The sequence below is a fragment of the Rhinolophus sinicus genome, linkage group LG04 (genome assembly GCF_036562045.2).
Source record: "Rhinolophus sinicus isolate RSC01 linkage group LG04, ASM3656204v1, whole genome shotgun sequence".
NCBI lineage: Eukaryota > Metazoa > Chordata > Mammalia > Chiroptera > Rhinolophidae > Rhinolophus > Rhinolophus sinicus.
The window spans coordinates 155551228-155695406 of record NC_133754.1 but is presented as its reverse complement, the minus strand read 5'-3'; the positions used below and the strand labels follow the sequence as shown (position 1 = coordinate 155695406).

The window sequence follows — 144179 nt, the reverse complement described above, 5'->3', positions numbered from 1 at the left end:
AGGATATAAGCAATGGAATTGCTCACCCAGTTTGGTTTTCACATTTGTCTCCATTTCAGCTTTGTACTGAAGCAATTTGTCCTTGCTATTGTGTCCCTAATAGTCTCCCTCATTAGACTGAGCTTCCCCAGTGGAAAAATCTTTTCTGCTTTATCTCTGTATCCCCAGTGCATGTGGGAGATGCCCAGTTGTTTGGATGGGTTCTTCTCTCTTCTCAGCACTCTCAAAAGCAGCCCTTTACTGCTATGGACTTTCAGGTTGCTGAGTTGCCAGGAAAGTGTATTCCTGTGGTCCAGTGGGCATCCTTGGGGACTTATGCATCTTTAATTTTCATTTATTCGGAAGACATTCAGAGAGCAGCAACTATGTGCTGGGCATTGTCTCTGGGATGCACGTTCTTGTGGCACTAGCACACAAGTATAATACATAGGCAATCATAATGCTAAGAAGGCAGAAATGTGGGGTGTTATGGGAGTAAACAGGAAGATGCTAGGCTGAAAGAAATCAGGGAAATCTTCCTGGAAGAAGTGGCATTGAAGCTGAGGCCTAAAGGCTGAGTAAGATTAGCCAGGCAATGAGCAGGGAAGAGAGCCTCCCAGTCAAAGGGAATGGCAGTGGGGCCGGGGAGCAGGTGTGTTTGGGGAGGTGAGCACGGTGCAGGCTGGCTGCTGTGTGCTTGTAGACATGGTGCCACTTGTGTTTCCTCCAGGTCTGGGTCCCTTTCCATAGCCCAACCAGATCGTGTCCTTCTTTGTTGTATTCAGTGGTTTTCTTGGCTATACCTATGAACTTCAAATGATGTCAGGATGCCAAGCAATGTTGGACCTACGTCAGTTGGGCTGAGGGCCTATATAGAGTCCTACCTTTCATCCTTTTCAGAATTCACTGATTAATTTCTCCGGAGGAGTTCAAGCGTCTGCAGAGTATAGGCTGGCCTTCCTAGCTTAGAATCAGGTCTTTGATGATTGTCACCACCTCAAAGATGATTCTGAGTCTATTTATAAAAAAGATACCTAGGCCTTAGGGGAAGTAAGTTCTGCAGTGATACAAGGGGGTGAGACGAGATGGGGTGTGGCAGCAGCGAGACAGTTGGGGAAGGATGAGCTTGCCACTGGCTCATTCATTCAGTGATAGATCCTTAGCTACACATTGGACAGCTTCGGAAACCCCCTGAGAGCATCAGTCAGGTGGGGAGTGTCTTGGCAACCCATGGGCTTATACGATTTATATTCCTCCAAAGATGGATATTGAAATTGAGCTTCGCGGCAAAACGCAGTCACTACTTTTTGCTCTTTGATGATAAGCCATTCCCCCATCTTCCACTTGGGGCGCCATTTCTGAGTTTTGTTTGGGTTTATGGTTCTGCCTTTAAATCTTTCTGCCAGAATATTCCTCATGGCAGATATGCTGTGTTTAACCATATGGCTTCTTGTGACTCTGGGCATGCTGCATTGTGCACAAGCCCTACTTTGAGAAACAGAGGCTTTTATAGATCTGGGTTACTAGATATGTAACCTTGGACCGATCACTTCACTTTCCCAAGCCTGGTTCTTTTTCCCCTCATCTAAAATATGAGAACAATGAAACCTACATGTCAGGGTTAGTGTGAGGAGTAAACAAAATACAACATATGAAATCACTGGCTCATAGTAGGCACTCAAGAAATGTTAACAGTTCTGTTATTAGGAAGATCTCTGTCAGCTTTACATTTCCAGAATTCTGGGCTTCTGACTCAGCTGAGTGAGCAGGTGACCTCATGGGACATTTGCTACTAGAGGGGTTTTGAGAAGAAACAGTGTACATCACTGCCGGTTGACACAGCTGATGACATTAGCAATTGACAATAAGCTATATGGAGAGAGGAGATGTGACATAGTTTTAGGGCTTATCATAGTCTGTTTTCTCATTTCTAGTCTTTCTGAAATGTGAAAATTGGCAATTGGGTGACACTCACGTGTCCCACCTACTGCCTGGGCCTTCCTGTCATGTGGCTGCTGCAGGTGAGTCACTGGCTGAGAGAGAAAGTCACAACCGGGCAGCTGTCCCCTTCCCTAGGCTCATCTTTCAGTCCTGCTGCTGAAAAGGATTTAGGCCATCGTCACCACCTAGACTAATGAGTTTATCTCAGGGTGTATAGCAACAGTCTTAGGAAATTTGCTTCTAAATGCTAGAAAGATATATGGGATGTCGGATTCCAATTAAAGAGGAAATTTCACCTATAAGGCCAACCATTAATGTCAAAACTGAACTATGAACTTTAATTTAGAACATCCAGCCACTTTCTGGGGAAAAAAACAAAACATCTAGTCATATGATGGGTATTTCCCAGACTCACCAGGCTCAGAGTCCAGTGGGACCCAGAGGACAAGTGGACATATAGGGAAGGAGGGGGGTGAGAAAAAGAAAAGCACCCCAGCACAGAAGTATGTACAGGTACCCAGGTGAAGGAATTGGGTTGTGTGGAGGCTTCAGGAAAGTTTGATCGTAGAGGTAACGTCTGAGCTAGAGATTCAGATTCAGAAGCCTGGGTGGGACTCAAGCATGACTGTTTTTCTGCCATATCTCCAGAGATTCTGATGCACAGCCAGGGTCGAATCTCCTGGCAGACATTTGTACTTCTGTTTTAGAGCGTTTCCCCGTCTGAGCTGTGAGCCCCTGGATGGGAGGGTCTTGCTTTCTTCTCTGCTCAGCATCACTGCTGCAGCCATTGGAGGCTGTGTCTCCTCCCAAGGCGCCTCCTATGCTGTGGTGAGGAGCCCAGCACTCCAGGATTCAGAAGGACTCCATGTCATGTGTCCTAAAAGTTAAATACTCAATGAACACAAATATATGTCATGTTTTACTGCCTCAGTGCCATACCCCCTTCCTTCTTCTGAAGGAATGCTGTGATTCCTCTTCTTTCTAAATATGTATCTGAATCTCTTTTCAGATATATATTTTTATCTTTGTTTCCTGTTATTTCCCTGGTTTCCAAAATGTACCCTTAAGTCACTTTTCAAATGCAACATATAAGTTTGTTTACTTGAGACTACAAGGGCCTCTCTCTCCTGTGGATCCCCCAAACAATTTCGGGAAAGCAGGAGGGGGTAGATTTGGGGTCATGTTTAATATAAGAAGAGAACCCAGAAAACTGGTACGTTCAGAACTCAACTGACGTGAAATAGTCACCCAGCCTCAGGCTGGTACATGCTCCTCTCATCTCTCTAGCATGCAGCTTAAATGCAAAGGCCAATCTGCAGTCTTACTTCTACCATGACCACTCCGCTTCTAAGTTGTTTTGAAGCCAGTGCTGCAGTTTGGGGGAAAGAGGAGAGCAGAGGAGCTGGGCCTCACTGCAGAGGCTGGCTGGTTTCCCCTTAACATGCTCACAGGGAGGAATGAGGACCTGGGAGCATCCATGCCAGTCCAGAGACTTATCTTCAGCCAAGGAGGCCTGCCTCTGCAAGGAAAGATTCTCACTGTCCAGCTTACAGCAGCTGTAAAGGAGTCCTGAACACCCACTGTTTAATTCACAGTAAAAAAAACTATAATAGAGAAAGATGCTTTCTGTAGAGATTAAAATTGTATTCCTTTTGTTGAGTCCCCTCACCCTGCCGAGAGTTGTGAGCTAGTCACTCTGGAATCACAGCATCACTGGGTGGATGCATTGACTCCTGAGATTTACGAAGTATTGACTAGAACTCATGCATATTCTGTGGAGGTAGATGGTCTGGTGCCATAACAAGAGGAAGCTGCCTAAGCAGGGGAGCCATGTGGTGCTCCCAGGGGAATGAGTTTCCACTGGAAGATGAAGGCTGCTACACAGCTCCTCTGTGTGCAGGATTGGGCTTCCAAGTGGTTTCCGTCAGAGGAAATGTGAGTCGCAACTGAATGAGTTTTGTCTACGGGGGTGAATTCATGTTTAAGTGGGGGTTGCTATGGCAGTCACGTGTCCTCCCTACCATAATCAGGGAATAATTCCTTATTTCAGAAATAAAAGTGGATCCCTGTTAGAGTCTTTACCTTGGCTTTCATGAAAAACTCCTTTTCACCAGGAAGACCTCTCCAAAGTCCTTTGTCAAGGATGAAACTGACACAGTGTCCCCTGGATGGGAGCAGGAGTCCCAGCTGGTGGCTAGAACCCAGCAGACAAGTTCTCTGACTCCTCAGGGCTAAGGTTGGAGGAGCCAGTGCCACCCTGACTGGAGCCTGGGGTGGGGGTGGGGGTGAGGCGAGTAAAAGGACCAGGTGTTTCAGCAGCCTATTGCCAAGTGTGCAGAAACTGATGCCCCATTGAGTCTCCCCGTTCCGGTGACTGGAGGGTCTCATTAGGCTGTGCACACTAACAGCTTTCTTTAGGGACAATGAGTTCCTTGGGGACATGGAGGCTGGAGAGAAACTGGAAAAGCTGATGGAGTTTCCCAGCTTTCATGGGGTTCAGCTTGCATTTATCTTCCCCTCCTAGTGCAAGTTTTTTTGTGTGTTTTTTGTTTTGTTTTTTGTTTTTTTTTGCTGAAAGCCCTGACAACACGACATTTTAACTTCATTATTACTAAGAATGTGGACCCAGGCATAAGTGTGTTAAAGGGAGGAAAATGAACAGAGACAGGAAACTAGGAAAGAATAACCTAACACCTACAACTAGGAAGCCAACAAAATGTGCTAACTTAAAGAGAAAGGGTACGGTCAGCAGTTTCTGACACTGAAATATATCAAGGGTCAGGGAGGCACACAGACTTCCAACTGGTAAAGCTCCTAGGGCCTCCCCCCCTCCATTTTTTCCCCTGTGCACCCCCTTGTTTCTTTCCCCCAGCCCTAGGAAGTTTGTAAAGAATCCCCCTTTTTAAAGTGCTACTTCCTTTCCAAGGTTCGTCTCCTTTTACTATGGGGGGGTGGGGTTCATCTTCTCTGCTGCATCCACGAAGAGCCCACTTCAGCACCCGGGCTAGAACACCACTTAAATCAGACAGTGGAATATTGCTGCGCAGTTTTTCTCTGTTTCACTGTAAAGCCAGACCCGTCTGTTTATTTGAGTGAGCTGTTTATCTCCCTCCTCAGTTTTAAGATGTCTCTGGGGTGAGACATCTGTAGCGGCTCCAGCCGTGTAGGATAGAGTTTGTTCCCAGTGTGCTGGGACCTCACTGGCACAGGCTGGTGAGGGTGGGGTATGGGGGGGTGGGGGTGGGTCAGAGTTCAGGGCAGCCAGCCAGCTGGGCTGCCAGAATCCAAAGAGCAAATAACATTTGAATTAGTGTGGGGCCACATCACGGTTCTGGGTCATCTATCCATTCAGGTCAAGACCCCAGTCAGAGGTGGAAGTAGGCGTGGTGAACAGCACTGTAAACATGGGGGCAGAAGCCAGGCCACGTTCGGAAGTAAAGGAGTTAGAGGAAGGGTTTTATTCTTCAGCAGATACTCACTGAGCATCTACCACAGGCCTAGCTGTCTGAGGGTACTTTCCATATCTGTTCTCATTTAATGTGAATCTGGAGAGACTCCTTTTAGATGAGGAGGCTAAGGTTCTGAGGGGGCTAATTGCTTGTTCACAGCTAAGTTTACACAGCTAAGTAAGAGGTGAGGTTGGGATTTGAAGCCAGGACCTCTGACCCAAATTCAGGGCTCTTTCTACCAGGCTGTTTGCCTTTTTCCTTTGTTGCAGACGGCCCCGCGTAATCACTCCTTTATTTCATATAAACAGCATACACTTCCTTGGCTACCGTATCATGTCTTACTTCTTGTTATTTTTCTGCTATTTCTGGCAGATGACAAAGCCGGAGTACTTCTTCCTTCAGAAATAAAATGGCAATACCCAAAACTGCCTAGCAGAGTTCCCAATGCCATCTTGGACTGTGAGGTATGGTTACTCAATTTACAGGGCACTTCTGAACGTGAGTCCTAGTAGCTATTTCCACTCTCGGATAGGTCAGCAGGTATGAATTTTCAGTCCCAATGCTCTTTGCTTTTCTATCACTCAAGTTATTCTCTATTTCAAACCCCATTTTGCTTCTTGGCAGAAAATTTAATTTTGGTTACTTTCAGGTAAAGGCATTAATTTCAGGCTTATTTATAATACTTATATACTTGAGTTCACCCAGGAGTGGGTCCTCCCTGGTCCCTGATTTGATACCCACAAACCCACAGTTGACATCTAAGATTCAGGGCCTTATGTAGTATCATAGCATCAATGGCAGGGGGCTCAGGCCCCTGGTTGTTGGCACCTTTCCATGCTGGTATCCACTGAGATGTACAAAACGTCTCCTCGTACTAGGCCCTGCTAGCCTGTCACACTGGCGTCTCTTGAAACACCAGGTTCCTAACTGGCTGCTAGCATCAGGACTGTAATAGACCTGCAGGTTGGCTTTTTCTTTTCCTCAGTGAAATTTGCCCACACACCTCTGGGGCCCAGGGAAGGGTTATTGCTCCCATACCTTGTGGATCAGTGCCACACCTAGTGGGGGCATTTTAGATCTTCTCTGCTTCAACACTGTCTGCAACCATCTGTGACCCCCTACTGCCTTGCTGTGGTGGGGCAGGATGTTCTGTGCAGCTGACATTACACAAGCCTCATTGGGAGGCAGGGCAGGAATCTCTTCTCCTCTCAGGTCCCCTCTTTTGTTTGGGGGTCCTACAATTTCTTCATATACAGCAAGTCTTGGGGGAGTGGAATCATGTCAGAGCCCCCAAATCCTCCTCAGGATACCATCACCAGCCTCTCCTCTTCGCTGCTCTGCTAACTCTTCCTTCTGACCTCAGGTCAGAGAAACCTTTTAATCCTTTCTCAGGCATCAGGGGGAGAAAGCTGGTTTTGCAAGTGTTCTTCCCAAGGCATCATGCCCAGTGTCAGCATCCCCTCTTGACAATGGTTGTCCAGTGAGTGAATGGGGAAGAGGCTACAAATTAGAATGAAGTATAGTTGTAGGGTTGCTAAAAGACAGCAATCATAATTCAAAAAGTTATCCTATTCCAGTAAAAAAGTTTAAACCTATGGGGCAATAATAGTAAGTACTTTTACAGTACATACTGTGTGCTAGGTGCAAGGTGCTGCCCCAAACAACTCATTTATTTCTTATGCATCCTATTTATTCCTCAGATATTATTATTATTAATAATCTCCCTTTTACTTATGAAGAAACAGGCAAAAAGAGATTAAGCAATTTATCTGAAATCTGTGAGATCAAACAAGTCATAACCATTGGAGTTAGGAGCCAAATCCAGGCATTCTGTGCTCTCAACCACTAACTGGCTTCACTGCTTACATACATAAATAACGGTTTACTCTTTCTTTAGGCTGGGAGGGGGGCTGCTTACACTTTTGCAATGCTCTGGGGGTTGGGACAGGAAGTTTCCACTGAAAACTTATGATTGCTAATTCTCCACTGTTCCTCCTTTTTTCACAGACAGGCTAGTGCCACATCCTCAGTTATGGAGTCTCTTTTCCACCGATATGGGGTTTACAATTGGCAAATCGGGTTAAAAAAAAAAAAAGAAGACAACTCTGGAATGAGCCAGTGAAGGAGGGTGTGTGTGTGTGTGTGTGTAGTGGGGAGTTACAAGCAGCTATGCCCTACTCTTGAAACCCACAGGAGGTGTCTATTTCATTCTACAACTTGTATTCTACATCATGTACTGAACACATTGTGGTAGCTCAATGTTGCAAACTAAAGTCGGCATTTTTGTTGTTTTTACAAAAATAAACATTATGGACAAAACACTGTCAAAATCTTTTCTCTGCACCTATCAGAATTTATAGGAGGCAAGTGCACACAATGGTTCTATGTGACACTTCTCTTGTCCAAGGTCCTTTTCTACTTTTTCTCCAGGCACCCAACAAAATCCTCTTTCCTCCATAATACATGAACTAGGGAAATTGCTGGTGACATTTTGCAATATGGTATGACAACTGGTGAGTTTGGGAAATGATGATGTAATGGAATTAAGTGAAATTGCCCTAATTCTTATTTTTCCCATGGAATTCTGCCAACATTTTGTTTTCTATGATTCTGCAGAAATAACGTGAAACAAAATTGGAGTTTCTCATTAGTTGGTGAAATTATAACTTATGTTGATCTAGTTGTTGTGACCTGCAAAATATTTTCTCATGGCTTGAAATTAGAAGGGAGTCAGAAGAAATTTTGACTATTTGTTGAAATTCTTGTAAAAGCCCTCAAATTGTAGGGAAATGCAAGTGGTAAATACACAGCCATTAGGAAATCATACAGAGGGGAGTTCCCAGAAAGTGAAGGAAATGGGGAAACTGGAAGGGTTCTTAGCAACAGAGAGATTGCAGCCCACGTGGCAAAGGTGGTATAAAGCAGTGAGAAGAATGCTTTCCCACACCCTCTCCCACATTTTCAGAAATGTGGAGTGATCTGAGCACAGAGAACATTTAACTGTGAGACATTTAACTCCAGTGTTAACTTCCTAATACAAGCTCCATATGTCCTGCTCAGCCCAACTGTCAGCACCTCCAAAGCCCTTAAAAGCTTCTTTGTCTTAATGGCACCAATTCTCCCCTTATCTGGGCACCCATGTCTGACTCAAACCTCCAGTTAAGCCAGACCAATTTGTTCTTGTCTCTCCAGGAAAGGAGCAGTTTGAACCATCCTACCCTCCTCCTACCCACGTCTGACCCAGATTCTAAATCTGGAGTCACTTTGAAAATACCCTCAGGGTCCAATGGAGAGGAAAGCCCACTGGACAGAATCTGGCCTGTCCTTCCTGGTGTAGCTGATCCCGTGGATACAGGAATGGAGATCAGAGAAGGGCCACCTCCTCCAAAGGCTTTTGTGTGAGACATACTGGCTTAGCCAAGGAACAGCATTACCTGCTGAGCTGAGAGCTGGCTACCCTGTGACAGTCCACGACAAGGTCCTTGGGAAATGGAAGAGAAACAGGTTTGAGAGGCTGCGTGATATTGGGGGGTGCTGGGTGGGAACTTTATGTTTATCTGATTACAAAACAATGTCTTTCAGTCACATTCAAATTCATACCGAGTCAGTGCCCAGCTATAGCCAGGAGGTCTTAAACAGCTATTTGTTACTATAGTAAAACTATGAGTATAAATCTAGTAAAAAAAAAAAAGTGGGATGCATGAAAACTCTGAAATTATACACAAAGCTGTGTGTGTGTGTGTGTGTGTGTGTGTGTGTGTGTGTAAGCATTTTCCAGAACAGAGAATTCATCTCTTCCACTGGATTCTCAAAGGAGCCTTCAATACCACTATTGTCACCAAAGTTTAAAACCAATAACTTAAAGAGATCGTAGAATTTTGAGCTGAAAGGAATCTTGAACGGTGTTTAGCAGTTTTTGCTCCTCTTTCAACTTTTCTGATGTAAAAATTTGAGTCTGATTAGCATAAACATTTCACAAACATTAAAGTTCTCGAGGTCTTTTTCTCCTGAAACAATTTCCCAATGGGTCTTGGAAAATGCATCATGATGACCCCGAATAGCGCTGTGAGTGGTGGGATGGTCGTCCCCCCATATGTGTCAGAAGGTGAGGGGGTGACAGGCATACGTCTGTCCTCGGGTTGATCTTCATGTCTCACTTGGAGCACAAAGATGGGACTTTGTGGTTTCGAAGCCCAAATGCCTCCACTTCAGAGAGAACTGAAGAGGTCATCCTTATCAGAAGAACCCAGCATAATCCCACCAAGTGACTTCACTGTGATGATTTTTATGGCCCAACCTTCCTCGGAACATTTACACATTTATTTCTTTTACCTTTCTGTTTAATGCAGCTCAAAGATACATAATTCAAGATGCTTATAGTTTGAAAAAAACCTCATTTGTTCAACACAAATATTGAGAAAAGAAATCAGCTTGACACTTGGCACCCTTCACAGCAGCTGGGTTCACTCTTCCCAAGTCCGATGTTTTCATTCAGTAACTAGAAATTATGTATGAAGAACAGGATGAGAAAACCACAGGATTTCTCTGGGGTGAGGTGGAAAGCAGGAGAGAATAGTCAGTTGATTCTCTCAATAGTTAGGTCAGAAACAAGGCTTTCTTATTAACAAGTTGAGTAGAGAGAACTTGGCAACCATTGGCTATAAGGGCAGGGATCAGGGAGAAGTTAAGGATGACTCCGACCTTCTGACTTGGCAATTGGGGTACACAGAAGAGAAGGAAAAGCATTTGGGAGAAATAAATGACACCCATTTTGGATATGTTGCCTTTGGATCCAGGTGAAGACTCTGGTGTGCAGTTCGATATTAGTTAGGGTCAGAAATTCCAAGGAGAGGGTTGGGCTGGAGATATGATTTGAGAGTCATCAGAATGCCTACAGCCTACAGGAAGAATATCTACACATCTACAGGAAGTTAGAAAAGAGGATTTAAAAAAGCAGAGCAGGCAATGATGCCAAATATCTCAGAGAAATCAAGTAAGGAAGAACCTACTGTCTGCTGGCTTTAGCAATGAAGAAGTCATGGGTGACTTTAGAATAAGCAGCTTCTGTGGGTCTGTAGGGGCAGAAGCCAAATCATATATGATGGAGGATTGAATGAACAGCACAGCAGTGGCAAGGCTGAATGGGAATGATTCCAGAAACCTGGATAAAAAGAGGAAAAAAAAATCGAGTGATAGCTGGAGGAGGCATGCAGGATGGTGGGAGTTTTGTTTGTTATTTTTCAGGTTGAGGAGACATGAACATGATTAAGTAACAATGAGAAGAAACCAGAAGGAGGGAGAAATTGAAGAAATAGGAGAACAAATAAATCATTGAGAGAAAAAATTCCCGGATGGAAATGGGGACGAGTAAATTCAGGAGCACCGTGGTGAGACTGGCTTTGAAGACACCAAGGAAAAACGAATATGGGTGCAGATAAACTTGTGAATGAGGGGTGGGGACCTGAAGGAAGTCATACCTCGTCATCTCAATTTTATCAGTTAAAGAAAATAGGGATGCCTGAGATGGGCTGAGGAGCATGAGAAAAGTGGCAAAATTTTGGAGCTACTCTGGAGAAGAGGGAAAACAGGAAGCTGACTAGGGAAACGGACAAGGGCGGCTAAAAAGCACTGGGAAATTCTAAATGTACAGTAGCACCAATCCACCCAGCTGTGTATATTTCTCTAATGTTTGGCTACCAGTGTGTAGAGCTGGCGAAGATAGATATGTTTGGGTTAACACGGGGATTGGGTTTTATAAGACAGGAGTAATAGTAGGGCAACAGGAAGAGGAAGCCAGGTTTTCTAGGTAGAGTAGTTGAAGTGATGGACTACGGACGGGATCTGGGCGGGAGAGGAAGGAAAAAGCAGCAGGAAAGGACTGATACAAAGTGAAAGTACTCAAGTTGCTGAAGATATTGTGAGGATCACTGAACAGGCATGGTCAGAGGAGGGCTGGAAAGGTCTGGAAAGACAGGATAGTGATTAGAGAATGCCTGCACTAAAATGTGTTTTCCAAAGCACTTTACCTCTATTTCTACATTGTACTGTAAAATCTAAAACTGTGTTACAAATGAAAATATAAGTGTCTGGTAAATTATTTGTTATTTTATATTCTCTGTGCCTTTGGTTCTCTTCCATATGATAATCCCATTCTCTTTTCATTGGAATAGGAAAATGTGGACCAGGTCTTAAGAGTATTATTTCCCTAATGCTTTGACCATTTTAAACATACAATGATATTATTATTACTACTACTACTATTATCATTATTATTATTATTATTTTAAATATAAGCTCTTGGGAAAGAAGTGAGTATTTTCTATGTCAACAGTTCCAGCAGCTTTATAAGCATAAGCCAGCCTTCAATACATCTGCTTTCTCTGGCTTTGTCTTTTACCCTAAATTTAAGTTCATTACAGGAAAAATTAAACCTGTGAATCTCAAAAGGACAGATCACATCAATAGAATCCACATGACAAGTGACTAATGGTAACAAAGTGGACCCATGGGATGAGGGGGAACATCAGGGAGGCTGTGCACATCATTGCGACCTAGATTGGGAGCTGAGCCTGAAACCCAGTTAGAAGCACACAGGTTAGATGTGCATTGCACGTAAATAAGGTATAGGTCGCCCATTCCCTCTGATGCTACTTCAGCTATGCTTTTGGAAGAGAGGTAAAGAATTAAGTGAAGGTATGATTTGAAAATAGTTCAGCAGGAACACAAATATTTCATTTGTATGGCTCATTTTGTAAAACATGTTTAGCAAGTATACAGATTAGGTGAACATGCACACAGAATTATAGGCAATGGATTGGAATCCCATTTGCAGAGGAAAAACCCTAAGAGATTTTATTAGCCAACAGGACTGGGATACTGCTCAAGAATCCTAGTCAATTGTCTTATAACTGGATAGACTAAAGAAAGAGTTGACCATGTGTAATGGCCATCAGGTCTTGAGAAAAAACAGCAAAAGAAAAAAAGGGGCAAGGATTTATCACTGGGTCTCCATCTACAAGGTGCTCTGACAAGTTAGCAAGAAGATTCTTGTCACTTTGCCAAGTGTATTCCTACAAGATTAAAAATAGGAGTAATATCTTGTCCATAGTAGGTGCTTAGTTAAATGGCAGATCTATTCCCATCTTCCTCTCCTTGGCGGAGATTGTGTCACTGGTTGCCACATCTCATGACTTTAGCATCAACTAATTCCCATACTCTTAGTCCATGTTTGATAACCACCTGCTAAGGGCAATTTGCCTTCCTATGTAGCCTTTCTGAAAAAGAGCAGCTCCCTGGCATGCTGACATGAATATTCCAGTTTGCTTAGCAATTTTGTCTTTCCTTGTAATTAATGACGTAACATCTTAGTTTATTTATCAGTCTCTTGTGAGATGGCTAATTAGAATGAGTTGCTGCTCCTGGCTCTGATGAATTTGGGAAGAAAAATGTGTATTTCTCCACCTTTAAAGAAGATAAGCAAGCCTGGATCTTACAAAACCACTACCACTCAGAGAAGTCCCACATGAGCCACTGCGAATGTCTCTTTGACACTTTCTATTTCAACAAATGCCTTGTATGCCTTCTCAAATCATATATGGTTACCCCTTATTTTGGTTTCAGTGCCTAGAATTCCACTAAATTGCCTATAACTCAGGCAAACTAGACCTTGATGTGAGGCAGTGGGGCTCAAATTTCAGTCTCATCCAGAGTGCTTGTGAAAATGCATATTCCAGGTTTCCCCATAGAAGTCCTGCCTCAGCAGGTCCAGGTGGGACCCAGAATCTGCATTCTTAGCATAATTGATTCCAATACATGCAGTCAACAGACCACACTGAAAAACAGCTTTAGATTGGGCTGCAAGCTCATGTGTAGCTATGAACTCTAGCAAGGGACATTTTCTATTCCTGAGAGCTAGGGCTTCCTCCCCCATCAGAGTGAAGTTGGATGCACCCAGAGAAAGGGATGTGGGGGAAATGAAGCCAGTGTGGAGTAATAAAGGAGAGAAAGAACTGGTGGTGGCTCTGGAATGGACCTGGAAGACTTTCCACAGGAACTCAAGCTGTCTGCCTAAGGGACTGGTTCTGGTCGTGGGGTGAGACAATTTGGTCTGCCTGAGAACTTGAACCTGTTGCCACACTCCCTTGGGCAGAAGCTTTCAGGTTTAAAGGGATGTTTAGTTATTTGGCAAAGGTTACTTTGGCATGAGGCACAGACACCTTCAAACTACCTCAGATAATGGTGGTGGCATGATGTGTTGTAAGTGTGTATGTGGCAATAAGACTTCGTCTCTTGTCCTAGAATCCAACAATATTGGAATTTCTCGTCCATATTAAGTGCTGGAAATCTTTATTAACTGGCACTAAGCAATCTTATCCAGAGAATGCTAGAGCTAGGGCTAGTTCACAGACTATGGTAGAGCCCCTCCTCATTTTAAAGACGCAGAAGCTGAGGCAGGGGGTAGATGGGAGATTCACCAAAGTCCAGCAGCCTCTTAGAGAAGGAGCTGGGACTAGAAGTAGGTCTCCTAACATGGGTGCAGAGCACCCTGCTGCCTGCTCCCAAACCACAACCACCAGACAAGCATGCGAATCAGCACAGACAAGCTAGAAATGTTGGTTTGATAACAGTTTCAGCATGTTTTATCATAGGGAGCAGACACTATTAGCTGCTTTGCATTTCGATTTTGTCCATGTAACTCTTCATAATTCCTCACTGCCTTAAGCAACCCATTTTCTTTTTTAAACCAGCGATCCTTCTAAATTAGCATTTCTCTTAAACTAAGTACAATCGCCATCTGGTGGCTCAAAGATAGCAATAAAATTTCCTGCAAAAGCTGTGTATGTAGGCCAAAGGAATCAGAGAATTTTTACAACCTGGGAGAGAACTTCCTGGATCTTCACGTCCAACACCCTCACATTACAAGTGAGGTTCCAGAAGGGGACAATGACTTGCTGAAAGCCTCACAAGAGGTCATGGAGCCAGGAGCGCCCTTGGCCATGCTGAGTACAAGACGTGGGCATCGCCTGGTCCCACCCTCTTGCAGTAGGACTTATGCTCCTGGAGGCAGGGAGGTGTTGGGTGTACCTGGGACTCCACAGTGCCTGGCACAGAGCCTGCCCACTGCACATGTGATGGGTGAGTGGATCCTTCATGATCAGACTCATGTCGCCAACCTCCATTGTGTTTCTCCATGGTGCTATCAAGCCAAAGCTGTTTTCCACACAGAGGAAGATCCATCAGTGTGGTCGGTGGCTGGATGGACGCCTGCTTTAGTCGAATCAACTGAACAGCGTGCTGTGGCTTCCAGTTGGCAGGGTGCGCTTTCCATCTCACCTTCAGCCACACACTTCTGCACTCTTTCTGGTTGAACACCTCTTGCCCAGCATACTTTTGTGTTCAGAATGAATTTCCTGACAGGCAGCAAATGTAAGCGTCTCCTGCCAGAAGTGCGGTGAGCATTCAGGCTCTCATCCCTTTCTATTTATAACGTGTGTTAGTGACAGACTGTCCCAAAGAGGGTGCTCAGGGCAGAGCTCAGAATGCACCAGACCTACAGGAAGAGGCCTGTGCAGAATGGCCCCAGGGGGGCATGGGACTGGGTGAGGGTTTTGAAAGGCTGCAGATGGTAAGGGTGCCAAGGTGGCAGACTGTGGGTGGCAGTTTTATTTGTATTCCAAATAAGCTGAGGATTTTATTTTTTTCCCCTGAAATCCCCTGGAAGAAAATGGGGACAAGAAGAGTGGCAGGCAGACAGTCCCTGCAGGATGCTCGCTTTTGTATCCTGGGGTCCATGGATGGGCTTCCAGAGAAGAATGAGTTCTGAAGCCCCTGGAATTATACACACAAGTTTTGTGTTTGCGTATTTTGTGTGTGTGGGGTGGGGGGTGGGGGGCGGAACAAGAATGTCTGTGTTTTTTTTATCAGCTCCTCAAAGGAGTCTGTGACCCAAACATGTCAAGAACCACTGGTGCAAAGATCAAGCTATCTCCAAACTCTTCAGAATGAACTCATTTTTTGTCTCACTCTGGAAGAGAAGATTCAGCCACAATTGTGTTCTCTTACCACCCTTCTCACCCTTACCTTTTAAAATAGGGTGTTTGCACATAGAAAACAAGTATGTAAGTAAAATCCTACATTCTTTTATGATGGGTGCATATCTAAATCCTGAACTGAGGCATGCAGAAAATATACGTTTCTTTTACTTTTCTAAAATTCAAGTGAATTCCTATTTTGAGCCCCTATTCCATTCATGTGACACAGTTTTAATCTCTATGTTTGGGATTTTCTATTTTTTTCTCTGGCCCAGGGGATTGTGTCTCAATTCTGAGGCTCTTACTTAGGATTGGGGTACCCACCTAGGACCAAAGAGATGGGTGTAATAGGAGGCATCTATGTTGTATGTTATTTGTCCACAGTCACCTGCTGAGATCCATCCTTCATCCCACTGAGTCTATGGTCTTGGGACCACACGCTTCACCACTGAGCATCTCTCTTCCAGTCCTGGCCCTGGCAGACCTCCCTGCCAGCTTCCTGATGAGGCCTGGGCTGCAGGTGGCTCTGCCTGCCTGAGGTAAGGCTCTGTGGTCTTGCTTCTTTCCAGGACCCTTCAATCCAGGAAAGAGGGTGCTTTGGACCAAGAGTTCCAAAGTTGCCAATTCTTCTGATTTGTTATTCAAGAAGAAGCTGGGTATTTTCACTTTCTGCAAACCTTTCTGATTTTAAATGCTGGAAATCAAATCATTTTGGAAAAAAAAAATCACTGCAGGTCAAACAAGGAAATGAAGAATCTGTGGCCCAGCTTTGCCCCGAGGGCCACCATTTTGCCACCTCTGCCCTAAAGGCTTAGACTTCTGAAAACCAAAGCAGGGAAGACACCCTTTTTCCTGCTTTCAGATGTGTCACATCTCTCCCTGAGGCAATAAGCACATGGTTGCCTGCTTGCTGGAACAAGAGAGAAATCTGAGAGCAAAACATTAGTTAATGTTTCAAAACTATTCTTCTATACCTTGATACTGAGCTTATAAAGACAGGTTCTGTATTTTTACAATGTAAACTTCTTCCATGTCCAGGAAAAATGGCTTGTGATTGCACAGTATATTTTCAATAAAGTAATTCTGCCCAGCAAATGCTTTCAGTGGAATTATAAGGCTTTATATTGGGTCTCTTTAATGATTATTTAATCCAGTTCCTATGACTGAATTAAATAAAGAAGAACTCAAGCCTAGACAGGGAAATGGCTTGACCTTGGTCACTCAGCAAGTTACTGCCAGCCAGACTTACAGTCTCTGTCTCAGCTCTTTCTGTCTAGTGCCTCCTCTGCTGTGGGGTGGGAGTAGGGTGTGGCATGGAAATGGGGGTGCTGCTGAAATTCAGTGCTTCAAGTCAAAGAGGAAAGACCCAAGAGGCCATGGCCCCAGGAGAAGTCAAGTCAAAGGGAACCGACAACCCTGAGGCAGTAATCATCAATAGGGACTCAGGTGAGAGTGAGAACCCGTGGTCAAGTAGCAGCAGGTCAGAAATCAGGAAGTCGTGGTGGCCGGAAATGTGCAAGCATCAGGCAGGACCCAGAGCCTTCACACAACCTGGGACTTTCTGTAGGGGCCTGAGGCCTTGGGTAAGTGAGTGGAAAGGGCCAACAGTGGCATCCAGGTAACTGGAACAGTATGTACCATAATTGGGAAGTGCCTCAAACGGACACTTGAACCTGAGAGATCTTTCTCAAAACGTAACTTGGAATTAGATTACTCTCTTCTTAAGACTGTCCAACGGCTCCCTATTGCCTAGACGATAAAGTTCTAACTGTTTATATACCAGTTTCTTTATAATTATGCCCTCTGTACAGTTCCAGTAGTTTTCAAGACCACTACCTAACTTTTTAATGCTCTAGTGATGTAGGAAATTTCTGTGAGTGCTGGGATTGTGGTCTCGCGAAACCAAAGAACGGAAGCACGGATCAGAGAGGCGAGGAGTTGCAAAAGAGGACAGTTTATTAAAAGCAAAGAATCGCAGCTCTCAAGCAACAGGGGGTACTGACTGGGGTGCCCACGGACTAAAGCAAGAGGCTCATTCTTATATCTTCTCTTGCCCGCTTGGAGAAGGGAGCTGGCGCCTTCTAATGGGATTTGTCTATCAGATTTGCTCTGTTAGTCTTTCCTGAAGGGATTAACGAAATAACCCATTTCTATCTATCAGATCTGCTCTTTTTGTCCGGCCCAAAGGGATTTACGACATAACTTATTAACTTCAGGGTGCTGTTACATTTTTGTCCTGGAGTTTCAGAATATGGTTGCCTTTGTTTCTTCCACCAGGGACCTTCCTGTCTACCTAACAACATGCTAACTAACCTGTCTCACTAGGCTAGTGGTTTTCCAACAGTATTATGGCTTAAAGGTGCAGCAGAATTACCTATAGAGGGCTTGAAACACGCAGATTGCTGATTCTCCATTCTCAGAGTTTCTAACACAGTACATCTGGGGCAGGGCCTGAAATTTGTGTTTCTTCCATGTTCCCAGGTGATGCCCAGGGTCTGGGCACCATATTTTGAAAACTACCGTTATAGCCACTTGCTGGTGTGCTCTGTGGGCCAGCAGCGTCAGCATCACCTGAGAACTTGTTAGAAATGCAGGTTCCTAAGACACACCCCAGGCCTACTGAATCAGAACCTGCATTAAAAAGATCCTCGGGTGAATTCAGATGATGTTAAAATCGGCGAAGTACTATGCTCGCCTTGTAGTTCTCTACCTTGGCTTTACCTTAGAATTGTCTGGAGAGCTTTAAAATTTAAATTTTAAAATATCGTGGAAGCCTGCGCTCCACCCCTACAGATTCTGATTTAATCGAGCTGGTGGTAGGGTTAGGGCATCTGTAGTTTTAAAAGCTCTCCTGGTGAACTTCATCTACAGCAAAGCGGAGAATGACTGTTGCAGCCACAAGGAGCCGCCACTACTCTCCAAACATAATGCAGGCGCCTCCTTGTTGTTGTTCTGCACTGGCTCTCCCCTCAGCTTGCAGAAAAAAAGTTCTACTCATGTTTCAAAACCCAGGTCACAAAACCTTCTCTGGGAAGAGGTTCCAGAAATGTCCCCAGCAGAGTTAACTGCTCCCCTCTTGGGGGTCTGTTCTTTGTGCACTCTGTTAGAGATTAGTCATATTGAATTGTCATTATGTATTTTTATGTCGTTTTTCCCTCACTAGGGAAAACTAAGCTGTGAATGTCTTTAGGGCAAGGAATCTGGTCTATTTCCTTTTTTGATCTGCAGAGTCCTGTTTGTTCTCTATACCTAGTTCTCTATACCTCTATTGGTGATCAAATGCACAAATGATTAAGTCAGGCTTTGAGAACCACGTGCATAGCCTTCATGTGTCCTCAGTTGCCCAATCATCCCCACCAGCAAAATTACCCCCAACCCTGTCAACTCTTTATTGTTCACCCAAAGAAAACAAAAGGAGGAAAACAAGCAAACAAGCAGCACCCCAGAAACAGAGGTGTGCGTACTCGCTGTGTCCTGGCTGTTCAGACAGAGCAGTTGGGAGCAGATGGTAAGATCCATATGGACAGGAATTCTGGTTGGTTTTGTTCGTTGCTGTCACCCCAGTGCCTAGAATAGTACCCCGCATCTAGAAAGGGCTACAATGAATGAATGGATGTGGAAGGGTGATTGTAAGACAGCTGTCTTTTCTTCTCCTCCTTCCCATTTGTTGTTTACTCCTGTGATGTTGGGCTCTGTTTTGAATGCTGTGCCTTTTCCTAAGACAGGATCACCAGGAGCTCCCTCTAAGGATGTTCTGGCTTTGAAAATTTGCTGACCCAACCACAGTATTTTCAGACAAAAATGTGAAGTCGATCTGCTTTTCAAAGACCTGGTTACCTTTAGATTGACTAAATATAATATAGTCATAAGACCCTAAGGTTTTCATCATTCTCCCTTCTCCCAGCACACACAAAGCACACACATACACGCACACATACCTACTCTAAAGGAAAAGCCCGAGTTACACTGAGCTGATGTACATTGAGCTTCACTCGGGTTTGGTAAACTGCGACCCACACAGTGAGGAGTCTGCCTGTAAGAACTCAGAAGCACCTCCTGCCCACTGGGCTGAATCAGCACTGAGTTTGACTGTCTCTTGATGACTGCTTGTCTTGCTGAATCGCTGATGGAAAATGACAGCATTTTAGAGCTGGAAGGGATTTTAGAAAAAACCTGGTTTAACCCCATGCACTTGATGGATAAGGAGACTGAGCTCCAGAGACATGTCACTTGCCCAAAGTAACACAGCTCCTTAGTTGGTAAATACGAGCATCAGCTGGTGCCCTCGCTTCCGATCGCCTGCATTCCCCTTTTGCCTCATTACCAGCTCTCAAATTTGCTTTATGCTGGGCCTAAACTATTTAGTGTGGGAATAGCAAATCATCCTGTTCCTTACGAAAAAAAAGAACTTCAAAAGAGAGTTATGATCCCTTAAAAATGAATCCCTTTAGGTTAAAAGTGAGGTCAGAAATGCATTGAAGTGTACTGGTCTCAGCTTGAAAGAACAGATAGCAGATTTTTTTCTTTGTTTTGCTACTCAACTGAAAGCAAGCTTCCATTAAAGTTATTCTCAAAACCATTTTTTCTCAGGTTTAGAACTTCACCAAAAACGTCTTAACCAAGCTGATTTATTCACTGTCCTGCAAATACACTTTATATTTGTAGGATATCCTCTTCTCCCTAATCTAAATCTTCTGTCCTGGCTGATCTCATTGCAGTCACATCCTACATGTTTTTCCCAATCTAGTTAAATTTCTTCTCCTCTCTAAGTGTTCTGTGGACCACCGGACTTGCCTGGAATAATATCTTCTTTTTACCTAAGTTCTTTAACATATATAACATTCAATAATTATATATTCATTTTATTGTGTATTAGGAAAATACGTCACTCTCATATCAGACTCATGATTTCACAGTTACTTTTTAAAGGGTGATTTCATTGAATGTTATATCAGTTTGTTGTTGTTGCAAAACAAACTACCCCAAAACCTAATGTTTTAAAACAGGAATTCCTTCCTGTGCTCATGCTTCTGTGGGTCAGCAGTTTGGGCTGGGTTCAGTGGGGCAGGTCTTTTGGTTCCTTCATGTGTCTGTGGTCAGTGGCAGGTTTGCTAAGTGCTGAGGCCTCTGCGGCTTGGCTGGTGTCGGCTGGAGCCCCTCCCTTCTCCTCCATGTGGCCCTTCCTCCCCCAGTGGGCTTCCAGGCTTTTCCTATGGCAGAGCCAGGCATCCAAGAGATACAGCAGAATAATTCAAGGCCTCTTGAGGCCTCTTGGAACTGGAACAACATCACTTCTGTGGCTTTCTATTGGTTCAAGCAGATCAGAAGGCCAGTCCCTCCGTCTACGTGGGAGGAACTACCAAGTCATATGGCAAGGGGCACGTAGAGAGGGGAGCTGGGGACCCATTGCAATTGTTCTACTTCAAAAGTCAATTTAAAGAAAAATACAGGTAGTAAAGACAGTGACCTTGTTATCCAAATGTCTGAATACAGAGGAACACAGTCCATCTGACACAATTATTCCTACCTTATGACAACCCAATAGCACCAGCCTGGAGTACAACTAGAGTAATGCATTTCCCAGGCCTTGATCTTTATTACTTGGATTTCTAAAATTCTAGCCCCATCTAAGGTCTCCCTTCAGATCTTAGGACTGCAGTGTGTTTGGGGTGGGGGAGGGAGTGTGTTGGGGTAGAGGAACATCTCGAAGGGCATCTCACAAAATGCTGTCTTCCTCCATGACCCTCAGACAGCAGATATCACTGAAGTGGATCCTTGATCACTCCCAGCGTATCTGGACACCAGTGTTGCTATCCTGCTGTGCACTGTTAGTCAGGGGCAGGTAGTCAACATTTTGGTCAAGTTATTCTGACTTAGCCATTGTGATACAGCCACATTGAAGCCAGGAACATTTTGCTAGGGCATAACCTACAACAATTAAAATTTCAGTTGAAAAAAACACATTAGTAATGTGAAAATGGACATTTTCACACTATTCCTACACCCTGCCCCATAGTTGAGACTAGGGGTAGGGGTGAACCAAGCCATGTTAAGTGGTTGACAGTGACCCAGGAGGTCAACCTGGGCTTTAGGCTGAAATGCTAAAATTAAATTACAATACTTTGAAAATACGGTTTCTATTAACTCAGGCTTCCATCAGCAACTGCTTACATAACTAGAAAAATGCAAACTGATCCACTCTTGCTGAGGGAGATAGCGAATCAAGTTGAACTCGGAAGGAAGGAAGGAAGGAAGGAAGGAAGGAAGGAAGGAAGGAAGGAAGGAAGGATGGAAGGAAGGAAAGAGGGAGGGAGGGAGGGAGGGAGAGAGGGAGGAAGGGAGGGAGAGAGGGAGGGAGGGAGGGAGGGAAGGAAGGAAGGAAGGAAAGAAGGGGAAAGGAAGGGAAAGAAGAAGGGGAAGGGACACGAGGGAGGGGGAATGGGAAGGGGAGGGGGAAAGGGGAAAGCAGGAAAGGAGTAGAGAAAAAAGGTCCTCCTAGGGAAGACACTGACTTGTCAACTACTTTCACAATAAGTGAATGCAAATTACCTGGTACAGTGAGAGACCACAACAATCCTAAGAACATCCAGCTCACAGTCCCCTCATGACTGTAATTGTAGTCAGCCAAATGCTGAGCCTGTTTAATACATGATGTATTCATTTCCTAGGACTTCTGTACAAAAGTACCACAAACTGGATGGTTTACAGCAACAGAAATTTATTGTCTCACGTTCTGGAGACTGCAAGTCTGACATTAAGGTGTCGGCAGGGCTATGCTTTCTCTAAAGCCTGTAGGGAAAAGATTCTCCTTTGCCTCTTCCAGCTCCTGGTGCCCCAGACATTCCTTGGTTTAAACCTGCAGACCTCCAACTCTCCATCTCCACATGTCTCTTTACATAGTCTTGCCTCTGTGCATATCTGTCTTTGTGTCCCAATTTCCCCTTGTTATAATTATGGACACCAGTCATGCTGGATTAGGGCCCACCCTAACAACCTGTTTTAACGTGATTACTTCGGAAAAGACTCTATTTCCAAATAAAGTCACGTTCTGAGGTACTGAAGTTAGGACTTCAACATAGCTTTTTGTGGGGACACAGTTCAACCCGTGACACACGGCATGGTGCTATTATCTGGAATGGGTAATTTACTTTATTATATAAATTGTAAACTTTCCTTGTAAATACGTAAATTTTAAATACGCCTCTCAAGAAGTTGTTTGGTTCAAAAAAATCACAATGGCAATCTATAGAGAAAACAAAAAATTATCAAAAAATTAGGAAGTGTTTTACCGTCAGAAAATCTGGAAAAACAAGTTTTTAAACATATTTTGAACAATTGCATCTATATTTACACAAACTATCATTTATTGCTTTATTAATGAAGATTAGGTGGCAAATAGCTAGTTAACTAAGAGAGATGGAAAAGGAGTGAAATGATGGCAATTCCAAAGACATGAAAATGTTTTTTTTATGGCCCATATATCTAATAAATGCCTTATCTTTGTAACCCACATATATCTGGAGCCCCACTGGGACCTATCGTATCCAGTGGAGTTACATAAATGAAAAAAGTACATCCCAGGATTAGGACAGAAAAATATAATTGGAAACACTTCATATCTTTTCAATATCTTTTGACAAAAGGCCAAGTGAGAGAATATCCTTAATAAATAGTAAAAATTTCAAGAGAGAACACTCTCCTTGTCTCCTCACATAGACACAGGCACACACATACACAACACTCATAAACACATCTGGCAGTGGCTTCTGAAGTGAAAGAGTCCCCTCTGTTTTTTCCCCCAAACTCTTTTAATGCCCAACCCTCTGATTGGTCTTCTTCTCTCTTCTTCCCTTTTTACTTGAGTCCTTTATTACAGAATAATGGAGTTTCTCGGGTTCCTTTAGGTTCTTTTTTTCCCACTGTGCCTTTTTCTTGGATGCTGCAGAGCAACCAAACAGCGAGTCCAAATCCATTCTCCTTAGAAGAGGAAGTGCAAGGCTGTGAATACTCACACATTAATATTTTGTGAGCTTCAGTATTTTTGATGGTGACATTTTTAATATAAAGCAAGTGGTATAGTGTTTTATTAATAGAAATAAGTTTCTTCCTTCAGCCATTAAGTAAACATTGAACCAGTATTTTAGAATAATAATAACCAAATTATTAGTCCCCTGGATCCCCCTACATATGAAGATCTTGAGAAGAAGTGCTTTTGGGATCAAAGACAACAGGGTGTTGGTGAAAGAGAACAAGGATGAACAGCTTGGGATTTAATGTGAAAAGATGATGACTGAGAGAAGATGTGGGGGGAAAAAAAAGAAAAATCAATGCAATCATTAAAGGCATAACACGGATGTTACTGTAGTACGCTAATCCCAGGATATTAGTCAATTTAAGAGGTGTGCTTCGAATCAAAAGTGGGGGCTGGAGGCAGTAGTATAATTCCAAACAGCAATTTTAAAGTCCACTTTGTGTCATTTAAAGTTTTAGCCTGATGAAAAGACGGTTTAAAATGAAGTCATGAGTTTCCATGACTCCATGTTAGTAGTACTTAGTATGCCCTTTCAAAGCTTCCCAATACAATGCCTAAGAAAAGGCACAAAAAAGACAGCACTGAAAGTAAAGAGAAGACCACGTGCAGTGGTCTAGTGGCGATTTCTACTAGAGGGAATTTGTATGAACAGAAACACTGATGAATGTGCCCCCAGAGATGAAACTGGGAAAACGCTTTGATTGCCCCTTATTCTCTGCCCTCCTTAAATCTAAGGTGTCTTTGCTAGAATTACAGATGGTCACCCATCTCTGCAAGGGGGCTGTTGCTGTCATAGGCAGAGTTGTGTAACCTGTCCCACACCTGCCTCATCACTTCTCCTTTTATATCCTTTGGAAACTAAAACTCCAAGTATGCAACACAGCCAGGAGTAGAAGAATGTGATTGGGTTCCCATTGCAAATATTCCTTGTCTCAATCCAAGGGTCCTATATTGGGCAGGGCAGAGTGTAGGTGGCACACATTTGTATTCATATTGTCTGAACACTCCCCTACTTTATTTCTGTGGAGCTAATCTGAAAAAGAAAGGTATGGAAAATATACTAATATCTATCATGAGTATTGCTATCAAACAGATTCTCCAAGCATTTATAATTACCCTACCATGTGAGTTCCTGAGCAACACTCCTCAGACCCTCTTTGGAGTTATGTTGATGTTAGGATATGGCAAATTCTTTGGGGGAAGGGGGCACCCTAACATAATGCCAAACTCTTGGAATTGCTAATGCACATTTTATAATTCTAGGAGTTTATGAGTTTGCATTTGGTGCCTATAATCCCTGGTGTGCAATTTGGAGAAGAAAAATGGAGTCTAACTAAGGACAATGTAGACATTTTGGAGATGTAAGTGGAGCATTTGCAATTACAATGGGAAAGGATCCTCTTAAAATTCAAACCCAAAATTTATGCCACTATTTTAATAAATATATGCATACATAATGAAAATTTTTATTAAAATTTATTGGGGTGACAATGGTAAAAAAACTATATGGATTTCATGTGTACAATTCTATAATACATCATCTATATATCACATTGTGTGCTCACCACCCAGAATCAGTTTTCCTTCCATCACCATATATTTAATCCCTTTACTGTCTTCTACCACCTCCCCACTTTCCCTCTGGTAACCACTAAACTGTTTTCTGTGTCTATGAGTTTTTGTTTCTTTATTTGCTTATCTTGTTCTTTTGTTGCCTTCAGTTTTATAACCCACATATGAATGAAGTCATATGGTTCTCAACTTTTTCTGTCTGACTTATTTCATTTAGCATAATAATCTCAAGATCCATCCATCTTGTCGCAAATGGCACTATTTCATCTTTTCTATGGCAGAGTAGTATTCCATTGTGTATATATACTTTGTGTGTATATTCCATTCCATTGTGTATATATTCTTTATCCAATCACATAATGATAATTTTTAAAGTTGATTATTGTTGTATAGTAAAAGGTAAGAAGGAAAGGAAATTTGCTAAAACTGTTGTATATTTTTTTAAGTAACATTTATTTTGCCTTTCAATTTGAAAAGTAACATCTGTTATTGTAGAGAACTTTAAAAAATGATAACATTGTACTACTATAGCAATTTTAAGGTATATAATACTACAATACAGCTAATATTATTCTAAACACTTGATATGCATTAACTGTTTTGATTTTCACAATAACTCCTTAGGTAGGTATTATTAGTCCCATTTATAGATGGGGAAACTGAGTCATAGAGTGTTTAATTAACATGTACGTAATTGTGGTCTTCTTATATCTTTTACAATTTCCCTTTATTATCATCTATTTTTGAAGATCACTAGTAGTTCTCCTTTAACTTTTTAAAAAGCATTGTTAACCTATACTTTTTCTAATTATCAAAATAAGAAATGAAATGGTATCTTCAGATTTTCTTCTCTATATGAATGAGGAATTAACAGTTTTACTTCCTCTTCTCATCTCTCTTTCTAGTCTTTGTTAATGTAACCTGGAGTTTAATTAAATTGCTTTTCTATTATTTTTTTTTCTTTCAGGATTATAGTTTGACAACTATATTCCATTTTGTAACAAAGTTTACAATTCCTTAAATTAATCTCAAAATATTTTCAGTGCTTGTTGCCAGTTCTTTTACCTCTTCCTAATTGTCCCTTTAATTTTGAGTCACATCTTAATCTTAAAGGTTATTGTTTACTTGCTTGACTTTTAAGAGGATAGGTGAGTAGAAACTTTTAGTCCTTCACAGACCTTTTTTTTTATTGCCTTCACATCTATTTGAGTGAATTTTTAAAATCTGGGTTGGGACATTTCTCTCCTAAAATCTCTGAAGATATTACTCCATTGCATTCTGGCATTTAATGTTGCAAAAATAAAAGCCTGGGGCCAACTTGGTTTTGGTTCCTTTAGGTGCAGCATGTTTGTTTTAGTAAATATCTGTACGGCTTTTTCTTTATTCATTAATTCTAACCATTTTCACAATATATCTCTGCATGTATCTTTTTTCAAAGGGAAGCAGGAAGCATAGTGGTTAAGGACTAGGGCTTGGAAATCAAGTAGAATAGACTGAATCTCAACTCAGCTACTTGAGTTGAGCCCTTTGTCAAATTACCCTCTCTAAGCTTCAGTTTCCTCAACATAAAGTAGAATAATGGCAGCACTTTACTGCTTAGGTTTGTTGTTAGACTTCAATGAAATCATGGATGTAAAGTGCATAGCACAGTATCTGGTTCACAGTAAGTGATATTATTATCAATCTTGCTGAAAACATACTTCACCCTTTCAATCTTTGTACTGACACAAAAATCAAAGCAGACTCACATGAATCATACATTGTACTCCTCATCAAATTTTCCTAGTAATTAAAATGATAAAGGCAAACACCAGATAGAAACAAAGCATTATTTTCCTGGAAGAGCCTGAAATCACCCAAAGCTTACAAAAGTTGGCAAAAATTCTCCTTTTTTTACACATTGGATTTTGGTTTGGGTTTTGGAATAACCAATGAATTTTGAACAATGTGCATGGAAATATTCACAAAAGGGTCCATTGTGGTTTTGAAGGACCATTCCATTTATATTCCATCAATTACACAGAGAGGAAAAAGCTTACATGACTACCTTTTATTTTCCAGCCAGCCATGCTCCTTAAGTCCAGACTATTCACTTAAGTCTACCTCTATTCACAGTAAGCAATCTAGACAAACCAGGTATATCATGATGAAAAGATTCTGTAGAGACTTCTCAGTAAAAATACCATTAGCATATTTACAGTGAGGTCTGATCGAGGTAATTCATTCCCCTAGATAAGGAAGGAGTCAATCCTTTCCTTCTTAACCATCATACTGTAGTATTTTAAAACTCAAAAAAACCTTTCTGAAAATGTCTTTAATTACTGCTTCTGTCTCAAATTTTCTTACTTCTTTAGAAAGAACATCAACAATTCTGTCCAATTCTCTTTCTTTGCTTTCCATATCTATAATTTTAAATATCATATTTTCTTCATTCTTTTTCCCGCATTTTTTCCTAGTGTAAGTTTTATATCCAAATGGAGATTTAAATATTATTACGTTTGGATTTGTATCTTTTTTATCTCACTCATCTCCATTTTGAGCTCATCCTGTTGCTTTCCATCTTAGATTGTTCTCTTATAGGTTTTTGCTGTGGTAAGAGTCTTATTTCCTTATACCCTGCTAAAAATGCCAAATAGATTTCTAGAATTTTCTTTTTCTGGATTTTGAATTAGATTATGTTCAGAGTTTTCTTCTTACACTGCATATACATTTCCCTTTTCCTTGTTCTACAGTATTATTTTAAATAAAGCTTCTATCCCTACTGACTTGTACTTGAATAAGAGATTACTACAATAATGATTACCAACAGATTTGGTAAATGGATTGTCTTTGGTCCCATTCTTTGTCCCCTTGAATATGGTTGTATTCTATTTTCAGATGGCAGAATTTAACACTCTTTCAGTTAGTGTGGCTTTGATGGACTGAGATGTTATGGCCTCCTACCCCTATTGCCAGACTCTCTACTAACTAAACAGATGATATCATGAAAATGTATAATTTCCTGTATACTTTTTATCAGGACTTCTCTTTTTCCAGGTCCCCCTATTGTCCTTTATCTAATGGCATTACCTGCTTTGCTACCCTGCTTCCCTGCTTTCCCCACTTCATGCTTACATGCTGTCTGAGAGTTACAGTTGCTGATAATGTAGAAAAAGTAAAATAAATAGGAGGTAGAGAATAACATTTGGTAACCTAAAAAAAAAAAAAAAAAAAAAGCATTTCTACAATAGATGTATATGTTCTCAGTGTTCCAGTTGGCAAAGACCTTGGCTTTCTTAACAGGGAAAAAAAGTGGTAAGAAGCGAAACAAAACCTCTTACTTTCTGCAAAAGTGAAGGTACATGGGTTCTGAGGCTAGGAAATAAAAGATATGGCATCTTCTGCCTTGCTCTCTTTTTGATCAGTTGTTCTGTGGAAAGCCAGCTTCTGTGTTTTAGGTACACTCAGACAGCCCCATGAAGAAACCCACACTGAGAGAAACCAAGGCCTCCCCCCAAGAACCAGCCCCAAGTTGATAGCCATCTGAGTAAACTACTTTTGAAGCAAATTCCCCAGCTCAAGAGCAGTTTAGTCTAGACTTCTTCAGATGACTTTTTCTCCAACTGACATCTTGACTACTTATGGGAGACCCCAAGTCAGAATCTTCCAACCAATTCACTTTCAAATTCTTGACCCATAGAAACTGTGAAAAACAATAAATGTTTATTTTATTTAAATTTTTATTGAGATAAAATTCATCGTACATACAATTTACCATTTTCACCATTTTAACGTGTATAATTCAGTGTTTTTAGTATATTCATGATGTTGTACAATCATCACCACTACTTCGTTCCTGAACTTCATTCCTGTATTTCCTAATTCTCCCCCCACTCCCCACTAGCCCCTGACAACAACTAATCTACTTTCTGTCTTTATGGATTTGCCTATTCTGGACATTTCATCTAAATGGAATCATAAAATATGTGGTATTTTGTGTCTGGCTTTTTTCATTTAACATAATATTTTCAAGCTTTTTCATGTTGTAGCAAACTTATAATATTAATGACAACAATAATTATTATTATTGACCTAAAGAGGGGAGTTTTGAGGAGGGAACAATAAACAGTACAGCATAAAGGCCAAGTATGGTAAGGATTGGAACATACTCAATAGATTTAGCAACTGGAAAGTAATTGACATTGGTGGTCATGGTAAGAACTATACCAATGGATGGAGGGATGCTGTAGCTGCCTGGCAGTGGGGGTGCAGAGGGAATGGGGAGTTAGGACAAGAAAGCAAAAGGAGAGGGCATTGGCTCTAGCAGAAGCAACTATGAAGGGTAGATAATTAGACACTATTTACTATAAGCCCTTTGCTTCTACATGCAATGGATAATAGAATGCCACCTTATAAAGACAGTATACCCAGCAACTCCCCATGCCTGTGCAGGAGATTCAGTCTTTTCCCTTTTTGGGTTAGTGCATTTCTAAATTTTTCTTACCAGAAAAAAAAAGTTAAAAATCCGAACTTCTATTTCTGGCTTCTCTGTAGTTTGCTAAATTACAACTTTAAATTTTTAAAGGTTTTCAGCATACACAGCAAGCTGATGCAATAAATGCAAAAAAAAAAAAAAAAAAAAAAAGTAAAAAGAAGCTTACCAGTGAGAAGCAGGAGAGATCATTAGTGAAGAGTTACAAATTCCCAGCTGGCTTAGGAATGAATAAATGGTGGAGACTTTGAGCATTTGAGAGGAATCAAATGCAAGCCAAAGATGATGGATTTAGGGGTTTTAACATTGCATACTAAATTGCAAACCCATTCGGCATGTAATCATTATGGGTAAATGTAGGAGGTGATATTGATAGTTTTCCTGAGCTAGTTGGAGGATTTATCTGTGTGGTAATAAGCTCTCCAAGCTGGAACAGTGGGAAGATGCTTGAGTTTGTAATTTATTATTATTCCACTTAGCATTGTATTTTGTGCCAACAGTCATACTTTACCCAAGATCTTTCTGAATAATTTCAGTTCATCAGCCAGAAGGGAGAATGATCCCTCAAGGGTAAGAGCCATGAGCTGAATGCTGTGCCTTTAAAAGGGCACTGGAAACATTGCATGAGGCAGTATCTAGACATTTAATAGAGCCAAGGAGAGCCTTAGTTCTCCCCCTTGGGTGCTTATGGAAGCTTTGATAAATTGTTATCATGAGGAAATAGAAAGGGACTGGACTAGAGTCACAATGTTCAGTATCAAATCCTAGTTCTTTTTATGAACTGTGTGAAGTGGGTCACTTCTTGCCCTCTCTAAGCCCCATTTCCTCAGCTGTGAAATGGGGCAATTATATCAATCTCATGGATTGTTGTACAGGTGAAATGAGATGCCAAATGTCTGACATGTTGAAGGTCCAATAAATTCCTTCTGAATTTGGATTCCTAGTACATCTCTACTTTCTAGTCAACAAATACGTTGTATTCTTCCTGTGAATACAACCTGTGTAATACCTCTAAATTCTGTCCCCAAAATGCAGAGTAGTGAGTTACCTGTGACAGTTACTGCCACAGTCGTACAGAAAAACATGAATGGGGCAGTGTGGTGAAGTGATGTGACTTTGCTGCCCTGGAAGTCAGGACCCCAGCTGCATCTCTCACCTACTGAGTGACCTTGAAAATGTTATTGACTCTCTGACCCTGCTTCCTGATTTGTAAATTATGCCCACAGGATGGATTGTGGTGTGAAATAAATACATTCTAACTTTTCTTCTGTCTTGAATATTCCAGGTCTAGATCAGCAAGTTCTTTCCATACTGCACTATTGAGGCATACTTTTACTCATGATAATTTGTTAAGAAGCACTATTACTAATCATTATTATTATTACCAGTAACTCCAAATGATTCTCGTGGAAGACTTCCGCAGTCAATGAAATCATTCACAATAAATGAATTTGCTAACTAAAATGTGATGCAGTCCTGTGAAGAAGAGAATTTGTTTTATGATAATAAATATTTATTAAAAGGAAGTCATTATCACTCAGTTCCAGAATTGTATGTGCATGCGTATTTGTTGATTTAATCAGTAAATAGATTCCTGTCCTCCATACAGGCAATCTATGCAATCAGGTGAAACCTGAGAAGGAGTGATGTGGACATGAGAGGAAACGCGGAGGGGCTGTGTTCTGATCACTTGCCGTTCTGTGATGCTGATTGGTACTGCTGTCCTAAAATATATCTTTGCCTACAAGGATCCTGCAGGCTAATTTCAGCAAATGAGAACCTGCCCAGGCTGTCATCTGCTTGAAGGTACGCTGCCGCAGGCAGTCACCAGCAGGCATCTATCTCCAGATCTAGGGGGAGCTTGTGGTGACATGACTCCAAGCCCCAATACAGGGCCTAATGGAAAGTGATAAGTCATAGTTACAGACCCAAATGTTTTTGTCAGAATAAATGTGGGACTTGTTTAAAGGTTGTATACATGCACAGAAAAGAGTTAGCTGCACATAGATGTCTGACAATTAAGTTTGTGAACTTATTGCAACGATGTTGCAACCCTTTCTTGATATCAGAGGGAGTATTCATTATGAATTTGTACCAACTGGGCTAACAGTTCACCAAGTTTACTATTTGGAAGTGCTGAAAAGGCTGCGTGAAAAAGTTAGATGACCAGAACTTTTTGCCAACAATTCATGGCTCTTGTGTCACGACAATGTACCAGCTCACACAGCACTGTCTGTGAGGGAGGTTTTAGCCAGTAAACAACTGTATTGGAACACCCTCCCTACTTGCCTTATCTGGCCTTCAATGACTTCTTTTTTTACCTGAAGTTAAAGGAAATATTGAAAGGAAGACATTTTGATGACACTCAGGACATCAAGGGTAATACGATGACAGCTCTGATGGCCATTCCAGAAAAAGAGTTCCAAAATTTCTTTGAAGGGTGGACTAGGCACTGACGTCAGTGCATAGCTTCCCAAGGGGAGTACTTTGAAGGTGACTGTGGTGATATTCAGCAATGAGGTATGTAGCACTTCTTCTAGGATGAGTTTGCAAACTTAATTGTCAAACCTCATATACCGTGCTGCTGCAAAAAAGAAATGAAAATGGTTACTGTAAAAGCACCACCAGTAAAGGCAGAACTTGCCAACTAATGCTGTTGTGGAACAGTGGATTCTGGGCAGAATCTTGTCAGTCAGGGACAGAAGGAAGTGAGAACCAGTCACGTCTATAACAAGCTTTCCTGCCATTCTTCCCACAGGCTACAGAAAGACTCTAAACCTGGGCCTCAGGGGCACTCCCCACACACAGCCTAAGCTGACCTGTTGGTGAGCTGAGGTGAAAATGAACAAAATAAGTACTAAGCAGTGCCAAAAGTATGTCTTCTTTATTCTGTATAATTTCTCTTTTGTCTTCCCTTATGCTACTCTCATACCTCATGTCGATGCAGTGTTCTCTGTGAGGCAGGCTCTTTCCAAACCCCAAATTGAGACTGGGGTGCAAAAGCCTCTGGTTTTCCTTTCCACAAACTTGCTGGAGATTTTTGTTTGTTTGTTTTTTGTTTTAAAGATTTTTATTGGGGAAGGGGAACAGGACTTTATTGGGGAACAGTGTGTACTTCCAGGACGTTTTTCCAAGTCAAGTTGTTGTCCTTTCAATCTTAGTTGTAGAGGGTGCAGCTCAGCTCCAGGTCTAGTTGCCATTGCTAGTTGCAGGGGGCGCAGCCCACCATCCCTTGCAGGAGTCGAACCAGCAACCTTGTGGTTGAGAGGACGCCCTCCAACCAATTGAGCCATCTGGGTGCTCAGTGGCAGCTCAGCTCAAGGTGCCGTGTTCAATCTTAGTTGCAGGGGGCGCTGCCCACCATCCCTTGCGGGACTCGAGGGATTGAACTGGCAGCCCTGTGGTTGAGAGCTCACTGGCCCATGTGGGAATCGAACCGGCAGCCTTTGGAGTTAGGAGCATGGAGCTCTAACCACCTGAGACACCGGGCCAGCCCAAACTTGCTGGAGTTTTATCTTGCACAGCCCTTAAGTTACCACCTGGAAGCAAAGGTGGGAAGGGGAAGCCAGGACCCTAGCCTCTGGCCCCTTGCCACTCTTCTCTTCTTTTGGCAAAAGACATTTTACTTTCTACCGTCTATGGGAACTTTCCTTGGGTCACCTCTGAGTCCACTCTACCCATGGCATAGAGGAAAACTATGTATTTTCAGTCCTAGAACCATTGTTTCTTACATGTAAAAAAGGAGATTTTAGAATTTATAAGAATTCTTTTCTCTCTCTGCAATGTCTGGCTTTCAAGTCTGTCTTGCTAGGAATTAAGAAAAACAGACATTTGTTTGATGTGGTACCAACCTCCTCCTTCCCCAAGGCAATACGATTCTTGGCTTATCTTTAAGGCAGATGAGATTCATGGGAAAGACAAAAAACAACAATAAAAAAAACACCTGGGGTACCCAGAAATTACCAAGGAAATAATGGAAGATACTTTAAAAAATTATTATCCCCATGACACTGGTAAAGATCCATGGTTATGCCGTTAGGGTGGATCTTTCATTTGTTCATTTGTGAATATTTATAGAGTCAACATGGGCCAGGCACTGAGGATAGCAATAAACTGAACTTTCCCACTTTCACAGCCCAGATAATAGTACTAAGATCGTCCGTAAGTGCATTTGTCTGATTTTCACAGAGCCTTGGAAAAGTCTCGTAGAAAATGAGTTGTGTTTTTCTGACTGTCTGTGATGACAATAAAGACTTTTGCTTTTTGAGGGACCATTGCATCAAGCCCTCTGTTCAGTGGTGCTATAGCCTGACCCTGGCTGCATTTTATATTGGTTATTTAGTGTTGTATGACAAATTACTACAAATTTTATCAGATTAAAACAGCAAACATTTATTATTTCACAATTTCTGTGGGTCAGGAAATCGAGAGCTGCTTAGCGGGGTGCTTTTGGCCCAGGGTCTCTCATAAGGTTGTAGTCAAGCTGTCTACTGCAGTCACGCCCAGACTGGACGGGGTGAGGAACCTGCTTCCAAACCCACTCACAAGATTATTGGCAAGCCTCAGGTGATCTCTTTCCAAACTTACTCATGTGACCCTCTCCATGAAGCTGCCTTGCAACATGGCAGATCGCTCCCGCCAGGATAAGCAATCAAGGAGGAGCAAAAGAGAGTGCCCAAGATGGACGTTACAGCCTTTGTATAACCTCATATTAGAACTGACATCCTATCATTTCTGCCATATTATTCTGTTTGTTAGGAGCCAGTCAACAAATCCAGTCCACACTTTAGGGGAGGAGATTACCCAGAGTATGAATACCAGGAAGTGGGGATTATTAAGTGCCATTTTAGAGAGAGGTTGTCTAGCATAACCTTCTTCATCTGCCATAAGTGCCTCTTGGGTTACAGGTCACAGTTTCGAGTTCTATGATTTCTCCCAATTCTTTGGCATAAATGGCCACAACATTTGATGAAGGATTTCACACATTGGACCTTACCCTCAAATAAGTTTAGGCAACCCTGCCATGATGGTAATGCCTGGCAGGGCCCATAGAGTAGAAACTTACTTCTAAGGCTCGTCTTGTAATCACCTGCCCTCTGTTTGCTATTGAGAGAGCACGTTGAGATATAGTCATGGAATCTCAAATGAGTGGTTAATGGGATGAATTAGAAATACAGGAGTTCCTTTTTTTCCCTGTGATGATTCCTGTTCTGTCCTTTTGGGAATTGTTTTAACTACAAAAGCACTTGAACTCATCATATCGCAGAATTAAGAGTCAAGAAACCTGGATTTGAACCCCAGCCCTGCCTCTAACTAGTTCTTGGCATGAAACAAGTTACTTTACTTCTCAAAGATTTTATTTCTTTATTTGGAAAATGAAAGTTCAGACAGAAAGGTCTCTAAGGGCCCGTCCAGCTCAAACAGTCTGTGCTTCTTTAGTCACAAATGTTTTTCTTTGTTTTAGGAGCTATGTGTGGAGCCAGGTAAAATGGTCTTGCAGAAATCTTGCTCTGGTTGTATAAATTGTTGGGATTGGATATATTGCTATCATTTGGCAGTTTTCTAGAAGGACACAGTCTCTGGGAATTGCTAAGACGCATTTTCACCAGTCTTGTATGGGAAAAGAGTAGACATTTATTAAAATTTTACCATGTGCCAGGACTATACTAAGCATTTTGCAGGCTTTCTTATTTGAACCTAATAATGTATGAGGTAGATATCTTTTTATCCACGGTTTATAAAAGAAGAAACTGAGGCTTAGAGAATGAAGTGATTTGTCAAGGTCACAAGTTAATAGTGAGCAGGTCCAAAATTCTAATGGTCAGTCTGTCTGGCTCAAAGCCAGGCCCGTGACTTCTAAGGTACCTATTTTGCTCACCAGTTCCTTGGATGGGGCCTGATCCATCAAGGATCCAAGACCCCGAGCACTAGAGCTCATCAAAGTACTCTGCCAGTGTCGTATCTTAGAAATACCATTTCCAGAATAAGTTGATGGTGTAAAGGTGTAACTTAAAGGAAGGTGAGTCCTATGAGCACCGACCATTTTCTGTCAAGACTTCTGAATGTGTGTTGCTGAGCGGATATGGTCAGTAAACCTTGTGTTTCTCTTTTGTTTTCTCTCTGCTGTGATTTATTTTATTCCAATGAATGTACATTTCTTCGAAAACCTCTCCTGTGTTTTCGGTTAGTAAGAGAGCTGTAAAACGGAGATGCCTCTTTTGGCCCCTTTGGCCCTCCTGGAGGTAGAACTTCGTAAGTTTCTTGTGCAGAGGTCTTTTAAAACTAAAGCGGGAAGGGCCTTGAGGCTGTTTTTTTGCTCCTTTAGTCTTTTAGTCACACAGCGAGAGCTTAGAATTGAATTCGAGCCACAGCACACTGTAGAATAGTCTGCAAGAACTCCACTGGGAGCCCCCTGGCAAAGTATGTGTCTGGTTCCTGGTTCTTAGTTCTCACTGATGCTGCTCCAGAAGCCAATTCTTGCGATGGGCTGAAAAGGCAGGACATCAATCCCTTTGCCATGGCTCCTGTCCCTAAGTGGCTGTTTTGGGAGGTAGCCCTTTGGGGTTGGAAGAAATGCTATTTTGTATCACCATTTATTGGGCTGTTGCTATCAGGAAATTTTCCACTGACATGAACAAGCCATTCCAAAGATTCTACTAGAAGGGAATGTCTGCACTAGAGTGATCAAAACCGTAAAGTAACAAGGCACAATCACTAACATTTATGGAGAAGTTTGCAGGAGCTTTGCACATTGTCTAAGTAAATTCTTTCACCAAGCTTGGGTGATGGATACTGTTATCTGCGTCATGCACATTATGTGTAGCGAGTTTAAGAGACTCACCCAAAGTCACAATTCCTGTAACTGGGGAAACAGAACTAGAATCTGGGTCTTTCAGAATCTGAAGCCAGTGATTTTGGCCAATATGCAAACTACCTGTGAATAAGTTAGGGCTTCCTTTCATTTGCACCCCAGAAACTTGGAACTGTGCTCATCTGTTTAGGGTGGGATTAGTACTTAAAATGCTCACTTCCTGAATTTGTAGCATAGACAAAATTTAAGGTTGAATAGTTAAATTATTTTAAAAGAATACACATTTGTAAAAGTCTTCAAAGTACTCATTTACAAAATTGATAGAAAATATGGAATCGTAAAAGCTCCAGGGTAGAAAGACTTTCAGAAGTAACAGACCCTTCCTCCTCCCTCTTCCCTCAGTCCTAATGTCTCTCATCATTTGCAAAGCTCATTTAAACAATCATTTTCTTGGCACAACACTCATAGTTTATAAAGCTCTGTGCCTTTAAGACAGTCTGCAACTTGGACGTCTTCCTCATTCAGGTTCTACTTCCCTCAAAATTAGACCAAAAGTATGGACTAATTACTATTGAGTCGCAACAAATCCTCTGAGGGAGCAAAGTTTATGCAACAGCAAGAATGCCTTAAACCTTTCCATGTTTACTTTCCTCTGGAGAACTTGTACTACTTCCTTATTTGCTTATTACTCCAACTTCTTTGACTAGAACTGTCCAGTGAAGTCCATTGGCTACATCAGGCTCCTGAGCACTTGAAACGTGGCTAGTCGGAATTGAGAGGTGCTATGCTATACCTGTAAATACACACTAGAATCAAAAGCCTTAGTACCAAAAAAAAAAAAAGTAAGGAGTCTCATTAATGTTTCATATTGATTACATGTTGAAATGATATTGTGTATACATTGAGTTAAAGCATATTATTAAAATTAATTTCACCTGTTCTAATTTTTTTAAAGAAGGCTACTAGAAACTGTAAAACAACGTAAGTCCACTCACATTATATTTCTATTTGCTGGTGTTAGGTAAGAGCATAGAGAGATTAAATAATAAAGGAGATGTAACTACCGTGTTTCCCTGAAAATAAGACCAAGGCAGACAATCAGCTCTAATGCGTCTTTTGAAGCAAAAATTAATATAAGACGTGGTATTATATATATTATATTATATTGTACCATATTATATTATACCCAGTATTGCATTATATTATATATATATATATATATATATATATATATATATATATATATATATATTATATTATGTTATATTATACCCAGTCTTACATTATAGTAAAATAAGACTGAGTCTTATATTAATTTTTGTTCTAAAAGGCACATTAGAGCTGATTGTCTGTCTAGGTCTTATTTTTGGGGAAACATGGCAGAAGTTGACTAGGTCCCAAACTTGGAAGGCCTTGAAGAACATTTATGAATCAATCTGAGTATTTCAAATATTGCCCACAGCTTACAGAAATGCACACTGTCTCACTCAAGACTCATGACTTTAATATTGCATGGTAATTATAACTCTAACATGTCCATATGCGCAGTTGTTTGAGCCAGTCACCTTTTCCAGCCCTTTGTTGTGTTTTATAAAGTGGTTAAGTAGTTAGAAAAAGCTACCCAACAATGGAGGTGAGGAAAGAAGAGGGAACAGCTCTGCAAGGGAGAAAAAGACCATTGTGTAATTTCCATCTAAAAGTGAGAAAACTAAGGCACCAAGCCATTAACCCAGGGTGCACTCTCTTGCAGGCCTTTGGCAAAAGGCATAACACCTACTTAAGTGGGTCACAGCCTGATTGTTAATTTCCATTCATGGGGTTTGTTTCATTTTCTGGTGTGTCAGTTAGCTCCAAGGGGATGCTTTAAATAGTTGTGAAGACATCTGTGGAGGTAGTCAAAGTTTCTGGAATGGTCATCATTAACTTCCTTTGTCAGTATTTCTCCACCTTCCGATGAGTCTTCAGCAGAATCTGAGCTATTCCTTTGGAATCCAACCAGCAAGCTGTTATCAGAATTCTCCAGCCACTCCTGGATACCATTGTCGATGAGCTGGAAAGAACTGTGTAGGAGGAAATGCTAGTCTTGCTGAGTCAGGCAACTTCTTCAACCCAAAATTGACTGTTAATTATCGTGACTGTGTTCATGGGACCACAGGAGGTACAATCAGCCCAGACCCGGCTCTATCGGATTCTCTCAGTCAGGGAAGGGCACTGTCCAGGGTAGTGAAATGTTCCAACTCATACAGAGAAGAGCTGGCAGAGTCAGGCTATCCACAGGCAGTAGGTATGGTTACTAGCCCTTCTGAATTCTGGGGTTCCTTTGATGTGATTAGATTGTGGACGAAAGAGAGAATAAAAGCTAGGCACTTTGGCAACCTACTGGAAGCAGCTAAGACAGAGAGCTAGGCTTCTGAGGACTCAGTTGTATGAAGGTCTGGAGACTGGCATTCACGCTGCTGAGAGAGACCCTAATATAATAACCCCTTCCACTAGCTTGAGACACTCAAATGCTGCAAACCTGGAAGCGTGGGGTCTGAATTTCACTCCAGCTTGCAAAAAACCTCAAACCTTGATCCCAGACTGCTTATATACTCAAGTGTTTTGTAGGAAAAAAAGGAAAATACTTTATGGAGAAAAACAACATCATCCTGGGTCTCAAGCTACCATTAAATGTAATTTCAGTTTGTCCAGAGAACTACCAAAGATTGCAAAGTAAATGAAGATTCAAGACCAATGGCAAATAATGTAGTTCCAAATCACCTATCCACTTAGCATATGAAAAGATGCTCAACATCATTGGTCATCAGGGAGATGCAAATTGGAACCATATCATACCACTACCCTTAAAGCAACTGACAATACAAAGTGCTGGTGAGGATGAAGGGCTTTGGAACGCACATGCATTTACTAGTAGGTACGCCAAATGGTACAACCCCTCTGGAAAACAGTTTGGCAGTTATTAAAAAGTTAAACATACATTTACCGTGTGACCCAGCAATCCCACTTCTAGATATTTACCCAAGAGAAATGAAGACATATATATCCACAGAAAAACCTGTTCCACAAATGTTTATAGTGGCTTTATTTATAATTGTCAAAAATTGGAAATATTTACAATTGATAAATACATATATACATACATACATATCTAAACACACAGTGGAATGCAAAAAGCCATGCTGACTCTTTCGGACTGGTCTGATGTTTCAGTCTGTTAATGGCCGATGGGGCATATGAGAGTCCTTGAGAGCAGGAGGATGATACACCTTTAACTTAGGAAAAGGCAGTGCTGTCACCTCCCGTTTCTCCCTTCCATTTGGCTCTCTTGGTTCCCCATCTGACTTTGTGCTCCTTTAGTGGGTCGTGCTGTCACTTGTGGTTGGGCTCACGGCCCCTGTGATAGGTCCAGACAACCAAGGATGTTTGCACAGGAAAAGCATTTGCTGTGGGCTCAGCTGCCTCATGGATTCTGCCAGTGTTTCACATCCCCTGGAGCAGGAGGGAGAAATAGACTTGTAACTTGAGGGCAGGACTTTGTCTTGTGCTTCCTGTAGTGACCCTTCATCGCCAAGTACAGAGCCTCATGTTTACTTTAGGGCATTGGCACTGATTTTTATAAGTTACTGGTGGGAAAAAACAGAAATTAAACATTTACCAATGTTTGGAGACTTGTATGTGGACAATCGAATCAGGTTCATGCTTATTGATATGAAGTGGTGACTTTGAAACATTTGGGAGAATATTTCTATTCAGTAAATTATTTTTCCAAATTAAGATAAATTGAGCTCAAGAGACTCATTCTCTAAGAAGTATTATTAGTCATTTGGCCATTAGTCATGATGGAAGAACCTCTGGCTTACAAGATCCAAGAGGAAATAGCATATATGAGTATACACAGAGGACAAGCCAGGTAAAGGGGGGGATGGGGTGGGTTATTAAGCTGAAGGTGGATCCCAAGCCCCAGAGCAGAACTCCAGTTAGGCTGAAGCATATGGAGGGCGCCTGTTAAATACAGTATTTTTATTTTTTAATTTAAATATTCTTGTGTTTTTTTTTAATAAAAGTAATACATGATTGGCTGGGGGCGGAGGGCGGAGATGTAAAGCAGAAAGTGAAAGTCCTGCGTAATTCTAGGACTCAGAGATATCTAAACACTATAACCAATTTGGTTTATATCTTTTAGGCATCCTTTTTAATAGGTGCATACGATGTCACTGGAGGGGTGTGTATATTTTATTTAACCAGACCTACACTGAGGAGCGTTTAGATTGTCACCAATTTTTCTGTTATGTATAACTTTACAGAAAATATCTTTATACATACATAGATCATTGTACCCTAACTTCTAGGTTATTTCCCTAGAAAGGATGCCTAGAAGTGAAATTTCTATATCATAAGTCTGCAAATTTTATATTTGAATGTATATTGCCAAATTACTTTCAAAAAGGTCACACAAGCTGTGCATCCAACAATAGCATAGGAATGTCAGTTTCCCTATGCTGTGCTTGCAAGGTTGAAGATTTGTGTTTATAAATTAGATATTTTCTTTTTTGTGTGTATTGTCAGTTCACATGTGTTGGGCGGTTGTTCCAGTTATCTATTGTTGTTTAACAACAATCACTCTATCTCATGATTTTGTGGGTTAGGAATTTGGGCAAGACTCAGCCAGGTGACTCTTCAATCCACATGATACCATCACTTGATGGAATGGAGCAGGCACCGGGGGGAGTTTGGAGGGTCTAAGATGGCTTTACTCACCTGCTTGGCACCTTGATTGGGATAGCTGGAAGGGTGCACTCAGCTGGGCCCTGGTCCTTCTCCATATAGTCTCAGAACTTCTTGATGTGGACTTAACCACTTAATTTTCCCAGCAAGTCATCAGGTATGTACTCAAATTCTAGATTTTCTCAGGCTACACAGCAAACGAAAAACACACGTAGACTCATGGAAGACTACATCTAGGAGATGTTATGGGACATCTGGTGACACCTGTCTCATTCCTTTCATAGACTGAGGAAACTGCTGAGCTGATGGCAGGCGCAAGATTCATTAAACAGTTTATTCAAGAGGCCAGAGTGTGTTTTTCAGGAAGCAAAAGATACCATTTGATGTAAAGTGATGAGATTAGAAGCAGTCATGCTATGAGGATGGATACATGAGAAGTACATCATGAACTTGTCAAATAGGAGAATAAATACCATCAGTGGGATATATGTTGAACATTTAAAGTCATGATACCTTAAATGTTCTATTTAATTTATCCAATCCACTATATGGATTCAAAAAAATCCTTTCAGTGAAATTTTCTTTTACAACCTTTGAGATGTGAGCCCTTTGCAAGCAGAGAAAGAGTATTTTCATCTCTGATATCTCCAGTGCCTATATTGTTCCTGGCCCCAGCCTGGCCCCGCAGAGTTAGCCTATTGTGTCAGCCAGTTGAGGATACAAGTGCTGCTTCCATTGGCTTTTTAAAAGTGTTAGAATTCACTAATTTTTACTAAATTTACAGAGTTGTACAACCATTACCACAATCAAATTTTTAGAACATTTCCATCACCACACACACACAAAAGCCAACCTCGTACCTATTTGCAATCAACCCAACACTCCCCTACTCCCTCCCCATTTCCACCCCCAGCCCCAGGCAACCACTAATCTATTTCCTGTATCTATAGATTTGCCTATTCTGGGTATTTCATGTAAATGGAATCATACAATATATGGTGTTTTATACCTGACTTCTTTCATTTAACACAGTTCTTTCGAGATTTATCCATATTGAATCATAGATCAGTACTGATTGCTTTTTATTGCTGGAATGGTGTTCCACTGTATAGATATACCATATTTTATTTATCCATTCACCACTTGATGAATATTTGGATTGTTTCCATGTTTTGGATATTATGGCTAATATTCTTAGGAACATTCACATACAAGTCTTAGTGTGGACGTAAGTTTTTATTTCTCTTTGGTAGATAACTAGTAGAATTGTTGGGCCATACAGTACCTCTACGTTTAAAATGTTAAGAAACTGCGAAATGTTTTACAAAGTGGCTGTACCATTTTACATTCCCACCAGCAGAGTATAAGAGTTACAGTTTTCTACATTCTCACAAGCACTTGTTATTTTCTGTCTTTTTATCTGTTGGCTTTGTAAATATTGTAAAGATTGTATGAAACCCTACACCATCTTCCTAGATCCTTAGGTGGAAGTTGCTGTTCTAATCACATTTCAAGAAATAAATTAATTATCCTTTGTAGAAGCTTAGGAACTATGTACACCTTCCAGCTGTTGTATTAAAATCTATAATAGAAACTAGTACCGTTGTAAAAATATCACATCACTTAAAATTTATTGTGTGTGTGTCAGAAACTGTTAATTGTATCCCAGTATCCAGTCTTTCTTTCTTACAGAAATAGAATTATTGGGTGGGCACAACTAAAAGGTACATTTCCAGCCTCCCTTGCAGCTAGATGTAGCTGTATGACTAATTTCCAGTGAATGGGATGTAAGCAAAAATGTTGTGTATTCTTAAACAGAAGTAGTGAGCCCACCTTTTACCCATCTCCACATCTTTACTGGAAGTGGAAATGATGATAAAGGCTGGAGTAGCCTTGTTAGACCCAAGATGAACACCACGTGCTGAAGTGGTGAAATAGAGTCTGGGTCTCTGATTGCAGGGCCACTACACCAGCCCTGGATTGCTTACCTGGACTTAAACATGAGAGATAAGTACAGAGTTATTTTGCATCTCTCTGTTATGACAGCCCAAATGTGAAGTTACTAACATCTAGAAAGCCTCTGTGGAAACATGACTGCAATATAAGAGTCTCCACTGATGAACACGATCATACAAGGAAAGGCAGGGTAATGTAGTAAAAAGAGTATTGGCTTCAGAAAAAGGTTACTGGAGGTTTAGTATTGACTTTCCTACTAGTCAGATTTGTGATCTCATGCAAGAATCTATATCTCTGTGTCCTCATCTGCAAAACAAGGTGGTTTTATCCAGTTAAAAATAAAATGTTTAACACTTAAAAATAAAAAAAATCTGGTTTCAGAAGTACTTCACTGTATTCATTTTCATGGTATGGAAACTTAATAAAAATTAAAAATGTATAAACTTGAATCTTTGGTACCTGCCTTCTTTAGTAAATAATAAGACAATAATCATTTTCAGCAGCTGCAACATTTGTACAGAGCTAAGAAGTCCCCCATGTATTAAGCTTTCTTATCCTCCCAATGGGTACCATTATCCCCGTTTTACAGATAAGGTACCTGAAGTTCAGTGAGGGTAACTACTTGGCCCTGTTCTGCAGTTAGTGGTGGAGCCAGGATTTAGATTCCTGAGTCCAGAGCACAGGTGTGTAACCACTGCTACCCTGCCCTCCTAACTTCTGTACCTAACTAGTCACTGTGAAGCATACCAGGAAATCAATGGTAATAGCCATTGGCGCTCATGGCCTCTTCAGCCATTGAGACTAGGAGGCATTTTTATACATATTTCAAAATGAAAAACAACTCTTGCCAATTTGCTCACTAGGTTAAGGTGACATGTGAAGCAATCACTGTGATTCATCTAAGGAACACAGGGAGAATTAAGCTAATGGTGAAGCACACCTGCTAAATGCTGAAAAGAAAATAAACAGCCCTCAGGAATCCGTGACCTGTAATGCTGGGCAGTGCGATCGCTGGGGCTCCATGGACCGAACCTCCTGGCCTTGGCTGGCAGCTGTGATTCCAGAGGCTCAGGGTCCAAGACATGCTGTTTCCTGCCCATTGCACTTCATGGAGGCACATCAGAGAAGCTAAGCCTGATGGACTCTGAACACTGGTTGTTGTTTTTTTCCCCCTGGCAACAAAATTCAAACTGTACTTAGGGATTTATCCACCATTTTGCTGATCTCGATGGGAACTGTGCAGTGAAATCCCCGAACACAGCACCGACTGTCTCCCAGGGTGTTGCTTAAAATGTGGCTGAGCACAAATGGAAAACATCAAGTCTTATTGAAGTCAGCACACAGGATTAATCTCTAAAAGTGATGAAAGAATTAGTTTCATTCTGTAAGATAAATAAATGCAAAATATGGTAAAATCAGAAATGTTCAGCTCAGCTGCTTTTAGAAGGAGACATATTGGGAAAAGCATATTGTGTACTTGGGACACCTTTTAATGCCACTCTGACACCTTAGGGGATTGTGAAGCTTTGTGTTTCTTTTTTAAAAATATATTTAATATATGAGAGTTTTAACCTGCAACTATTCACCTTCAGTGCTTTTTAACACTGGGAAAGTTAAAAACTAAAAAGTGTCGTAGCCAATTTTTTTTCTTTTCTTTTATTAGCTCTTAAGAGCATAATTGATATTTAAGTAAATATTTATATTTAAGTAAATATAAAATTAGGAAACATCTCAATATTTAAAGCCAATATGAAATAAAACCTTCTGCTTTCTACCCCATCCTTAATGTTATTTTTACCTTGACTCTGAATTTCATGCTTTGGTTTTTTTCTAAGTGTGGTCCCTGAACCACCTGCTTGGAATCCCCAGAAGTACCTGTTTAAAAGTTCTTAAAGTTTGGGGTAAAGGAACTCAGATCAGATAACGTTTCTCCCCCAGTACTTAATGAAATGAACAAAAATATTATTTTTCAAAAGGCCAAAAATTTGTCAGCAGCAATCAAAGTTGAAAAAGGATAAAGCTTCATGTAAGAAATTTTGAAAAGTGGCCCTTAACCTTGCTTACCACATCTGCTCCCCAGAAACAGAACTGAGGAAAGGTGAGTCAACATAAATTTGATATCCTGAATTCACCTTTATTAGAAGAGAAGTGGCCAAAATGTGAGTTGGTGGGGAAACTACAAGCGTTGGAGCCGTCTCTGAACCACTGCAGGTCCTATGGGAGCAAGAGGGGTGGATAGAGCCGGCCATGCTCCAAGGGCCTTGCTGAGTGAGAGGAACCAACCAAAGCCCATGCTTTAGGCAATACCTGGCCCTCTCTGGGAAGACTGGTTCTGGTCAAGGACATTTGCTGGGACTCGGAAGAGAGAATGTAGTCTAGGATCCCAGCCAGGACTGCAGGCAGTTCCAGAAAAGCTCTTCCCCTTCCCACTCCCAAGGCTCAGGCTACAGAAAAGTAAATAGAAAATGACATACAGCCCTGAAGTTGTTGCCCACAGGGGTAATAAAATAGTTTCCAGGGAAGGTAAGAAGAAGGTCAAGAAGAACTACATTAGATCAGAGAAACTGAAGAGTTCTACAGAACTTGTCCAACTGCAGTTCCAGCAAAATGAAAAGAAATGGCACGTTAACCTTGTAAATGTGCCACAGAGGAGAGAGAGTGAGAGCGAGAGCTAGAGTGAGAGAGAGAGAGAGAGAGAGAGAGAGAGAGAGAGAGAGAGAGAGAGACCATGCCAGACACACACAAAAGCATTCTGGAAGAAAACAAATCCTCCAAAACAGAAAACTACCCCTATTGCCTTGTGCTAAAGTAAAACAACAAAAATATGCTATCAATAAAAAAAAGACCTCAAAGACAAAATGCTGAAATGACAGAAAAGGTAAAGAGAAATTGCGAGACTAAGGAAAATAATACAATTGTAGGTCTAACAAATAAATTAGAAATAAAAAAACAGTCTAGACACAACTGAAGAGTTACTGACCCTGAAGAAGGATGTAATCATGAACATAGCAGAAAGTTACAAAGAAGTTAAAACAATTAGAGATTAAATAAGGTGTTCAGATCTAGATGACACAAAATATAGATAATTATTGTCCTTGGAATAGCATTTAGCATTCTCAACAATAGAAGATAAAAAAGTATTCAGAAATATAATGAAGGAAATTTCCCTGAAGTGAAAGAATGAACACTGCTATTGAAGGGTAAGATATTTGAGTATATCCAGAAACTATATGATATAAAACAATGGACACCAATTAAGATATTTAACTTTCTTTAAGGCTAAAGAAAGATTTCCTGAGGCATCCAAGCAGAAAGTACTAGCCACCTACCAGGGAGGAATGTCAGTGTGGCCTCCTACTTTTCCACAGAAGACAGGTGAGCACTACGATATCTACAGTTTCTGCAGGAAGGAAAGTGAGACCCAATATTATACTAAGCTCAGTTGTCATTCAAATGGCAAGGCTAAATTTAAAACATATAACAAAATAACCAAAGTGAGGGGGAAAAGAAGGAAAGAAGAGAGGGAGGAGGGAAGGAAGGAAGAAAATATCTATTTCTCTCTCTCTCTCTCTCTCTCTCTCTCTTTCTCCCTTTCTCTCTCTCCTTTGACAATAAAATCAAGCCAATCAAGAGATGAGGTTAAATCACCTAATTTTTTCTATCAGATTTTCCCCTGAGATTGTCAAGAATTAGATTTTCAAATTTCATAGGAAACCTCACCCACTTGAGAGCATCAAGAAAGAGGAAGATTGAAATGTTGGGGACAGGCAAGTGGCAATGGGCAAAAACGTACAAAAACATAAAAGTCACACTTTATTGACAATTTTGCATCAGGTTAACCTTCCCTGTGCTCCACAGTCCCATTGGTAACATGAAAATAATAATCCCGCTTCATAGGACTATTGCGAGGAGTAAAAGGGAGAAAGTATATAAAGCCTGGACCACTGAACCTCTGCATTCTAAGTGCTCAGGTGTTTTAGTCTCTCCTCCATCCCTATTCCTTGGTCATAGCCTATACACTGGTGTTTGTTTTATTTTGTTTTGTTCACTCAGACTCACTTTATATTCTTATGTCACTAGGATTTCAGGTTGAGCAATTTATGGCTTAAAGCTAATTTGCTAGCAAACTATTCTTAAAGCAGCAAGGGAAAAACCATGGGCCTTGATATGAGAATTAGGCTTCAACCCCAGGTTGTCTCTCTCAGACATAATGGGAACATCTGAAAGAAAAGAAAGCAAAAGGAGCAGAAGCAATATTTGAAGCAATAATGACTGAGAATTTCCCCAAATTCATGTCAGACAGAAATCCACAGATCTGGGAAACTCAGAAAACACCAAATAGGATAAGTGCCCCCCGGCTCTGCAAACTACACCTAAGTATATCATATTCAAACTGCAGCCAATCAAAAAATAAAAAAGAAAGAAAAGAAAAAGTCTTGAAAGAAGCCAGCGGAAAAAAATACCTTCTCTATAGAGGAGCAAAGGTAAGAATTACATCTAGCTTCTCCTCAGAAACCAGGCAAGGAAGAAAAGAGGAATGAAATATTTAAAGCGTTGAGAAAAGTGTAAAACCCCACTAACCTAGGAATTTGTATCCTGTGAAATTATCCTTCAAAAATGATGGAGAAATACTTTCTATTTTTATGTAGTTTTAAATTTATTTGTTCTTATTGGTATGTTTACCATCAGGTGATTATATCACAATTTATTAATCCATTATTCCGTATACTTTCTTAGATAAACAAAAACTGAGGGAATTTGTTGCAAGTAGATCTGCCTTGCAAGAAATATTAAAAGTTCTTCAGAGAGAAGCAAAATAATATAGACCAGAAACTTGGATCTGCATAAAGAAGAGCATTAGAGAAAGAATAAATAAAGGTAAAATGAAAACTTTTTATTTATCTAACAGATAACAGTTTGTTTGAGATAATAATAGCAATGTATTTGATGATTTATAGTTTATGTGTAAGTGAAATGAATAACAGCAGTGGCATAAGAGATGGGAGGGAAGAATTAGGAATATTTTGGCATTATAAGGTATTTGCATCGCTAGGGGAGTGACACAGTGTTATTTGAAAGTGGTCATACAGGCTACCATCCAACATTGTTGCTTTCACCACATGTGATTTAGCATCCAGTAACTTCAGAGGCCAAATGGACCTCACAGCACCACAGATTGTGATCCACCTATAGCCTAAATGCACCGATGACCTCATCTAACTAGATCTGATGGTTCTGCTATGATTCTCCTGGCAGCCCATTCACAAATGACACTTATTGTTGTATGTGTGTGTTTCTTTTAACCTGATTTTCTAGGGGCCTAGATTCCCCCTCTTAATGTCTCTCTCTTTCATACTCAGTCCATTAGCAAGTCTTGCTTATGCTACTTCTGAAATATCTCACACGTATGTCCCCTGCCACTGTGTTTGAGGAGCACTATCTCCTTCTACTAGCCTCCCAACTGGTTCATTTTGCCTCTGAGCTCTTCCTTCTCTTGGCCGACTTTTGCATCGTTGGACAAATTTTCTTTTTACAAACAAACTCTATTAGTCTGATTATAAAACTTCATAGACTGCTTACAGGAAAGCCTACACTCCTTGATATACACGATCATTCAGTATCTACCATGTGTCAGCCTCAGCACCCATTGCTTTCTCATGCACCCTCCAGCCTCACTGAGCATCTCACCTTTCCCAGAATATTCCACATGGCTTTAGGTCTCTCTCCTACTGTTCACACTGTCAAAATACCCTTTCCTTCCTTCTCCACCTAGATAATTACTCATGGTTTAAAATCTAATAAAGAAGCTTGCTACTCTGATATGCCCAGGAAGTCCAATTCGGAGTTTCTCAATGCTTAGTCCTAGGCCTTGTCCCCTGTCTCTAGATATTTTTTTCCTGGTTACTGTCATCCATTATGTGGCTTCAATTATTGACATGCATATGATCCGCAAATTTATATCTCCCACACAGACCTTTCATCCAAGCTCCAGACTCATGTATCCCACCACCTACTTGACATTGCCTTTTTTAATATTCAAAAGCTCTTTTAATCTTTATAAAAATTATGATATAAGCACTGTTATTATTCCCATTTTGGAAACTAGAAGACGATATCTTAGAAAAGTGAAATACATTGTATACCTTTGCTAATGTTTAATGGAATCTGAACCCAGGACTTTCTGCCCTCAACCTTCATAATTTTACCCAACATATCATTACTGCCTCTTATCTCAGGGAAACTGAGATAGGTGGCTTAACATCATCATCATCATCATCAGTAAAAGTGTGACTGTTAAGAAATGGAACCAATTCATTCGCATAGGAATAAATCAACATTCTAGATAATTCAAAAACTTATACAATATAATAGAATCTTAGGGCTGGATAGGATTTTGAAGGTCATTCAGCCCGTACATTTTTCTTTCCTTCTTGATTCTGGGACATATCTGAGGTTATAGATTTTTGTTTGTTTGTTTTTAAAGAAATATTTTTATTTTTCATTAGAATGGATTAATATTGCTTGTTCTGAGCAATGAGGAAAGAAAATTAATGTCTGTCTTGACTTCAGGAGGGGAAGTTCTGTGTCTATTTTGCCCACCATTGTATTCAAAACCCTAATATAGTGCCTGGAACATAATTAGTACACAACAAATGATTTTTAGATGAGTAGATAGATCCCTCTCTATGTTTCAATACCACTTTCTCTTGATCATTTTGTATTGCAATCCTGTTTTTGCCTTTAAGGACACATACCTTGTTTTTTTCATCTTTGTTTTTTACAAAGGGACTGGCACATGGCCTAACTCATAGTAGGTGCTCCAAGTGTGCCTGATTTTCTAATTATTTAAGGCAGAAAGATCCTTGTTACTTTATCATGGCCAGAAGTGGAAGTACATGCACATTATCATGGCCAAACTTAATCCCTCAATTCTCTGAACACACAAATGTACAATTTTTGTGGTCTGGAATTTAATGGATAAGACAATACACGGTTGCCATAAGTTTGTAAGAACCAGGATGGGAAATGTTTTCAATATAATATTTAAGATAACATAGATGACCACAGTATGGGTAGGAGATTGTTTCAGCCTGAATGTAGTACTTTGATTTCTTGTCTACAATTGAAGATGTGTATTAAAATGGAGAATTAAGTTCGCGAACTCATCCTAGAAAAAGTGCTTCATACCTCACTGCTGAATATCACCATGGTCACCTTTGAAGTACTCCCCTTGAGAAGCTATGCACCCATGCCAGTGCCTAGTCCACCCTTCAAAGCAATTTTGGAACTCTTTTTCTGGAATGGCCATCAGAGCTGTTGTCGTATTACCCTTGATGTCCTTAATGACATCAAAATGTCTTCCTTTCAAAATTTCCTTTATCTTCAGGTAAAGAAAGAAGTCATTGGGGGGCCAGGTCAGGTGAGTAGGGAGGGTGTTCCAATACAGTTATTTGTTTACTGGCTAAAAATTCCCTCACAGACAGTGCCATGTGAGCTGGTACATTGTTGTGATGCAAGAGCCATGAATTGTTGGTGAAAAGTTCAGGTCGTCTAACTTTTTCATGCAGCCTTTTCAGTACTTCCAAATAGTAAACTTGGTTAACTGTTTGTCCAGTTGGTACACATTCATAATGAATAATCCTTCTGAAATAAAAAAAGGTTAGCAACATCGTTGTGACAAGTTCGTGAATTTGATTGTCTGACTTCATAGTGTGAGGGCTCCATTTAAGTACAGGGAGAATCCTGAAGGACGGTAGAAGTGGAGGAAAAAACCCTCTGGTGTTGACTTCCTTTGTTTCTGGGAATAACCCAATGTTGCTATTGTCAGATTTGCTAGAGGGATGGTTAGAACAGAAGAGGTGGAAGATCTACCATTGGTCTCCTTTGAATAGGACTGAGGATTGGGGAAGGGAAGGAAGGAGAGATTCATGGCCCACTATCCATTCCCTTGATTTTCTTTATTTTGAATCAGATGAACTCCTTTTGTGCATTGACAGCTAGCACCTGATACAAAGGATGCCAGTGTTAATGATGCACGAATAGAAAAAAGTGTCCTCTGTTCTTTCTCGTCAGCAATTCTGGAGATACCTTATAAGGGCAACTACCAGACTCTTGTTGCTAAATATTGGGTTTGCAGCTTTTCATTATAATCATCCCATTTTCGTTTCAAAGCATATTTTATTTGGGTGGTTTTGACTCCTTTGGAGTTGTCAGAATCCGTATAACAAAGCAGAATAACCTTAGGATTTTGAAATGTGTGTCTCAAAATAGAGCTGGACAAAAAGGAGTAGAATCTGTGTTGGTCTTAAAATCCACTTGGAGCAAGGGAAATTTCCAAATTGGGCTGCTTTCTGGTCTCTCTACCCATCACTACTGATTCTGCACTTTGGGGGACAGGTTGTCATTTCAATGTTGCCAGGTTGTTCATTTTAAATGATCTGTTCAGAACAAAATACTCTCTGCTAAGAAAACTTTGAGCTAATTGTTTTACGAAAACAATGTTCGTGTCATATTAAAAGATGAAATTGTCACATCAGTAGTATTTTAAGAAAACCACCTACTGTTGATAATGAAATACACTAAATACTTGAAAAGGTATGAAAGTTGCAATTCATCAGAAAGCTGTCGATCTCCATTTTTGTAATATATCGAAACAGGGCCATCTAGTGGAATCCCCTAACTATGAAACCATGAGTGCATTCTCTTAATACCTTACATTCAAATTTTCAAAAATATCCTTTTTGAGGCTTCTAAATCCAAATGAACTGTCCTGATATAAAGAGTCTATTCAGAAATGAACTTTCCACTCAAATTCCTACGCTGATTAATTCGATAATACCATAATCTGTGGAGACACATTCAGTTAAGTTTCTAAAAGTTTAAAGTTGTTTACTTTTTCCTCCTTCTTATGAAAAACAGCCCTTTCTAGTCTGTCTCTTCTCACACTGCCACCCCTTACAGCATGAAAATCTCACCGAAGAATTGAGAAATGTTTATGTGAGACAACCTGAGAATTATATAAGACAGTGCATGATACAGGATTCAGATGTTTGTTGCAAATATAACTGGCCTGTACATGACCCATCAGACACATTGTTGGAATTGTGTGAGATGTCAAAGTGTGTTTCCTTGAACTGGTTGGAGAGAACAGGCCTTAAGAACAGGTATTTGTACATTTCTCCCTAACCAAATGGGATAGGGGGTTTGTTCATCAAACTCATTTCATTCTTTTCCTGGAAACATAACTAAATTACATTTTGTAGCATCCTCTGTAGTTAGATGAGGCCTTATGATTGAGTTCTGACAAATGGATGTGGATGGAAGAGATATACACCCCTACCAGTCCTGGCTCCTAAAACATCCTGCATCATCCTCCATGTTTCTTTTGCTTCTCCTCCCCACCCTCCATCCAGTGAATATCGATGGCCAGGACCATGGGAACCTTTATCAGCCTGGGTCCTTCAATGCCTGTGTGGAGCTTACCTCTCACCCCTAATCTCCACAATGTACAACGGGCTGTGACATGGATATGAAATATGTTTTCATCATTTTAAGCCAATGAGATTTTGGGATTGGTTGTGAATTACCCTGATTAACACAGGAGGGAAGAAACAACGGGAAGACAGAAAAGAGGATGGTGTCAGAGAAGGGCAGTAAGGTCCAAACTTCCTTCAGAGATATTTGTGAGCATTCTGACACTTTTCTCCAGGTTTCAAAGTAAGCACACGGTTGATAAATTCTGAGAACATCTAACAAAACAGCTGGAAGTAGAACCACAGAGTGCTTTATAACAGGGTTTGAGCTGATGGGGTCAGGAAGCCAGGTTGTGGATGGAGACATTGAAGTTTGGATGGAGATGCTTCCCACAGCTTGAGATGTGGTAAACGTGGTGTGAAGCATTACAATATGGGATATTTGAGAACAAGTCTTGTCAGCGTTAGCCGGCAGATATTTACTAATTGTTTCATGCTAATTAAACTTCTCAATTAACTCTATTCCATGATGTCCTCCTGCAAGATACGGTATGTGCCCATTGCCGTATAATAGATGTTCCAGGTATATTCAGACTAGGCAGAGAGGGATGTTAGCAAAATTGTTCATCTGTGCCATTTGTGGAAGCAATACTTGACACTGGTTTAACACACAAGGAGTCCGTTAAACGTACAAAAGAAATAGAAATCAGTGAGCCACAGAGGTCACAGTTTTGCAGAGGATGTGGGACTTGAGCTAAACAGTCACCTGGCATAGAGGAAGGAGGCGAGCATGACTGGTGACAGAAGGCAAAGTGAAAGGAGTGAATAAGGAGATATTGTCGAGGGGTAGAAAAGTGATTGGTCTTATAATGTAGGACTGAGATAGAGGAAAAGAGTCAAATTAAACATTGTAGAGAAGATGAAGGCAAGTTACGAAAAGTCTAAAAACCATCTTTGGGATTTGGATTAGAAGCCACAGTTCAGAGCTCCCAGGCCAATTGAATATAATTGAAAAATAAGCTGGACTTACCCAATCATTTGTTCTGGTACCTGCCATCATTCACTTTTCCCCGATGGCACACACATGGGTACTTGAAGCTGAAAGAAGGTCTGACTGAATTCTCTGCTCCTATATCTAAACATGCAGAGATAATGAAAAATACTAGTCTGTGTGCTTCTTCCTCTCCTCATCTGCCCGATGACAGTGTCTCATCCTTCTAGATCCAGTTCTATTGCCTTCTCTGCTGTGACACCTTCCCTGAAGCCTCCTCCAGGTAGCTCGTCACTCCTTCCGTTGGTACCAGATATATGTCTCTAGTAGAGGCTCCTCTGCTCCTACACTAAACTGTGGACTCCTCGGAGGCAGGGGCTATGTCTCATTTAACTCTGTGTCCCTGACACTGAGGACAAGGACGGCCATCTGGTAGGTACTCAAGGTTAATATATGATAAATGCACAAATGGATGAAGGAAAAGGAGATAGGTTTATTTTCCCAAGGCTGGAGACTTCATTCACATATCCACCATAGCATTATGTATGCTTATTTGTCTACATATCTGTCTTCTTTATTAGATTGTAAGGCTCCTTGAGTCTTGTTCATAAATTTATTCTCAGCATCGTTCAGTGTCTGACATGTATGAAACACTAAGTAAAATGTTTACTGAATGAATGGCTGCATGGATGGTTCCTGCTATAAGCACTCACCAATTACAAAGATTTGGTGGTATGAGATCTTGGAAGAAATTTGATAAATGAAAATTATGTATTATTGTAAGTAAACAGTTGCTAGAAGAGTGTGTGTGTGTGTGTGTGTGTGTGTGTGTTTACACATAGTAAAACACAAAACTGAAAGTAGAAGTAAGACACAGACCTGAAAGTGGAGCATATTTGGAATATTATTATGATATATTGTTTGAAGTAAGCAAATTACAGAAAACTTTACACTTGGCCACAAGAATGTTTTGGAGTTTGATATTGAAACCTTTTCTCCCTGCATAATATAAACCAAACTGAGCCCATTGTAATTAGTCTCTTGCTTCGCCAAGTAGTTCTTGTGAGTAAACAGGTCAATAAAAAGTAAGCCATTGTTTTTTATGTAGTAGCCTTGGGAAATATGGATCAGTGATGTCCCTCTGATGGAAGTAGGTGTGCTGAGGCTGGGGGCTGTTGAAGGGTACATCCCACTAGTTTAGATGATACTTTGAGATCTAATGTGACCCTGTGACTTCCACCTTCCACCCAAGAGGAGTCACTGATCTTGCATCAACTATGTCCAAAACCAGTAGAAAATGTCTTGGCAGGGGATTTCTTTTCTGTAAGGGTGAAATTCAGTAAATCAATAATGTAATTAGACTTAGCTAGTTTGAAGTTCAACTCACCGCATATCTCGCTATCTAGCTACCTGTAATTAGACTTAGTTTGTTTGCCGTTTGATCCATCCAGATATTCATCTGTTTTCTCCTTGTTTCTCCCTTCACTGATTAATTGAAGAACTCTGTTTGTTCCCTTTCTCAAGGCTACCCATAACCCGTTAATTAACAGTATCCCAACCTGGAAAAGAGCAATTTCTTAATCCTCAGGAGCCCAGATACCAAAATCCAATTTACAACTTCTTGCAGTTTTTACTGGTGATGCATAGTCCCAGGCCATGATGATCGAGTTAGAGTCCGGAGTCCAGAGATAACATCATCTTCAAACAGACCAGACCCCAGGAAGGATGTCAGCCCACAAAACTGCCTGACTGACTCCCCTATTCCTATATAAGAAAAAACTAACCTGAAGTTAAGTGCAGCTGTCTGTCAGGCACTACCCTGATGAAGCACTTTGCCAGTATTTCTCTTTTCCTAACTTTAATAACACTTTTTCTTTTCTTTCTTTTTTTTTTTTTTTTAAGATTTTTTTATTGGGGAAGGGGAACAGGATTTTATTGGGGAACAGTGTGTACTTCCAGGTCTTTTTCCAAGTCAAGTTGTTCTCCTTTCAATCTTAGTTGTGGAGGGCACAGCTCAGCTCCAGGTCGCGTTGCCATTGTTAGTTGCTAGGGGCACAGCCCACCATCCCTTGTGGGAGTCAAAGAATCGAACTGGCAACCTTGTGGTTGAGAGCCCACTGGCCCATGTGGGAATCAAACCAGCAGCCTTCAGTGTCAGGAGCACCGAGCTCCAACCGCCTGAGCCACCAGGCCGGCCTAATAACACTTTTTCTTGATCTTCCACTTTGTAGAGTCTTGTGTGAATGCTTTTACCTTCTGTGAATGACCAGGGGTTAATTCCATGCCACAACGTTTTCATTGTTGATCCACTAAAACAAACAAGCCATGTTTCCCTTTTTAACAGCAGGGTGTTAAAAGTACTTATTTGATCATGAGTAGCTTGGGAAGAATGAAGTAGACCATTTCCTCTGACTTTAATTTCTCTAAACCACTCAGTCAACAAAAAACACAGACACAAAAGGTTGTTGTGAGCCTTAAATAAAATATATACGTGAAAGTACTTTACAAACTGGAAATTTTTATGCCAATAATAGATACTATAATTAAGATTTATCCACAAAATACACATTGTTTTCACTGAATGGATATTGGTATAATTAATGAGTGAAATAGTTTTTCCCTAATGATGCAGCTAAAAAGTTTGAGTAACATTTAATGAATTGAGCAATGCTAACAAGCACTGGTATAATTCTGGCTAAAATAAATATTAAAAAAAGAATTTTGAAATAGAACATATAATCCTAAAATTTATATGGGACCATAAAAGACCCCGGATAGCCTCAGCAATCTTGAGAAATAAGAACAAAGTGGGAGCTATAACAATACCTGACATCAAATTATACTACAAGGCTACAGTAATTAAAACAGCATGGTACTGGCATAAAAACAGACACATAGATCAACGGAACAGAATAGAGCCCAGAAATAAATCCATGCCTATATGGCCATTTAATCTACGACAATGGAAGCAAGAATGTATGGTGGGGTAAAGACAGTCTATTCAATAAATGGTGCTGGGAAACCTGGACAGACACATGCAAAACAATGAAGCTGGACCACCTCCTTACACCATATACAAAAATAAATTAAAAATGGCTTAAAGACTTAAACGTAAGGTCTGAAACCATAAAATTCTTAGAAGAAAATATAGGAAGAAACTTTACAGACATTACCCGGAATAAGATTTTTACTGATATATCCCTCACGCGAGGGAAGTAAGAGAAAAAATAAACATGTGGGACTACATCAAACTAAAAAGTTTTTTCACAGCAAAGGAAACCATCAATAAAACAAAAAGGGATCCTACTGAATGGGAAAAGATATTTGCCAATGATATATCTGATAAGGGGTTAATATCACAAATTTATAAAACACTCATTTAACTCAACTCCAAAAAAACAAACAACCCAATTAAAAAATGGGCAGAGGATATGAAGAGACATTTTTCTAAAAAGGACATACAGATGGCAAACAGACATATGAAGAAATGCTCAACCTCACTAACCATCAGAGAAATGCAAATAAAAACCACAATGAGATACCACCACCCCAGTCAAAATGGCTATCATCAATAAATCAACAAACAACAAGTGCTGGCATAGATGTGGAGAAAAGGAAACGCTTGTGCACTGTTGGTGGGAATGCAGATTGGTGCAGCCACTATGGAAAACAGTATGGAGGTATCTCAAAAATCTGAAAATGGAACTATCTTATGATCCAGCAATCCCACTCCTAGGTATCTATCCGGAGAAATCCAAAACTCCAATTCAAAAATCTTTGTGCACTCCTATGTTTATTGCAGCACTATACACAATAGCCAAGACATGGAAACAACCGAAATGCCCATCGGTAGATGACTGGATTAAGAAACTGTGGTACATTTATATAGTGGAGTATTACGCAGCCATAAAGAAGAAAGAAATCTTACCATTTGCAACAACATGGATGGACCTAGAGAACATTACGTTAAGTGAAATAAGTCAGACAGAGAAAGACAAATACTATATGATCTCACTTATATGAGGAATCTAAAGAAAAGAATAAGTGAATGGAACTAATCAGAAACAGTTTTGGAGACATAGAGGAAAAACTGAGGGTTGCTTAATGGGTGGGGGGGTGGGGATAAGGGGGAAGGTGAGGGGTTTAGAAAATAATCGGTATCCACAAGATGGCCACGGGGTTTTGAAAATTAATTTGGGGAACGTAATCAATAATGTAAAGATTTTGTAGGGTATCCGATGGACACATGTCCCATTTGGGAGACCACCTCAGGGATGATGTAGATGCCTGATCTCTGCACTGTACACCTGAAGCTGAACAATAATGAATGCCAACTATAATTATATATATATATATATATATATATATATATATATATATATATATATATATATATATATATATATGTATATGGTTACAGGAAGCGGAGTACAGCATTAGGAATAGAGACAGTGGAAATGTAATGGCTCTGTGCGATGTCAGAGGGATAGTGGATGGAGGGAGGGGGTTCACACAGTGTGAGGGATATAAATGATAAACGTCTAAGTATTGCTTTGTCTTGTGCACCTGAAACTAATAAAATAAAATAAACAAATAAAATTAAAAAAAAAATTTTATCTAGTTTTATGTTTCAATTCTCCATTTCATTGGGCCTGCCCTAGCCATATTTTTTTCTGAATTTAAATTTGCCAGGTGGGCCGACCCAGTGGCTCAGGTGGTTGGAGCACCATGCTCCTAACACCAAGATTGCCAGTTCGATCCCCACATGGGCCTAGTGAGCTGCGCCCTCTAAAGCTAAGATTGTGAACAACACCTCTCCCTAGAGCTGGGCTGCTGTGAGCAGCTGGAGTTTGGCGTGAGCTGCAGTGAGCTGCCGTGGGCTGCCGTGGGCTACCATGTGCTGCCATGAGCGGCCGGTGGCCAGCGTGAGTGGCCAGCAGCCAGTGAGAGCTGCTGTGAGCTGCTGTGAGTGGTGGTGGTGGTGAGGGGGGAGTCCAGGGAGCTGTGTCCTACACAACAAGACTGAGAAACAAGGGCTTGAACCGGAGGGGATGGAGGTGGGGAGGAGGCAGAAGAAGGGGGAAAAAATAAAAATGAAAAATAAAATAAATTTGCCAGGTAAATAAATTGATGACAGTGATTATGGTGTTATCTGAAGTAGGCAGAATCTGTGTGTGTGTGTGTGTGTGTGTGTGTGTGTGTGTGTGTGTGTGTAAACAAAGAAGTGAGGAGAATAATAAGTCTTCCGGATTATGACCACTACATCATCATGCTAATGAAATACATAAGTACAGAAAAGAGAACAAAGAAGCCATTCAAATGTTCCCATCACTCAAATCACTGCAGAAACTCATAAATACACCAACGCACATGTGTGGAGATTTAAGATAACTGATGAGCAGCAAAGAAACAAAATGTTATTTCAAAAACAAACAGAAGACAGCTGTGTTTTCATAATGATGAAGGCTTTTCATGTTAATTAAAAATTTTTAAACAATACTTTTCCTTTTTATTAATAATAAGGACTTTAAGACTATATTGAGCCTGTCAGATCTATTGAGTAAGAAGTGAATGTGAAGTTTATCAATTGTTATGTAAATTTGTTATAATCAATTGGCATGATTCAGATTCCACCTCCCTTCCTCCAAAAGCCATTTCTTTCATCCAAAGGAAATCAATTAAAATTAAAGGGAGAGGGCACTTTGCCCTGATGCTTTGTGAGATATATAATAATGAAATGTAATTTACTAGGTTGAAATTAAAGAATGATCTCTTACATTTAAGAATATTATATCATACAAAAGTTATTTGTCACTTTAGTCCTCAAAAGGCAGTTCAACTGTTCTTATGACTATATACTTTGTTTTTTCTTTGGTTTATTTTGGTTTATTTCCTGCTGGTCATTAATAACTTTATAGAAAAGAAATAAATCTGTATGATGTTTACAACAGTGTCTTTCAAATTTATGTAATGTAATAATCCCTTTTCAAGGAGGGAAAACAAATTCTTGCATATTCCTAGAGTAAAATAATTTTCATTATAACATTATTTAAATATCCACAAACAAAAATTACATATAATCTCAGTTTATATTTTGTTTCAACTATAAAACTGAAATTAATTTACAGATTAAATACAAAGAAAAGTCTAACACTAATAAAATTCAACAGCGGATATGTTTTAACAAAGCAAAAAAAAGTGATGTTAGTTTGAATAGTGGAAAGATTTATTTTGTGTTTTCTGCTTCGTTGTTTATTGTCTTGATTTTGAAAATGCTGGAACATTATTTGAGTCATTGAGCATTGTTTTTATTTTTCCTTTTAGTCAATTACATTAATTTTAACCAATTCATTGTTTTATTGGGCTGATCTGCTTAATAGCACCCTTCAAGAATTGCAATAGTAACAAACTATTCTAACAATGTGGAGGCATAATTAAAACTTTTTCATTTTGCCTGTTCGTTACCTCACTTACTGAATGAACTGTTGCTAGTCAATATATACAAAGATGGAATCTTTGCTGTGAAGTGCTGTGTGCTATGAGGTTGTTCCATTTACCACTTCCCTACCTATAAATGACTGTGAAACCTTATTCATATAGTGTGCCATAATATCACTTGGTTCCCAAGCAAATTTGGGTACTTGGTTATAGTAAGGTGGTTATCCATATGGTCTAGAATACGCTCACATAAACTTTTAAAAATTATTGTTGAAATGAAAACACAAAATTTAGAAATTCTTGTCGAGAACTTGAGGCAAGGTTGCCTTCTGTGTTACAGAGTTAGTGATTTTAATCAATCACTCTTTCTAGAGTGTCTGATTGGCATCACTCGCCGTTGAAAATGCAGAGATCCAACTAGAAGTAAAATCTTGAGCAAATGGACATTGCTTTGGACTACTGAATGCTTGAGAAGTAAATTCATTCTGCTATATTAATCTCAGAAGAATATTAAGACAGCTGTAGTCATGTCAACCGTGCTCCTTCCAAGTTTTGTGGGCTGGTTAAACAAACCTTTTGTAAAACCCAATTTTAATTGCATTAATTTTTCAGCAAGCTTGAGCGCCCCCTTGTGGGATCCAGTAGTTTTCCAGGTGCTGCAAGACCATCTAATTTTATGAATACACATTTCCCAGGGGTGCTAAGCTGAATATGCTCCTCCACTGTGCTTTACTTTTATTCAACCTATCTTCAAGGGTTTCACAGCTATAGGTATAAGTGGATATATGGTAGACAGTAGCCAGTAGTATAAGAGTACATTTTCCAAAACAATATTCATATCATTTCTTTCATTGTCTGTTTTTAAATGTGGTGGTGGGAGGTGGAGAAAGAGTAGTGATTTTCCTACGTCAGAAAGAAGGCCCCATATTCAATAAATTCCTAGATGTCCTTAACTCTACTCACAAAGGAAACATTTATTGGAGTTATCAAATGCCTTATTGAGAATCTAAATACAGTCCTTCCTGGAATGATTAAGCCCTCAGGGACTTCCTCTCACTTGAGTACCAATTGTTTGGATCTCATAACAGAGTTGAGAGTGCTAGCCTAAGTAGCCTGTAGAATTTCAGTCCAAAATGGAGTTGCTATAAAACAGAATGAGGATTAAGAATAGCTTAGGGGCACAGTGTACTTACTACTTCAAGGCATAGAGCTTTAAAAAGGTTTTATTTGGAAGAATTTCAAACATATACAAAATAGTATATGAGAGGAGTATAATTAATCCCCATTTACCTATCAGAAAGCTTCAACAATTACTAACTCATTACTATTCTTCCATACCAATTCCTCCCTCTCCAGTTATTAAGTAAATTCCAGACATCATATTCTTTCAGTCATAAATAATTCAGGAGGTATTTCCAAAAGACAGATTTCGCCTTTAGAAGTATAACCACACCATCACATACAAAAATTAACAGTAATTCCTTAATATCATAAAAGATCGAGGTAGTGTTGAAATTTCCCTTATTGTCTCTCTTTTTTAAAAAGACCTTTTAAAAGAGCAATTTGAGGTTTACAATGAGATTGAATGTATTCTATATACTCCCTTCTCTCACACATGCATAGCCTGCCCCATTATCGACATCACTCACCAGAATTTTTTTTAAAGCAATGATGAACCTACACTGATACATCATAATTAACCAAAGTCCATAGTTTACCTAAGGGTTCACTCTTAGTGTTGCACATTCAATGGGTTTAGACAAATGTAAAATAACATATTCCATCATTACAATATCATACAGAATATTTTTCACTGCCCCCAAAATTCTCTGTGTTCTGCCCATTCATCTCCCCACCTCCACCAGCCCTGGAAATCACTGATCTTTCTATTGTCTCAATAGTTTTGTCTTTTCCAGAATGTCATATAGTTGGACTCATACAGTATGTAGCCTTCTCAGATTGGTTTCTTTCACTTAGCAATATGCATTTAAAATTCCTCCATGCCTTTTCATGGCTTGATAGTTCATTTCTTTTTGGCACTGAATATTCCATCGTCTGGATATACCAGAGTTTATTTATTCACTCACCTACTGGAGGACATTTTGATTGCTTCCAAGTTTTGGCAGTTATGAATAAAGTTGCTATAAACATCCATATGCAGGTTTTTGTGTGGACATAAGTTTCCAACTCCTTTGGGTAAATACCAAAGAACAAAATTGCTGGACTGTATGGTAAGAGAACGTTTAGTTTTATAAGAAACTGCTAAACAGTCTTCCAAATTGTCTGTACCATTTTAAGTCATTCCCACCAGCAATATATGAGAACTCCTATTGCTCCATATCCTGGTCAGCATTTGGTGTTGTCAGTGTTCCAGATTTTGGCCATGTTAGTCGGTGTGTGGTGGTGTCTCATTGTTTCAATTTGCATTTCCCTGATGACATATGATGTGGAGCATCTTTTCATATGCTTACTTACCATCTGTATATCTTCTTTTATGAAGTGTCTGTTAATTAAGGTCTTTTATGAAGTGTCTGTTAAGGTCATTTTTTAAGGTCTGAAAAAAATGAATCTCTTCATTTTTTAATCAGGATTTTTGTATTTTATTATTGTTATCGTTTCTTTTGATTTATGGGTTCTTTGTCTTTTTTTCCCCTTGACATATTTTTGTTTAAGAAACAGCGTTGCGGGCGGTCAGATGGCTCAGTTGGTTAGAGCGAGAGCTCTCAACAAGGTTGCAGTTTCAATTCCCTCATGGGATGGTGGGCTGCGCCCCCTGCAACTAAGATTGAAAATGGCGACTAGACTTAGAGCTGAGCTGCGCCCTCCACAACTAGATTGAAGGACAACTTGGAGCTGATGGGCCCTGGAGAAACACACTGTTCCCCAATATTCCCCAATAAAATTTAAAAAAAGAAAAAGAAAAGAAACAGTTGATTCTCTGCAGTTTCTGCAATCTAGATTTTTATAAATGTGTCACATTGGTGTTACATAGGAGTTCCTCTGTCTCTTGTATTTCAATTAAACGAGTAGTTAGATCTAAAAACTTGATCAGATTCATGTTCAAGTTTTTGTTCCGCAAGGCTACGTCACAGGCAGTGAGGCAGCCTTCCACCAAGAGGCACAGTTGCTCTCCTTTTGAGATGTCCGTCAGCCGCTATTGATGATCACTGCATTGATTCATTAATGTAATAGCTGTAAAATAGTGATATTCTAACTCTGCCATCCCTTCTTTCTTTTATTAGGTCTTTATGGTTATTTGAATGTTTCCCCTCATCAACTCTTTTGTTACTCTAAGATGCAATTTGTACATACAGGCCAGAAAAATGCTTAATTTTTCCTCTACCAGTTTTTCAAATACAGAGTTGGTTCCCTAACCATTCAAAAGTGAGCAATGAGTTTTTAAAAATTATTATGAACTTATGTAGGGGAATGCATTTGATATTTTTCAATCCACTGATACGTACTGATGCTCAAATTATTCCATCTTTGACCAGTTGAAGTCTATTCAAGTTGGTTCTGGAATCCTTTTGACCTGACTCTAATAGTGTTTAAAAACATCCCTGCTGTTTGCTAAGACAAGATGTTCCAGGTTTCTTTTACATTTCCTACCTGGGACCTGGAATTAGCTATTTCTCTAAGGCAATGGTTCTCAAAATATGCTCTAGGGAACCCACGGAATCCCTGTGATCCTTTCACAGGATCTATGAGGTCAAATTTATTTTCATAATAATACTAACATGCTATTTGCCCTTTTTAAATCTCATTTTCTCACAAATATGTATTAAGTTTCCTAAAGGCTCATGATCTGTGCTATTATGATTGAATGCGGAAGTGGTTATAAGAATTCTGCTGTCATTTATTAAGCCAGGCATTAAAGAAATTTACAAAAATGTAAAACAATGGCATTCTTCTCACTAAACAATTTTTATTAATTTTGTTATTTTAAATATTTAAGTATTTTGTTATTTTAAAGTGTTTTCATTTCTAAGGCAGTTCTAAATTCAATACATATAACCCACACAAACAAAAGCTCTTTGGGGGCCTCAACAATTTTTAAGAGTTGAAATATGTTTGGGAAGCAATGTTTGAGAACTGCCACTTCAAGGAGTCCTAATTCCTTTGAATGGAAAATGGTATTTAGAGATCACAATCTAGGAGCTAGAGATGTTCATGATTACTAGGTTGGCCATCGTTTTTTAGGCCATTGTTTTTAGTGCAGAGCTAAGATAAAATTTTGTATATATATTTAAAGATAAAATACTTCATGAGTTGATTCTTTCGACTCAAATTCAGGACTGCAGGATTTTTACTTAAACTCATACAATTTACATTTGTATCTCCTTTCTCCCATTACAAAAATCCCAGCATAAGCATTTATTTTTCATGTCAGATTAACAATACCACCATTACCATCACTACCAATACGATGACTTAAAACAGCTTAAGATTTTTTTTTTTGCAGTTCTTTTGTCTTTGAGGTGTATCTCTCTATAGATGTACAGTAATTTGATGGTTTAAAGTTACTTGATATGGTGTGTGTTTTTGAGATTATACCACCAAGCAGATCAGTTAGAACCATGTGTTTTTCCTTTTGATATTTAGAGACTGCTTTTTTTGTAAATTTAATTTTATGATATGAAATGTTTACATGTTTCTAGAGTCAAATCTATTAAATAAGATATATTCAGAGAAGTTTAGCTTCTATCCCTTCTCCTCTATCCTATTCCCTTCCTCCCCATAGGTAACATTTTTTTAAAAAAATTAAGTTTTCCTTTCCATTATTTTTAAAATTTAAGCAAACATGTATATATATTTAGTATTACTGCCACCCTCCCTTTTTTGAATAAAAGGTAACATACTATATACACTTGTCTCTCCTTAGTCTTATTCATTTCACAATATATTTAAAAATAATCCACAATTGCATATAGAGCACTTCATTGTGTTATTGTACCATAAATTTATTCAACCAGTCCTCTACTGAGGAATTTTGGGGTAATTTCCAGTATTTTATTATAAATAGTGCTGCAGAGACTAGCCGTGCACATTCCTTTTATATTTTTACTGTATCTTTAGGATGGAGTCCTAGAAATGGGATTGCAGGTCAACATGTGTATGTGTCTAATTCTCCTAAACTACTCTTTTTACTTCCGAAGTACATACAAATGAAGGAACATACTGATATAGCTGGTCAAGGTCACCAGTCACCCTCACGGCTGGGATTTAAACTTGGACGTAAGACTCCAGACTCTCTAGGTCAGGGGAAGAGTTAATTCCAAGGTGAGAAAGGAAAAGGAAGAACTTTGCATTGGGACACCACATTCAATGAATCACATATTCGCAACGTTCCAGCTCCCAGGACACCAGTTCTTCCTTATCAGAACCTCTAGTCCTCTCACTTCTCATACTTTTTTCTTATCGCCTCTTCTCTTTCTCACAAATAAAACGCTACCCCCACCGCTAATCTGGGCTCGCGCAGGTCTCTGCGCATGCTCAGCCACTACGCAGCGATTGGAGCCCCTGAAGAGGTAGGACCAGAGTGACATCATATCGGCGCGCCGCTCCCAGGCGTCCTCGCAAGGTCGCTTTGCCCAGAGGGAGCGCGCATAAGTAACAAGACCCTGGTTCGGGGGCGCGCCGTCTCTTTCCGCCTGGGGACCAGCGGCGACATGACGGGGTACACGCCAGACGAGAAGCTGCGGCTGCAGCAGCTTCGAGAACTGAGAAGGCGATGGCTGAAGGACCAGGAGCTGAGCCCCCGGGAGCCTTTGCTGCCTCCGCAGAGGATGTGGCCTATGGAGAGTTTCTGGAATAAATTTCTGCAAAACCAGACCCCCTGGAAGAACATGGTGAGTGACAGGCCTTCCCCGCCCCCATACACACAACCCACCACGACCTGGGACGCCTACTCCTTGTAGCCAAACCAAGGGCTGACATACATCGCCTTGGTGTGCGGGCTGACACCGCCCGCAAGTCCTGGTGGTTCCCCGACGGAGAAGCAGGTTCAACCGAGACTTAGGTTCAGCGGGGATGCTGCCTTGTCTTAATAGTGCTGGGCAGGGAGCTAGGAGTCCAGGAGTATGTACGGCTTTGGAAGAGTCATGCCCCTTTGCTGTCAAATATAACGAGAGGGAAGCGAATCTGTTTAGGTTTTACAGGACGCTGCACGTTTGGTTCTCTTTTGACTAGAAATCTTCCCTGAGAATGATAGCCAAGGATTCACTGGTTAAAATTCTATGATTTTAGTATTTGAGAACATTTGTCTGATTTTTTTTAAGGTTGAGGTTAAGAGACCAACTAACACTACATCCAACTACCAGAAGGCACCATGAGCCTCTAGCTGGTAGTGCAGCCTCCAGGCGATCACCACAAAAGACAGGTCCTGTTGGTGTGCTCGATGAGTCATATTCATGAACCACCTTCCTAAACTACCACCATCTACTTTTAACACACTTTTTCGTTAAAAAATGCCATTCCTGGACTTGGCAGAAAATCACTCCTTCAAGAGCTGTCTTTATTTTCAGGGTCTCTGGGACATTTTCTTGAGGCCTTAATTAGATCACATCAATATGGGTGATGAACAGTACGAGTTGCTTTCAATTAGCTATGACCTTGGCTGATAATGGTAATACTACTAAGTAACACTTGGGTGCTTACTGTATGTGTGGCACTTTGCTGAGGGTTTTACATGTTACTTTAATTCTTTACTCCTATAAGGTAGCAAACTATTCCTAATTCTCATTGAAATGAGTGGAAACTGAGGCCTACAAAAATTCAGTGATTTATCTATGGTCACAGAGCTAGGGATCGAAGGAGTTTACATTGAAATCCATGCGTACCTACGTTTTTACTGTGCTCCAACATCTGGTGCAAATTTTTCCAAGAAGGTGGTATGAGATATTTATGGTGGTAAAATTAAACTCTAATTTAACCCTTCTCCCGCCCTTTGTATCCTTGACATTACTTGTTGATTCTGGCAGCCACTGGTTGAAAGTAGACATCCTACCCATCAGCTAGTGATATAAATAATCATTTGTTAAATCTGTCTTTCCTTACTTTGAGTTAATTTTTACTTCTATAATCATATCTATTATAACACTTAGAATCCTTTCCCTGAAAGGGTAGGTGTGTTTCAGTCAAATTGGCTGCACAGGGAAGTTCCATTTTTTAGTTCTCTTTTGCCTTTCTCTTTTGAAGTAGTGTGAAGGCATCTCAAAGTGAGCTTGGAACACCCCTATCCCAGTATGTAAAACACTCTTTTTCCAGCATCGGTGTGCCCAGGTTTTCTGCCTTACACCTAGAATGATACAAGTGGTGGTGATTGTATCTGAAATTGATAAATTAGGGAGATGACTACCTGAAAAATTCTATAGGTTTGATTACTCTGGTTAAATCAGTAAAAATTCTTCCATTATTTATGCCATGTTTTATCTTGAACAAAAATATAAGGATATTTTTAGAAATACGTTTTAAAAGAAATATCTATTAATGTCTTACTATAGTTTTGCAAAATGCTACTTGTCTTAAGGGTCATTTGCCCTCAACACTATGATAGGCCCTATAAAAATATTTGAATGGGTCAGGTTAGCTACAGACTATCAAGAATTATGTAGCATTTAGAGATTTTAATGTAATCATGACATTATTTTATCATTGAGGCTTTTTTTCTGCCACAAATGTAAAAGATGAGGTATGTTTATTTTGTGTATTGTTTTTCCCCCCCCAGATCTATAAGACATACCGACACACTATCTTTGCTTTCACTCATGTACTTATACCTGCCTGGATTATTCATTATTATCTCAAGTATCATGTGAATGTAAGTATGTTTTAAATATGTGTTTTTCAGAATTTATTTTCAGTATTGTACAAAACTATTTCTTATGTGGGTATGCCCTACCTTGCTTTAGTTAGTGGAAATAATCCGCCACTTATAACTAATTTTGAACTACTTTGAATCCTTTTAGGTAAAAGGTTTGATGAAACTTAAATAATGTATGGTTTTTTCAAAAAGGAAATCTTTATATATTAGTTGCTTACAACTTGAAATGCACTCCTCATTGAAACAGTACTTAAATGATCAGAATGTGGTTGACATAATAATATTAGTGTAAACTCAGGGTCATGAGTAAGAAGAGAGAAGAGAATTTCTGCTTCTTTTTTTGATCTGGTATAAGATAAAATTCAAGATGAACAAAGGTTATCTTTGTCATCATCCCATTTCCCTTTTCTTCATTTTATATGCTTTTTCACAGCTTTTTTCTTAAGAATCCAGGATGTTCAAAGGCTTGAACTTTTTCACTGAAAGATCTTCCATGTGGTGATTGAACTGAGCCAATTGCCATCTTTTAAAGGCTAAGGATAGCCTGGTTTAGGGTACAGGCTCCCCATCAGGGTTAGGAAGGAGTGCATTTTGGGGAGTGGCATGGAAGGGAGAGCAGTGGTGGCTGCCTAGCATGGAGTATTGTAACCCAAACAGAGTAGGAGGGCATTCTTGTACCCACTGAGGAGTGTTAGAGCCTGAATGGGTTGCTAGGTGGGTGGGGAGTGGGGGAGTTAGTATACCTGTTTGAAGAGTAACCAGCAACAACCTGGTGTATGTAGGATATTGAAACCTAAGCAAGGGGACGAGGACATCTGGAACCGTGTTTCCCTGAAAATAAGACCTAGCTGGACAATCAGCTCCAATGCATCTTTTGGAACAAAAATTAATATAAGACCCGGTCTTATTTTACTATAACACCAGGTCTTTCTAATATAATATAATATAATGTAGTGTAGTGTAGTGTAGTGTAGTGTAGTATAGTATAATATAATATAGTATAATATAATATAATATAGTATATAATACAGTATAGTATAATATACAGTATAGTATAATATAACATAATATAATATAATACTGGTTCTTATATTAATTTTTGCTCCAAAAGATGCATTAGAGCTGGTTGTCTGGCTAGGTCTTATTTTCGGGGAAACACAGAAGGGTGGTTTGGGGCAACGATGGAGATGGCAATACAGAATAAGACGTTAGAACCTGAATAAGTTAACGAGGTTATTTATACTGGAGTGTTGTGGTGACAGGAGATTGGTTGTTTACAGGAAGATTGATCAGATAAGTGCATATATTGATGATAATGGGACCCAGGATTCTCATAGTTGGAAAAGTTCTGTCTGTTACATGTGGGAGAAAACCTTGTGTTACAGGAATGGAATTGGAAGTATTGGTGTGAACTCATGTTTTTTAATGGTGTATTGATATAGAAATAAATATAGATGTAAATGTGGATATTTCCTAGCTCTGTCCACTGACAGCATCTGGAGGCAGTGCTACCTTGTGGTAATTAGTACATCTAGCAGCCTGGTCTTATTTTCTAAATAAAATTCTCCATGGACAGGATCCAGAGCTCTTTGGAGAAATGGCCCATTCCAGGGCTGGGGCAAGGAAAATACAAGATGAGCTTGTTGTGACAGAAAGTAAGGAATTATTTAAAGAATGATGGGGATACATCAAAAGGACATAGAAAGGACTGCCATTGGGACAATTTGAGCATCAAAATAAATAATGATAGTAGAAGATGATAGATGACTGAATAAATAAAATGTAAATCTATGAGTCCATGCTCATATAAATAATTCAGTGAATTAATAAATGGGTAAAAGAGAAAGCTCTTTTGTATTATACAATAGATTGCTACATAATAAATGGACAAGGAATAATATTAGGTTGGTGCAAAAGTAATTGCGGTTCAACAGGTTGAAATAGTAATTGCAGAAACCACAATTACTTTTGCACCAACCTAATAGAAAAGTAATTATTTGAGAATCATAATAGTAATATTTTATTTAGCCAAGGAACATCAAAAGATGCTAAGATTAATTCCAAAATACATATCTTCAACATACTTATTTGTTACAAAGGGAAAAAAGGTAATTTTGTGGTACAGAAACCTGGCAAGCACCAGCTTAATCAAGAAATTTAAATTAACATTCCCAATAATGGGACACACTGAAATTGCATACTACTTGATAAGATGCAATAAAAAGAAAACAGCATCAAATTTGAGATTTTCCTGCCAAAAATGCATAATCTGAATCTAATCATGAGGAAACAAGACAAATCCAAACTGAGGGAGTTTTCTGCATAATAATTGGCTTGTTATCTTCAAAAGTGTCAAGATCATGAAAGTTAAAGATTAAAGATTCCATGTTGAAGAAAACTAAAGAGGTATGTCAACTAAATGCAGTTCTTGATTAATAGGCTTAATCTGCTTGGTCAAAAGAACAAAGAGGGTATTGGCAGTCAGAATTTTAAAGAGCATATACAATGGAGAACAAGTCACGTAAGAGGGGATTTTCTGAGAATTTTAAACAAATTATGGAAGCAATTGGTAAAATTTGAATGGATTCTTTAGGTAGAAGTTAGGAATGTATCAATGTTAATTTCATGATTTTGATGGCTATATATTGATTATTTTATGAATATCATCCTTATTTGTAGGCAATACATCCTAAAGTAATAAGCCAGTCAGCAATTTATTATGAAGTGATTCAGTAAAAACAATAAATTATTTTTACAATTCTTACAACTTTCTATAAGTTTAAAATTGTTTCAAGATAAAAACGAAAATTAAGGACTGCCTAACAAATTACGGATAATCCAGTTGAGGTTTGCTTTCTGTTAGCCTGTTGAAAAGAGAATGAAACAAACTGGGGTTCTCAGAAAATTCCATCTAATATGTATTGTTCTCTGTTGATTATGTGGTCTCTTTAAAATCTGATCGCTGACATCATCTTTGTTCTCTTCACTAAGACGATTACATCCCTTGATCTACAACTATGGAACGGGTAGTATGTCCTCTTCCTTTATTGCTATAGAAAAATATATAAGACACCTTTTAAAGAAGAAATAGCTCAAGTTAAGTTAGGGGGGAAACCAAAGTTCAGAGTCATTTATGGCTCTAAAATTTCTAGCCTCGGAAGTTATAAGTAGGGTTTTGAAAAGGCAGGCTTTCTGGTCATGGGGAGGAAGTAAATGTGTTTAGGAGTGTATGTCCCCGCATCAATTTCTGGGGGTGTCCAAATGGACATGGCCTGTCTCATGTGTTAGAAATATGAGATTAGTAGAGGCTAGTAGGAATTTGAGTTGGAGTTTAGTGTTTTCATTATATATATATACACCAACCAACAGAAAATCTTTCTGCAGCCATTAAAAGGGGCTAACAATTTATATGTCTAAGGGTCAGTTTAGTTTATATTTCTATTGCCTTTGGGCTTAAAAAAGGTTTCATATTTATGTTTACCTGCAAATCCACAGGCCACTTTATAGGTCTGATTTTTTCACTATCTTAACATGCAAGATCCTAGAAAAGAAAATACTACTTTCTGTCAGTTTTTTAACATCCAAGAGTGGTTTTCATGTGCAGAAAGAACTGTTCAGTTATCTGGGATATAAATTAATATTCAGTGTGTTAGTTTCAAATTTAAAAACTTTTTTTCTAATTCTTTAAATCCATTTTTAAAAAATTCTGTTAAAACTACTTACACATCTAGTAAAATACGAAGTCTCCTTTCTTTGTTCTTATTATTTTTGGATTAATTCAAGTTGAACTCTCCTAAAACAATTCCACGTATAAACATAATCAAATTCTCTTAAGTACTTTAAACTGCATTTATAAATTTTACATAATTTTATTTTTAAGTATTTTATAGGGCAAATTAATGATCCCAAGAAGCAAAATCTTTTTAAACTTAAAATCACAAGTCTAAATCAATTATGCACTTTAACTAGAATCCTGAAACTAATATTTTAAAACCTCTAATAGCCAGATTATCTTAAATATTATAAATACTCTAAGAGAATATATGGATTGTCCCAGTGATTTCAGAACTTATTAAATTTGACATTCACCTGTTTATAATCTGGGTTTAATTTACTTTCTCATCCATATTTAACTAAATTTTTCTAGAATTTAAAAGACATTTACAAGAGAAGCAAATTTAACAAGCTGCAGTTACTGGGTCGACAATTCATGACATTAATATGGTTACTTATCTGAGGGACTCATACTTCCAGGTGATTTTTCCTGAGCCAAACATGGACATCTTTAGTTAAAGGTTTTGTGTCAATAGAGGTCCCAAGGCCTCTCTCTTCTTACCTTATTTACTCTCTTGATTTGAGTAGGACTGCATCAATAACCTTTGGAGCCCGTTTACTTCAGCTAACTCCTTTACTGCCTACTTGAATTTTACAATTCTCTGTGATGACATTTCAATGTCTTCTTGCCTCTAGCCACAGTTCTTAGAGACATTTTAATGTCTTCACACTGTATTATATAAAATGTTTTTACGCACATTTTAATGTGCTCACACTGTGTTCTGCATTTCTCACCTGCTTTTGGCTCCAATTTCTCCAAGTTTTACATCCTGCCAGTAATCTTCTAGATTTTTTGGTTTGGGATTTCCTGCAGATGTATGTTCTTAATAAGTATATTTATTTAACAAATATTTATTAAGTTCCTCCTTTGTGCAAGGCACTGTTCTAAACACTGGGATACAGCAGTGAACAAGTCAGATTGAATCCCTGCCCTCATATTTATTCTAGTCTTGGAGACTGGCAATAAATAAACAAAGAGGTATATATAATGGAGGTGATAAGTCTATAGAAGAAAAACTAAGCAGGGTAAAAGACAAGAGAATGACAGGGGCTGCTATTTTAATTAGGCCTCTCTGGGGAAGTGCTATTTGAAGAGAAACGTTAATGAGAGGGGATATGGATCAAGCAGATATCTAGAAGAGCATTTCAGGTAGAGGAATCAAGTATAAGAGCCCTGACGCTCAAGCAGGCCCAACTGATTGGACTAATAGCAAAGGAGCCACCGTATTCCCAGTGTCTTAAAACATCTCTGTTTTTTCTGTAGTATGGAGGAGAGAGGTAGGCACTCAGAGAGATTATGCAAGGTCTTAGAGATCACAGCAAGGACTTTGGCTTTTTCCCTAAGAAATAAGAAACTGTGAGAAGAGGAGTGATACATCTTAAAGAATCACTCTACTCTGCCTACAGAATAGATTGTAGGAGGGCATGAGTGGGAGCCTGGAAACTAGTAGGTGAAAAATGATAGAGATTTAGAAAAAGGGTAGTACCCTGTTTCCCCGAAAATAAGACCTAGCTGGACCATCAGCTCTAATGCGTCTTTTGGAGCAAAAATTAATATAAGATGTGGTATTATATTATATTATATAGACCTGGTCTTATAGTAAAATAAGACTGGGTCTTATGTTAATTTTTGCTCCAAAAGACGCATTAGAGCTGATGGTCCGGCTAGGTCTTATTTTCGGGGAAACGGTAGTAGTACTAGAGGTAGTGAGAAGCAGATTCAGGATAATAAACTCAAGGTAGAACCAACAGGATCTGCTTAGCAGTCCAAGTTTTTGACCTTAATTGGAAGAATGAAAGAATCATGTGCTGAGATAGGGGACAGTTAGGGGTTGGGGGAAGTTAAGTAATTGACGTGGTTAACTTTAAGATGCCAGTTTGATAGCCAATTAGCGATCTTGAGTAAATAGTTGGATGTGAGTCTGGAGTTTGGTGCAAGTTTGTGACTTAAGTCAACCATTTGGGATATGATCTATTATATTTTAGGAGAAACTCTAAAACCATAATTAACAGAACATTACTTTCATTGCAGACAAAACCATATGCCATTGTTGAAAGGAAGCCCAAAATATTCCCAGTAAGTCTTAAAATGTCTCTGGTTTTTCTTTTGTTCATTGTTTTTCTCTCTCCTTTCCCTCTCCAAGTGATCATTAGACTAAAATGTTCCTTCTCCCTGTCAGTTTAAGTGCCTGTTTTGCATATTCTTGTTTTTTTGTTTTTTTTTTAAAAGAGGAAATTGTGTGAGGTAGCAGTTACAGTTGAAAATGGGAGGTGGACACGTTTCTTTTCAAGCTAGCTGTAAAACTCGTATCACCTTTGTATCCATGTAGGGTTAAGGACTTAGGGCACTAACCTGAGTGTCTAGACACCTGAGCACAGTAATAGCAAGTGAATTCCTCTGTTATTATTTCCAAACTATCATTTCTCAGGGCAGTTGGACCTTAACCTATCCATCTGTGAATTTAAAATCTGCTGATGTGTGCTTAAATTTTATAAGATGAATATGTAAGTTATCGTAATTTAAAATGTCTTTTCAGCATTAGAAGATTACACAGTAGTCAGTTTTATTGGTTGTTTGTGAGGTTATTTAACATAGTAAAATACATGTTATGTTCTTGTCTATTTCTGGTCAGATAACGAACTATCAGTCTCTAAGTTCTGTGATTTTAAAAAACAAAACTCAGTGTTGATTCTTGCTTCAATCAAATGACAGTCACAGTGATCCATCATCTATTGGAACAGAAGTGAATTTTAGGGAGAACCACCAAAATTGGCTAACCTTTCCAGTTGGAACTCCGCTTTAGGAAATAGTAGGGGATTTCGTCTATATTTTATTGTGTAAAATTGATATATCGGGGCCTAGAGACTGTATTTCCCCGAAAATAAGACCTAGCCGGACAATCAGCTCTAATGCGTCTTTTGGAGCAAAAATTAATGTAAGACCTGGTCTTATTTTACTATAAGACCAGATCTTATATAATAATATAATATAATATAATATACTGGGTCTTATATTAATTTTTGCTCCAAAAGACGCATTAGAGCTGATTGTCCGGCTAGGTCTTAATTTCAGAGAAACATGGTAGTCTCAGAATAGGAAATTATCTTACTGGTTTCACCAGTTGGGCAATTTATTCTTCCATTTATATATTTTTTTATTATTTATTTGGTCATTATTATTCAAATGAAAAGAAAGGGGGCTGTCATTAGAAGACCACATAGTGATTCCATGGCATTTCTCCTACTTTCGTATTTTTGCCATTGTGGTTTTCCCATTTCTATGCCTTTGACCCCTTTGAGAAGCTTCCCATTTGATGACCTGAAGAAAGCTCATTTGTACACATATTATTAGGTTGGTGCAAAAGTAATTGCAGTTTAAAAGGTTAAAAATAATTGTGAAAACACAATTACTTTTGCACCAACCTAATAGAATAGGATGGGCAGTAACAAACATACTCCCAAATTTCAGTGGCTTAATAATACAAAGGGCTATTTCTTATTGATATCACAGACTAACGTAGATCAGGCGATCTTCCTCAATCTGATAATTATGCCACCTGGACTAGGAGGCTTCCAAGAGCATGTTAAGAGAAAAGAGGTCTGGACATCTCGGGATGCTTTTAAGGTCTAATCTTAGAAGTAGTTTATATCACTTCTCTTAAATCCTGTTGGCCAGAACTCATTCTCGTCCCAAATAGCTATGTGGTTGTTGTTTTTTCCCCCAGCCTCTCATGCCTGGAATTTCTGCCACAGTCCATCCTTCTAGTCACCAAATATCTCTTTGCTTCCTTCTCCCCTCACATACTCCTATAACACAGTTCCTTCCTTAGGGAGAAATCCCAAATCCTATTCCATCACTGCATCCAGTCCCAAATCCAAGATCTCTAGATGATGCACAGTAGTGTCTGTCATGTTTAGATGTGACTTCTCTTGAGATTTGAGAACCAGTGAATTAATAAGGCAAGTTAATTGTATCTCTTGTCGTTGTCCCCCCATCCCATCCATTTCTCAGTGGTGGAATTAGGACAGCAGTGCAGTCACTGGTTCTTGGCAATTCTGAAATCTGTGGTCAAATATTGTGGACTCCTAACTCCTTATGTGTAGAAAGTGACTTGAATGGGCATTGATTGTTTTCTGGAAGTAACACCTTTGTTCATTGTTCTTCCTGGCCCCTGGCTCTGGCCAAGGAGTTCTTTCTTTTCCATTACCTAGACCACATGGAAAATGGGTACTGGGAGGCATGCCCTTCTTAGGGTTGTACAGCCTTTTAAATCTGCCTCCTGCTCACAGGAGGTTGAGTGCCAGAGGTTGTTTTAAGCTCATTCATAAGCCTTTGTTGTCTATATATTTGGTTTCTTTGACCATCTACTTCCCACAACATTTGGCAGGCAGAAAAAGGAAAATACTTGGTAGGAGTCTGTTTGCTTCTAGTCAGTCCCACATGCATCTGTGCTTTCTATACATAGTTACCAAGTTCTCTCCTTTGTCCTCATGCAACTGCCTCTCTCAACTCAGTGGCAGCTATGTGGAGGCCATCTGAAATAGACTGATTCAAAGGCTACCTTCACTTCAATCTGATTTTTGTCATAGGGCTGCGTCCCTCTGTTTACCGAGTTTTATTGGGTTTCTCAAGAATTTCTTCAGTGTTAACCCTTACTGTTTAGAGATTCAGAAGCAACTTGATTTTCCAATCCTGCAAGGTCCTGAATTTTTTATTCTCTCCATTTTTATTTTTCCTCTCAAATCAGCCACTTCTGGCCTGAGCTCATGTTTCCTAAAGTATATTCCCAAGGCAGCTAGTAGTAGTCAAACACATATTATAACGTTTTCCCAGCTACCTCTCCTAGAACCTCAAGTTCATTAGACTCTGTTTCCAAGTTATTACTGCCTTTTATTTCCATCTTTCAGCCTCCAGTGCCAGTCCTTGCCTCCAGACTAAACCAGTGCTATGTGTTTCAATTTTTATTACAGCAGCATTAGTACCACTTCAGGGTACTATTTTCTGTTAGGGTAATGCTAGCTGTGGTAATAAATTATTCCCAAAATATATAATGGCTCAAACATAATAAACATGTATTTCTTTATCAGCTAATAGTCCTGAGCAGTACCAGGTCGGAAAATGGCAGGGGTGGTGATGAGGGAATAATTCTACTGTACCCAGTCATTCATGGACTGTCAGACTGACAGAATCTGCTGTCTTACACAAAGCTGAAACTAAAGCTAAGGTTTTTGCTTCAAGTTATACAGCTTGTCAGTGGAGGTTCCAGGATTGTCATCACTTGGTTCTGGCTCCAAAGTCCATGTCTTTTCTACCACACACTGTATCTAGGTCTGAAAAGACACCTGAACCAGCTACCTAGGCAAAGTTTGCATATCCTGTACCAAATGGTAAATTGATGGTTGCCTAACACATTTAGTTACTGTGAATACATTACCTCCTTATGTTGAGCTGAAGATGTTCCCCTGTAACTTACTTCTAGGGCTTCTCCTATTTCTTGGGACAATGCAAAATAAACATCATCCCTTTATCATTTTGTGAAGACCACTTGCCTGTCCTTTCTGTTCATTTTGAGTGAAACTTCCCGTTCTTTCACTTACACCTTAAGATTTTGAATACTGGTTGCTTATATTTAGACAGCTTCTACTTTGCCTAAGTCCCTTTTATAGTATGAAGGCCAAAGCTGAACTAGATTTTTGGTGTGAGGTCTGACCAAGTAGATGCACCTCTGCAGACAAGATTTTTGTACTAAAGCATGTTTGTTTTCCTAGGGTGATACAATTCTGGAGACTGGAGAAGTAATTCCACCAATGAAAGCATTTCCTGATCAACATCACTGAAGATTACTTTAAAATTTCAAAGGCATATAAGCCCAAGTTTTGTTGCTACATTACCATATTTACTGAATATATTTTCTGAAAAAGTAACTTTATAATAAAGTTTACTCTCAGATATGTGTTGTCTTATTTCTTCCTAAACACTATACAACTTGAAACTGAATTATTTAACAATAAATAAAAACTGGATGTGCTAAAAAATGATATGAACAACCACCTACTTTTTCTGGTCATTCTTGACTTGGAAAACAGGATATAGAAAAATAGTCACATTTTTTTTTTTTTACATAGTACTTAATCTATTCTGGTGTGTAGGTATGCAACAGAATGAAATGTTGCAATAAATATAAGAATAGAAATACCACACACTTTTGTTTTAAAGGTGGTTTTCTGGGGCATTTAAAACGTATTTTAGAAACTCTTAAGTTGAAAAGCATGTTGTCCCATCTATGATCTGATACTCAAAGGCTGTCGGATCTAGGTTGCTTTGTTATATAAGAATGTAAAAGACAAACCTAAATATTTGAAAAATTAGCATATTAGAGCGGTTATTATAAAGGACTGTATGAAAAAATAAAATTGGAAACTGTATTATGGATTTTACTTTAAATCTAGACACATGCCAGAGAAGTATTTGCATAGAATAAAATCTAGAGGAATTACAAATTTTCATTCATCCCGAAGATTTTGTCTGGGTACGCCTTCCTTAGCTGTCGTCGAGCGGCTACTGTTGATGCATAGAGGACGTATCCCCAGGAGAGTAATACTATCGCGAGGAGCAACTAAAAAAAAAAAAAAAAAATGCAAGAAGGAGTAAACGCAAAAAAATTCATTCTAATGTGAGTGGTACCTCCTCCCCGCCCCCCGTAGGTTGCCATGCACGTTGCTAAGGCGGAAATTACAGTGACAAAAGAATAAATGGGATTCCAAGGCACGTACACCCAGCTGTCCTTACGTAAGCAGCGGAAGAGCGTATCCTCCAGGAAGAGGCGGAGTCGAGGTGAGGGAGTGAAATGCTTAATTCAGGAATGGATTTTGGAGTTTCTGGGCGCTGAGTGGAATAGGGGGGCTTCGCCTGCGGGCCTAGAGAGTGGACACTGCGGGGCCTCGCCAGACCCGGGACCTACCACTGAATAAATCCAGTCCAGGGTGCGGCGACTCACTGGCTTCATGGTAAGGAGGCAACGGCAGTCCGCGGGAACGGGCAGAACCTGCAGGCCCTAGAGTAACCTCCCGGGCGGCAGTTGCCGGGCGGCGGCGGCGGCGGCGGCGGTGGCGGCGGCCACAACGGCCATCTTTCAGCCGGGCACAAACGCCCGCCCACTCGCCTCCAGGAGCGTTTCCCACCGGCATGGCCGGCCTCTTCCGCCCGGAGCTGGGGGCGGACTCACGTGATCGGGGGCCTAGCCCGCCTTTCAGGGAGGGGATGGGATAAACGAGAAAATGTGTTTTTAAATTACTTTTTTTTGCCACTTAGGTAAGCGTATCTCGTCAATTGGTCTTTCCGTTGCAGTAAATGTTAATGCAGGACATTATACCGTCGTGTGCATTTAAAGTTTATTTGAAAAACTAATCTATATTTTAAATACTGCACCGGCATCTAACGCTGGAAGAATTAACGTTTCTTAAGTCTGTTCCGACATTATATTGATAGAGGTTCGTATATTCATTTTTGATGTAAACAAGCATACTACTCAATTTTATATTAACAGTGACGAATCATTGTGGGAATCCGTTAATTGAACCCTTCTTCAAGAAACAAGTCTTTCCGAACGCAATGGCTTGTTGATGTAAATAACTTCTGAGGATAACGTGGCACCGTTAACTGTCATAATGTACCTGCCAATCAGCAAGTGTTTGTTGAGCGTTTATATTCTGTGCCCAGAACGGCAGCACGTATCAAATATTAAGCCAAAGGACGGCGGTTTGGCACTTGGCAGGTTGTACCAAGTTCAACTTGAGAATGTTTGGGACGCTCATATTTGAGGCCAGAGGGTAGAATGGGGCAACGGGCCGCTTTAGGCCCAGACGTTCTTTCTCTGGACATCTCATAATATCATCTAAACAGGGTTTAATCCTGATTTCGGGGCGTGGGGAAGGGGGAAAGCAGTCTTTTGAGAGAAAAACGTTCTTGTTTTGGGAAGATTTCAAGGCTCTGTTCTCAGGTAATCCCTGTTTATCCTCAGACTGGAGTAGATCTCTCTCTCAAGACTGTAGGGTACTGGTTGGGCTCTGGCTTTGGATTCCATTCGAATCCCGGTGATATTACCTAGCTGTGCAATCGGAAGTAAAGTCACTTCACCTCCATGTAACTCGGTTCTTTTATATACTAGAGATAATTTTAGTAACTTCTCGCAGAGTTTGGTGGGGTTTAAATGAGGCCGAGTTGGTTATCGTGTTTTCCAGGTAAGTGAGGAGGGGGCATTAAGTTAGTGCCCCTGTAACCCTCAGAGATTAGTAAGAACAAGAATCATGACGGTGAGGATAGTGACTTCTGCCTCTGAGGGGTCACGTCGCTCTGATTCCTGGGTGTGGGCGTTGGGGGAAGGACCCGGGCTCTGGCCGAGCGCGTAGGCCCCTCCTTCCCTGCCGGCGTCCTTCCACTGCGCATGCGTTACGTTGGTGGGTGTTGTGTTTTGACGCGCCGGGGCCCGCGGGGTGGGTTTTGCCTCTACCGCCGCCCCCAAGCTGCCACTGGTGATGAACGCTTTACGTCACAGGGGTCGCAGCAGCCGCCGGGGTCTCCGCTGTCTCGCGAGGAGGGTGAAGCGCCCCCGCCTGCTCCCGCTCCTGAGGGCCGGCGGAGAAGTCGCCGGGTACGCCTTCGCGGATCCTGTCGTCACCGACCTAGCTTCCTGGGCCGCCGGGAGCTTGCCACGAGCGCCCCAGCTCGGCCTGCGACGGCATCCTCCGAGGTGAGTGAGATCGGGAACAATGGGGCGCGGGGGTCGGAAGGGCTGGGCCAGCTGGAGCTGCCGTCTGGAGCGAGGCCCAGCGACGAGGGAGCTGAGAGGCCGTCCGGGCCTCAGTGGGGCAGGGGTCCCGGCGGGCGGACGGCACCTGCGGCGCACCTGTGGATTTGTGCCGGTGGGCGGGGGAGGGCTACGTTTCCAAGGAGCGCTCCCGAGGGGCGCGAGCCTAGCGGTGTACTGGAAAGGGCTTGGTCTCAGGGGAAAAAACTCAACACAAAACATTCGAGTCTGAATGGTGGCACCTGCACTGTCAGAGGTGTGACCTTGAATGGGCCCTCTAATCTCTCTGATCCTGTCTGTATAATGGGAATAACAGTATTTTAGTTCGTTGTGATTATGTAATGCACGTGGTGATTGTCTTAGATCCTGGCCGGTGGCAGTTTTCGGCCTAAGGAAGGGACTGTCACCGTGACTGTTGGAGTTGTCTGCGCAGTGCTAAACATTGTGTGCTGGGCTCACCTGCCGTGATTTATTCATCCAGCGAGTTAGTGCAGCTTTCCTGGTGGGCTGCAGATGCCTAGACTGACATGAGCAAATAGTGATTTAGGAGGAAAATGAATAGACTTTTTGGTAGGTAATTTCAAGATTAAGGTAAATTAACAAAGAGCTGTCAGTTAATAGTGATGAGGGTTGGGGGTTTTTAATTAGTCAGTGACATGCAAAGCTATAGTCAGTCAAAATAATCTCGCTTGTCTGAAATAAGTGACTTTAGAGGGGAATGGTTCCCAAGCAATTCTTTTTTATTGCTGGAATTGGAATTAAATTTTATAGGATCTGATCAATAGATCCTAAAACTTCTATATGATCTTTTGGAATTTATTGCATTGCAGTTCAGAGTGATTTCATTAAGGACACAAGAGGTAGAACCCAGATTATTTTTAATATTTGGAGGTGTATTTCTAGTTTATCCACCTGTGAACCCTTTTTTGCCATTTTGCCTAGATGTATTAAGTACAATAATTATATTAATTATGAAGATTAGTTGTTATAGATTGTCATCTTTCTGGGCCTTTATAACCACTTATGGGTGATGGAAATGACCAGAAATAAGTTTATTTTTACATAACATAGGAAACAGTATTCCATTCTTACTGTTTGAAATGCATTATCCTAAGTGTTTACATGGAATATATCCCTTTACACAACCACCTTTTCAGGTGGGTACTATTACATAACCCATTTTAAAATTACAAAATTTAAGGTTTTGAGAAATTAAATAACTTCCTCCAGATCGCACAGCTATTAAGTGGTTTTGGTTCTCCGCCCTGACTCTGCATTAGAATTAACATCATTTCTCCAAATATAATCAGCTAGTGGTTTAATTTTGTATTCAGTGATAATTTAAGGAATGCCATAGAACGTGACTTTTATAGGCAGTCTGGCTTTATAAAATATTTAACTCTTCAGAGTATTCCTCCTTTGTTTATATCACTGTGCAGTTTTTATGCAGTCTATGGTCTAATTTGGACTTCAGCCTCCTGATTCTTTATCCTGGTTTTTTAGATATGTATGCTTAATGATTATCTGAAATACCCTCAAAATATGGCACGAAGGGTTCTTATCCTTGTTAAAGCTAACAGAGTTGAAGATTTGGGGAAGGGAAGGTTTGGCTTAATCAGTTGGTAAACTTTATTTAGAATTTTGGAGACAGTTAAGGAAATGGAATCAGAAGAACTGATTATTTTTCTCCCCTATAGGGAAATGAATTTGAAGTCCTAATTCCTCGAGTGCTAGCGTGGAGAAACATTTATCACAAACTTCATCTAGAACCCCAATCTAAATTTACCATCAGGTCCACCTTTGCTACCTAAACCCAGAACCCCTCCTACAAACCTACAAATCTTAATCTGTTTCTAGCCATCCCTGTTCTATGCTTTATTTTTTAAATAGCTTTATTGAGATATAACTACATTTCATCCATAAAGTTCACCTATAAAGTATATATATAATCCAATGTGTTTTTGGTTTTTTTAGTATATTTACAGAGTGCAACTATGATCAAATTGAACATTTTCATCACCCTAGAAAGAAACCTTATAATCCCTCCCCTTCTCTCCTAGCTACCACTAATACACTTTCCACCTATAGATTTGCCTATTCTGGACATTTCTTATAAATGGCATCATACAACATGTGGTATTTTGTGACTGATTTTTTTTTTTCATTTAGCATAGTGAAAAGGTTCATCCATGTTGTAGCGTGTATCTATACTGCATTCCTTTGTATTGCCAAATATTCCATTGTATGGATATACCACATTTATCCTCCCCAGCTGATGGTCATTTGGGTTATTTCTACTTTTGAACTTTTAGGACAAATGATGCTATGAATATTCACTTACAAGTTTTTGTGTGGACATGTGTCTTCATTTCTCTTGGATAGATGTGGAATTGCTGGGTCATATGGTAATTTTACTTCACTTGAATCTTAACAGATATTTTAATTTTAGTACTGTTGAGTGATGATTTTGAAGGAGTAAATTCCCAATTTGATGATTTACATTCATTGACATTGTTTGGTGTTTCCGATGAATACCATTCTTTGTAGCCAAAGCTATTCCTGTGTAGAAATACAAAACAATTCTAATTAATTAATTTGTTCTTTTTACCTACTATGGATGGATTTGTGCTGTCAAAGTGGTTAACAGGCTTACAAAACTAGGAAAGGGAAGACTAAGATATAAAAATCATACTTAGTTGAGATTTTGTTTTATTTGAACTTCAAATTTACTACCTAATAATTTTCTTTAATATATTCATTCTGGGTTGTAATTTTTATGTGAACTGGAAATGGTTAGTTAATAAACACTAAACTTTGTATTCCAAAGAAATAACTTAAGATAAAATGTATTAACTTAAAATTTCACCAGTCTTTTAAAGTCTAATAATCCCTTTATTATATAGAGGGGCAAACTAAGTCCTGAGCTAATGTGGATTTCACCAGTCTACAGAGTTAGTTTTACTCGTAGGTAATACCTGGTCTTCAATCCAGATCTTCTGATAACCTCTCCAGTCCCCTTTCTTTACTGCTTCCCCTATTACATACAAAATGTCTCTTAATCCTAAAGGTTTTTATTTTTAGGGTTATTTCTCTTTTTTCTGAGTAAAAGAATAAAAAATATTAGAAGTAGGAAGAAATGCTGATAAATTTATTCAATATTAAGGTTTCAGAGTTTAAATATATTAACAGAAAAGTGATATATATATATATATATATATATATATATATATTTATATTTATATTTTCCCCCATACTATTCTCTTTAAGGACAGTGATGATTTTTGCATTTTCACTCTAGAAAATAGAAGACTAGAAATTTTTGGACCCTTGAAGAAACTTGTTCAGCATCAGTTGGTTTCCTATTAAATTATGGCTCTGAGAAAGTTAAGATACCCTAGATGAGCAAGTTTAATTTGAAATCTGTGATGAAATACTTAATATTTTGCAGTTTCAGATTTTTGTTGTGGGTTTGTTTTTCTTAGAGCTTGGTATGGCAAATGAGTCTATTATTTAGAAAATTACAGTTCTATTATTTGACTAACTTGACAGTGGTTCACTAGTGATAGGACTATCTGAGATAGAGGAGGTAGAGAAAGATGAATAATAGGCCCAGAAAAACACGATTAGTGTAGAATGCAACTAAAGAAGGATTGTATAAGATAACAAGGACAAAATGTAATGCAAACTAGATTTCAGCTCTGGCAAGTTCATTTTTTGAGTTATGGGCCAATATAAACTGATAAATTCAAAGTAAACAAAACTAATCTTTAAGATTTTAGTGATCAGGGAAAGGGACCAAAAGCATGATTCAAGATGCTTTGTAGCTGACTTTGGATTAAATAAGAAGGCTATAAAAGGTTTTTTTAAGGGTGCTGAAAGGAATCAGTGATGAACTGAATATAATAATGTAATAATAGTAGTAGTTTAGTCCTGATAACAGCAACTAATATTTAGTGAGCATTTGCTATGAGCCAGGTACTGTCCTTGAGTGCTTTTACATTTCATACTTAATTTAATTTTCGCCAAAAATATGTTTTTGTGAAAGAATCTTTCACTAAAAACCACAAAATTGGGAAAAAACAAATAAACCCCACAGAATTGGTTTTAGCAGCTTCACTTTTTTGGTAGGCAAATTATCTCACTAAAGCATCTTTTTTTTTTTTTTAAGTTTAAATTTTTTTAAAAAAAAATTGGGAAATATTGGGGAACAGTGTGTTTTTCCAGGACCCATCAGCTCCAAGTCATGTCGTTGTTTTCAATCTAGTTGTGGAGGGCGCAGCTCGCTGGCCCATGTGGGAACTGAACCAGCAACCCGTGTTATGAGTACAAATGAGCATTGCGCTCTAACCAACTGAGCAAACCGGCCGCCCTAAAGCTTCTTTTTTAGTTATAGTTGACATACAATACTATATTAGTTTCAGGTGTATAACATAGTGATTGCGCACTATGTGGTCACTTACTATGTTACCACCACGATAAGTCTAGCAACCACCTGTCAACATACAAAGTTATTACTAAAGCTGTTTAAAGTTACACATACAGTACTTAACACAAATAAGATAAATCAGTAGTCTATATTGTTTGGGGCATATGTATGAAAGATATAAAACCATAGATAGAAATAACACCAACTGAGGAGTGTAATATTTTTAGTTTTTGTTTTCTGGAGAGAGATAGGAGGGGAAGATAAGTGACATTTTCAAAAATCTGGAATAACCATGAGAAAGTGTTAGTTGCTAAATCTGAGTGGTGGATACATGGGCACTTGGTATATTTTCTTTTGTACTTTCTTTTATGTATCAAGTATTTCTCGTTATTTTTTTTTAAGAATAACAGAATGTTATATAATATTTGAGAGCTTACTATGTACCAGGCACCTTTTCTAAGGGCTTTTTACATCTTCACGAGGCCTGTGAGGCAGTGACCTACAGATGAAATTGAAGCATAGAGGTGGTAACTAGTGCACAATTACACTGCTAGTATGGAACCAGGATTCAAACAAAGGAAATTTTACTTTAGAGCTTGTGCTTACTATGTTACTATGCTGCACTGCCTCTTTATATTACAAAGATAATGAGCTACTCAACTGTGTTCACCTAAGTATGTTTCAGAGTCATTATTTGCAATTTTTTCAGGTTTAGTCATTTCTGTCAGGTTACTGATGTAATTTTTTCCCTTTTACAGATAATGGCATCAGCCGCTAAGGAATTTAAAATGGACAACTTTTCACCTAAAGCTGGCACTAGCAAATTGCAACAGACAGTACCAGCTGATGCATCTCCTGATTCTAAGTGTCCTATATGCTTGGATAGGTTTGATAATGTGTCTTATTTAGATCGCTGTTTACACAAGTTCTGTTTTCGCTGTGTACAGGAGTGGTCTAAAAACAAAGCTGAATGTCCACTGTGTAAACAGCCCTTTGATTCTATCTTCCATTCTGTGAGGGCAGAAGATGACTTCAAGGAGTACGTCCTCAGGCCTTCATATAATGGTTCTTTTGTCACACCTGATGTTCGAAGGTTCCGCTATCGTACAACTATGACCAGAGACCGAAGTGCTTCTGTTTATTCACCCAGTAGTACGATGAATAGAAGAACAACAACTCCACCAGATAGTGGGGTACTATTTGAAGGATTAGGTATTTCAGCAAGACCTAGAGATGGTGAAATTCCTCAATTTATGAGACAGATTCCAAGGAGGCCAACTACTGCAGATGAAAGATCTTTGCGGAAAATTCAAGAACAGGATATTATTAATTTTAGGCGAACTCTCTATCGTGCTGGTACTCGTGTTAGAAATATTGAAGATGGTGGTCGCTACAGGGATATTTCAGCTGAATTTTTCCGTAGAAATCCAGCTTGTCTTCATAGATTAGTCCCCTGGTTAAAACGTGAACTTACAGTTCTTTTTGGAGCTCATGGATCTTTAGTGAATATAGTGCAGCACATCATCATGAGTAATGTTACTCGATATGACTTGGAGAGTCAGGCATTTGTATCTGATTTAAGGCCATTTTTACTTAATCGGACTGAGCATTTTATACATGAATTTATCAGTTTTGCTCGATCTCCTTTTAACATGGCAGCCTTTGACCAGCATGCTAATTATGATTGCCCTGCTCCTTCCTATGAAGAAGGTAGCCATTCTGATTCTTCAGTCATAACAATATCTCCAGATGAAGCTGAGACCCAAGAGCTGGATATTAATGTAGCCACTGTTAGTCAGGCACCATGGGATGATGAAACTCCAGGGCCATCTTATTCAAGCTCAGAGCAGGTACACGCTGCCATGTCTTCCCTTTTAAATACTTCTGACAGTTCAGATGAAGAACTTGTAACGGGAAGAGCCACGTCTCAGATACAAGGAGTACAAACCAATGAGGACCTAAATAATGACAGTGATTCTTCTTCGGATAATTGTTTCATTGTTGGGTTTGTTAAACCACTAGCTGAGAGGACCCCAGAACTTGTTGAACTGTCCTCCGATTCTGAGGAGTTAGGTTCTTATGAGAAAATGGAGACAGCGAAGACACAAGAACAAGAACAGTCTTACAGTTCTGGTGATAGTGATGTTAGTAGATGTTCATCTCCACGCTCTGTCCTTGGAAAGGATGAGCAAGTAAATAAAGATCATTGCGATCCTGGTACAAGAATCAAATCAAAGAAGGAAGAGAAACGATCTACATCATTGTCCTCTCCCAGAGACCTGAGCTCATCTGTCAGAGGAGACAGAGTATATTCCCCATATAACCATAGACACAGAAGGAGGGGAAGATCGAGAAGTTCTGATTCACGTTCCCAGAGTAGAAGTGGGCATGATCAGAAGAATCGTAGAAAGCATCATGGGAAGAAAAGAATGAAAAGAAAACGATCCAGAAGCAGGGAGAGTAGCAGACCTAGAGGTAGAAGAGACAAAAAAAGATCAAGAACTAGAGATAGTAGTTGGTCTAGAAGAAGCCAAACTCTGTCTCTAAGTAGTGAAAGCACAAGCAGATCAAGGTCTCGTAGCAGTGATCATGGTAAAAGAAGATCACGGAGCAGAACTAGAGATCGTTATTATTTAAGAAATAATTATGGAAGCAGATATAAGTGGGAGTATACTTACTATAGTAGAAACAAGGATAGGGATGGCTACGAATCATCTTACAGGAGGAGGACTCTATCCAGAGCTCATTATTCCAGACAATCTTCAAGTCCAGAATTTAGAATTCAGTCCTTTTCTGAAAGAACAAATGCTAGGAAAAAAAATAATCACAGTGAAAGGAAGTATTACTACTATGAAAGGCATAGGTCAAGGAGTCTATCTAGTAACAGATCGAAGACTGCATCTACAGGGCCTGACCGGGTAAGAAATGAAAAGCCTGGAGGGAAACGAAAATACAAAACACGGCATTTGGAGGGTACGAGCGAAATGGCTCAACCATCTCGTGAATTTGCTTCTAAAGTAAAGGAAGGTCATTACCAAAAGTCTTCATCAAAATTGGATGGAAACTACAAAAATGAGACTGATAGCTTTTCAGATAGCCGATCATCAGACAGAGAAACAAAATACAAGAGGAGAAAAAGGAGGGCTCGGAGCCTAAGTGTAGAGATAGTTTATGAAGGGAAAGCTACAGATACAACTAGACATCATAAAAAGAAAAAGAAGAAGCATAAGAAGAAGCATAAGAAACACCATGGAGATAATGCTTCACGTTCCCCAATTGTAATTACCATTGACAGTGACAGTGATAAGGATTCTGAAGTAAAGGAGGGTACCGAATGTGACAATAGTGGTCCTCAAGACCGTCTGCAAAATGAGTTTTTGGCTCCTTTAGAAACATTTGAAACTGAAGATATAGTTACAATAGAAGATGAACTTGGTGTCCTGGACAAAGAGTGTGATATTACCACACTTAATAACAACTTAAATAATGCTCACAAAACTGTAGATAATATGTCACTCCAGGCAGCGTCAATTGAACAGATTCTTGATGTAAGAGAAGAGAGCACCTTTGCCTCTGATTTGGAGAACCAGCCTACTAATCTCTCTGTTCAAACTGAGCCATCAAGGCAGTTGCCATCTCCACAGACATCATTGTCAGTGTCTCTTGTTAGAGACCATGATATGTCTTAAAATTGCCAAAGCATCTCACTGAGAATTTTGCTGGTATAAAAAGGAAAAAAGAACAACGTCATCTACTTCAGTCTATTTAAAGATGACTTTTGGTGAAAACTCTTTTCCCCCTTAAAAATATTTTAAGTGATTTTTTTGTGTGTGTTAAAAATTTGTAAAAATTATTTGTTGAAAAAGTATGTATGTCCCACCCTCAGAGATATGCACTTTTAAGTGAAAAAAAAACCACAAATGATATTGCTAGCAGTTTATTTAAAACTTGGATCCTTTTTAAATAAAAATTATAAATTTTAGAAGTTATTTCATAAAGCCATATGGTATTGACATATTTTTAAAGTAGTCAAGGAGTATTTTTGAATTTTTTTTTTGAGAGTTATTCTGGAAATATGTTATAAACTAGGAGAATCCCTTTGGACAGTCTTTATTTTTCTTCTTAAAAATTTGTATGATTCAAAACCATTTCTTCAGGTTAAATTGAGGCATTTTAATCTGCACAGTTTATCTTAATGTCTGCCAAAAGAAAAGTTTAAATATTTCCTTTATATACTTGTTTATCTGGACTGCCAGTAAAACAAATGTATATTCAACAAAATAAAAAATAAAACAGTAACATTTTAAAACAAGAATCCATACATTTTCCTATGCAGTATTGATATATTCTTTAAGTGCGTTATTTTAGTGAAAATTAAGGATATACTTATGTCATAAATACAAACTTCAGGTGAGCTGCATTTAACTTTACAGTTTTAATGATTTAGTTCTTTAATCTGATTATGAAGTATATATTATTTGCTTTCTATATTTAGAAAAATGAGTTATGTAGCATTTAGATAACTAAATACAAATGAAAAAACCCTTGCCAGACTTCTATATTGGTAGTTCTTTTACACAAAGTGGCTGTTTATGTTTTATCCTGTTTTAGAGATGATAAAAATTGTTCTACATCTATAACCTGATGAAGGATTGCCAGTGAACAGCAGAATTTGGATTAAATCTAAATTTAGCCTACAATTTGCCTTGCTACCATATTTATTCATTATTCAACAGAAATCAGAATGCCAGCTGTGTGGCAGGTTCTGTACTAAGTTCTTGGGGATTTAGTGATAGAACAAAGCAGACAGATATGCTCCCTGCCCGTGAGTGTGTGTGTGTGTACGTGTATACATATATATAACACTATAAGTCCTCTGGACAGAAAGTATAATTTACTATAAAAGCATACAATCTAATATCCTGTAATTTCACCACTCCCCCTGCTTTGATCCTAATCTAAGATGCCATCATCTCTCCCGTGGACTAGTACTGTTGCTTCTTACCTAGTTACTTTGCTTCCACCCTTGGCCTACCACCCCCGCAGTTTGCTGTCCTCAGGTCATCCACAGTGATCCTTTAAAAACATGAAACCATGTTATTCCCCCTCTCAAAATCCTGCAATGGTTCCCCATCATATTTAGGATCAAAACCAAAGTCCTTATCTTGGTCTGTCAGGCCTTACAGCAACTGCTGTGGTCACCTGTCTCCTCTCTTTCCCCAGACCACTCCACTCCAGCAACCTTGCTCACCTCCTGTTCTTTTGCAGACTCAGTTCACTCCTGCCTTTGGGCCTTGGCACTTTCTCTTCCTTTTGAGTAGAATTTTCTTCACCCAAATGGCATGCTCTCTCACTTCGTTTAGGTCTTCCCTGATCAACTCATCTAATATCAGCACTCCCCATTATTCTTTATTTGCTTATCCTGCTTCATTTTTTCTCCGCTTATTATTACCTAATATCTATTTTCCTTGTCTCTCACACTAGAATGTGATAACCTCTAAACCTGTCTTCTCCATTTCATGTTCGCAGTTGCTCAAACCAGATAACCTGGAATATAGCTTTGATGTTTTTTTCCCTCTTTCTAGTGCCACTTACTCAATCCTACCTCTAAAGTATACCTCAAGCAATTCACCTCTTACACTCTCCAATGCCACTGTTCTTGTCTGTGCTCTCATCTCTCACTTGAGTCATCTACCAACTGATCTACTAGTTCTGCACAGGAGGCAGAGGTCTTTTCACGAAAGTGATCAGATTATGTTACGTACTTCTTGCTTAAAACCCTGCAGTGTGTTCCCATAGCACTTCATTCCTCGCCTCACAAGGCTCTGTTTACCTATTCAGCAACACTGCATACCATGTACCCCTTGTTCATGAAGTTCCATCTGCAAGTGTTTTCACTTTCTTTGTGACGCATTTGTGCTATCGATCCCCCTGTATGTAACCCCCCCACGCTGCTTTTTTTGAATAGTTGATTCTCATGCTTAAGGATTCAGTTGAAATGTGACCTACTCAGAGATATTCCCCTACCACTATATTAAAATAAGTTCTTCCCAACCTCCATTTTCTCTCATGACTCTATTTACTTTCTTTGTATCACTTCACATTTGGCAATTATTTGTGTTTTTACGTTTTTATTGTCTATCTTCCTCACCATCGGAGTCTAAGCTTATGAGGGAAATTTTTTCACTCATCTCCATATGCGCAGTACTTTTCACAATACCTGGCATATAGTAGATACTCTGTAAATGTGTTGGGTAAATCAGTGCCCATGTGAGGAGAGGGTCTAAGACAAGAGTTCTTTCTTCTCACTATTTTGTGACACTCCTCTTCTCTGGCCTTGGTAAAATTTTACCTACAAATCTGCCAAATGATTTTCTTTTTGGGACTTCAGTTCTTTTAGATTCAGTCTAAACTATAACTGCTGATATTTAATAAATCCTCTTATTCAAGGCTATGTTATTTCCCACTGTTAGCATAAAGGAGGCATGGATTTATTTTTTAAAAGGAATTTTGGATCTGATTTCTTTCTCTTAGTTAAAAATCCAAAACCAAGTATTGGCAGAATAGCTTGTATGATAGTTAACAGTTATAAAAATGGACAAAACATAAAGAACAAGTACTTGAAGGCACTGGAGAAAAATCAAAAGGCAGAAACTGGAAGGAATTAGACCACTGAAAGATAGGTACTGCATGAAAACTACATATATTTATGGCTTTTCTTCTGAGGGTCCTCCCCAGTCCACATGGAAGTTAGAACACAAGCAGAAAGCCATAGTCATTGAATTAGAAGATGAACTCTGGGGCTGCCAGAGTGATGATACTGAGGGGGAAATTTCAGAAAGAAAGGAAACAAAGGGGAAACGCTACAATTTGTATATAATCTTCACTCAATTCCTTAGCTGACCTTGAAACACAAACATGCATGGGAGATTCCAAGGAGACCAGGTAAGCAGTAGCTGGAAGGCTGAAAGAGCTCATCAGACATCAGCTGCCACCACAGGGAAAACAGAATTTGGAGTCATTGAGTTGCACCAACTTAACAAGGGAAGGGAAAACAGGGCTTTTCACTGAAACCCCTACAGGGCCACACCTTTGCCGAAAAGACCATGACCCAGGACTAAGGGATTCACCTTGCACTAAGGGCACAGCTGAACAGACCCACCACAATGTAAAACAAAAGCTATAAATTAAAAATGAAGAGCTGGTATATTAGCATGCTAGAACAAAGAGCAACACTCCCCAGTGTAAAATGATAGAATCTAGAGATTCTACAGCATATCTATAATGTCCAGTATAAAATAAAATTACTAGACGTGAAGGTACCCATAGTCAAGAAAAAGCAGTTACAAAAAACATACTTTAAATAATCCACATGATGAAATTAGGAGACAGACTTTAAAGACACTATTAGGAATACGTACATGAACTTAAAAGATGGTTATATTAATGAACAGATGGAGGTTCTCAGCTGAGAAATAGAAAAAGAACCTACGAAAGTCTCCAAATTTTTTAAAACGGTATTTGAAATGAAAAATTCACTGTAAGCCTTAACAATACATTGGAGAAGCCAGAAGGGAAATGACATCAGATAGAAACCAGTATTTACAGAAAAGAATGAATATCACCAGAAATGGTAAATAGATGGGAAAATAGAAAAGACTATAATTTTCTTAAAAGACAACTGACTTTTTACAATAAAGCTTATAACATTGTATTATGTGGTTTGTAACATCTAGAGAAGTAAAAATTATGACTAGCATAAAGGATGGACTGGGGTAGATGGCATTATGTGGTTGCACGGATCTTACATTTTACCTGGTATGATATAATTCTAAGTAGATTGATAAAATCTGAGGATGAGAGAGAGAGGTAGGTAGCTAAAAGAATACAGTCATGGGCTCATGACAATGTTTTGGTCAACAATGGTCTACATATATAACGGGTCCCAAAAGATTGTAACAGAGTTGAAAACTTCGTATTGCCTAGGGATGTCATAGTTGTAACATTGGAGCACAATGCAGTCTTGTGATGCTGGTGTAAACCTGCGCTGCCAGTCATATAAAACGATAGCATATACAATCATGTACAAAACATACTAATGATGATAAATGACTGTGGCTAGTTTATTTACTGCACTATATATTTTATTTTAGTGTGCACTCTTTCTACTTACATAAAAAAAAGTTTGCTGTAAAACAATATGTTGTGTCACACCAGCAGCAGCCTCATCCAGCTTGTGTTTACTGTTGTCTCTTGATGGCATCCTTTTCTCTTGTGCTTGATTTAATCTTGTGTTGTTTTGTACAGTAACATGTTGCATAGGCTTGTAGCATAGGAGCAACAGGCTATACCATGTAGCCTAGGTGTGTTGTAGATTATACCATCTAGGTTTGTGTAAGTGCATTCTACGATGTTCGCACAATGATAAAATTGCCTGACGAGGCATTTCTCAGAACTTACCCCATTGTTAAGCGGCATGTGACTGTACAGAGCATTATAGCTAAAAGAGAAAAGTAATGTACTTGATTAACCCAAATTGAAGGAATATAGGAACAAAGGAACATAATTGGATGAAACAAACAGCAAACTTGCTGTTTTAAGCTCATGTCAATAATTAAATGTAAATGGATTTATTGCTCCAATTAGAAGCCAGAGATTATCAGACTGGATACAATAAAGGAAGACTCAACTATAAGCTGTATACTAGAATGTGATTTAAATATTAGAAGAGGTTGAAAGCAATAGGATGGAAAAAGATATACCATGCAACAGTAACCATAAGAAAGCTGTTACAGGAATAGTAATATATGAAGTAGACTTTGATATAACAAGCATTAACAGAGACAAAAGAGACATTTCATAATGATAAAAGGCATAATTTATCAGGAAAATACAACCTTAAATGTGTATGTATCTAATAACAGCTATAAAATTTATGACGCAAAATATGATACAACAAAAGGGACAAATGGACAAATCAATAATCATAGTTGGAGATTTTAATACCCCCTCTCAGTATTTGACAAAACAAATAGAAAATTAGTAAGGATATAGGTGACTTGAACCACACTATAACTCAACCTGAATAATTGACATCTATAGAACATTACAGCCAAGAACTGCAGAATACACATTCTTAAGTGTATCTGGGACATATATCAAGATAGTCCATATGCTGGGCTATAAAACAAGTTTCAACAGATTTCGAAAGGTTGAAGTCTTACAACACATTACACTGATCACAACAGATTAGAATCAAGTCAATAACCCTCAAATGTTTAGGAAATTCCCAATATTTGAAAAATAAATATCATACTTCTCAATTAACTCATAGGTTAAAAAATCACAAGGATATTAGAAACTATTTCAAATGGAATGACATTGAAAACCATATATCAAAATTGATGGAATGTTAGAACTTATCAGCTGAGAAAAGGGAAATTTATAGCCTCAAATGCTTACATTGGAAAAAAAAATGTAAAATCATTGATCAAAACTTCTACCTTAACAAACTAGTAAAGGAAGAGCAAAGTAAACCTAAAGTAGGAGAAAAAAATAATGATTAGAGCGGAAATCAATGAAATAGAAAATGGAATAACAATTTTGAAAAGCTAAAGCCAAAGTTGGTTTTTGAAAAGATAAAATTGGTAAATTCCTGGCAAGACTGATTTTTTAAAAAAGGTATAGGATAATAAGGAATATCACGAACAACTTTTTGCCAGTCAATGTAATAACTTAGAGGAAATGGTCAAATTCCTTGAAAAGCACAACTTACCAAAACTGATTTGAGATCAAATAAAAAAGCAGAATAGCCTATGTCTAGTACAGAAATTGAATAGTTATAAACAATCTTCAAAGAAAACTCCAAGCCTTAATGGTTTCGTTTGTGGATTCTGTTAAATGTTTCAGAAAGAAATGATACCAGTCTTACACAAACTCGTTTTAGGAGGCCAGCATAACCCTGACATTACAAGAAAAGAAACTTACAGACCAATATCCTTTATGAACATAGATACAAAAATATTAGCAAATGGAATCCAGAAATATATATTAAAAAGGATGCTACATCATGACCAAATGGACTTTTTCCCAGGAATTCTAGGTTGTTTTAATACTCAGAAAAAAAATCAGTGAAATGCAGTTATACTAACAATATATGATCACCTCAATAAATTTAAAAAAAAAATTGAAAAATTCAATATTCATGATAAATACTCTGAGTAAACCAGGAATAAAAGCGGATCAATCTGATAAAAGGCATCTAAAAAAACCTACAGCCAACGTTGTAATTAAAGTGAAATATGGATCGTTTTCCCACGGAGATTAGTATAATAAGATAAGGGTATCAACTCTTCACCACTTACATTCAACATTTTATTAGGGATCATAGGTGGTGCAATAATGAAACAAAATAAAAGGCATAAAGATTGGAAAGGAAAAAGTAAAAACCATGTGTTCACAAAGGACATGATTGTTTACCTAGCAAAATTTAAGGAATCTACAGAACAATTACGAGACCTAATAAGTGAATTCATCAGTGTTGTATAAAACAGGATCAAGAAACAGAACATTTGTATTTCTATATACTAACGACAATTTCAAAATTAAACTTTAAAAATAATTCCATTTAGAGTAGCATCAAAGAACATGAAATAGTTAAATTTAACAGATAGGTATAAAAACACTACTCTTAAAACTCTAAAATACCTCTGAGAAATTAAAGACAAATAAATGAAAAACTAAATAAGACCTAAGTAAATGAATTCATGGATTAGAACTCAATATTGTTAAGATGTCAATTCTCCCCAAGTTCATCTGTAGGATCAATGCAGTCCTGATCACAGTCTCAATAGGTGTGTGTGTGTGTAGGAACTGACAAGTTGATTCTTATAGGGAAATGCAAAGAGCCTAGAAGAGCCAATACAGTCTTTACAAAGAAGAATAAAACAGTATAAGCAAATAAATGAAACAGACTAGAGTTAAAAATAGACCTGGACACATACAGTCAATTGATTCTTTTGACAAAGATACCAAGGCTATTCAGTGGGAGAAGGAAAATTTTTCAACAAATGAAACAATTTGTGCTGGAACAATTAGAAGTATGGTGAAAAAAATGAAGCCTTGACCCCTACCTCACACCACAACAAAATTAATTTGAGATGATCATAGACCTAAATGTAAAAGCTAAAAACACAAAGACTCTAAAAGAAAACACAGAGTATCTTTATGACCTTGGACTAGGCAGAGAGTTATTAAAGAGAACACAAAAATCAGTAAACAAAAGAAAAAAACTGATAAATTAGGTTTCACCAAAATAAACGTCTACTCAAATGACACCTTTAAGAAAATGAAATGGTAAGTCACAGACTGGGAGAAGATATTTGGAATACATATATTTGACAATGAGCTTGTATCCAGTAAATAAAAAACTTGTAAATCCATAACGCAAAGAAAAACCACTCAATCTGGCAAAAGATTGGCACAGATATTTCACACAAAAAGATACATGAATGGCGAATAAGTATATGCAAATGTGCCCAATATCATTATTTGAGGAATTAAAGTGAAAACCACAGTAATAGGCCATTTCATACCAACCAAGGTGGCAAACAAAACTGACCAGTGTCTGTATTTACTGGATGTGTATTTATTGGAGCTCTCACACTACTGGTGGGAATGCAAAATGGTAAGGCCATTTGGAAGAGGTTGCAGTTTCCTGTCAAGTTAAACATACGCTGACACTTACCTACCTTAGGGCGCACACAACCTGGGGCAAGTGGTTCCACTGCATGCATTTTTCAAAACTCAAAACTGTACATTTCAAATCTGTGCACTGTATTGAACCTCAATTTTACCGCTATAAAAGCAACACAAAAAAGTTAAGATAACATGAAAATAAAAAAAGCGATCCCCCAGGGGGTCTTCGAACCCTCAGGGCAGGCGAGCGCCGACGGGTGGGAAAAGCAAGCTGCGGGCGAGGAAACGAAACCAAGCGAGGACAGGGAGGCGGGGCAGCTGTGCCGTTTGGTAGCCCAGCCTCCGCGGACCCGCCCGGGCTAGTAGTTGCAGTTTCGTTTTTCGGGAAAATCCCTCCCGATTCTCAGCCGGCTCCCAGGGAGGAAGAGCGCAGGTGAGACGGGGAGCCGAGCTGCAGCTATGACGGCCGAGGAGCGGCGGAATCTGCACGCTTTCCAGAACTATGTCACGAAGATTCTGGATCCTACCTACATCCTGAGCTACATGACCCCTTGGTTTAAGGAGGGTGAGTGGTCCCCAGCGGCGCCCGCCTCTTGGGACCGGAAAACAATTCAAGATGTGTTTTCCTTTACTTCCCACCGCCCACCCTTCTTTTAATCAATACAGGTAGCCTGCTGGGAACGCCGAGTTTGTGGCAAGACCGCAAAGGCATTTTAGACTAGAGATTGTCAGAGTTTGAGGAGCCCTTAGAGACCCGGATAAGGAAACCGAGTCCCAGCAAGATGAAATGACTCGCTTAGATGTGCACGTCTATTTAGGTCAAAGCTGGAGAAACAGGGTCGCTACCCATTTCATTCGTTTCTATGAATAGCGTCTACTGTGAGTGTTGACTTTGTGCTGACCTCAGAGATTCAGAAATACAGGCCCTCCCTTAAAATACTTTACAGCCCAGGGTTTTGGGGGTGGGAGACAGGTGAGGAAGGATGTATACAAATGGTTACAAAATACTGTCCGAGCTACCAGGAAATTCACACTTACTCTGCAGGTAACTTCCAAATACCTGGAAGCTTGAGAGGAGCAAGACTTGGACTGAGGGGCTTTATGTTTCAATTCAGGTATTTCCATCCAGCCTTTGAGACACATGATGATGGATAATGGGCCATTTTATACATTTGTATTGAAAGGCTCTGTGTTGGAGATGAGGGGAGATTTTGGAGACCGAGAAGGGAGGTGGTGCCTGGAAGGAGCTGTGGTGAGAGGGGGGATCTGGCAATTCCTTTTCAGACTCTAAGTGCGTAAATATCTTTCCTGGTGTGATCTTATCCATACTCTCCTTATGCACATACATTCCCATGGACACACATACAAATACACCAATATGTTTAAATTACATTAGCAATATCCTGGGTCTCTTTTACTATAATTCTTTTTTTTTTCTAATTTATTGGGGTGACAATTGTTAGTGAAATTATTAACAATTAAGTAAGATTTCAGGTGTACAATTCTGTATTGCATCAGCTATAAATCCCATTGTGTGTTCACCATCCACAGTCATGAAAATCAAGAGATTCCATCACCATATATTTGATACCCCTTAACCTCATCTCCCACCTGCCATCCCCCTTACCCTCTGGTAACCACTAAACTATTGTCTCTATGAGTTTTTGTTTCTCATTTGTTTGTCTTGTTCTTTTGTTGTTTTTGGTTTATATACCACATATCAGTGAAATCATATGGTTCTCTGCTTTTTCTGTCTGACTTATTTCGCTTAGCATTATATTCTCAAGATCCATCCATGTTGTCACAAATGTTCCTATATCATCTTTTCTTACTGCCGAATAGTATTCCATTGTGTATATATACCACAACTTCTTTATCCATTCATCTATCAAAGGACATTTTGGTTGTTTCCATGTCTTAGCCACCGTAAACAAAGCTACAATGAACATTGGAGCACACGTGTCTTTATGTATAAATCTTTTCAGATTTTTTGGGTAGATACCCAAGAGAGGGACTGCTGGGTCATATGGTAATTTTACTCATAATTTTTTGAGGAACCTCCACACTGCATTCCATAGCGGCTGCACCAGTCTGCATTTCCACCAACAGTGGATGAGGGTTCCTTTTTCTCCACAGCCTCTCCAACACTTGTTACTATTTGTCTTGTTGATGATAGCCATTCTGACTGGGGTGAGGTGATATCTCATTGTGGTTTTGATTTGCATTTCTCTGATGATTAGTGATGTTGAGCATTTTTTCATATGTCTATTTGCCATTTGTATGTCCTCTTTGGAGAAATGTCTCTTCAGGTCGTCTGCCTATTTCTCACTTGGGTTGTTTGTTTTTTGTTGTTGAGTTTCATAAGTTCCTTGTATATTTTGGATATTAGCCCCTTATCGGAGGCACTGTTTGCAAAAATCTTCTCCCATTCAGTTGGTTGCCTCTTTATTTTGTTGATGGTTTCTTGTGCTGTGCAGAAGCTTTTAAGTTTCATATAGTCCCATTCGTTTATTTTAGCTTTTACTTCCCTTGCCTTTGGAGTCAAATTCATAAAATGCTCTTTGAACCCAAGGTCCATAAGTTTAGTACCTATGTTTTCTTCTATGCAGTTTATTGTGTCAGGTCTTATGCTTAAGTCTTTGATCCATTTTGAATTAATTTTGGTACATGGTGACAGATAGCAGTCCAGTTTCATTCTTTTGCATGTGGCTATCCAATTCTCCCAGCACCATTTATTGAAGAGGCTGTCTTTGCTCCACTGTATGTTTTTAGCTTCTTTGTCAAAATTATCTGTCCATATTTATGTGGTTTTATTTCTGGGTTCTCAATTCTATTCCATTGGTCTATGTGTCTGTTTTTCTGCCAATACCATGCTGTTTTGATTATTGTAGCCCTGTAGTACAAGCCAAAGTCAGGAAGTGTGATACCTCCATTATTGTTCTTTTTTCTTAAGATTGCTTTGGCTATTCGGGGTCTTTTGTGGTTCCAAACAAATCTGATCAATTTTTGTTCTATTTCTTTTAAAAAACTCCATTGGGATTTTGATGGGGATTGCATTAAAACTGTATATTGCTTTGGGTAATATGGCCATTTTAACTATGTTGATTCTTCCAATCCATGAGCACGGAATGTCTTTCCATTTCTTTGTGTCTTCTTCAATTTCTTTTAAAAATGTCTTATAGTTTCAGCATATAGTTTTTTCACATCCTTGGTTAAGTTTATTCCTAGGTATTTTATTTTTTTTGCTGCAATTGCAAAAGGAATTGTTTTTTGTATTTCTTTTTCTGAGATTTCATTGTTAGTATATAGGAATGCAGTGGACTTTTGTACATTGATTTTGTAGCTGGCAACTTTACTGTATCCGTTGATTGTTTCTAATAGCTTTTTGATGGAGTCATTAGGGTTTTCTATATATAGCATCATGTCATCTGCAAAGAGTGATAATTTAACTTCTTCACCCAATTTGGATGCCTTTTATTTCTTTCTCTTGCCTGATTGCTCTGGCAAGGACTTCCAACACTATGTTGAAAAGCAGAGATGATAGGGGACAGCCCTGTCGTGTTCCTGAATGTAGAGCAAATGGCTTCAGTTTTTCACCATTAATTATGAGATTAGCTGAGGGTTTGTCATATATGGCCTTTATTATGTTAAGGTATTTTCCTTCTATACCTATTTTATTAAGTGTTTTAATCATAAATGGATGTTGTATCTTGTCAAATGCTTTTTCTGCATCAATTGATATAATCATATGATTTTTGTCCTTTATTTTGTTTATGTGATGTATCACATTGATGGATTTGTGGATGTTGAACCATCCTTGTGCCCCGGGGATGAACCCCACTTGGTCGTGATGAATAATCTTTTTAATGCATTGTTGTATTCGATTTGCTAGAATTTTGTTTAGGATTTTTGCTTCTGTATTCATCAGAGATATTGGTCTGTAGTTTTCTTTTTTTGTGTTGTCCTTACCAGGTTTTGGTATCAGGGTAATGTTTGCCTCATATAATGAGTTAGGGAGTTCTGTCTCTTCTTCAGTTTATTGGAAGAGTTTGAGCAGGATTGGTATTAGATCCTCTTTGAAGGTTTGGTAGAATTCACTAGTGAAGCCGTCTGGTCCAGGACTTTTACTTTTGGGAAGGTTTTGGATGACTGATTCAATTTCATTACTGGTCTGTTTAGATTTTCCAGTTCTTCATGGTTCAGCCTAGGAAGGCTATATGTTTCTAAGAACCTGTCCATTTCTTCTAGGGTATTGAATTTCGTGGCATATAGTCCTTCATACTATTCTTGGATGATCCTTTGTATTTCTGTGGTGTCCGTGATAACTTCCCCTTTTTCATTTCTGATTTTGTTAATTAGTGTCTTCTCTCTTTATCTTAGTGTGTCTAGCCAAGGGTTTATCAATTTTGTTAATCTTTTCAGAGAAACAGCTCTTTGTCACATTAGTTTTTTCTATTGTCTTTTTGTTCTTTATTTCATTTAGTTCTGCTCTGGTTTTTGTTATTTCTTTTCTTCTGCTGACCTTGGGTTTCATTTGTTCTTCTTTGTCTAGTTCTTTAAGGTGTACCGTGAAGTTATTTATTTGGGATTTTTCTTGTTTCCTGAGATAGGCCTGCAATGATATAAATTTCCCTCTTAAAACTGCTTTTGCTGCATCCCAAAAATTTTGGTAGGATGTATTTTCATTGTCATTTGCTTCTATGTATCTTTTGATCTCTCCTCTAATTTCTTCTTTGACCGGGTCGTTCTTGAAAAGTATGTTGTTTAATCTCCATGTATTTGTGTTTTGTTCTTCTTTCTTTTTGCAGTTGATATCCAATTTCAAAGCCTTGTGATCAGAGAATATGCTTGGTATGATTTCAATCTTCTTAAATTTTTTGAGACTGTTTTTATGTCCCAATATATGGTCTATCCTTGAGAATGTTCCATGTACACTAGAAAAGAATGTATAGTCTGATGTTTTAGGATGAAGTGCTCTATAAATGTCAATTATGTCCATTTCATCTAATGTGTCATTTAGGGCTGCTATTTCATTATTTATTTTCTGTTTGGATGATCTATCCATAGCTGTCAATGATGTATTTAAGTCCCCTAGTATAATTGTGTTTTGGTCAATTTCTCCCATTAGTTCTGTTAGTAGTTGCTTGGTATATTTTGGTGCTCCCTGATTGGGGGCATAAATATTGATGACTGTTATGTCATCTTGTTGTATAGTCCCCTTTACCATTATGAAATGTACATCTTTGTCTCTTGTTACCTTTTTCACCCTGAAGTCTGTTTCATCTGATGCAGTATGGCTACACCTGATTTTCTCTGAATACCATTTGCTTGGAGTGTCAATTTCCACCCTTTCACTTTGAGTCTATGCTTGTCCTTGTAGCTGAGATGTGTCTCTTGGAGACAGCATATGGTTGGGTTTAAGTTTTTGATCCAATCTGCTACTCTGTGCCTTTTTATTGGTGAGTTCAGTCCATTTACGTTTAGGGTGATTATTGATATGTGAGGATTTCCTGTCATTCTATCTTTAGTTTTCTGGTAAGGCTGTGTCTCCATTGTTTCTTTGCCTTTTTGTTGTTGTCTATTATTTCTGTGTGGTGGTATTCTATGATGTTTTCCTCTGTTTCTTCTTTTATTATAGTATATATTTCAGTTCTGGATTTATTTTGAGTGGTTACCCTTAAGTTTATGTAAAAGAAAGTTTGATATTTAGAGTATTCCATTTTCTTCAGCATGCTTACTTTCTCCATTCCCATATTCCGGCTCAGGCCTTTACTCTCCCCCTTTTTATGTTTTGGTTGCCACAAATTGTCCCTGTTGATGGTAATCGAATAGCTTCCTTTAGTATTTCTTGTAGTGCAGGTCGTGTGTTAGAAAATTCCCTCAGCTTCTGTATGTCTGGAAAGGTCTTTATTCCTCCTTCATACCTAAAGGATATCTTTGCTGGATATATTATTCTTGGCTCATAATTTCTCTCTTTCAATAGTTTGAATATATGGTTCCACTCCCTCCTGGCTTGTAGAGTTTCTGCTGAAAAATCTGATGATAATCTAATGGTCTTTCCTTTGTAGGTTACCATCTTCTTTTCCCTGGCTGCCTTGAGGATTCTTTCTTTGTCGTTGATTTTAGACAGCTTCAATACAATGTGCCTTGGAGAAGGCCTGTTGGGATTGAGGTAATTTGGTGTTCTATTTGCTTCTTGGATTCGAGGATCCAGTTCTGTCCACAAGTTTGGGAAGTTCTCATTGACGATTTGTTTGAATATATTCTCTGTTCCCTTCTCTCTTTCTTCTCCTTCCAGTATGCCCATTATTCTTATATTGCTCTTTCTGATGGAGTCAGAAAGTTCTTGTAGAGTTCTTTCATTTCTTTTAAGTCTCAAGTCTCTTTCTTCTTCCATCCGTGTAATTTCCAGGTTTCTATCTTCAATGTCACTGATTCTTTCCTCCATCTGGTCAACTCTACTACCTAAGCTGGCTATTTCATTCTTAATTTCTTCTATTGAGTTCTTAATCTCCAGAAATTCTATTTGGTTCTTTTTTAAAATTTCTATCTCTTTCGTAAAATGCTCATGTTGTTCTTTGATTGTGTTTCTGAGTTCATTAAACTGCCTTTCTGTGTTTTCTTGCATCTCATTGAGTTTTTTCAGAACTGCAATCTTGAATTCTCTGTCATTTAAGTCACATATTTCCATATCTTTAAGTTCCTTTTCTGGAGACTTTTCACTTTCTTTCTGAGCTGTCTTGTTGCCTTGGTTATTCATGGCAATTACTGATTTACTATTTCTCTTCCTAGACATCTACCGGAGTGGCTTCTGCAACAGGTTGATAGGAAGAGGTCTTTCTTTTGTTTTCCAGTACTTGTTGGTAGAATGTTTTATTTTCTCTCCGACTGCAGCCTTTTTTTCTCTCTCACACGGTAGTGCTATGTTTTCTCTGCACTATTCCAGCTTCTCACACAATGGGGGGATTCCCTGGGAGACGGGCTTCTCCTCTGTTAATAGTTCGCCTGGGTCACAGGGTGCAATGTCTGTGTGGGTATGCGGAGAGCTTTTGAAGTTCCAAAGCTCTTCTTGCACCAGATTCAGAGCCCGTATGTTTCAGCAGTTCTGTTTACTCCTGCAGGGATCCGCCCAGATAGGTGGGCCAGAGGCAGTGAGTTGTGAAAGGTGGCCCAGAGCAGTGGCGGCGACCACCACCACAGCTGGTCCAGTTTCCACAGCTCCCTCCCCTTTGCTGGAACTAATTGGGCTGCGAATCTGTGTCTGTGGTCCACAGTTCTCAGAACAGCAAATATTCTGTTCTTTTGGTCTGACTCTGCTACTGTTCTGCTTCTAGCACCAGGCAGGTGGTGGCGGGGCGAGCTCTGGGAGGATAAGGAGGGGGCGGCTAATCTCAGTGCCTAAGGCTTCCGTTCTCTGCTCGGCATGAGGGCTTAATCCACTGTTTTCAGCCTTCTTCTCTCAGTCTTTTCTCCAAGGTCTCTGCCGTGAGCGTTGGGTTCAGCCGTGTTATTTGCTGTCCCCTCAGCCCTGTGGATCATAAACGGAGCCGTAGCAGTCTGAGTTCTTCCCTCTCCCGCAGCTGTGGTAGTCCTGGGATGCAGAGAGCTCGGAGCACTGAGCTAGGTCTGCGTCCTGCGCCCGCGCGTCTCTGTCTCCGCACTTCTCCCTTTCCTCCCCTGCTCGTGCGATTCGCCCACCTTTAGGTGAATTCAGTAGTGGGCCTCTTCGTCTTGCCTTTCTGCTCTGCAGGGAGTCCTTTGTGGAGTTATAGTTCCATTAGTTGTAAATTCCAGGGGAGATTTACAGAGGCTCACCTCACGCTGCCATTTTGATGACCTATAATTCTTCACTGCATATGTTGGATATTGTACCCTGATTACATCTTGGGAAAGGAGAATTGAAGCCAAGTTTCTTATGGAGAGGTTACATGGACACTGGAGGTTTGCAGGGCTTTGGTGAGGTTATCTATGATGTGTCAAGGTAGACGTAAGTGTGGGCTACAGATTGTTTTGCAGTATCTCTTTGGAGTCAAAGGCTAACCCTTAGTACTGCAGGAGCCATACTCGAGTATTATCCATTCCGTCAGTAACATTTTTCTGGACACATGCATGAGCCAGGCACTTTATTGATGATTAGAGTTCAAAGATGGATACATGTCCATGGTCACAGTTTAAGGGAGAAAACAGACCCTTAAACAATTACTATATACTATGGAGGGTCAATGCTCTAGTCAGGGGCATGTAAAGACAGAAAGCAAAGAAATGAGATCAAGAAATTCTACCTGGGGAACCTGAGGTATGCCGCATACATGGACAAACCTTGAAAACAGTATGCTAAGTGAAAGAACCCAGTCAGAAAGCCTACATGTTGTGTGATTCTACTCGTTTGCCGGTGCAGAGAATTTGCTGCCTTCCTGCAGTTCCTTCATTGCTGTGATTTGTTACTGTCTCCATCCCCATTTGAGAAGGTTTAACAACTCTTTTCAGGTTTTTCTTCCAATAATTAGTGGTGCTGCAGTTTTATGAGTGACTCTTGCTTCTGTTTGTAGATGAGCTGCAGTATATTCAGGCTGAGAAAACCAACAAGGGCGCGATGGAGGCTGCCTCACTTTTTCTCAAGTTCCTATTGGAGCTTCAGGAGGAAGGCTGGTTCCGTGGCTTTTTGGATGCTCTTGACCATGCAGGTTAGTTCTTTCTTACTCACAAATCGGTATATTATCTGACCATTTCAGAACTGGAAAAGTAAAATGCGGCTAATTTTGAGGTATCCCCATATAGTTCATGTCTTTTAATGTGAGACAATGTAAAGACTGTGTTCAGGCAGATATATAATTGCCTACCTGAAATATACAAAGGAAACTAGAGAGAGCATTGTAACTAATGGGATAGTTTAGTAAGTTTATTGGAAATAAGATCAGTATGCAAAAGTTAGTTGCATTTCCACCCACTGGAAACAAATAGAATATTGAATTTAAAATGAAATATCATTTATAATAGTAACAAAAGTTACAATGTATTTTGGAGTAAATCTAGCAAAAGATGTGTAAATTTGAAACGGAGAACATGATAAAATGTTATTGAAAGATATTAAAAGAAGTCTTAACCAACTGGAGATACACACCTATGCACATGGAAAGGAAAACTTAATATCATGAAAATGTCAGCTCTCCCAACCATTGATCTATATATTCAATTTTAATAAAAATCTTACATGCTTTTTCATGAGTTTGACAAGCTGATTCTAAAATGTGTCAGCGAAAAACATCCAGCCTAAGAGAAAGCTTATTTTTGAGCCACTGACTACAATTGCCAGGCAGCAAAGTCTCAACGGATTGAGAAAATGCTCCTGGAAATGGCCATTTTGCAACTTATTTTATACATTAGAATCAAAGGAAGAAGGTTACATGAAATCCATTGGTTGTAGATTATGGGGGTGGGAGAAAGCGAAGCAGGGAAATCTCTGGGATTGGATAAAAAGCAAAACGGAGCAACACACACTTCTTTTACGTTGGTGGGTACAGGATAGTTAATAGCATTTTACAGCACATTGGGATGGTATTTGGGGAACAAGATAACAATGAGGGATTTTGTAGTTTTCTGCTCTAGTGTGGTGGGTTGTGACCCCTGGGGGGGTCCAGAAAAGGGGACTACTCTGACATTCCACGGGTATGTTATCTTAGATGCAAAAAGACAACATATAGACTTATTTAAGGTAAATATTGACCTTTGTCAAAGCCAAGGATGTGACTTCCCGCCATGGCCCACCTTAGTTATGAGTTTTTATGCTCACGCCATCCTATGTGGTTATTTTCAGTCTCCTGAGCTTATCAGGTTTAACATGTGGCCCCTTTTCCGTCCACAAATGTATATGGAAAAATTGTGACCCAAAAATAGTCAAGACATCCCTAAAGAAGAAGAATTAAGTAGTCTATGTTCCGCCTTCTAGATACCAGGATTAATTGTAACACCATAGGCATTGACCCAGTGTAACTCTGCTCCTGATATCGACCAGCTGACCACTGAAATAGGATAGATAGCCTTCAGTTAGGCTCATATATTTATGGAAACCTGCTATATTAGAGATCACTGGGAAAGGAGGATCATCAGGAAAGGAGGGGCTTTTTGATAAATTTTAACGGGCCATTATAAACAGGATAACCTAAAGAGGATAATGTTTAAAACCAAACAAACCCTAACTTTCATATTCATGTTGATACAAATAAATTTGTATTCTTTACCTCATTCCAGTCACATAAATACAAAATGAATTCAGAAGAATTAAAGATTTAATTCTAAGAGGCAAATTTTTAACAATTTTAGAAAAGAACATGAAATAATATTTTTATTGCCTGGGGGTATGGCAGGATTTATGAAACAAGACATTTAAGCATTAACCATAAAAGAAAGATTGATAAATTTGAAGACATCAAAATTAAGAACATCTGTTTATCAAAACACATTAAAATGAAAGTGACAAAACAAATCACAAACTAGGAGAGGATATTTGCAAAATACATAATCACCAAAGAATTGGTATATAGAACATATTAAAAAGGCTTTAAAATCAATTAGAAAAAAAGAAAACATCTATAGGGCATAAAATGTGAATTGACATTTCGAAGGATAGGAAGCATGAAAGGTTAATAATATATGAAAAGATTCTCAGCCCAATTAGCAGTTAGGGAATTGTAAATTAGGAACACAATGAGATAGCAAAACTTAAGAAGTCCAACAGTATTAAGACGTGAAGAGGATGTTTAATAATGGGAAATCTTAAATATCACTATACAGAGTGTAACTTCATACAACTATTTTGAAAAACAATTTGGAGTCATCTTGTGTAGTTCAACTCTGATATCTCCTGCTATCCAACAGTTTCACTCTTAAGTATGTGCCCTAGAAAAACTCTTACACATATATTCCAGAATACTCACGTACGAATGTTCAGAGTATAATTGTTTGTAATAACAAAAGCATGCAAGCAAACAAACAAAACTGGAAGCAACCCCAGTATCTTTGAAAAGGAGAATGGATAAATAAATTTTAAAATATTCATACAATGGTTCATTATACTGCAATGAAAATGTATGAACAAAGCTACAGATGATAACACAGGAAAAGCTTAGAAATGTAATACTAAACTTTTTTTTTAAGTCAGAGAAAATACGTTTAGTAGGATATAATTATAAAGTTCCAAACAAGCAAAATAAAACATATATTGTTTAGAGAATCAAAGTATTTTTTTAGTTGATCTCATAAAGGCCCCCAATTCTTTTACAGGTTATTCTGGCCTTTGTGAAGCCATTGAAAGTTGGGATTTCCAAAAAATTGAGAAGTTGGAGGAGTATAGATTGCTTTTAAGGCGTTTGCAACCAGAATTTAAAACCAGTATTGATCCAGATCATATCCTTCCTGATATGTGTGAATGTTTAATTAATCAAGAATGTGAAGAAATTAAACAGGTAATTTAATTAAAATAAAATATTGAATTTGGGAGAAATAATTTGAACATAGAAAATGTTTTCTGTTTTCTGTACTGTTTTAGACCTAAGAAAGATCATTGAAAGCCATGAAAATCCTCAAATCTAAGATATACTTACCTAGAATAGTACTTTTAATTGTGAACTGAGTAGTTGTTATGTGACAGGTTTTTTTTCAGGTTTGCCCTATTTTCAGTTAAAATTACTTTATTACTTTTGTGAATAATGTTTCATGCAAATTTAAATAAAATCAAACAGTTTAGCAAATAAAAAGAAAAAAGTCATAAACTCTAGTGGTTAAGTGTTCAGGCTCTGAACACATAATTTGTTAGAATACTACTCAACCACTTATTAGTGGTGTGACCTTAGGCAAGTTACTTAGTTTCTCTAAGCCTCTGTTTCTTCATGTATAAAATGGAAATAATAATAGTCCCTTATTACTATATTTTTACAAGAATTAAATGAGATAATATATGGAAAGAGTTTATATATGCCTGACCCATAACAATAAGTGCTCAATAAATTTTAGTTATTATGATTAATAATATAAGTCATGTAAGTCCCACTACCCTGAAAAAAACATTTGTTAATATTTGGTTATATACTTCCAAATATCTCTCTATGCCAGTATACCCATATTTTGAATGGTTGTCATATGGATTATTTTCCTAATACTGCTGATGATGATTGGATATAAGATCTCAGAGGAGGTGAGAATTCTTGGCTTGACATAATGATATAACATGTAGAAGACAAGGACCAAGGAAAGGGTAAAGTTAAAGATTGTGTTGGATGGAGCAAAAGTGGTCATGAATAAGACCTATTGAACTATAGTATGCAATGATTTTACATCTTTTAAATCAGATAGCACTTGAATTGATATTTCTTTGGTAAAAGCTCATTAAAGGAAAACTTGAAATTATTCGTCAGTCAATCACAGTTGTCTTGCTTAGATTTGTTCCAACAAGGGGTCAATGGCTGGTGCAGAGAAAATGGTTGAATGCCTTCTCAGATCAGACAAGGAGAACTGGCCCAAAACTTTGAAACTTGCTTTGGAGAAAGACGAGAACAAGTTCAGTGAACTGTGGATTGTAGATAAAGGTAGGATATTCCAGGAAGATCTTGCTCTGACGGGTGGGAGGGTCTGAAAATATGCTCTGCCTTCCTCATAGTTCTCTTTAGGGCTTCCTTCATTCCTGCCTGTTTTTGACTCACCATCAGAAGGACTTTTCCCCTCAGGTGCCATGGCTACATCTCTAATATTAGAGACCAGCATGAAATTGAGTTCTGGAAGGCAAGTGGCTACTTGCCTACAGAAGTAGTTTGGCTGTATATAACCCCTACAAATGGACCACTGCAAACCATTCTCATCCAGAATCAGCCCGTCTGGTCCACAGGATTTAGGGAAGGCAGAGTCTGAGCTTGCTGTCTGGGTTTAGATTATCAGAGAAATAGCTTGAAAATTCTAGAGTTGAAGGTTCAAACTCCAGAACTCATCCCCTTCTCAGAGTAGACTCATAATAGACATTGCTTGGTTCTCTTTCTGGAAGCCATCTGGAACTGAACCAGAACACGACTGAAAAAAAGAATCTATTGTGATTAAGTATCTGAGCTATCATTTGGCTTCCTGAAGCTAGCATCTTCTAAGAGCATTGTTTTAAAGGCTGAGTTTGGCAAACCCTCTGAGTGTCTGGTCTTAGCTTTGCCCAGGCTTCTTTAGATCCCAAGTTGTCTGTATAAATACACATATGATTTCTTGGGTCAGGTCAGGATTGGAAGACATGAATATCTGCTAAATTTTGCCTCTCTTCTTTAGTGTGCATGTGAATCACCTGGGGAATTTATTCAAATGCAGAATCTGATTCAATAGGGGCTCAAGAGTCTGCATTTCGAGCAAGCTCCCAAAATTGCTGGTTTATGTTCCACACTTTGAATGATAAAGTCTGAAATGACATTGGAGTTCAAACTCTAAATTACGATGTCAAACTCACAAAGATTATTCTAATTGTTTTAAAAGGTGAAGAGGGTGGTTGTGAGAAATCTTAATGGATTTAAAATTTAAAGTTTAAAATTTTTAGTATTATGACCTGTTTGTAGTGCTTTCACCATCACAACTGTAATCAGATTACGTAAATATTCTAAGATGTTTTTTGGTCTCATAAAGCTTCCAAAGATGTTGAAACGAAAGATCTCGAAGATGAGGAAACGAATACTTCTGACATACAGATTGTCTACAAGGAAGAACCAGAATGCCAGAATCTTAGTCAGAATTCATGTCCACCTTCAGGTACCCAGCATTGTTTGTTCTTTTACATAATGATGGCTCTTCAAGTATTTTGTGTAGGGACACATCTTTTCAATGTCAAAAGTCACAGCCTTCTGAAATGGTTTTTAAGGAAAAGAAAGAAAAGTGAATTTATATTACAATAGATACTTTTTTCTATTATTAGGAATGTCATTCTCTTCCTGTCATTCTCTCATGGCTATTGTCAGCTGTTTCTCCCTCTTTTATATATATTTTTCTCTTCCTTTATCATTGAGAAAGTATGTGCATGTCTACATTGAAAATGCAACTGGAGTCCTCCCAGAAACGCAAAATCAGCCTGGCTTTCTAAAGTAATACTACTATTTGTGAGTCACTTGCTCAATTTCCTTTTTCAGAGCCCAGGGCTGCAAAGTAAGTTGATGAAGTTTGTGCACTACACATGTGTGTCCAGCTGAGAGGTTGAGAGGAGGCTGATCCAGCCTGTGCTGTTTGCCAAACTGAATTAAGGGGCTGTGTCCTCCAAGAGGGGTGCTTTTTCTAATTCATACAGAGGCAATGTGTAAGTTAGCTGTGGCCATATAAGGCCCACTTTGTGTTTCTAAAAGCATAGTTTTATGAGGAGACCAGAAAGTTGTGTAATAAGCCACAGTAAAAAGTTACTTACAAAAGGGCATCAGGGAAAAAATTATTATTAATCATGAGTAGTGTTAGAAGAAAGATGTGATTTGGGGATAAAAACCACAAGAAGAAAATTTATAGATTACTTCTGCAACTGAATGATATAAGTCTTTTGTCATTCTAGAATAAAAATCAATGAATGTAAGTTGCTTTAATTTTTTCTGACATATGAATGTCCTTAGTGAAATCTCTTAACCTTTTAGAAATTCTCCTTTTCTTTAAAATGCATAGGTTGGACTCAGTAGATGATTTCCAAGGTCTTTTGTAGCTTTTAACGTTTTATATACTTATCTATTATTGACATAAAGCCTCTGCTTGTTTTTTAAAACTTCTGATTCTGTTGAAAGAAAATACCATGTGACAGCCTTCAGAATTACAAAGCGTGGTTGCTCTTCAATAAGATTTCCTTGGGAATTCAATGTCTCCAGTTTAGTGCTTTTCAAAGATCTTGCAGGGGTTTGTTGCAGTTTTGTTCCATGTAGCATTTCCTTTAACTGGTGGCCATCTGTCTTGACCTGAATTAAGCCATTTGGGGTTTTTTGGTTGTTGTTTGTTTGTTTTTTCTTTCCCTTTTTGTCATTACTTCTGTATTTCAAATCAGTGGAGAAGCTGACATGGTTAACAAGAGACAGGATTGTAAACTTGCTTACATGAAGCCCTTCTTGCTGAAGTCAGAATTCCTATCTATTTAACAATAGATAGCTATTGTCTTGATTCCTCAGAACAGTCACTATTTGGTAATTCTGTTCCTTTTGTGTTTCAGAAGTGTCTCATACGTACAGTCCGATAAAGCCAAGGAATTACCAACTAGAGCTCACTTTGCCTGCTAAGCAAGGAAGAAACACAATAATATGTGCTCCTACTGGTAAGCTGATGGCCATTATTTATATTTGCGTTATATATGCGTTGACTTCCTTTTTTGTTCTTTTATTGAATACTGGGATGAAATGGGCAAGTTCCTTTTTTTTTTCTTGTTCCATTTGTCTTTTGAGAAAACCATCCTATTGATATATAATCTCAAGATATTTTAAGGAACACAATGGAAAAGAAAAATGCCGTCTTTTAGCTTCCTTCAGGCCCTGACTGTTGGAGTATGTATTACCTAGGAAATCGCTTGATATTTTTCAGTCATGTTGTAAATCCTGCCATTGTTAACCCATCCACATTACCAACGTACTAGTCTGCACAGTGGTTTTAGGAGAGCCACAAATAATTACCTGTTTACAGAAATATTTCAGTGCGATATTAGTTACATGTTTTCTTTTGCTTTGTATGTTAAAAGGTTGTGGGAAAACCTTTGTTTCACTTCTTATATGTGAACATCATCTTCAAAAATTTCCACAAGGACAAAAGGGGAAGGTTGTGTTTTTTGCTATTCAAATTCCAGTGTATGAACAGCAGAAATCTGTGTTCTCCAACTATTTTGAGAGACGTGGGTAGGTATCACAGTTGATCCAACTTCTTTTTCTCTAGCTTCATATAACTGGTGCGCTTTCTGCTTTGTTTTGTTTTTGAAAAACCATAATGCAAAAAATTTATGATAGATTCAGCTTGTATGTAATCTAGATGTAATTCCATCATGAATTCAAGCCTTTTTTGTCAGATATACCTGAAATCCTAAGTTTCTTTGGTTAGTTAACTCTTGCAGAGTGAGTAAATGACTTGAGATAAACTTTACATTTAAGTGGCACATTTAACTTTTTAATGATTTTATAATTTATTTAATATTACTCTTTAAGTACTATTTTCTTTCTTAGTGGCTTGAAAGAATACATACTACTAGCAATTTTAACTAGGTTGCATTTATTAATCTATGTGTAAGGCTCTGTGCTAACTAAGCACCGGTCTCTCCTTTTGGACTTAGGGAGAACTTAATCGATTGATATTCTGATTTAGTGTTTTATATTTTGTGGTTCCTCATTCACACCACGGTTGGTAATAAGCAGTTTTTGTCATTTTCCAGATACAAAGTTTCAGGCATTTCTGGAGCCACGTCTGAGAAGGTCTCAGTGGAGCAGATTGTTGAGAACAGTGACATCATCATCTTAACTCCACAGATTCTTTTGAACAGCCTTAAAAATGGGACTGTTCCATCACTCTCTGTCTTTACTTTGATGATATTTGATGAATGCCACAACACCAGTAAACACCATCCTTACAATATGATCATGTTTAATTATCTAGATCAGAAACTCGGAGGGTCTTCAGACCCACTGCCTCAGGTATCTACAAAGTCAGATGGATTTCTTAGAAGAGCCACGACCTTCCTAAACCTATTGACTTACTCTTACGGCCCCAGAAAGGATGTCCTTCTCAGGTCCTAAGTCCATATTATATAACTCATTAATTAATTTTCATCGATTCATTCATTTATCTACTTAACAAGTCTATATCAGGTGCCTCCATGTGTTGTGCACTGTGCAGGGCAGTGGAGATACCAATGTAAAAAGACATCCTTGCCCTCGAACAGCTTTTGTTCTGCAGGAAGCCAGATATGTAAGAATTATGTCATAATTGATCACGATGGCACACTGTGGAGATGAGTATAAGGCGCAATCAGAACGGAAGTAAGAGTTCCTAGGTGTGCTATGAAAGTAAGGCAAGACCTAACAGAAGTAAGGGAGGGCAGAAACTAACAAAAGTGTACAAGGTAGACAGCTGCGTGGTTTTCAGTGAAGGCTCCTGTGTGTCCAAAGGCACAGGTATGAAAGGATATGGTGTGCTCAGGAATCTTAAAGCTCTTCAGTATCCCTTAATGCAGAGTGTGAAGCAGTGAATGGCAGTAGGTGAGGCAGGATGGGAGAGAGGGAATGATCGATAGAACAAGATGCCAGGAAAGACCGGAGGGTATGAGATAAGCAGGTAAGTAAATGGATTAGTACAGGAGAGCAGACGGAACCCCATTTTTGGTGTCGTTAGAGAAGAGAGAGTGAGAAGGGTCAAGACAGAGAGTAGGTCTTAGATGGGAGCAGAAAGGGTAGGGAATCCCTGGCATATAACCTCTCTTTTCTCTTGAACGTAGGAGATGTAGATAGATCATTTGCTGAGAATAATCAAGATGGGAATGGCAGAAGGGAGCTCAGGGTGCATGGAGAGGATTTGAAATAGAGAACAAAGAGGAATACACAGAAGAATTGACTCGTCATACTGGGGTCCAAATGAGTGGGAAATGATGAACTTATAACAACCCCACACGTGTGTAAAGTTCTCTACCCCTAATAATTACCTGTGTAGGAAACACAGGTTAGAAATTCAGTATGGTGCCCATAGACAAAATTCAGTGGCAGTCACATTTCTTATAGCTTTTTCTTCTAGAAAAAAATAATTGGTAGTTAACTAGATTCCTTGCTAATGAGTCAATTATTCAATATTTATTGAATGGCTATTAGAGGAAGAAATAAGTATTTATTAGGTGACCATTAAGCTAAATTCATTACAAATGATATCTGACTAAATTTACACTGCTACCATTTAAAATCACTATTGTTACCCAGCTTGAAAGAGCTGAAGATGCTTGTCCCAGGGTACACAAGCGGTGTGACATGGCTGAGAGCAGAATGGACGTGTGTCTTATGTCAATCCTTTTCCTCTTCAGTATGTCGTTCTACACATCATGAGGGCCACAAGGATGAGGAAGAGAGACGTCCTCCCTTGGAAGGGTTTCCTCTCTTCGTTTCTATGCTGATTAGAGTTCAGCTGATGAGTTGTGCCTCCTGAATTTACTCAGGTCTTTGCCTAATGGGGACCTTTCCATTTGCAGTGCCATTGAGAATTTCAGGGAAAAAGAAAAAAATGTTCTTGCTCTTTATCTGAAGTTAGGAAACCCTAGTCACATGAGGGGCTGTGGAAATGTCATGCTCTTTCCCAGACATCTCACAGTTGGAATACTCTTCACAGATCATTGGGCTGACTGCCTCGGTCGGTGTCGGGGATGCCAAAAGCACAACTGAAGCCATGGAATATATCTGCAAACTGTGTGCGTCTCTTGACATATCAGTGATAGCAACAGTCAAAGACAACTTGGAGGAACTGGAGGAAATTGTTTATAAGCCGCAGAAGTGTAAGTGGGATCCAGTAACAAGCCCTTTGGGACTTTGCGACCCTCTGCTATCCCTAGTTCAGAGCCATTTGGATGAACACTGAATTTTTACCTGTTTAGTAGAAAATGTTTAATCCTAAACTTGGGAAATCATGTTTTTGGCGTCTCTCTTCAACTGAGTTCTCTCCCCACGCAGTGGATGAAGCCCAGGAATGGCCTGTAGAAAGCAAACATTCTTACTCTTCAGTTCCATAAAACTCTCATAACGATACTAATAATGAGAGAGAGATGATGAGACAATCTAAGCATGTAAATGGCCAGGAGCCGCCTCAGTCCTTCCCTGTGCCCCATCCCTGAAGAGAATATTATGTGGTCATTCATTATTTCAATATGTGTCTAATAATGTGGGTTGAAATGAAATTATCTGAATTCATCGTATCTTTCCTCAAAAGATCAGAATATGATTTTTAAAATAATATTGACTAGCAAATGTTTATTGGATACCAATGCTATACTAACCCAGCAAGGGTGAGGGAAGAGGAGATAGATACGACTTCATCCAGGCTCTCGGGATAGCATATGACTATATGAGTATTAAGCAGAACACACACAGGGCATAGTAAGGGAGGGGGCAGTTAAGTAAGTTTCTTTCTGGGAGCTGCCTATAAGGGGTTTAGAAATGGTACCCAATCTAAACGTTTTAGTACCAACTAGTCCCCACTGCCCTCTGAGCTTCATCTCCTCCCATCTCCCATAAACCCAACCATGTTGCATTCCTGTGGGCTCCTCACAGGTGTCATGTGCTTTCTCTCTCTAAGCTCTTTTTTCACGAACAACTGCGTTTTCTTCCTCCTTTCTTCTTTGCCTGCTTATCCCACAACACTGCCTCCCCTGGAAGAATTCGCGATTCCTTTCCCAGTCCTCCATGACTCCTTGCACATATTTATGTTAGAGCAATCTACTGTGGTGATTTGGCTACATATCTTTCTCTCCCCTAAGAGCACAGACCTCTTTGGAACATGGAGTGTGTTTTTACAACTGTCTATCACCAGAACATGGCACATGGTAGGCAATTAATATGTTTCTGCTGAAACAATGCAATAATTAATGTTTGGAACAGTATGAACAGTCCTGAGGGCTGAGTGGGAAAGGATCAAAGAACAGAGACAGGGTTAAAAAGTGTGGCATTTACACAGATAAGATGGATACCAGCCTCATCCGAGCAGAGGCTCTGTGCTGAGGAACAGGGAGAGAAGTTGGATTAGACCCAGCGCGTGAAAGACAGAGATGTGCACTGATCAGTGCATTGAGCACAGGGAGCTGTTACAAGGTTGCTGAGCATTTGTTTCATCATCTAGACTATCTACCTGCCTGTGAGCTCAGGGCCTCAGGTTTTACAGAGGAAGTAACAAAGGCAGGGAAAGGTTTGGAAATGCCCAACTTGAACTCATGTGTTCTTCCCGAAAAATACTGACTTTCTTTTGATGGCTCTAGTTTTCAGGAAAGTGGAATTACGGACTAACGACAGATTTAAATATATTATCTCTCAGTTAATGAGGGAGACAGAGAGTCTGGCAAAGAATGTCTTTGACGAACTGGGTACCATAACTCTCGGTAAGATAAATCTCATTTTGTATCCTCTCCTTTTGGGAATGTCTATATATTGTTCACTAGTGTCTGTTTGCATTCTCCTTAGTTCAGACAATGTCAAGACATATCCAGAGGTTGACATTCTTGATTATAGATAATTCAGGTTATTCAGGAACCTTCTAACTCTGCCTTCATTTTCTCTTGCCTTTTTTTTTTTTTTCTTTTTTTTTTTTTTCTGTTTAAATCCACAGTAAATTTATCTGGACACACACACCTAAAATTTATTATATTTAAATCAGTTCATTCTTTTTTTTGAACTTCCAGATTAGTTTTCCATCCTGACTTCCGTATTATATGAATGAAACCACCATTCCCCCTGATGTTAGCCTCAAACCCTAGAGGTGATCTTTGATTCTTTCTTCTTTTGAGACTTTCTCGTGAAGTCACCAAGTGCTGTTCTCCTTTTTACTCATTCATTCACCATATATTTATTGTGCCAGGTACTGTGCAAGGTGATGGAAATAACAAGATTAAAGACATAGTCCCCACCCTCGTGGAACTCACAGTCAAATCATGAGACAGAGATGTGAGTTGTTTCCATGGGGCAGGGCAGAGTTATACCCTGGGTGCCTTAGGAGCACATGGGAACTGTGGCCTGGCCTGGACTGCACGGAGGGCTTCCTGGGGAAGCCGGAGACAGATCTTGAAGTCAGCCAGGTTCAGAAAGAGAACAGCCAAGTGAGGTTGAAAAGGCAGTAGGCATAGAGAGAAGAGAGAGCACACTGAATTTTAGGAACTGCAAGCATTTCCTGACAATTCTAACATGTGAGCGGTAGAAAGAGGTGAGACTAAAGGGAGAGGCAGGGGGCAAACAGGGAAGGGTCTGGTAGGCCAAGCTGAGTTTAAATTTTATTCTAAAAGCAATGGGAAGCAACTGAAAATTTTAAACTGGTTAGTGATGTGATGAAACTACTAGTGAAGGAAGAGGGCCAAACAGAGGCCCTGGAGATGGGTTGGTGAAGGGAGGAGGTTTGTGCAAAGAGCTGCAAATAGGAAGTGTTTAGATTTAATGGCTAACTGTATTTGGGTGGGAATGAGAGAGGGGAGTGCAAGACTTCTCCCAGGCTTCTGGCTTGGGCACCTGTGTGTATGCCAGTGGGTGGTACTGCGTTCTAGGACTAGGAGCAGCTTTGGCAGGTACGAGGTGAATTTAGAGTTTTAGAAATGTTGACTTTTTGATATCTGCAAGATACCTCATGTTGTGTCGCCTTCTTTCACTTACTTTGCTTTTCTTTTTCAGCTAGATTTAGGATTTATTCTAACAGTCTTCTAGCTGGTTTGCCCACCTCCACTCTTTTCTATCCAACCCCCCCCCACACACACCCCTTACCTGGTTAGTCTTCCTGAAATACCAGTTTTATCATGTTAATATCCTGCTTGAATTCCTTTGCCTTCCAGGCAAAGCTCTCTAAGTCTCTAACTTGACAGTTTGAGCCATGCCTGCACAATCGTTCCATTTGTCTTTCCAGTTGTATCTTCCCTACTTTATTTAATTCTTTGATTTAGCAGTTCTTTAAACATGTCCATTCACTTGTTCATTCATTCAGTGCTAGGCAGTGTGCGAGGTGATGGGAATACAGCATGGCCCCCGGGCCACAGCCCCTTCCCTTGTGGCCTTTCCAGTATAACAGTAAAGCCAAAATTAGTAAGTAATAAAAATGCAACAGGGGATAAAGGTAGGTGCCTGGTGGGGGTAAGGTGGGTTTCAGGCAGAGGGAACAGTATGTGCAAAGGCCAGGAGAGTAGAGAGAGTATGGAGACTTCCATGAGTCCTGTAAAATTTAAGAAGGGAAGCGTCTAGAGATGAAGATCAGAAGTAGGTGGAGGCGAGATCACAGAGGTCCCTGTGGGCCAGGATGGGAGTTTGGCCCAAGGAATCCATAACGGCTCTTAAGCAGTGAGTGGGGTAACGTACTTTCTCATCCTCAGTATGGAAACTCCCCCGAGCTGCTGAGTAGGGAACGGATTGGAGGGAGTAGGGCAAGAGGTAGGGAGACCAATTAGGAGGCCATCATGTTATCCAGGAACATTATGAAATGGTCTGAATTGGGGAGGTGGCAGAGGGGTGGAGAGACATGAATTTCTACCTTCTTATTCCTTCCACCTGTAATACCCTACTTTCACCTTTTCGCTAGTCCAAATCCTGTTAACTGCTCATTTCTGGATTCCTTAGCTTCTTTTCACATCTCCCCAAGTCTATGAATATTTGTTGATTCATTTAGCTTACTCCTGGCCACCTCATTTGTAGTTGGGGCTGGGAAAGAAGCAGCTCAGTGCCACTTGTCTGGGTAGCCTCCTTTGTTCCTCTTGTTTAAAAAGAGGAGCATTTTAACCCAGAAGGATAGCTCTTACCTGTGAATTTTATTGTGTTGTGCTCTTCCAGAGGAGCCCTGGACAACTGATCCTAGAGTAACTCACAGACTGAGCTGCTTGAAACAGGGCTGTGTCTTCCTCATCCTTTTATCCCCAGCACCATGCACAGAGCCAGACGACTGAAAACAGGCTATTTCAGGAAGACTACTCTGTGTACAGAGAGTTAAGGAAAAAAAATAGAGGGTAAGGCATGTTTAGAACCTTAAATGACTGACATATGGCATAATGAAAAACTTTTTTTTTTCCCTCCAGAAAACTTATCTGAAATTCAAAACAGGAATTTTGGAACACAGAAATACGAACAATGGATTGTTACAGTTCAGAAAAAGTGCATGGTGTTACAGATGGCAGACAAAGATGAAGAGAGCAGGATTTGTAAAGCGCTGTTTTTGTACACTTCACATTTGAGGGTATGTTGCTTCTGTGGAAAGTCACATTTTAGCTGCAGCAGCTACTGGGAACTGCTGTGGCAGCTGAGAGAACATCAACTTTTCATCCTGTCCACAACAGCTCACTTAGGAACTTTCCAGAAGGTTGTTAATGAAGCAGACTCCAAAAGTTATCCCATTCAGTCTCTTCTTTGTGTGTTTTCTGAAACTTAACACTAGAGGCAACAGGACAGAAGCAAAGGCGGAGGGTCTATGCTGTGCCCCAAGCATTCCCATGATTAACAGGGAAGGGAGATAGAAGTGATTAGAAAAATTGGATGATGATGAACATCCTTGTTAGACATGTGACTGGTGACAGCCACCTTTAAAGTTCAGTACAGGGCTCCTGTTGCCCTGTCCTGAACCATATGTTTTACATTTGATAAAGCCCCATGCGCATGAGGAAGATAAAAATATTTTCAAATGCACTCAACAGTATGCATTTATAGAATTGTAATGAACTTAATTGAATGTTTGGTGTAAGTGGTCAGTGCCATCATCGTAAACAGGTGCAATTACAATTCAGTAATGGCTTTAGATGTGTAAAGAGATTAAATTGAATGTCTGAATTATGAGGCAGGTTGATGTGAAAGTTGATTTGCTTTTATTTTTTTGTTTTTCAAATCTTTGACATGCATTTTTCTTGTAATTTTCTCTCTTCTGAGGTAGAAATTTTAGTGATCCTGATTAATTAGTTAATGATTCTATCTTATTGAGATGTTTTTTTAAAATAGTGTTTGATTCAAAGATTTTATTACAGCACCATTAGGGACTATTCATCTTAAAAAACTTAAGTTGGAATAGATTTGAGAAAAGTTTATTCTTAAAATTAATTCTGTGCTAAGTAGAGCTAATGAGTTAAGTACAGCTAATGACTTAAAAACAGCAAATGAGTTAGACATTAGAAACACATTGAAACTCAGTTTTCATTTTAAACAGAAATTGAATGATGCCCTCATTATCAATGAGCATGCGCGGATGAAAGATGCTCTGGATTACTTGAAAGACTTCTTCACTAATGTCCGATCAGCAGGATTTGATGAGATAGAGCAAGATCTTACTCGGAGATTTGAAGGTGAGTGGTGTTTCCAGAGGAGGAAGCCATGGCGCCTGGTGACTCCAGTGGCAGCGTACTTACATTGTGTTACTTGGCATATGGTGATGTTCAGTGAGTTTGTCCTTGGGTTAAGAAGATATTATAGATGGCAAGACTGTTAAGCTTTTGTAAAATCGGGTACTTGAGGAAAAAATCTGCTGCTTATGCTATTTCCTATTTTGAAGAAGGAAAAATAGTAGGATTCGTAAAGAATACATCCCATAGAAATAGTTAATATAACATTTTTTAGTTTTACTTTTAGTAATTTTATACAGGTTTAAAAAAATACAAAAAAGTGTTTTAATGATATTAAAAATACTATAATTTATATACACTTCTATATAAAGAAGAACACCAAAATGACCCATAATCCCACATCCTTCATATTAAGAAAAATACAGTAAGATACTAAGTGAAAAGTGAGTCTTCCTTCTCCCACTCCCCAATTTTTTCCCCAAAGGTAATTACTGTTAATAATCTTTCTTTGGCCTATACCAAAATATTTACTATACATATGTGTAATCCAGTGAAGGGCTACTGAACATTGAACAACCAGCTCTCTGGGGAAAAATATATGCATTTATTGGTGTATCTAATGTATGCATTAAATCAGTGGTTATTACTTATAAAATAGATCGAGAGATTAACTGTTTGAACTATAGCTGAAGGTCACGGTGTGTTCTAAATTTCTAGAATGTGTAAGCAATTTATAAAACATTCTCCTTTTGCAGAAAAGTTGCAAGAACTAGAAAGCATTTCCATGGATCCCAGCAATGAGAACCCTAAACTCAAAGACCTCTGCTTCATCTTGCAAGAGGAGTACCACTTTAACCCAGACACTAGAACCATTCTCTTTGTGAAAACCAGAGCACTTGTGGATGTAAGCTTCTTCTTCCTTGTGGATAACAAATTGACTCAGTACCATTTGGTTGAAAAGATTATCCTTTCTTTACAGCTCTGCAAACAAGCATCATATATGTGTGGGTCTGTTTCTGGGCTTTCTATTCTGTTCTGATTACCTAGTGGTTTATCCTTACACTACACTAATAGCTCACTGCCTTAATCACTCTAGTTTATATGTCTTGGTGCCTGGAGAGCAAGCACTTCATACGTCTTTTGATTTTTTTCCATCAGTTTTTAAAATTTTAGCCATTCTGTGGGCACATGGTGATATTCTCTGGGTACAGGGTTTTAATTTGCATTTCACTAATGACTAATATAGTTTAGCATTTTTCACATACTTGTTAGCCATCCATGTATCTTTAGTGAAGTGTCTGTTCACATCTTTTGCCCATTTTAAAATTGGGTTTCATTGGATTGTTTGTCATGTTATTATTGAGTTTTTGAGAGTTTTTTATATTTGGACAAAAAAGTCTTTTGTCAGGAATGTGATGTGAAATTTTTTCTTCTGATCTTCTCATTCTCTTAACAGTGTCTTTTATAGATTGAAAGTTTTAACTTTTGATGAAGTCCAGTTAATCAATTTTTTTGTTTGCTTGTTTGTTTGTTTTGGATTGTGCTTTTGATACTATATCTACGAGTAAAAGCCCTTTGCTTACCCAAGATCACAAAGGTTTTCTCTATGTTGTCTTCTAGAAGTTTTGTAGTTTTACATTTATGTCTACAATCCATTTTGAGGTATGGGTTGAATGCTTTTTGTTCTGTTTTGTATGTGGACATCCAATTGTTCCAGCACTGTATGTTGTGAAGACTATTCTTTCTCCATTGAATTGCCTTTGTAACTTTTTCAAAAATCAGTTGACTGTTTTTACGTGGATCTATTTCTGGAGTCTCTGTTCTGTTCCATTCATCTATATAGCTATCTTTTTACCCATCTTACATTGTATTGATTACTGTAGTTTTATAGTAAGTCTTGAAATCAAATAATCTGAGCCCTCCAACTTTTTTCTTTTCTTTAAAATTGCTTTAGCTATCTTCCTTTGTCTTTTCATTGATACAGAGGATGCCTAAAAAATGTATACACATTTTAAGAAAGGAAAAAACTGTATTAAAATTGTAATACTCAATATATACCAATAACAAAAGATGAATACAAGTTACGTGTATACATTTTTTTGGCACCCCCGGTATTTTAGAATCAGCTCATCTACATCTGTGAAAAAGTCTGCTGGGATTTCTATTGGGATGGGTTCTATAAATAAAATTGGGGTGGAATGACATCTTAACAATATCAAGTCTTCAAATTCATGACCATAGTATATCTCTTCATTTATATAGAGCTTCTGTATTAGTCATGTATTATTGATAACAAATTGCCCCAAAACTTAGGGGCTGGAAGCAACAAACTCTATTATCTTATAATATCTATTGGTCAGGAAGCTTGAAACAACTGAACTGGATGTTTCTGGCTCAGGGTCTCTCATGAGGCTGCAATCAAGGTGCAGCAAGGCCATGGCTGCAGTCATCTCAAGGCTTGACTTGGGGGGATGAACTCCTAGCCTCACTTAGATGGCTACTGGCAGGCCTCAGAAGATGTGCTTCCAAGCTCACTCATGTGGGCCTCTCCACAGGCCTCACAGCATGGCAGCTGGCTTCCCCTAGAGTGAGTGGTCCAAGAGAGATTGGGAGAGAGTGCCTAACATGGAGGTCACAGTCATTTTATAACTTCAACTTGGAAGTGATATCCCATCATGTCTGCCATATTTTATTCCTAAAAGCAAGTCAATAAGTTGTTCACACTTGAGGGGAGGGGACACAAGGATCTGAATACCAGGGAGTGGGGATCATTGAGGGTTACCTTAGCGACCACCTACCACATCTTCTTTGGTTCCTTTCATCAGTGTTTTGTTTTTTTCAGCATACAGATCCTGCACATATTTTGTTAGACTTATACCTAAGTATTACTTTTTTTTTAATGCTACTGTAAATGGTACTTTTAATTGGTTTTTTATTGCTGGTATATGGAACTACAACTCATTTCTGCATATTGATATCTTGTGTCCTGATATCTTGCTAAACTCATTTATTAGTTCTACATACCCACTATTCTGAACTTTGCTTTCTTCATTTAAAAAGCCTCTTAGAGAGTAAACAGTAGTATCACATCACAAAGATCTATACCTTTATGGTTAATTGTTACATAGACTTCAATTCCAAGAAGCTTTTACTCTCAGGTTTGTCAGTCTGAAAACTTTCTGTATACTAACTTAAAGTTTTTTTTCCTTCTTGTATATATTTCAATATTGAATTAATAGAGATGGTAATACAAATAGTGTCCAACTGATAATTGCTTTTCATTTTCAGGCTTTAAAGAAATGGATTGAAGAAAATTCTAAACTCAGCTTTCTAAAACCTGGCATATTGACTGGACGTGGCAAAACAAATCAGAACATAGGTATTTATATATAGCATAATATATATATATATATATCATGTTCAAATTCTTTTTTAATGTTTGTAGTAGTCAGGGTTCAACCAGAGAAGCAAAGCCAGGAGATGATACATATACATAATGCATATATACATATACAAAGAAAGAGAGAGATTTATTACAAGGAATCGGCATACACAGTTGGACTAGCAAAGGAAATCTGAAGTCTGTAGGGTAGGTGGTCAGTAGCAGGCTGGAACCCCACAGGCGTGAGCTGTTTGGAGTCTCTGAGCTCAGGGAATGCCCAAGTATTCAAAGAGGTAAAGGGCTGACTTGATTAAGTCAGGCCCAACTAGGATGAAACTCCTTTTGATTAAGTTAATGTAAGCTGATTAGGAACTTTAATTACATCTGCAAATTCCATTCACAGAAACACCTGAAAGAATAACTGGGGACTGTAGTTCAGCCTAGCCAGGCTGATAAATCACAAAACCATCACAATGCTCAAATGCCAAAAAGTTGTACACATTGCCTCCCTCCATGTATTCTGCAAACAAAACCAAAGTTACTTTTTAAACTGTTGTTGGAGCATGTCACTCTTCTGTTCAACCAATAGGTTAACTGGAAATAGAAATATTCTGTTATTTTATTGTTATTCTTTAACCTGTAGTTGCTATTGTGTATTATATATTTTATAATTAAAAAAATAGTCCAAGCAGATGATCCTGAAATGGAGCGAGAGTGGACAGAGGCTGTAAGTTGGACCCTAAGGTGGCCAGCGCTCACCTCACCTCACAGCCGTGCTCCCCAGGCCTCAGTGATCCGTAGTGACAGGTCCTCATGCTGTTTCTTCTATTTGGTCTTGTTTATAATAAGTAGTCCCCACTCGTCAGTTCTCAGTCATGCATTTTCCCATTGTACAAATTTTAAATTTCATGAATCTTGAAAAGCAAATTCAAATTTTGAAAATCTGGCTTACCCCATGCAGTCCAACACCACATCACTGTGGTTGGAATTCAAAGTTCTCTGCCATCTGACTCCAATATGAGTCTAATTTAATTTTCCAACTTTGTTACTTCCCCATAAATAAGCACTTAGAAAACATTTTCTTGTTTATTTATTCGTCCATCCATCCACATTTATTTAGAACTTTGTGCCCGTTGTTGTGCTTCTGTCAAGCAGCCTTGCCCAACCTCCTCCACATCCACACAGCATCCAGTTCTCCCTCCATTTCTGCTCATCTCATTGAATTACAGCTTCCTATTATATCCTTCCACAAACTATGAACTCCTTGTAGGTAATGGTGGACCTTTAACTGCGGTATCACTATTGGACAAACCAGAATGCTGAATAAATGTTTGAGGAACAAATGGATAAATAAGTTCAGAAATTAATGAAGTGTGATGTCTGTCTTGGGCATGGCCATTGTTCAGTAGAAGATGATGGTGAAAGGAAATTCTTTGGGCCTTAACAAAATATAGCTCAAGATTTTGACTGCCAATATACTAGGGGGGAAAGTGGAACTTTTATAAATTCTATTAATTCTGAGATGGTGATCACTGAAATTCTTTCTCCTCTCAGTATATCAGTGCCTGAGAACTGTACACTATTAGGGTCCTAGACTTAAAAATTCAAGGTCCAGTTGTGCTGTAGGCTAGACTGTCAGCTTACCACACTTCCCAAACCTCAAGGTCTTCATCTAGAAAGGGGAATCAGAACACTTGGCACATCAACCTAAAAGGGCTTTTTGAAGTTTCAGTGAGTAAGTAGATATGAAAATGTTTTGTCAGCTGTAAATGCTTATACACATGCAGAGGCATTACAATTAGTGAATATTTTTGCAAAAGAAAAATAAAATCAATATTTGTTTTGAGACAACATGATTAAAGCCACACAGCTAGTGAGTGCCGCAGCTGGGATTTGAACTCAGGCAATCTGCAGCAGAGTCCAAGTTGTCACCACCCTAAATGTCCTCTCCAAAACAAGAATAGGAATAGGCCCTACTGCCTAAAGTTGTTGGGAAATCATGAATATAAAACACTTACTACAGTACCTGGCATGTAAGAAGCATTCCATAATTAATAGCTAGTTTTTCAAGGGTAAAGTTCCCTCTGGTGAGTTGTGTAATGCCGTCTGACTCTGATGCAGGAATGACCCTCCCAGCACAGAAGTGCATATTGGATGCATTCAGATCCACTGATGATAACAAGATTCTGATCGCCACCTCAGTTGCTGATGAAGGCATCGACATTGCTCAGTGCAATCTGGTCATCCTGTATGAGTATGTGGGCAATGTCATCAAAATGATCCAAACCAGAGGTAAGAGAAGCTTTGGTGCCATTGTTAAATGGCTGCCAGTGTGTCTGTCATTCCAGCCTTTCTCCTTTACCGAGACATACTTGAGTGTGTGACCTCTGTCACAGTGGACCCTGGTATCATTGGCTTACTTGGTCAGGATTTGGTGGCTAGTTTTGTCCTCTAACATATACACTAGTTTAATTCTTGTTCACAATGAATACTGTATACTTGACCAACATTAACTGACATATTTATGGAAGGATAATTCTCACTTGGATTGAGGCTTTGGCGGTCAGTGTGCGGACTTTTCATGGTTGTGCTTGTGGTGCTGATGGGCTCCCTGTATTCAAGAAGACATACTCCAAGGAACTCTTCTGTCATACTTGAACTAGACAGTCTCTTAATCAGTCTCTCTTCCTCTTTTTCAGTTTCCATAACAGCTGCCACATTACTTTTCCTGGAAAACAGCTCTGAGCATGTCACTTCCCTATATAGAAACTCCAGTGGTTCCCCAATTTTATTGAGGTTAAAAGAGTTTTCATATCCAACACTAACTTATCTTTCCAACCTATTTCCAATTCTTTTTCTTTACTCATTATTCACTTCAGCCAACTTGACTTCATCATTTTTTCCTTGTTGAAGGATGATGTTCATTTTACCTCTTCCCTTGCCTCCATATCACCAGTCCCTAATTCCCCTAGCTGGGAATATGCATAATGTCTCTTTTGAATGCCCATACTCCTTTATATTGACCTTTCAGCATTTCTCATTTTCCACCTATATTCTGGGGTTGTGAACATATCTCATTTCGCCATGGCCTACAAGGCTCTTGAGGGAGGATTTATTTATTATTCATGTTAGAGCCCTCACACTCTCATCCTGAGGGTTCGTGTTTGATTGTCTTTAAAGCAGAATTTCTGATAATGTGGCTGTCTGATCACACTGCACCATAGAGACCCCCAAGGAAGCCCGTCTAAGGTGGGCTCCTAGTTTATCTGCATGTGTAATGCACAGGTGCGCGCCTGCATTTGACTCCGTGCTCTTAACAGCTCAGCTTCCCTGGAAAGTGGGGTTCAGTGACCAAAGTTGAATTTTAGGGATACCTAACCCCTTTGCTTTACCTGTTCTCAGATTTATTACAGTTTTACATCAAAGACATCAAATAAAATATTTATTTTGTGACAGGCAGAGGAAGAGCAAGAGGTAGCAAGTGCTTCCTTCTGACTAGTAATGCTGATGTAATTGAAAAAGAAAAAATAAACATGTACAAAGAAAAAATGATGAATGACTCCATTTTAAAGCTTCAGTCATGGGATGAAGAAGTATTTAAAGAGAAGGTAAGTCTTTTCATCTGTGCTACTCTTTCAGAATCTGACCATAAGTCACATACAGGAAACCTGAGCATGGTTGGTACCTTATAGCAGACGGATCTGAGTATTGTATTAGAACAATAAGTTCAAACTGAAAAATTTGTCCTGCAGTGAACATCAAATTCATTCTGCCAAAAAAAAAAAAAAAAACCATACTGCCTTTAAGTCTCAATGAGATTGAAATATATTTTATTAATGTTAATACCTAAAGTTATGTTTGTAGATCTAAAAGAATTGCGCTTAAGTTGATAGTTTATCTTGAGGACAACACCCTAACATGGAAAGACATAGCCCTTCTTAGTCTTTTCCTCAAATCTCTCTCTTTCTAACATCTGGAGTCCTCAGAGAAAAGCTCCCATTGCACTGTACAGGTGTTGAAATGCTGAACTACAGGAATGAATAATAACGTATACTTTGGAGTGCCACACCTGTTCAGTTCAACCCCTTGATAGTAACCTTCATTTTATGGTAATTTCCTTTAGAACACAGAAACATGGAACCAGATTGGGGAAAAGCAAGACACACACACACACGCATGTGTTCGCACTCACATGTATGCACACTCACACTTTCTCCAGACTCTATGGAGATTTTTGTCTCCGAATTTCTGGAAGCATTGAACACTGCAGCACTCAGAGAGAATGTTAACATTAGAATCAGTGGTTCCAATACTAGTTCTGCCACTTACAAGATCTGTGACCTCAGGTAGTTACTCTGTCTTTTAAATCTCCTCATTTGTAAAGTTGGGGAAATAACAGTATTTAACTCACAGGGCCATTTGGGGGATAAAATGAGATGTATGCATTGCTTAGCACAGTGCCTTAGTATAAAATAAGTGCTCAGAAAATGAGAGTTACTATTGGACAGAGGCATGAGCCATACTTTAACTTCATAAAGATGAACCTTACAATCCAGTGGGCCAATTTCACAGTGTCCATAATTTTTTTTTAAAACTTTTATTTATTTTAAGTGTGTTTTCCCAGGACCCATCAGTTCCAAGTGAAGTAGTTATTTCAGTCTAGTTGTGGAGGGTGCAGCTCACGGTGGCCTGTGTGGGGATCGAACCAGCAACCTTGTTAAGAGCATTTCGCTCTAACCAACTGAGCTAACCAGCTGCCCCCACCCCAGTGTCCATAATTTTAAATAGTCATAATATCTATGCTCAAAAAGTATTGAGAAGCAGTGATATAAAGCAAATCAGCACTTATTTGAGGACAAAAATATAACTTTATGTCAGTGTTCACTCATTTTAAAAAACATTTCTTCCTAAAGTTTGGAGACCAAGATATGTAAAAACACCTCTTCCACATTTTCAGTGAGAAGAATTGCAGGGAAATTCGTTAGTTCCTCTTAATTTTCCTTTTTAATTTTAGTGAAGGATACGTTTTTTTCACTGAACCACCTTCCCATTTTGTAGGAGACGGAGATGTTGCCAAAAAAGGCTGTAAAACCATATTAGCTTTAATACCCGTGCATAATGTTTATCCCCTTCATGGGGTAATGAGCTCATTAGACTCATATGTGGCAGAAGCAGTAGAGTAAGTTTCCTGAGGAAGATGGAGGCTGGACCAGGCACAGACTTTCTTTGGTAGCCAGCACACCAGGTCAAAGAGTGGCGTGAGGAGAAAACAGGTTAAATATCTGTTGGGTCAGGCTATTGAATAGCGTTTGGGATTCCCCTGACACCCGTCGATAGAAAATGGGCAGAGATGGCAAAGAACGAGAAGGAGCCCAGAACAAGTGTAGCTGGGAGTCATTGGTAGCTGGTAATTATGTGGCAGCTAGGAGCTCGGAATCTTGGTGTCATCCCTGTCCTGTCATAGATGATGAAAGAGAAAGGTTTTGCTTTCAAAGGCTTAGTTGAAGTATAATAGGGTAGGGAAAAATCTTATATTTTTAAAACTAAAAAGAATTATGGTTCTTGGGGTGAGACCCCTTTCTGTGGTGTTTTGATTAGGGCTGGGGTGTTGAATCTGACCACCCAGTCCCTGTGTGTTGGCTTTAATGGGAGGAAAAACTGCGGAACAGAGGGAGGCAGTTTCGGGCTCTTTAGGGCAACCTAGAGTAAGTGGAGTGGGAGACTGTACACTTATTTCCCAGCCCCACAGCTGCACGTGTCTGACCTTCCTTAGAGCACTGTGGTCCTTGGGGAATCTCTGGTTATTCTGCAGCCATTTTAACATGTAGATGGTCCAGAAGTATCCAAAGACTGATTTCCATCATGGAAGCTTCAGGATTTGGTATTATTTCATTCTGGAGGAATAAGGTATAAAGGATATTTTTCACAGTTCCAGTTGTAAAGGGTTCTCTGGAATCAAAATGAGAAAGCTCTTTCCTGCCTCATGGAGTAGAAAACAAGATGTGGGGTGAAAGGAAGTTCATTTTGACCACAGAATTTTCAACATGATATGTTTCCATGACCGCACACAATCAGGGTTTCATAGTTTTGCTTTTTTCCACCTTAGTGCACAAAATCGCTGCTTCTTCACCCACAGGTGGGCGGGGAAGGCCGTATGCTATAGATTTAATTTGTGCCATTGACTGAGCCTCTTCACCCAGTTATTGAGTTAGTTTTAAGTATAACAGTCAGTCATAGTTTTAATTTATTGGGATTTATTGACTGTAGTAACATTTAAAATATTTGGGATTTTATTATTTAATTGACTTTTAGTATATAATTGAATATCATTAGGTATTAGTGAATTTTTAAAATATTGGATGCCCAAAGGGCAAGTTTATATTTTTACTCTTTCCTATCACATTCTCCCCAGCCCCAGCCTGCCTCAAGTAGTGATTAGAAACATATGTGAGAAAAGGAAATTAAAATTGTTCATAGGGAAATGTATACCATGTAGCCCAGGAATTTTGCTTCTAGAAATTAATCCAAAAGAAATAATGGTAATGGAAATGGAAATACATAATGTAACAGTTTTACAGCAATGAAAAATTGAATTGAAAATAGGCATAAACTTCCTTTTAATTTTACAAAAACAATGAAGATAATTTCAGATGAGATGTGGCAGAGAATGGGGGTTGGGAATATTGTATTTTGATTGTTCTTGTAGCCTACATTCCAGGCCTACATTTATTTATATGTCAAATTTTATTTGATTTTGAAGTGCATTAGAGATTAATGGATTCTCTATGAATGATCAGTAACTAGAAGATAAAAGTGGGAGGGAGATTTCTACTCAGAGTGACAATAATAATTTCAGCTAACATACAGAACATGGACTCTCCACCAAGCCCTCTTATTGTCATTTTATAGGAGGGAAACGGGGGCCTGAGGAGCTCTATTTCCAGTAGATCACACAGTTAGGAGCTGGCAAAATACATCTATTTAATTACTACACCTAGTGGCCTAACCAGAAATGTTTGAAGCATAAATAATGATGACTATAAAACTTTTACTGAGAGATGTGAGGCAAATTAAGACAAAAGAAAAGAAATCCTATGCTCTTGAATGGAATAACTGAATATTTTAAAGATGTGCATTCACTCCAAATTCAATTACAGGTTTATCGCAACTCAGAATCAAAGTATACATATTTTCAACTTGATAAAATGGTTCCAGAGTTTATGTAGAATAAACAGATGAAAATAGCTGTAATATTAGCTGAAAAAAATATATCTGTTGAATGGTGATTGCCCTACGCAATACTAAAGTAGAAACCACTAACGTTTTCATGGTTCCTAACATAAGACTATCCTAATGGACCAAGGATAACACTGACGAGCATTTAACCTGTGCCAGGTGGCCTAAGTTTATGTTACCTCCCACAGCCCACGAAGTAGATGCTATAATTGTTCCCATTTTGTATTTGAGGAAACTGAGACACTTGCCCAAAATCACACATCTGGTAAGTGGTAGGAACAGGATTTGCACCTAAGCTGTCTGATTCCACCTGGAACACTTGAAAATATAGCCTGATAAAATACAGGCAGCACCACAAACCAGTGAGACAGGGTAGTTCCTTTTACAGCTGACATTGTGGAAATCACCATGTTCTTTCATCCTTTATGATGTTTCAAGATTCCTTCTTTTATCATTTCCTTCCTTTTGCCATTCTTTTAAGGAAGTTCTGCTGGTGAACAAATTTTCTTAGTTTCCCTTCATCTCAGAATGTCTTGATTTCCCCTTTATTTCTGAAGGATATATTGTTGGGTATAGGAGTCCAGGTTGACAGTTTTTCCTTTAAGCATTTGAAAAATATTGTGTTACTTCCTTCTGGCCTCCATGGTCTCTGATGAGAAATCTGTTGTCATTCAGATTGTTTTTCCTCTATAGGTAAGGTGTCATTTTATTTTCTGGCTGCTTTTATGGTGGTGGTGTTGTGTTTTTTTTTTTCCCTATGTCTTTAGTTTTTCAGAAGTTTAATTATAAGGTGTCTTGGTGTGGATTTCTTTGGGTTTATCCTGTTTTGTATTTGTTCAGCTTTTTGAATCTGTAACTTTATGTGACATTATATTCAGTTTGGGAAATGTTCAGCCATCATTTCTTCCAGTACTTTTTAAGCTCTGCTCTCTTTTCTCCTTCAAGGACTCCAGTGACATGAATGTTAGATCTTTTTTAGTAGTCCTAAAGATCCCTGAGGTTCTGTTCAATTTTTTTTTCCAGTCTATTTTCTTTCTGTTGTGTAATCTATTGTTATGTGTTCCAGTTCACTGATTCTTTCTTTTGTCCCCTCCATTCTGCTGTGGAGCCCATCCACTGAGCTTTTTATTTTCGTTATTGCATCTTTCAGTTCTAAAACTTCCATTTGATTCTTCTTTATATCTTCCATTTCTTTGTTGAGCCTTTATATTTGTTCATGTTTTAAGAGTTTGTGAAGGCTTATTGAAGCATTTTTACTGTGGCTGCTTTGAAATCTTTCTCAGATAATTCTAACATCTCTGTCTTCTCAGTGGTAGCATCCACTGTCTTTTTTTCATTCAGTTTGAGATCTTTCTGGGTTTTTGGCATGAAGAGTGATTTTTGATCAAAACCCGAACATTTTCATTTTATTGAGACTCAGGAGAGGAGGTAGGGACAGTGTCTCATCACTATCAAGTAGAGCTAGAAGTCTAGGTTCCCCACTCAGCCTCTGTTGACACTAGCCAGCGGGAGGCTCCTTGTTACTGCTGGTTGGAGATAGGAGTTCTGGCTCCACACATAGTTTCCATTCACACCACAGGTGAGAGGGTCTATCATTCAGCCAGGCTGATAGTCCTGGCTCCCTCCTTGGCCTTCTCTGACACCACTAGATGGGAGTGTCAGGGTGTTTCATTACAGTCCTGCAAAGTGGAAATCTAGATGTCCTACTCAGCCTTTGCTAGCATGGGTGGTGGTTTAGTGACAGTTTTTTGTTTTGTTTTCTGTGGTACTTGGCTGGAGTACAATAGTTGTTATCTAAAAGTTTTCTTGCTAGGCTGCCCCTTTCCTGACCTTTTGGATAGAGAGAGTAGGATTTTGTTCAGATTTTTTTTTTTTTTTAATCTGTGCCCATAGGCATTTCTGATTGCCAATTTCTTCAGCTCCAATCTGGGACATATGAGATGAAATGAAAACCCATGGAACTCACTGCCATGTTGTTCCTAGGGTCCCAAGGTTCCTAGCTGGTCTATTTTCCTCTCTTTACCCTCTAGAATCTTCTTATATTTATTTAAAATATAATGTGTGGGTTCTTCAGCTAAGGCCTAAATGTAGAAATACAGTCATACTATACATACATTCAACTTTACTGTAATTCAGCAATACTTTCTGTGGTTGGAAGGGGAGAGAGAAAAAAGATTTTAGATGGTGGGGGTTCTTCTGCCTGCTATTCCATTCAATAGGTTTATGCCCTGGAAGTGGGTGTAATTATGTCTAAAACAATCAATTCATATAATATATCTATTTGTAAAGGATATTTTAAGTTTTACCAGCTATTAAAGTAGAAAGCATGCTTCACATTGACTATTTTATGGACACCTTTAGTGCTTTTATGGGCATCTGTGATGAGGAAACTAAAAGACTAACTTCAGGTCACAATTAAATATTGACTAACAAAGATTTAGGAGAACCAATAAAATTATCTATGGAATTTTTATAAACAAAGCCAGGTATGGCATGCTCATGGAAGGTGTATATGGATGAAGAATGGATGATTATATGCATATATGTGTCTCCTAATTATACTCAAAGTACATTTATGAGGTGTTTTATTGTTTTTTGTTTTCCACGTAGGTTCGCCAGATACAGATTCATGAAAAATTCATCAGGGATAATCAAGGAAAAGAAGAACCTGTACTTGATAAGAAAAATAAAAAACTGCTCTGCAGAAAGTGCAAAGCTTTTGCGTGTTATACAGCTGATATAAGAGTGGTGGAGGTAAGCAGCCTTTTTCACAAAGAGCACTGGTCACTTTTTAGCACTAATTAAAGCTTACTAACTATCGGTGCGATATTTATAGTAAGAATACTATTCTTTCTGTTGTAATCATGGCCATGGTCCATGTATTTTACAAAAGCTAAAAAGTTAAAAAACAAACAAACCCTTAATGTTCAACAATAAAGAAATCGTTTTAAAAATTGGTACACAGCCACTTAAGTACTATGTAGCCATGAAAAATAATGGTTATGCTAAATGCAATGAGGTTTCCTGGATTAGATCCTAGAACAGATAAAGGATATTACTAGAAAAGGTGGTAAAATCTGTAGTTTAGCTAATAGTAATGTGCTGATATTAATGTCTTAGTTTTGACAAATATACTGTGGTATACAACAGGTTAGCATTAAGGGAAGCTGGGTGAAGGGTATGCAGGATTCTCTGGACTATATTTGCAAACTAATGGTTATGAACTTGTGTAGTATAATGAAAAACTCCTTACAAACTAATCGTAAAGTGGAAAAAATAACCAGCATGCAAAATTATAAATATATTATGATTATAGCTGTGAAATAATATTAGCAATACCACCATCACCACCAACAACAAATATCAAAACACTTTGTACAGAAAAAAAGATTAAAGGAAATATGCTAAAATGTATTAATATTTTGTAGTGATACTCCATGATGTTTTCTCTGTACTAGTTTATGTTTTCCAAACTTTCTTTTTGGGATAGGCTCACTTAGATAATGAAAACAAAGTATCTCCTTATTTTAAAAACATAACATGTGTAGGTTAGACATATATATAATATATATGTAAAATATATATTATATATATATATTTTTTTCTTTCCTTAAAACTTTTAGATAAAGGATTATAAAAGTCTCCAAAGACAAAAAAATGGATGCAGCTATTGGTGAAGATGGAGGGGAAGGGGAAGTGCCCAGGCTGGTTCAGATGATGAGTTACTACTTTAGGGTTCTGTTTGGTCTTCAGAAAGCAGAAGTCTCTCATCAGTTCAAGTGTTTGAGCAGGAAGCATATTAGGGGTGATGCTGGCAAGTTCCCAGACCTTTCTGAGTCTGCTTCTTCAGCTATAAAAGATCCTTCGAGGTCCAATATAGGTGATTTTTCTATTGAAATGGCCCTTTGAGACTGCACATTTTCGTGAAGGACTGGTGTGTTGGATCTGCATTTGTTCTGTGCAGTGTGGCCTTTTTTCAGGTTTGCTGTGAAGTTGACTGTAGGCGGGCCGTGTGGACACATTAGTCCTTGACCCTGTTCACATTCACAGTGACCCTTTGCTGTTCTTCCCTGTATCTTTTGGATTACGTCTATCAGGCCACTGGTAAACTCAGGCTTCACAGATCTTCAACAAATACTCCTTTTGTTTCTGAATTAATAAAGAGTATCGACTTTAAGAAGCTAGGTTGCCTGGAAAGTTCTTAGTCCTCTTCTGAGGAGATGTCTCACTTGCCCCTCCACCCTCACCATGTAATTGGGAGTCAGGCTGTATGGATTCTGCACTGGCCTTCAGGTGAATCCGTATTTCCTTCTTTCCCTAGCTGTAAAATAAGTGGGGTATCTATCACCTGCTCTTCATCTCAGATTATTGTGGAGTTTTCCTTTTTTAATCACAATCATGTACCGGTTCTAACATTCTGTTTTGTATGTTATTCGCTCCTTTCATCTGTAGGAGTGCCATTTCACTGTACTTGGAGATGCTTTCAGAGAGCGCTTTGTGAGTAAATTACACCCCAGACCAAAGAGTTTTGGGTGTTTTGAGAAGAAAGCAAAGATATTCTGTGCCAGAGAAAACTGTCACTATGACTGGGGGATCTATGTGAAGTATAACACATTTGAGATTCCAGTTATAAAAATTGAAAGTTTTGTGGTGGAGGATATTGCAACTGGACAACAGACACTATATGCAAAGTGGAGGGACTTTCATTTTGAGAAGCTACCATATGATGCTGCAGAAATGTCCAAATGACCTCAAGACCCCAATCTTCAGCTACAGGGAATGAGTGACCTTGCATGAAGAACTTATCCCCAGTGGGTAAGTAATGAATGGCTTGTACCACTGCAAAGATATTTACCAAACACTTGTGCTGTACTGAATAGTTATCACTTAATTCACCTTCTGTTCATTGTTTTCGACAGTTTGAACTATGTCATATATGTAAAGCCGCACGTAAGTGAATCACAACACTGAATGTTTCATATGCCAATAGAGCTCTAAGTACTTAAAAGCCTTAACTCCTCTTTCTGTCCTTCCCTTCAGAACCAACTGCCAGAATAAAACCCCCAGTAGCCACTCAGTACACTTTGGCAATAAATGAATGAATGAATGGACTGTTGAAAATTTTTCCATACTTCCCTTTCTTTCCTTAACCTATTGTAAACTGGCTTTTGCCCTTAACAATCTACTGAAATTGTTCTCATTGAAGTCACCAGTGACTCTGTTGCTAAATCCATTAGGCATTTCTTAGTTGTTCTCTCTGAGCTCTTTGCTGCTTTTGCCCCTGTTGAGGACTCCGTTCTTAGAACTCCTTACTGGCTTCTAGCTCTTCTAGCTGTAGCCCAGTCTTTTCCGTTGGTTCCTCTTTGCTGATCCCTTAAATGTTGATAATTCCAAGGGGTCAACATATATACATATTCATCAATGTAATAGTTACATATGCTCATGTTCTCTAGGTAGCAGTGTGTGGCATGTCATCTTAAAATTCTATAGTGGACAACTTTTTGTAATGGGGTCATGTAAATAATACAGTACTGCTTGAGAAGTTGACTTCTGTTCTTTTAATTTATTGTTCACCTTTCCCCATTGTTTTCGTAATCTGTGCCATTGTTCCCTTTGGTCACCTCAAGTCATTTCCCAGTAGTAGTTGATGGTCAATACTTGGACTCTGTTCTCAGTTTGCTCCCTTGGATGATACTGACAAGGCAGCTTAATTTGTCAGTCTTTCTACTTAAAAAAATTAAAGTACATATCCAAATGGTATTCCTATATCATTTAACAAGGTTTGCTTATGCTCCAGAGCTTAGTTTGGGGTTTTTCAGACATGGACACAACTGCCTCAGTTTTACTGTTTCCATCCAGGCCAAGGGATTTTGTGTTGAATCCAGGGTAGGCTCAATAGTAATGTAAGCATTTTTCTGAAACAGACTCAGCTGAGTTGTTTGTAATTCATTTTGGTGATCCAAAAGTCACCTCATTAACATAGGTAACAAGAGATACCTTCGTCACTCTCATCACCTAGGAAAGTCCAAGGGTTTTAGGAACTCTGTGCTAGAAGAGATGATTTGTTATTATAAATCACCATCTCATGAGTATCCCTTTTTATATGTAATTGCCTTTTTTGAATGCTGTTGTTCAAGAACTCCAATATGGTGTATAAAACATATACAGGAGATCTATTGAGAAAAGTTCTTTCAAATATCTAAATGGCCCAGTTTGGATGAAGGGTAATAGTCTCTCTTCTCTTCAGCCAACAGAAGAAGACAGACTAAAGCTGAAAGAGGGAAAACTTGCCTTGTTTTGAGTTTAGGGTAGAGTCAAGCCATTGCTAGGCATAGAGCCTGGAACAGAGAAGGCACTTGGTTAATATTTATTGAATGAAAGAAACCAGTAGGTAGGATTTGAAATGAAATGAAAACTCATGCCTAATGCCCAAACGCTAGTAATTAGATTTCAGAACCAACCCAGGAGTCTTTTCCATGGGCACGTGCCCAGCCCTCATTAGAACTTCTGGCAGGCTGTCCAGCCACATGTATTGTTTGAAGTTCCTCTGGTATGTAAACAAAAGTTCCACAGGACTCTTCTGAGGAATTAAAAAGAGTTTTATTCTGATAGGATTTACAAATCAGAGAACATAACCTTCAGCATACACCAAAGACAGGCTCTAAGGTGAGAAGAATAAGGCAAGAGTTTTAAAAGTGAAAGTCAAAGTGTTGGATTGCTATGGAAACAAGACCATAAACTTACATCATTCATTTTCTGACTGGTGGGGGCAAGTGGACTCTCAAAGTTCTGCTGACTCAGTGGTCAGCAAGTGGATTGTGAGATAAGAACAATGGGTAGTTTCAGTTGACTCCTGGTCAGCAGGTAGAGTCACAAGATGTGGCTAACAGTTGGAATCATAAGACATGGTCAGTGGGGAAAGGGAGTCACAAGGCATGGGCCAACACCTCAGTTTCCCTTGGAGTCTCACAACATGAGCTGGTAAAACAAGTTTTGTGGAGAAACAGACAATTCAGGGAATGCAGTTGGTCAAGTAGACAGAGTCAGAGTTTACACTGCAAAATTACCTAGTCACTTGAGCTGGTCAGAGACCAGATTGCAGAAGGGCCTAGATCTTCACAAAATTATAATATTAAAATCCTTGGGTGCCGGCCCGGTGGCTCAGGCGGTTAGAGCTCCATGCTCCTAACTCCGAGGGCTGCCGGTTCGATTCCCACATGGGCCAGTGGGCTCTCAACCACAAGGTTGCCAGTTCAACTCCTCGAGTGCCGCAAGGGATGGTAGGCTCTGCCCCCTGCTACTAAGGTTGAACACGGCACCTTGAGCTGAGCTGCTGCTGAGCTCCTAGATGGCTCAGTTGGTTTGAGCGCATCCTATCAACCACAAGGTTGCCGGTTCGACTCCCGCAAGGGATGGTGGGCTGTGCCCCCTGCAACTAGCAACGGCAACTGGACCTGGAGCTGAGCTATGCCCTCCACAACTAAGACTGAAAGAACAACAACTTGAAGCTGAACAGCACCCTCCACAACTGAGATTGAAAGGACAACAACTTGACTTGGAAAAAAAGGCCTGGAAGTACACAGTGTTCCCCAATAAAGTCCTGTTCCCCTTTCCCAATAAAATCTTTAAAAAAACAACAACAACAAAACAAAAAACAACAAAAAAAACCTGCACAGACTTTCAATTATGCTTATTATCTTTAAAAAAAAAAAAAAATCCTTGGGTGGTTCAGATGCAATCCATTCTACAACAGCCACAGGATCTTGTTGTCTCTGTGGTCCCTGCCAGTGCTGACACTGATATTTTCACCTGAAATGAGAAGTTGCCTTCAATCAAATGCCTGCTTGTGCAACAAGGTCAGTAAACTCTAATTCTCACCCTTAAAACTGATATTAATACTTGCATTTATAAAACAAATGAACCATCAGGTCAGCGTTTTCTCAAGTGTGTCCTGTGGAACACAAGTGCTGTGAGCTGCTCTAAAGAAAGCATCTGTAGTCAGATAGATTTCTATGTCATAAAATGCTAACTCTCCCCTCAAGTGAGTGATTTACAGCATACACTGTGATTGTGTGTCACTACATCTGTCCGACAGTAATTAGACCCATTTAACTCAGTGCTTCCCAAATACACTGACCCTGGAACTCTTTTATTCATCAGACATCGTTAACATCCTGTAGAAGCACAGTAGAGATACCCAGCCCTGATTCTGACTATACAACCAGTACCAAATTTGAGTATTAATTTCAAGATCATGCTAGTAACTTTTATTATACTAGATAATAAAACTATAAATTTCACTCAACAAATCTATTTAATAGGTAGGCCTCAGATCTTGGGATGCAAATTATTAGAATTTAAAAATATCAGCTATAATTCTGTAATCTTTGTTCATGACAGTTTGGTTCTCTCAGTGAACAAAATGACTTAGATATAAATTCTGTTTGTGGTCATGATGTTTAACAACTTCCTAAGAAGGAAGCCAGTGGAACCTTAGTTACTGTTTTTCAGAAGTAACTCTGCATTGCTTCTACATAGCCCTGCAGGTACTCTCTTAACATAACCCGAAAGGGAAACTGTGCCAAAACTAAGGTTCTTCATTTAAGAGGCTAGGAAACCCCCAATATCTTTAACCTAGGAAATACTGGAAGACAGATCTCTAGGATCACAAATTATTAACTGTCACCCAGAACTGCTGGTGCCCATATCCCCTGGCACATGGAGTAGCCCAGAAGAATGAGGCCATTCCAAATAGAAGGTAAGATGAGAGGGGAAATGATAGGGAACCTGAGTTTGATTCTTAGTGTTTTTATGATAGGACTGATCCTAATTTGAGGGTCACTGGCTGTTTTTGTACAAGGTTCTGTTTGTAATTTTTATTCATGAGCACAAGCTAGATTCCAGGGCCTCTATGGCAGGGATGCTCAATAATGTGTCCCTCATCTGGGAAGAGCTGGAGATAGGACTCAACCCTGGGTGTTCTGATGAGCAGTCCACATCCCCTGAGTGCTGAAGTTGAGATTTTAAATTCATTGCAAGTGTTACCGGGGAGCAGGCCCTTCTCGGAGCGATGTCCGGGCTTGGCCCTCACAAGTGGGGGGTGCTGGGGGGGTAGATCGAACCCGGGCGGAGTCCAGGCTAGATTCCCAGACTGGGGGTCTCAAACCTGGGCCTTCGAGCAAAACTGGGAATCTTACCTGCTCCAGCTGTGAGAGGAAGGGCCTTCTTCGGTGTGGTGTCCAGGTTCTTGGCGTCTCGAACAAAGAATTGAACGAGATACTGAGGCAAAGTAGTGAAAGAGCAATTTATCAGAAGAAAACGTACAGTCCAAAGAGTTTGGAGCAGTCCCCAAGCAAAGGCAAGGCTCAAGAAACTCAAAGGCGCTGACCCGCGAGGACTTGGAGTTTTTATCCTTTCATTTTTCTCTAGAATGGGCTGTTCTTTTCCGGGCATGAGATTACTTGATTGACACCTGTGATTGACAAGAGGCTATTACCTCATCTTTTTAGACTGCGCATGTTCCTTCCCAGAATTCAATCTGTTATAATGAAGTTCCGGGCATATATATAATATTATAATGATGGTATAATGAGGCCCAGGTGAAATGAAGGTCATTGTGGCCTTTACTGCACAGGTGAGAGTGACTGGTTTAATCTAGTTGGGTATTTTGTACCCATTTCTTCCTCACAGGCGTAGATAATTACAATGAAAAGGGGAAGTTTTGGAGAGAGAGGGGAGGTCTGGGTGGTGGCATCCTGTGGGTTGTGTTGGACATGCAGGAATGGAGAAACCCAATGTCTATCTCTAACCGCCTGCCTTGTTTTCCACTTGAGAGACGTGATTCCCATAAAATCTCTATGGGAAGTTGAGGGACAGGAGGTCTTTTCTTCTGTATCTGTTTCCTGCTGAGTAGAGGCATAGAGCTGTCCCTACCTATTGGGGGATCACGGAACTCTTGTCGTATCTGATCTTAGATGACACGAAGGGGTCTCGAGATCCGCCTGGAAGACCGTATTGGCCTCTTTGGTTGGGACTGGTAATCTTGCTGGGGTATCATCTGTATCCCCAAGGCCCCTGAATGAGGAAAATAGATTTTAATTAATAAATTTCTTAGAGAGCAGAGCTCAAAGCTATTGATGTGGGGTGGCCACGTGATGGAAAATCCGTCAGCTCTTATGGAGCCTGTGGCCATTCAACTGGTTACTCAGGTGGCGTCAGTTGTCCAGGAGCTGAGCCCAGAATGGGTTGGAAAGAACATTAGGCTTCAATGATTACAATCAACAAGTATAAATTACAAGTTTTAGGGTAATTATTTAAAGTAGGGGGTAGGAGAAAAGAAAGTAAGGAAAAGAAAACTTAAGAAAAAGGGAACTTAAAATCTCTGTAGGAAAGAAAACAAAGTTTCTTAGTGGGGGTGGGGGGGGGAGACTACTCGCTTGGTCCGTATCATTTCCCCCCTGTTGCATATGTTATGTAGATTTAAGTTGGAGCCAGGAGTGGATCCCACATAGACGCAAAACCTCTCCCAAGTCAGGGCCAGCACTGGGGTGAGGTAAATAGAAGCATTAAAACTGGTCTGCATAGTAAATGTATAGCAAGCAGAATCATTAAAAGGCAAAGAAAGAAAACTTTCAAAAAGACCAGAGATCCAAATAAAAAAGAAATTAAAAATCTCTATAGTGAGGGGGCTCTCCCATATCACAAGGAGATTAATTTGAATTTGTAAGCTATCAGGTACTCTGCTATGGACTGAATTGTGCCCACTCTCTCCACAAATTCATACATTGAAGCCCTAACCCCCAGTGTGCCTCTTTGGAGATGGCACCTCTAAGGAAGTAATTTAGGTTAAATACAATCACAAGGGTGGGGCCCTGATCCCATAAGATTAGTGCCCTTGTAAGAAGAAACACCAGAGAGCCAGTTCTTTCCCTCTCTGGGTACATGCACTGAGGAAAGGCCATGCGAGGACACAGTGAGAAGGTGTTCGTCTGCAAGGCAAGAAGAGAGCTCTCACCAGAAAACGAATTGGCTGGAACCCTTGATCTTGGACTTACAGCTCCCAGAACTATGAGAAAATAAATTTTTGATGATTGAGCCAGTCTATGCTATTTTGTTTTGGCAGTTAAGCCTACTAAGACATGTGTCCTAAAACAACTTCAGTGACAAAAATGAGCAGATAAACTACAGGACATGAAAATCAAAATTGCTTTTATCTGTTCACCATACTTCCATGATTGCTTACTGCTACTTTCTTATCTGCTCCCAAACAGGGCAGAGAACATGTTGGTGCTTCAACACTCCCATTTTACCTGCATCGCACAGATGTGGTTGTAAAAACAGGAGAACTTGAAGGCCATCCAGGCTTTGGGAAGCTGCAGTCTGAGATTCACTCTGCGGTAAACATCCCAGTACTATAGCCACACACACAGCAGAATTCAATCCGAAGTCAAAAAGTTTTCCTTGAAAATAGATTTAATCTTATTTGAATTAGAAATGTTCTGTGTCTCTCTCCAAAACCAAATCTGAACAGTCATCCATTTGACTAAAGAAAGTTTTTCTGGGGGAAATTTTTGAAGCTAATAAAAGAAAACTTCACATTTATTAAATGTCAACCCATCAAAAGGTAGATAATCAAAAAATGTCAACGTTTGACCTGTTCAGGAGGTAATCAGGATCATTCACTCTGAAGGAGAGCAGGAGGGGGAGAATTGGGAGAATCCCAATCACCGCTGTGATTTGAAGTCTGAAAAAGTTCTTACCTACCCATTTCAGTTAGCACTGGTGTTAATATGCAAAGGCAAACGACCCTCAAGGACAAGGTTTCATTGAGCAGAGGATGACAGAGAGGAACGAAAGAGAGGACAGCAGACTCCTGAGAAGTATTTGTGTTCAGCTGAACATTAACAGGCCAAGAGTGAAAAATCAACATTGTGTGATCAGTAACTTTAAAGACGAGCTCAGTTCTCTCTGGCACTACTGACACTTCCACCACTTTTAGCTTCCAAATGCTAGAAAAAGATAAAACGATTAACAAAAGTAGAGAATGTAGAAACTGCTGGTTTTGTGCCTGGAGGAATGACACCAGCCAGAACTCCAGTGCTCAAGCGCTGAGTCTGCAAGGCAGCAAGGGTGGGGGAGGGGAGAGGGGGATGGGGAGGCTGTGGCAATACTGCTCCAGTCTCTGCTGGTTAGTGGTGCTGCACAGCCTCCCCAGATGCACCTCCAAGTGCAGGTCTCCTAAGAAACAAGGGCCTGCTTGGCCAGCTTGTGGATCACGTGGTTGATGCCCCGATTGTGGAAATAAGTGTGTTCCATGTCAGTGTCAAATGTCATGACAGCCTGGAAGGTCTTCCTGGTATCCAGCCGCAACAACAAAGACTCAGAGCAGAGTCACAGGGAGGAGGCCAGAGAGCTCAGTCAGGGGGAGCTTCTGCCCAGCCTGCCCTCAGATCTGTCACTGGAAGTGCAGTCCCGCCCCCCAGCAGGACAAGCAGCGCCTGGGAACAGGCACTGTCTCTGGCCCCCTGAATCATGCTGCGCTTTATAACAAGAGCCCCTCCAGGCTTATCTGCACCGGAGAGCACTGCAGAGTGTAAACGATGGAGGTGAAAACCGCCTGAGAATTAGAAAGAGCCTCTCAGGGCAGCAGCTGTAGTGACGCTGGGGCTGATGTTTTCTAAACCGTTTCTGGGAACTCTCTGGATAGAAGGGTCTCGGTCAGCAGATGTTTCATTAAGGTTGTCCTTGAGGCAGCTGCCCAGCTGCTACCCTGGGGCACAGACCTCAGCAACTGCCTCTCTCTGGGTGTCTAAGTCGCCCCCCAGGAACCTTGGGGCCTGGGGCCTGGGGTGAGGCTCAGGGATGGGGAGAGTGTGTCAGTTGTTCACATTTTTATAATAAAAAGGTGTTTTTTAGGTAACGTCCTATGTCTGAGCTTTCATCATTATTTGAGCAGAGATTAGGAGGAATGGGAGACCGCTGGGAGGTAAGAATGGCACTGATGAAAACGGAAAAAAAAAAAAAAAAAAAGAAATAAGAAATCAATGGGTATCATCCTCACTGTTTGTGAAGACAGGCAGAAAAAGTGATAGTAGAACTAAGTCTGGTGTTGTCCTACTGA

The 144179-nt window shown here is 39.3% G+C and overlaps 4 protein-coding genes and 3 long non-coding RNA genes across 10 annotated transcripts; 4 read left to right on the top strand and 3 right to left on the bottom strand.

Moving 5' to 3' along the window:
- The first annotated feature begins 39473 nt into the window (after positions 1-39473).
- On the top strand, positions 39474-47817 carry LOC141571351 (uncharacterized). Its single transcript, XR_012496112.1, has 3 exons — positions 39474-40196; positions 46246-46342; positions 47705-47817. It is a non-coding gene; the product is annotated as an uncharacterized LOC141571351 (long non-coding RNA).
- A 17596-nt stretch (positions 47818-65413) lies between these two features.
- Positions 65414-77475, top strand: NDUFB6 (NADH:ubiquinone oxidoreductase subunit B6). The gene is made up of 4 exons (XM_019734082.2): positions 65414-65718; positions 67596-67688; positions 73558-73602; positions 77295-77475. Exons 1-4 carry the CDS (start codon positions 65539-65541, stop codon positions 77361-77363), a joined length of 387 nt encoding a protein of 128 aa, XP_019589641.1. The 5' UTR covers positions 65414-65538; the 3' UTR covers positions 77364-77475.
- A 469-nt stretch (positions 77476-77944) lies between these two features.
- Positions 77945-78698, bottom strand: SMIM27 (small integral membrane protein 27). 2 transcript variants are annotated; one of them, XR_012495826.1, is made up of 2 exons: positions 78316-78443; positions 77945-78142 (listed from the first exon to the last, which is right to left on the bottom strand). XR_012495826.1 is itself a non-coding variant. In XM_074330627.1 (2 exons), exons 1-2 carry the CDS (start codon positions 78530-78532, stop codon positions 78020-78022), a joined length of 168 nt encoding a protein of 55 aa, XP_074186728.1. In that variant the 5' UTR covers positions 78533-78698; the 3' UTR covers positions 77945-78019. The 2 variants fall into 2 exon arrangements, 1 of the variants encoding a protein (XP_074186728.1); XM_074330627.1 differs by lacking the exon at positions 78316-78443 and adding an exon at positions 78488-78698.
- TOPORS (TOP1 binding arginine/serine rich protein, E3 ubiquitin ligase) lies at positions 78394-89073 on the top strand. 2 transcript variants are annotated; one of them, XM_019734056.2, is made up of 3 exons: positions 78394-78533; positions 80081-80275; positions 85517-89073. In XM_019734056.2, the coding sequence occupies exons 1-3, from the start codon at positions 78531-78533 to the stop codon at positions 88445-88447; spliced, it is 3129 nt and encodes a 1042-aa protein (XP_019589615.2). In that variant the 5' UTR covers positions 78394-78530; the 3' UTR covers positions 88448-89073. The 2 variants fall into 2 exon arrangements, with proteins under 2 accessions (XP_019589615.2, XP_074186726.1); XM_074330625.1 differs by lacking the exon at positions 78394-78533 and having other exon boundaries at positions 79564-80275.
- RIGI (RNA sensor RIG-I) lies at positions 80136-136817 on the top strand. 2 transcript variants are annotated; one of them, XM_074330626.1, is made up of 18 exons: positions 80136-80275; positions 105005-105139; positions 107736-107917; positions 108889-109036; positions 110100-110222; positions 111643-111744; positions 112162-112315; positions 112843-113101; positions 114777-114939; positions 116413-116532; positions 119194-119351; positions 120309-120444; positions 121197-121345; positions 123730-123820; positions 125945-126115; positions 127280-127431; positions 133670-133813; positions 135512-136817. In XM_074330626.1, the coding sequence occupies exons 2-18, from the start codon at positions 105049-105051 to the stop codon at positions 135806-135808; spliced, it is 2640 nt and encodes an 879-aa protein (XP_074186727.1). In that variant the 5' UTR covers positions 80136-80275; positions 105005-105048; the 3' UTR covers positions 135809-136817. The 2 variants fall into 2 exon arrangements, with proteins under 2 accessions (XP_074186727.1, XP_019589629.2); XM_019734070.2 differs by lacking the exon at positions 80136-80275 and adding an exon at positions 96808-97020.
- Positions 82753-87567, bottom strand: LOC109448596 (uncharacterized). Its single transcript, XR_002137552.2, has 2 exons — positions 87437-87567; positions 82753-82891 (listed from the first exon to the last, which is right to left on the bottom strand). It is a non-coding gene; the product is annotated as an uncharacterized LOC109448596 (long non-coding RNA).
- Positions 136818-140510: 3693 nt separating the features above from the next.
- Positions 140511-142911, bottom strand: LOC141571144 (uncharacterized). Its single transcript, XR_012495827.1, has 3 exons — positions 142823-142911; positions 142369-142518; positions 140511-141133 (listed from the first exon to the last, which is right to left on the bottom strand). It is a non-coding gene; the product is annotated as an uncharacterized LOC141571144 (long non-coding RNA).
- Positions 142912-144179: the final 1268 nt, after the last annotated feature.

Bases quoted from the DNA above. Each gene is read 5' to 3' on its own strand.
- NDUFB6 (XM_019734082.2), top strand. From the start codon at position 65,539: ATGACGGGGTACACGCCAGACGAGAAGCTGCGGCTGCAGCAGCTTCGA. The intron at 65,719-67,595 runs GTGAGTGACAGG...TTCCCCCCCCAG, and splicing joins AGACCCCCTGGAAGAACATG to ATCTATAAGACATACCGACA. The intron at 73,603-77,294 runs GTAAGTCTTAAA...TTGTTTTCCTAG, and splicing joins GGAAGCCCAAAATATTCCCA to GGTGATACAATTCTGGAGAC.
- SMIM27 (XM_074330627.1), bottom strand. From the start codon at position 78,532: ATGAAGCCAGTGAGTCGCCGCACCCTGGACTGGATTTATTCAGTG. The intron at 78,143-78,487 runs GTAGGTCCCGGG...TTTTTTTTTTAG, and splicing joins TGGACTGGATTTATTCAGTG to TTGCTCCTCGCGATAGTATT.
- RIGI (XM_019734070.2), top strand. From the start codon at position 96,915: ATGACGGCCGAGGAGCGGCGGAATCTGCACGCTTTCCAGAACTATGTC. The intron at 105,140-107,735 runs GTTAGTTCTTTC...ATTCTTTTACAG, and splicing joins GGATGCTCTTGACCATGCAG to GTTATTCTGGCCTTTGTGAA. The intron at 107,918-108,888 runs GTAATTTAATTA...TGTCTTGCTTAG, and splicing joins AATGTGAAGAAATTAAACAG to ATTTGTTCCAACAAGGGGTC.
- TOPORS (XM_074330625.1), top strand. From the start codon at position 79,970: ATGCGTTACGTTGGTGGGTGTTGTGTTTTGACGCGCCGGGGCCCGCGG. The intron at 80,276-85,516 runs GTGAGTGAGATC...TCCCTTTTACAG, and splicing joins CTGCGACGGCATCCTCCGAG to ATAATGGCATCAGCCGCTAA.